Source organism: Choloepus didactylus, chromosome 3 (assembly GCF_015220235.1).
Source record: "Choloepus didactylus isolate mChoDid1 chromosome 3, mChoDid1.pri, whole genome shotgun sequence".
NCBI classification, from domain to species: domain Eukaryota; kingdom Metazoa; phylum Chordata; class Mammalia; order Pilosa; family Megalonychidae; genus Choloepus; species Choloepus didactylus.
The window spans coordinates 160,305,762-160,449,940 of NC_051309.1; the positions used below are offsets into that span (position 1 = coordinate 160,305,762).

Below are 144,179 nucleotides of genomic sequence, written 5' to 3' on the forward strand. Positions count from 1 at the left end.
GTCACCACTGTTATTCAACATTGTGCTGGAAGTGCTAGCCAGGGCAATCCGGCAAGACAAAGAAATAAAAGGCATCCAAATTGGAAAAGAAGAAGTAAAACTGTCATTGTTTGCAGATGATATGATCTTATATCTAGAAAACCCTGAGAAATCAACGATACACCTACTAGAGCTAATAAACAAATTTAGCAAAGTAGCGGGATACAAGATTAATGCACATAAGTCAGTAATGTTTCTATATGCTAGAAATGAACAAACTGAAGAGACACTCAAGAAAAAGATACCATTTTCAATAGCAACTAAAAAAATCAAGTACCTAGGAATAAACTTAACCAAAGATGTAAAAGACCTATACAAAGAAAACTACATAACTCTACTAAAAGAAATAGAAGGGGACCTTAAAAGATGGAAAAATATTCCATGTTCATGGATAGGAAGGCTAAATGTCATTAAGATGTCAATTCTACCCAAACTCATCTACAGATTCAATGCAATCCCAATCAAAATTCCAACAACCTACTTTGCAGACTTGGAAAAGCTAGTTATCAAATTTATTTGGAAAGGGAAGATGCCTCGAATTGCTAAAGACACTCTAAAAAAGAAAAACGAAGTGGGAGGACTTACACTCCCTGACTTTGAAGCCTATTATAAAGCCACAGTTGCCAAAACAGCATGGTACTGGCACAAAGATAGACATATAGATCAATGGAATCGAATTGAGAATTCAGAGATAGACCCTCAGATCTATGGCCGACTGATCTTTGATAAGGCCCCCAAAGTCACCGAACTGAGCCATAATGGTCTTTTCAACAAATGGGGCTGGGAGAGTTGGATATCCATATCCAAAAGAATGAAAGAGGACCCCTACCTCACCCCCTACACAAAAATTAACTCAAAATGGACCAAAGATCTCAATATAAAAGAAAGTACCATAAAACTCCTAGAAGATAATGTAGGAAAACATCTTCAAGACCTTGTATTAGGAGGCCACTTCCTAGACTTTACACCCAAAGCACAAGCAACAAAAGAGAAAATAGATAAATGGGAACTCCTCAAGCTTAGAAGTTTCTGCACCTCAAAGGAATTTCTCAAAAAGGTAAAGAGGCAGCCAACTCAATGGGAAAAAATTTTTGGAAACCATGTATCTGACAAAAGACTGATATCTTGCATATACAAAGAAATCCTACAACTCAATGACAATAGTACAGACAGCCCAATTATAAAATGGGCAAAAGATATGAAAAGACAGTTCTCTGAAGAGGAAATACAAATGGCCAAGAAACACATGAAAAAATGTTCAGCTTCACTAGCTATTAGAGAGATGCAAATTAAGACCACAATGAGATACCATCTAACACCGGTTAGAATGGCTGCCATTAAACAAACAGGAAACTACAAATGCTGGAGGGGATGTGGAGAAATTGGAACTCTTATTCATTGTTGGTGGGACTGTATAATGGTTCAGCCACTCTGGAAGTCAGTCTGGCAGTTCCTTAGAAAACTAGAGATAGAGCTACCATTCGATCCAGCGATTGCACTTCTCGGGATATACCCGGAAGATCGGAAAGCAGTGACACGAACAGATATCTGCACGCCAATGTTCATAGCAGCATTATTCACAATTGCCAAGAGATGGAAACAACCCAAATGTCCTTCAACAGATGAGTGGATAAATAAAATGTGGTATATACACACGATGGAATACTACGCGGCAGTAAGAAGGAACGATCTCGTGAAACATATGACAACATGGATGAACCTTGAAGACATAATGCTGAGCGAAATAAGCCAGGCACAAAAAGAGAAATATTATATGCTACCACTAATGTGAACTTTGAAAAATGTAAAACAAATGGTTTATAATGTAGAATGTAGGGGAACTAGCAGTAGAGAGCAATTAAGGAAGGGGGAACAATAATCCAAGAAGAACAGATAAGCTATTTAACGTTCTGGGGATGCCCAGAAATGACTATGGTCTGTTAATTTCTGATGGATGTAGTAGGAACAAGTTCACTGAAATGTTGCTATAGTATGTAACTTTCTTGGGGTAAAGTAGGAACATGTTAGAAGTTAAGCAGTTATCTTAGGTTAGTTGTCTTTTTCTTACTCCCTTGCTATGGTCTCTTTGAAATGTTCTTTTATTGTATGTTTGTTTTCTTTTTAACTTTTTTTTTCATACAGTTGACTTGAAAAAAGAAGGGAAAGTTAAAAAAAAAAAAAAAAAGAAAAAAAAATAAAAAAGACAAACAAGGAAAAAAAAAAAAAAAAGATGTAGTGCCCCCTTGAGGAGCCTGTGGAGAATGCAGGGGTATTCGCCTACCCCACCTCCATGGTTGCTAACATGACCACAGACATAGGGGACTGGTGGTTTGATGGGTTGAGCCCTCTACCATAAGTTTTACCCTTGGGAAGACGGTTGCTGCAAAGGAGAGGCTAGGCCTCCCTGTATTTGTGCCTAAGAGTCTCCTCCTGAATTCCTCTTTGTTGCTCAGATGTGGCCCTCTCTCTCTAGCTAAGCCAACTTGAAAGGTGAAATCACTGCCCTCCCCCCTACGTGGGATCAGACACCCAGGGAAGTGAATCTCCCTGGCAACGTGGAATATGACTCCCGGGGAGGAATGTAGACCCGGCATCGTGGGATGGAGAACATCTTCTTGACCAAAAGGGGGATGTGAAAGGAAATGAAATAAGCTTCAGTGGCAGAGAGATTCCAAAACGAGCCGAGAGATCACTCTGGTGGGCACTCTTACGCACACTTTAGACAACCTTTTTTAGGTTCTAAAGAATTGGGGCAGCTGGTGGTGGATACCTGAAACTATTAAACTACAACCCAGAACCCATGAATCTCGAAGACAGTTGTATAAAAATGTAGCTTATGAGGGGTGACAGTGGGATTGGGAAAGCCATAAGGACCAAACTCCACTTTGTCTAGATTATGGATCGATGTGTAGAAAAGTAGGGGAAGCAAACAAACAGACAAAGGTACCTAGTGTTCTTTTTTACTTCAATTGCTCTTTTTCACTCTAATTATTATTCTTGTTATTTTTGTGTGTGTGCTAATGAAGGTGTCAGGGATTGATTTAGGTGATGAATGTACAACTATGTAATGGTACTGTAAACAATCGAAAGTACAATTTGTTTTGTATGACTGCGTGGTATGTGAATGTATCTCAATAAAATGATGATTAAAAAAAAAAAAAAAAAAAAAAAAAAGTAAAGGAAACAAATACATTAAGCCAACATGTTACAGATGTAACTGATACATTTCATAACAAGAGAGAAAAAAATACATGTTATTGCTACATAAGATTTTTTTTAATGCTGATTAGATGGCCAAAGAGAGTAGTTGAAGTAAAAGTAAAACACTGAAAATAAACTAGAAGAAAAATGCAATACATCCCCATAGTCAGGCGTGATGGAAAAAGAGAAAAGCCAAACAAAATGATGACAAGCGGCAAGTGAAACTGAGAGAAAAAAGAAAGGCTCTACAAATCGGAATATCTGTTCATCACACTGTTTTCCTCAGCTTTCCTCAGTTATCATTGTTTAACCTCAGTTGTAAGAACACTATTTCAAAAACTTATGTAACTAGTATTCCATTTTGCTTTGGTAGGTTTGAAATGTACAAAAAGTGTTTGGCTTTTTTAAGAAGAAATATGAATATATGTAATTAATAAGGATGTTGGGACTGCAGTAGTTTTTAAGATTAAATTATTCTAATACTTTTTGGGATATGTGTGTGTAAATATATATAATTATATATGTACATATATATTTAAATACATGTCTCTGTGTGTATGTGTCTGTATAGTTTTCTTTAACAGTACTGGCAAGGATCTAGAGGTCTTAAGCATATGTATTGTGGATTCACTAGGCTAAATAGGATAATTTAGCTAAAGAGATAAAATTTGGGGGAAGAATAAGTAACTACATTGCAATTCAAATTCTCTCTTGACCCGCCGACAAAAGATAGATCTAGAGATCTTTTGAAAGTGACACCTTGCCCTTACCCAGACCCTCACCACCCCCAGGTGTTGGCCTTTAGAAATTGTAGACCATGGCTAAATAAAAGAGCTAAACAGAAAAACTACCTCTTTTCTTATAAAGGGAAGAAACTAAAGACTTAGTTACTTAGTTACAGAGTTGATGTATAGAGTGAGAGTGTGTGTGTGAATCCATGCTTGTGTGTATGTATATTTTAATGCAAAGTTAAATCAAGATCTATTTGCCAGATAATTAGAACCTAGAAGCAAAATTTTGACTCTGGAAAAAAAAAGTCAAAATGAATTGTAGTTTATCCTGAGAAGTAAATCTGTTATTACTCATTTATTATTTCCACTTGTTTATTTAAGAAAGAGAAAAAGGGTGAGAGAGAGAGAGAAAAAAAAAGAGAGAGAGAAAGGGAGGAGTGAGGGGAGAATATGATATAGCTTTTGGTTAACAGGCAGGCATAGAATAATACTGTTGAAATAGAAATTAAAACCAGAAAAGGAGAAAGAAACAAATATCCTAACCACAAAGGATAATACAGTTACTGTGATTGAGCTCTATGCTAGGCCCTAAGCTTCTTGGCAGTCAAGACCCAAAGGAAAACAGTGAGTTATACAACGCCAATGAAAGAGAGCAAACAAACAGTTCAATGGAGAAAAACTTTATTCCTGGTAGTCAATTTTCCAAAAAGCATTCATCACTAGATCAAACAGAAATTGATAACAGTTGAGAGCTTTAGGAAAGAGTTACCTGGATTTGTATATCTTGGAGCGCCCTATATTATATCTTGGCTCAAATTTATTATTCAACTTTTACTTATGAGAGGTTAATATGTATGCAAAAGGTGCTACAATTTTATTGTTGTTGAAAAGTTCATAAGAGCATGAACAATGCATTGAAGGCTTACTCTCTCTCTCTCTCAGTTATTCATAAGTAAACTTTACCACATGGTGCCATCTAACAGAATTGGTTTTCATCTTCAAATCTACTAATGGGCATAAGGAACTGTTGCAATCTTCATAAATAAATGGGCATTCTCCATAGAACAACAGTGCCAACAGGATTTTAAGGCAGCTTGGATATTTTGCTATAGTCCAAAGCTATCTGGGGTGCAGTGGGCTTTTTCTATTTTAACGACAGAAGTAGGTGAATGGGTTTGGTTTTCTTCTTTGGAATCATGGAGACAAGTGTCTCCACAAAAGCATAAGACTTCCCCAGGAATAAAGGTTAAAGAAAAGATTAAGGAGTAGAAGATTAAGATATACCAAGAGACAAAACAAGGGAATGCAGATATTAAGGGAACAGATGCCAACAGTGACACTTAGGAAGGACACAAGAAAGACATACCGTGGAATTTTCAGAGAAAAGGTGAATTACAGAAAGAAATTATTGGAAATTGCTTAAGATCCTGCTTGGAAAGCAGAACCCAAATATAAAGATGAAAACTTACAGAGAATAAAAACACAGGAATTCTGGATACCCAAGTGGCTTCTTAAGACTTAAGGAAAAGTATGTAACTCTAACATATATAATATATTACATTTTTGTTATGTGAGAACAAAAGCAATTACATTTGCATGTGGATTCAAAGCCTTGCAAATATTGATGGCATAGCCAAACAAACTGAAAAGGAAAAGAATGCTATAGGTGACTGAGGGCAAAACTAAGGAAAGTAAAGGGAGACAATATGAAAAGCTGCAGATGAGATAGAAAAAGCATGGATTTGGAATTAGACTCACTTGAATGTGAATCTCTTTTTGCTATTTTCTGGTTCTGTAATCTGGGACAAGTTAAAAAACTTCTCTGAGCCTCAGTGTCCTCATTGGTAAAATAAGAATAACAACAGAATTATTGTTAGAATTGTTGTTGGAAGCACAGTGCCTTCCACAAAGATTGTTGGTGCATTAATAGAGCACTGAAAGAGGAAGAGAGAGAAGAAGGAGAAAAGGAGAGAAAAGAGTAAGAAAGAAAGGAAGGGAGGGAGAAAGAAAATCCTGTATAGGGAGCCTGTGAAGACAGTCAAATAAATTTGAGGAAAAAGCCCATGTTGTTTGTTATGTCCCATATATATATATACACACACACACCGATAATATATATACACCAATAATATATATATACACCAATAATATATATTTATATATATATATATATATATATTTCCCAACAATCTCCCTTAGAGATTTCTATTCTACAGATAGGTAAACTGAGGCCCAAAGTGGTACTAGTTCAAGTTCACACTGCAAGTTTGCAGTACATCTCTTCTCTGGAAAAACCTAGTATGGTTATTTTAGATAAGAAAATTAATGTCAGACAAGTTTCGGTGATGTATTTGTGCGCATAAATAGGGGATGAGCATTTGCCCTGGATGACCTAAATTTCCAAAATCAACTGCCTCAGTTTTCACTTGCTTTTGCCCTAGTCACTTGAAGTCTCTCATCTAAATTTAATGAATAGTGCTTCATATTCTATTTGAACATAAACCTAAAGAATCTAATGAACATTTTGTTCATTATAAGACTGCCAAGACCGGGCATGTAGCTCTTTGGAGTAAATAATTATTTTACCTTTGTTACTTTAACCACTGTCTCTGAAGACGATTTAGCCCAGACATGTCAGTTAACACCAGAATCGTTAGTTCTTGGCAGGCATAGCTTCTTGATACCTTTTCCCTTATTCTAGCCAAATCCTGGCAGCTATTATCACAGAGATCCTTTTCAGTGTCCCATAACTTGGTTGTTATTTTTACATTGTAGCGAGAAAAAGAAAAATAAGAAAAATATTTTTTTCCTGAGGAAAAAAATTATATATTCCAGCCAAACTAGGCATGTTGTTGAATAGGTTTATTTGTAGAGGGTATTAGAATATGTTTCTGCTCTTTGTCTCATTATTGAAAGGTCCAAAACACTAAAAAAAAAAAAACATTTAGAAAGAGATTTTGGTTTTTATATTTATTTATATATCAGCATATACAATTGGATCTATTCAGCTTAATTCTATCTTAGGAAAATGTGAGAAGGCAATTGGTTCTACCATTTAATCAGATTTCTTGACTTCTCCCTTGGTGCCTGTGGTAGGTTGAATTATGTACCTCAAGGAACACATGTGCTTAATCCCAATCCACATCCCTGTGGGTGGGAATCCATTGCAAATAGCTTTTGAAGATGTTATTTTTAGTTAACATGTGGCCCACTGAGTCACGGTGGGTCTTAATCCGTATTACTAAAGGCCTTATAAAAAGAACATGAAAGTCACAGAATCCAAAAAGGAGAGGAAATTTCCAAATGCTGGAAGGCAGAAATACAAGCCAAAGAACCCCAAGGATTGCGGGCAGCTGGCACCAGATTGCTACAGATTCTAGGAAAAAGCAAGCCTTGCCAATATCTTGATTTTGGACTCCTTCTCACTTCAAAACTGTGAGACAACTAATGCTTGTTAATTAAGTCAGTCCTTTACGGGGTATTTGTCACAGCAGCCTGGCAAACTAAGGCAGTGACCACTGTCAACCTCACTGCAATCCACAAACACAAGCTTTACAGTGATTTAAGAACCATTATCTTCACAAAGAACTGTAAGATAGGCTTCCTTATCCTCCTGAAGAAGTTTACCATCTAAAGGAGGACATAATACTTAGTTTAAAAGACAATTATCATTCTGAGTTGCTAGGGTATTAGAATAGCTAGAAGGAAAGAATTGAAATGGTGGAACTATAACCCATAGCATCCTTTGAAATTTGTTCTACAGCTACTTTTTAAATTCTAATTTGAAAGTTATCACCTTTTTGTATATATGTTATATTTCACAATAAGGGAATTACTGAAACTATGGTGGTGTAACTCATAACATTTTTGGAAATTTCCTATGTAACTACTTGTTAAATAATACTTTGAAAGATAGTATCTTTTTTATATGCATTATATTTCACAATAAGGAAATAACTGTAACTGTGGAACTGTAACCCATAATATTCTTTGAAATTTGGCTCTCTACTTGTTAAATTGCACTTGGAAAGTCATCACTTCTAGGTATATATCTTACATTCTACAATTAAAAATATGAGTTAAAAAAGATAATTATCAACACAAGATACACATCATTCTGCAAAATGAGTAGTTTAGTCAATAAACATGAAGAGGAAGGACATAAGAAAATTAGGAAAGACCTACATCATCAGCATCACCATCATATTTAACATGTAAAAAGTGTTTATTATGTACCAAGGGCTAGTTTAACTGCTATATACGCAGCAACTCATTTAATTTTAACAGCCTGTTAGGTAGATAATAATATCCTCATTTACAGATAAGGAAATTGAAGCCCAGAAAGGTTAAGCACTTGTCCAGGGTCACACACTAGTAAGCAGCAGAGCTGAGGTTCAAGCCCATACATTCTGGCTTCAGAATAAAAACTCAAAGGATGCCCAAAAGAAGTATGTTTTGACATGGTCTTGAAGGATGGATAATATTTCACTAAATGCAGAGGAGATGGGTGGGAAAAAGTATGAGCCAAGGCAAAGAGGAGAGAAGAGTTGCTGTTGTCTGAAATGGAGAAATATAAAATTAGAAAGATTGGCTGGAAATGATCCCCTTTTGCACTGCTGGTGAATATTTAAATTGGTACAACCATTGTGTAGAGAATTTTGCAACACCTAATAATATTGAAATTTTTTATACCTTATGCCCAAGCAATAACAATTCTAGACATATATTTCTAAAGCAGTCTTGGTCAAACTGCCAGTCGCAACACATTAGTGAAATAGTGAATCCTGAGATCAATTCAGTAGGTTCAAATCAGTATTTATATAAAATAGAGTGAAATAGAACATAATAGAATTGAATCAAAAATAAATTTTCATTGTGCCTTACAGGTAACAAGTATTGCTTCATGAAATATTATTTCAGTTGTGTGTTTTCACATGCACATATATATGAGTAGTGGGAATGGTGTGAAATTTATTTCTTACTGAGTATTGTCATTAAAATTGTTTGAAAATGATTTCAATTCCAGTCAAGATGGAGTAAGCACACTCCACACTGACTCTCCTACAAAACGTAATTAAAACTGTTGCAGAATTCAAAAAGCAATTATCTGAAGACTCTGAAAAGTAAATGGTAGCAGGTATATTGAGAAAGGAAACCTGAATATGAAGTACTATCAAACTTGTTTTGATTTTCCTGTTTTCCCCCTCTGGTATCTGCTTGCCTGGGCTCAAATGCACATGAAACTTGGAACTGCACAGCAAGTACAAAAAGAAAGCACAACAAGAGAATTTCTCATTTCTGGCCTACAGAGTTAAAAACGGGGCCCCTCTCAATCATAGAAAGTGGATAAAATCCCCTGGGTTTTTTTTTTGTTTTGTTTTCTTTGGACTTTCTGTTCTCTCCTGCCCTGGACCCTAAGAAATATCATAGAAGTAGCTGGGCAGATGCCAAAAACTCCAAAGATGAATGCTTCTGTCTAATCAAAGGAACTGTTATCCCCAAAACATAAGAATAATACAAATTGCTCTTTTTCTCTCTCTGTCCTCTCATTACTTGGCCATAGAGTCAAGTGCACAGCAAACCAGACACACAAAAGCACTGGCTTTCTAGCTACACAACAAAGATGGGGGATCCCTGGGAACCAGAAAATGCCAGGGAGAACACAGAGAGGAAGGAGCTCAAGCAAGTGACCCTGTAAAGTTGCATATGAATTCTTGAGCTAAGTTCTGAGCTGTGCATGGGTAGATTTGGACCCTAGAAGGTATAGCAAAGTTTTTGAGAACAAACTATAGGCTAGACCATCATACAGGTCCCACACTGGGACACACTGGCACATACATGGGTCATATCTGAATTGCAGAGCAAAGACTTTGAAACTGAACTGGCATTGGAACCACAGCCCACAGAGGGTGGATAGAAATTTTCAACATGAACCTCACCAGGTGGAATACCTGCTAAACCTCTCCTTCCAAAAAAATAAACATTCTACATAGGATTTAAACAAATTCCAGTATCTCATAACATAATATTCAAAATGTCCAGAGTGCAATCCAAAATTACTTGACATACAAAGAACCAGGAAAATCTTAACATCTTGTATGGAGAAAGATGTTCAATGGAAGCAAACCCTAAGATGACACAGATTTTGGAATTACCAGAAAAGGATTTTAAAGCAGCTATGATAACCATGTTCCAAGAAAGGTGAATACTCTTGTTTCAAGAAACAAATGAAAAGTTAAAAAAGACACACCAGAGACTCTTAAAAATTTTGTATGTATATTATAACCCCCTGAGCAAGCACTGAAATAATGATACAAAGAAATATAATTTAAAAACTCAATATATAAATTAAAACTGAATTACAAAATATTTAAACAGTCCAAAGAAATCAGAAAAAAAACAAAAAGAGAAACAAAAAAAAAACAGAGGGACCAAACAGAAAGCAAACAATCAAATGGTAGATCTAAATCCAAACATATCAATAATTACATTAAATGTAAATTGTCTAAACGTATCAATTAAAACACTGAGGTTTCCAAATTAAGTTCATTTAAAAAGCAATATACTGTCTGTAAGACACACATTTTAAATACAATTATACAGGTAGATTAAAAATTAAAAGGATTGTAAGAATATACCATGAAAACACTAAACAATAGCAATCTGGAGTAATTATATTAATATATTAACATCAAACAAAGTAGGCTTCACAGCAGGGATAAAGAAAGATATTACATATTGATAAAGGTTTCAATTCATCAGGAAGGCATAATAACCCTAAATTTTTATGTGTCTAACAATGTTATCAAATACACAAAGCAAAAACTGACAAAAGCTCAAAGGAGAAATGAACAAATCCACAATTATAGAATACTATAAAGGAATACTATAAAACTCTATGCACATAAATTCAACAACAAAAATGAAACAGAGCAATTCCTTGAATGTCCCAGACTATCAAAACTCACTCAAGAAGACATAGATAGTCCAAATAGTCTTATATCTACCAAATACATTGAATTCATCATTTCAAAACTTCCAGTGAGAAAACTCAAGGCTCAGCTAGTTTTGCTGGTGAATTCTACCAAACATTTAAAGAATAAATAACACCAATTCTACACAATATCTTCAAGAAATTATGCATGGAGGAGATACTTCTCAACTCATTTTTTGAGGTCAGTAATGTTCTGATATCAAAACCAGACAAAGACAATAGGAGAAAAGTACAAGCCAATTTCCCTCATGAACATAAACATAAAAAAATCCTCAACAAATTACTATCAAATAAAATTCAATTCTATATAAAGCCTGCAACCAAGTGGGGTTGAAACCAGGAATGCAAACTAAAGAAAAAAAACCACATTATTTTATCAATTAATGCAGAAAAATCATTTCCAAAATTCAACATCCATTCATAATCAAAACTCTTAGCAAACTGAGAGTAGAAGTGAGCTTCTTTAACCTGATAAAAGCCATTGACAAAAACCATATCTAACATCATAATACATATATTACCATTTATTACTGTATTATTATTATAATAGTATATGTAATATTGTATTACCGACTAATACCAAAGAGCATTTTAAATGAGTGTGTTACATCAACATGTTTCAATGTGAATAAATTTGAAAAATAAATGAGTAAATAAAGCAATTTACCAAAGGCTATATACAAGTAAGATATCATTTGTAAATTTTTAAAACACACAAAATAATAGTACATATTATCTTTATGGAAATACTTATGTTATAAACTTATTACAGATTTTAAAAGTCCATACAAATTTCAGTTTAGTGTCCACATCTGGATAGTGAGGTAAGGAAAAATACGTGGGGATTTTAAAGTGCATCTGTAAATTTTATTTCTTTAAAGAAATTTATCTGTATTAGTTTCCTATGGCTGCTGTAACAAATTAGCACACATTGGGTGGCTTAGAACAACAAAAATTTATTCCTTGACAGTACTGGAGGCCAAAAATTCAACATCAGTTTCATTGGACCTAAATCAAGGTGCTGAAAGGGCCCCACTCTTCCAGAGGTTTTCTTGCCTCTTCTAGTTTCTGCTGGTTGTCAGTATTCCTTGGCTTTCCTTGGCTTGTGACTGCATCACCCCATCTCTGCTTCTATCTTCACAATACCTTCTCCTTCATATATATCTGTTTTCTTTTGCCTCTCTTTATAAGGACACTTGTCATTGTATAATCCAGGATAATCTCATCTCAAAACCCTTACTTCAATCACGTCTGCAAAAATTCTTTCTCCAAATAAAGTAACGTTTACAGGTTCCAGGAATTAGGACATGGGCATATCTTTGGAGCCACCCTTCAGGCCACAGTATCTTAGCTGAATATGTCAAAGTTGTATCATTTGCTCAATCTGGATATTACGCACAATTTGACATTTAAATTGCTACCTAAAGGAGACAAGGGAGCAGTTTCCTAGGGCAGGCTGCCATAACAAATTACCACCAACTTGGTGTCTTAAAATAACAGAAGTTTATTTTCTCACAGTTCTGGAGGTTAAAAGTCCCAAATCAAGGTGTTGGCAGAGTCATGCTCTCTCTACAGTTCTAGAGAAGAATCTTCCCTTGCTTCTTTCTAGCTTCTGGTGGTAGTTACCAATCCTTGGCTGTCCATGGTTCATAGCTGCATAATTCCAACTTCTGCCTCCATATGCACACGGTCTTCTCCCCTGTGTATCTCTGTCTCTGTTTCTCTTTTCTTCTTCTAAGGACACAAGTCATATTGGATGAAAGGCCCACCCTATTCCAGTATGATTTCATCTTAATTTAACTAATTACTTCTGTAGTGACCATACTTCCAAATAAGGTCACATTCTGAGTTAATGGGGACTTTGACATAGATTTTGGGGTCACAATTCTACCCATAGCAGGGAGCAAGCCATGTGGACAAATTAAGGAAAAGCTTTTTATGCAGAGGAAGAGGTCCTGAGGTTAGAGTGTGCCCAGCACATTTAAGAAGTAGCAATGAGGCCTGTGTGGCCAGAGTGGAGGAGTAAGGAGGCAAGGTGTGGAAAATGCAACTGGAGACATAACAGGGAGTCACACAGTGTAGGGTATTGGGGACCATTATAGGGACTTTGCCTTCATTGTGAGTGTAATTGGAAAGCCACTGGGGGATTTTGAACATTGTCAGACATATTTTAACAGAATTACTTCAGCCATTCTATAGGACAAAACAGAAGCAGGGAAACCATTAAGGAGACTACGTCAATAATCAGGCAAGAAATGATGGAGACTTTGAAAAGAGAAATGGACAGATTCTGGCTCTATTTACAATAGAGCCAACAGAATTTGCTGATGAATTGTGTATGATATGTGAGAGAAGAGGAGTTTTTGGCCTGAGAAGTGGAAAAACTAGGGAGGCCATTTTCTGTGATAAGCCAGCTGTGGCCAGAATACTGAAAAGGACAAAGATTTGAGATTTTTGTCCCCTTTTTGTTACTGTTTGATAAGGAATGTTGTATAAGTGTCAGAATTTTCTTGAAACTTGCTTTCATTATAACCTTGTAGTGAGGCTGTGGAGACATAGCAAACCCCTGCTCGCCTTTCTTGATGGCTAACATTATCTACCAAGAACCAATAGGCAGGCATGGCTCAACTGGCCTGGGCTAGTTCACAACAAATAGATTAAAGAGAGAATGGAAAAAGAGAATTTGGAGTCCAAGTACAAACAATTCTTTCAAGAAGTTTTGTAAAGGGGAACAAAGAGATAGGGTTATTACTGAAGGAAAAAGTGAAATCACAAAAGATTATTATATTATGTTCAGGTAGTCAAGAAAGTTATCTTCCTATCTTTTTTCTCTGTATCCATATTCTTTGAAACGATTTTTAAAACAACACCTCAAGACCTTATGATGCTCAAGAAAAAGTATTAAGATGTTTTAAGTATATTCACATTCTTAATTTGTTATATTCTGCATTCAAATGCACACATATGTAATCTATTTATCATCCCAAAAAGTTTGGCAAATTAGAAAATATATGTAGACAAACAGAATCAGTTTTTAAATTCCTGGAGTTTTAGCCACTGGAAAACAGGATAGAGTTTTGGGCTTTCCATCCAGCATCTGTTACTCTGTTACACTTCTGTGGAATACCACTCCCCTTCAAACACCACAAACGAACTTGCAACAATATTTGTTCTTTGGAGTATTTTGTTTCCATAACTCCAAGTCTCAGAAAAGTTGGGTAGGAAAGAAGGACTTTTTGCTAATGAATCCTTCTTTTTTTCCAAAGGCTTAATCCTGATCTATTAGAAAGCTTAATTTTCTTCAGCAGTAAATACACCCCAAGGCTATTTTTCCTGGCAAATTAGCCCAGGAACAAATGGATCCTGAGTTTTCATGGCCTGACTTCAAAATTTTTTCTTTTACAGTTCCCTGCCTGGCAGAATTCTCACATTGAAGACTGAATCGCACCGCCGCTGGTTTAGAGATTCTGATTAAATAATGAGCCTCTTTAGCTGACATCAGTTTTTGTAAGGAACTAACCATAGAAAGGTGAGCCCAAATATCTATTCTAGAACCTAGAGAAAAGGTTCAGCCAGCCCAAATAAAGTATACTGAGATCAGGCACATTTTAAACATTTCTAACCCACTATCCATATGTTTCTATGAACACATCTCCATACTGGTTCCTTTTGGGTAGCATAATTTGGAAACATTGATGAAAACAAACCTTTTCTTTTTCATGAGATCTATGAATTGTTCTACTTTCTTAAACAAATAACTTACTATTCTGCATTTGTCTTTCACTTATGCATCAAAGTTTCATTTTAATACTAAAACTAATAAATATTTGAATTTAAGGAATCCTCATCTTTAAGGAAATCAAGAATCCTATTGATTTTTTAATCTAATCATTGTTTGAAGATTGTCTTCGGAGAGGTATGAGACTACTTAGTACTAACTTACATTTATCTAACTGGTTTCTTAAAGAAACTTCACATTCATTCTCTCATCTAATTGTCACAAAAAAAAAACTATGACAGAGAAGTGCAGGCATTATTATCATTTTGAAGATAAGGAAACTGAGATTAAGAAATTTAAGGGACTTTTTTAAGGTTCCATAGCTAATAAGTGACAAAGGCAAAACGTAAATATAGGGTCCCAAACTCCAAACCCAATACTCCTCCCATGACACCACTTATGTCCCTTTTGAGTATCTAAACAGAAGACAATGGCTCCATCAGTATGGGATCAATTCTTTGTCAGTTGATTTAGTGATTGAATTCCAGGTTGGCGTTACTAGATGTACTAACACAAAGATCTTTGCATTTTTAATTTTCCTTCACTGCTCAAATAAGTTCATGGTTCAAACATAAAAAGAAGTAAGTTGATGACAAATGGATAAATAAAATATGGTGTCACTATACAATAGAATATTTGACCATTAAAAGGAATGAAGTACTGATACACACTACAACATGGATGTATCATGTATTGAAAACATTATATTAAATGAAAGAAGCCAATCACAAAAGACTACATATTGTAGGATTCTATTTATATGAAATGTCTAGAATAGGAAAATCCATAGAGACAGAAAGTAGATCAGTGAATGCCTAGGGCTGGGGGTGGGGGTCGGGAAGGGGAGTAGACGGTGATAGCTATAGTACAAAAAAAAAAAAAAAAAAAAACAAAAATCCTTGAGACTGTACAACACTAACGGTGAATCCTAAGGTAAACCATGGACCATAGTACAATTGTAACAATGTGCTTTCCTCAGTTGCAACAAATGTCCTACATTAATGCAAGGTGTTAATAACAGGATGCTATATGGGAACCCTGTATTTAATGCACAATTTTTCTAGAAACCCACAATTTCTCTAGTAAAAGAAAATAAATAAACTGTACATTAAAAAAAAAAAAAAGTAAGTTGAAAGATTTAGAAGTGCTTAGAAGAAATATTTCTAGGCAGCACTGTATTCATACCATAATGTTAAACACTTTCTAAAAATATCTATCTAATAGTAACTCATCACCATAAAAAAGACAGTATATGGGCGGGGCAAGATGGCAGACTGGTGAGCTGTATGTTTTAGTTACTCCTCCAGGAAAGTAGGTAAAAAGCCAGGAACTGCGTGGACTGGACACCACAGAGCAATCTGTCTTTGGGCATACTTCATACAACACTCATGAAAAAGTGGAACTGCTGAGATCAGCGAAATCTGTAAGTTTTTGCGGCCAGGGGACCCGCGCCCCTCCCTGCCAGGCTCAGTCCCGGGGGAGGAGGGGCTGTCAGCTCCAGGAAGGAGAAGGGAGAATTGCAGTGGCTGCTCTTATCGGAAACTCATTCTACTGATTCAAACTCCAACCATAGACAGACTGAGACCAGACACCAGAGACTCTGAGAGCAGCCAGCCCAGCAGAGAGGAGACAGGCATAGAAAAAAAACAACACGAAAAACTCCAAAATAAAAACAGAGGATTTCTGGAGTTCTGGTGAACACAGAAAGGGGAAGGGCGGAGATCAGGCCTTGAGGCGCATATGCAAATCCCGAAGCAAGGCTGATCTCTCTGCCCTGGGCACCTTTCCTTAATGGCCCTGGTTGCTTTGTCTATTAGCATTTCAATAACCCATTAGATCTCTGAGGAGGGCCATTTTTTTTTTTTTTTTTTTTTTAAATCCTTTTTGCTTTTTCTAAAACAATTACTCTAAGAAGCTCAATACAGAAAGCTTCAAAGAATTGAAATTTGGGCACGTCAAGTCAAGAGCAGAACTAAGAGAGCTCTGAGACAAAAGGCAATAATCCAGTGGCTGAGAAAATTCACTAAACAACACAACTTCCCAAGAAAAGGGGGGTGTCCGCTCACAGCCACCATCCTGGTGGACAGGAAACACTCCTGCCCATCGCCAGCCCCATAGCCCAGAGCTGCCCCAGACAACCCAGTGTGACGGAAGTGCTTCAAACAACAGGCACACACCACAAAACTGGGCGTGGACATTAGCCTTCCCTGCAACCTCAGCTGAATGTCCCAGAGCTGGGAAGGGGGAGCAGTGTGAATTAACAGAGCCCCATTCAGCCATCATTTGAGCAGACTGGGAGCCTCCCAACACAGCCCAGCAGCCCAGAACTGCCCTGGGGGGACGGCACTCACCTGTGACATAGCACAGTCATCCCTCAACAGAGGACCCGGGGTGCACAGCCTGGAAGAGGGGCCCACTTGCAAGTCTCAGGAGCCATACGCCAATACCAAAGACTTGTGGGTCAGTGGCAGAGACAAACTGTGGCAGGACTGAACTGAAGGATTACACTATTGCAGTAGCTTTAAAACTCTAGGATCATCAGGGAGATTTGATTGTTAGGGCCACCCCCCCTCCCCGACTGCCCAGAAACACGCCCCACATACAGGGCAGGCAACACCAACTACACACGCAAGCTTGGTACACCAATTGGGCCCCACAAGACTCACTCCCCCACTCACCAAAAAGGCTAAGCAGGGGAGATCTGGCTTGTGGAGAACAGGTGGCTCGTGGACGCCACCTGCTGGTTAGTTAGAGAAAGTGTACTCCACGAAGCTGTAGATCTGATAAATTAGAGATAAGGACTTCAACTGGTCTACAAACCCTAAAAGAACCCTATCAAGTTCAGCAAATGCCACGAGGCCAAAAACAACAGAAAATTATAAAGCATATGAAAAAACCAGACGACATGGATAACCCAAGCCCAAGCACCCAAATCAAAAGACCAGAAGAGACACACCTAGAGCAGCTACTCAAAGAACTAAAGATGAACAATGAGACCATAGTACGGGATATGAAGGAAATCAAGAAGACCCTAGAAGAGCATAAAGAAGACATTGCAAGACTAAATAAAAAAATGGATGATCTTATGGAAATTAAAGAAACTGTTGACCAAATTAAAAAGATTCTGGACACTCATAGTACAAGACTAGAGGAAGTTGAACAACGAATCAGTGACCTGGAAGATGACAGAATGGAAAATGAAAGCATAAAAGAAACAATGGGGAAAAAAATTGAAAAACTCGAAATGGACCTCAGGGATATGATAGATAATATGAAACGTCCAAATATAAGACTCATTGGTGTCCCAGAAGGGGAAGAAAAGGGTAAAGGTCTAGGAAGAGTATTCAAAGAAATTGTTGGGGAAAACTTCCCAAATCTTCTAAACAACATAAATACACAAATCATAAATGCTCAGCGAACTCCAAATAGAATAAATCCAAAAAAACCCACTCCGAGACATATACTGATCACACTGTCAAACACAGAAGAGAAGGAGCAAGTTCTGAAAGCAGCAAGAGAAAAGCAATTCACCACATACAAAGGAAACAGCATAAGACTAAGTAGTGACTACTCAGCAGCCACCATGGAGGCGAGAAGGCAGTGGCACGATATATTTAAAATTCTGAGTGAGAGGAATTTCCAGCCAAGAATACTTTATCCAGCAAAGCTCTCCTTCAAATTTGAGGGAGAGCTTAAATTTTTCACAGACAAAGAAATGCTGAGAGAATTTGCTAACAAGAGACCTGCCCTACTGGAGATACTAAAGGGAGCCCTACAGACAGAGAAACAAAGACAGGACAGAGAGACTTGGAGAAAGGTTCAGTACTAAAGAAATTCGGTATGGGTACAATAAAGGATATTAATAGAGAGAGGGAAAAATATGGCAAACATAATCCAAAGGATAAGATGGCCGATTCAAGAAATGCCTTCACGGTTTTAACGTTGAATGTAAATGGATTAAACTCCCCAATTAAAAGATATAGATTCACAGAATGGATCAAAAAAAATGAACCATCAATATGTTGCATACAAGAGACACATCTTAGACACAGGGACACAAAGAAACTGAAAGTGAAAGGATGGAAAAAAATATTTCATGCAAGCTACAGCCAAAAGAAAGCAGGTGTAGCAATATTAATCTCAGATAAAATAGACTTCAAATGCAGGGATGTTTTGAGAGACAAAGAAGGCCACTACATACTAATAAAAGGGGCAATTCAGCAAGAAGAAATAACAATCGTAAATGTCTATGCACCCAATCAAGGTGCCACAAAATACATGAGAGAAACACTGGCAAAACTAAAGGAAGCAATTGATGTTTCCACAATAATTGTGGGAGACTTCAACACATCACTCTCTCCTATAGATAGATCAACCAGACAGAAGACCAATAAGGAAATTGAAAACCTAAACAATCTGATAAATGAATTAGATTTAACAGACATCTACAGGACATTACATCCCAAATCACCAGGATACATATACTTTTCTAGTGCTCACGGAACTTTCTCCAGAATAGATCATATCCTGGGACAAAAAACAAGCCTCAATAAATTTAAAAAGATTGAAATTATTCAAAGCACATTCTCTGACCACAATGGAATACAATTAGAAGTCAATAACCATCAGAGACTTAGAAAATTCACAAATACCTGGAGGTTAAACAACACACTCCTAAACAATCAGTGGGTTAAAGAAGAAATAGCAAGAGAAATTGCTAAATATATAGAGACGAATGAAAATGAGAACACAACATACCAAAACCTATGGGATGCAGCAAAAGCAGTGCTAAGGGGGAAATTTATAGCACTAAACGCATATATTAAAAAGGAAGAAAGAGCCAAAATCAAAGAACTAATGGATCAACTGAAGAAGCTAGAAAATGAACAGCAAACCAATCCTAAACCAAGTACAAGAAAAGAAATAACAAGGATTAAAGCAGAAATAAATGACATACAGAACAAAAAAACAATAGAAAGGATAAATATCACCAAAAGTTGGTTCTTTGAGAAGATCAACAAGATTGACAAGCCCCTAGCTAGACTGACAAAATCAAAAAGAGAGAAGACCCATATAAACAAAATAATGAATGAAAAAGGTGACATAACTGCAGATCCTGAAGAAATTAAAAAAATTATAAGAGGATATTATGAACAACTGTATGGCAACAAACTGGATAATGTAGAAGAAATGGACAATTTCCTGGAAACATATGAACAACCTAGACTGACCAGAGAAGAAATAGAAGACCTCAACCAACCCATCACAAGCAAAGAGATCCAATCAGTCATCAAAAATCTTCCCACAAATAAATGCCCAGGGCCAGATGGCTTCACAGGGGAATTCTACCAAACTTTCCAGAAAGAACTGACACCAATCTTACTCAAACTCTTTCAAAACATTGAAAAAAATGGAACACTACCTAACTCATTTTATGAAGCTAACATCAATCTAATACCAAAACCAGGCAAAGATGCTACAAAAAAGGAAAACTACCGGCCAATCTCCCTAATGAATATAGATGCAAAAATCCTCAACAAAATACTTGCAAATCGAATCCAAAGACACATTAAAAAAATCATACACCATGACCAAGTGGGGTTCATTCCAGGCATGCAAGGATGGTTCAACATAAGAAAAACAATCAATGTATTACAACACATTAAAAACTCGAAAGGGAAAAATCAATTGATCATCTCAATAGATGCTGAAAAAGCATTTGACAAAATCCAACATCCCTTTTTGATAAAAACACTTCAAAAGGTAGGAATTGAAGGAAACTTCCTCAACATGATAAAGAGCATATATGAAAAACCCACAGCCAGCATAGTACTCAATGGTGAGAGACTGAAAGCCTTCCCTCTAAGATCAGGAACAAGACAAGGATGCCCGCTGTCACCACTGTTATTCAACATTGTGCTGGAAGTGCTAGCCAGGGCAATCCGGCAAGACAAAGAAATAAAAGGCATCCAAATTGGAAAAGAAGAAGTAAAACTGTCATTGTTTGCAGATGATATGATCTTATATCTAGAAAACCCTGAGAAATCGACGATACAGCTACTAGAGCTAATAAACAAATTTAGCAAAGTAGCGGGATACAAGATTAATGCACATAAGTCAGTAATGTTTCTATATGCTAGAAATGAACAAACTGAAGAGACACTCAAGAAAAAGATGCCATTTTCAATAGCAACTAAAAAAATCAAGTACCTAGGAATAAACTTAACCAAAGATGTAAAAGACCTATACAAAGAAAACTACATAACTCTACTAAAAGAAATAGAAGGGGACCTTAAAAGATGGAAAAATATTCCATGTTCATGGATAGGAAGGCTAAATGTCATTAAGATGTCAATTCTACCCAAACTCATCTACAGATTCAATGCAATCCCAATCAAAATTCCAACAACCTACTTTGCAGACTTGGAAAAGCTAGTTATCAAATTTATTTGGAAAGGGAAGATGCCTCGAATTGCTAAAGACACTCTAAAAAAGAAAAACCAAGTGGGAGGACTTACACTCCCTGACTTTGAAGCTTATTATAAAGCCACAGTTGCCAAAACAGCATGGTACTGGCACAAAGATAGACATATAGATCAATGGAATCGAATTGAGAATTCAGAGATAGACCCTCAGATCTATGGCCGACTGATCTTTGATAAGGCCCCTAAAGTCACCGAACTGAGCCATAATGGTCTTTTCAACAAATGGGGCTGGGAGAGTTGGATATCCATATCCAAAAGAATGAAAGAGGACCCCTACCTCACCCCCTACACAAAAATTAACTCAAAATGGACCAAAGATCTCAATATAAAAGAAAGTACCATAAAACTCCTAGAAGATAATGTAGGGAAACATCTTCAAGACCTTGTATTAGGAGGCCACCTCCTAGACTTTACACCCAAAGCACAAGCAACAAAAGAGAAAACAGATAAATGGGAACTCCTCAAGCTTAGAAGTTTCTGCACCTCAAAGGAATTTCTCAAAAAGGTAAAGAGGCAGCCAACTCAATGGGAAAAAATTTTTGGAAACCATGTATCTGACAAAAGACTGATATCTTGCATATACAAAGAAATCCTACAACTCAATGACAATAGTACTGACGGCCCAATTATAAAATGGGCAAAAGATATGAAAAGACAGTTCTCTGAAGAGGAAATACAAATGGCCAAGAAACACATGAAAAAATGTTCAGCTTCACTAGCTATTAGAGAGATGCAAATTAAGACCACATTGAGATACCATCTAACACCGGTTAGAATGGCTGCCATTAAACAAACAGGAAACTACAAATGCTGGAGGGGATGTGGAGAAATTGGAACTCTTATTCATTGTTGGTGGGACTGTATAATGGTTCAGCCACTCTGGAAGTCAGTCTGGCAGTTCCTTAGAAAACTAGATATAGAGCTACCATTCGATCCAGCGATTGCACTTCTCGGTATATACCCGGAAGATCGGAAAGCAGTGACACGAACAGATATCTGCACGCCAATGTTCATAGCAGCATTATTCACAATTGCCAAGAGATGGAGACAACCCAAATGTCCTTCAACAGATGAGTGGATAAATAAAATGTGGTATATACACACGATGGAATACTACGCGGCAGTAAGAAGGAACGATCTGGTGAAACATATGACAACATGGATGAACCTTGAAGACATAATGCTGAGCGAAAGAAGCCAGGCACAAAAAGAGAAATATTATATGCTACCACTAATGTGAACTTTGAAAAATGTAAAACAAGTGGTTTATAATGTAGAATGTAGGGGAACTAGCAGTAGAGAGCAATTAAGGAAGGGGGAACAATAATCCAAGAAGAACAGATAAGCTATTTAACGTTCTGGGGATGCCCAGAAATGACTATGGTCTGTTAATTTCTGATGGATGTAGTAGGAACAAGTTCACTGAAATGTTGCTATATTATGTAACTTTCTTGGGGTAAAGTAGGAACATGTTGGAAGTTAAGCAGTTATCTTAGGTTAGTTGTCTTTTTCTTACTCCCTTGCTATGGTCTCTTTGAAATGTTTTTTTATTGTATGTTTGTTTTTTTTTTAACTTTTTTTTTCATACAGTTGATTTGAAAAAAGAAGGGAAAGTTAAAAAAAAAAAAAAAAAGAAAAAAAAAAAAAGAAAAAAGACAAACAAGGAAAAAAAAAAAAAAGATGTAGTGCCCCCTTGAGGAGCCTGTGGAGAATGCAGGGGTATTCGCCTTCCCCACCTCCATGGTTGCTAACATGACCACAGACATAGGGGACTGGTGGTTTGATGGGTTGAGCCCTCTACCATAAGTTTTACCCTTGGGAAGACCGTTGCTGCAAAGGAGAGGCTAGGCCTCCCTGTATTTGTGCCTAAGAGTCTCCTCCTGAATGCCTCTTTGTTGCTCAGATGTGGCCCTCTCTCTCTGGCTAAGCCAACTTGAAAGGTGAAATCACTGCCCTCCCCCCTACGTGGGATCAGACACCCAGGGAAGTGAATCTCCCTGGCAACGTGGAATATGACTCCCGGGGAGGAATGTAGACCCGGCGTCGTGGGATGGAGAACATCTTCTTGACCAAAAGGGGGATGTGAAAGGAAATGAAATAAGCTTCAGTGGCAGAGATATTCCAAAACGAGCCGAGAGATCACTCTGGTGGGCACTCTTACGCACACTTTAGACAACCTTTTTTAGGTTCTAAAGAATTGGGGTAGCTGGTGGTGGATACCTGAAACTATTAAACTACAACCCAGAACCCATGAATCTCGAAGACAGTTGTATAAAAATGTAGCTTATGAGGGGTGACAGTGGGATTGGGAATGCCATAAGGACCAAACTCCACTTTGTCTAGTTTATGGATGGATGTGTAGAAAAGTAGGGGAAGCAAACAAACAGACAAAGGTACCTAGTGTTCTTTTTTACTTCAATTGCTCTTTTTCACTCTAATTATTATTCTTGTTATTTTTGTGTGTGTGCTAATGAAGGTGTCAGGGATTGATTTAGGTGATGAATGTACAACTATGTAATGGTACTGTAAACAATCGAAAGTACAATTTGTTTTGTATGACTGCGTGGTATGTGAATATATCTCAATAAAATGATGATAAAAAAAAAAAAGACAGTATATGTTTGGTGGAAAAGAGACAAATAAAGTAATAGCAATTGCTATATAGTGCTCATAAAGCTTTCAGTTCAGGGTGAGACTAAACACGTGTATTTTTCATTCCTTCTGAAATTCTTTTAAAAATATGAAAAAAATATATTTAAAAACATTTTTAAATATTTTAAATAGTAAATCTCTAACTGCACTGGAAACAAAAGAAAAAGTATGACCAGTAGACCAGAAATTTTGAGGAAATAGAAAGCAGATGGCATCTGACTGATGGAAAACCCAAACCAGAGAAAACTGCAGCACCCGATAGGTGTGAGAAAGACAACTGTGGAAACCATATACCTCTAAGGACCCCATCAGAGGGAAACTACAATCTATGAATCCACAAACATACAGGCAGAGTGGGTAGGGAAAAGACCATCAGGATAATAAATTAAAGAAATACCTATAGAAGAGCTGAGCTAGCTGTGTCCCTTCCTCTCACTGTCTATGGAGATTTTTGGCTGGGCTCTTTGCTTCCAGAGGATCTATCTTTAGAGGAGTCCTACCATAGTGCAAGGAATAGAAACACAGCAGAGACTGAGGTCACTCCAGAAATCCACAATGGATGCACACACACACACACACACAAACACACACACACAGAGGAAAGGGAGCAACCTCCAGATGTAAACCTTCCTCCCACTGGCAATGCTGGGGTCTCTCAGCATGCCTACCTACTCCGAGCCAACCCTTACACAGAAATTTCTAGGTTCTAGTGAAACACTGTGCTCAAGGAAAACATAAATATTCAGAGTTGCTTCCAGAAGAAGTTGTTAATCCAACGTAGATAATAAGCACAGAAGAAATTAAATATGTGGGAGGTGGGGCAATCTGTGTCCCCAAAATCTATGCACCAGGTCCAGGCTGTTTTGTGGGTAAAGATTTTCTTAATAAAACAGGTAATCTCTATTTTACTTAAGTTGTCTCCAAACAAAAACAGAGAGAGAAAGTATGCCTTCTAACTCATTTTGTAGGACTAGCACACATACATATATACTAGATACTATAAACCGGGTTCTGTGGGCTAAATTTGTCTTGCATATGATTAGGTTTAGAGAGCATGTTTTTTAAAAGCTGAATATAAATATTATGAGACCTAACATTCATTTTCCTGCTACCATAGCCTCCACTTCTTCCTTTGTGAACTTCATCTCTTTTGCTCATCTTTTAAACAATTTGGTTCCTGGAAGCATTTTAAAATTTTTACTAAAATATTCACAAATCAAATCTAGCAGTAAAGTAAAAGAACAAAGCATTATAACTAAAAACATTTACATCTAGTACTAATTTACCATCAGAAAATTAATTCACAGAATTAATCTATTAATCTTCATTAATAGATTAAAGAACCATCTGATAGATGGTTATGCACACAAACACTCACACATGCTTGAAAAGATGTATATCCATTCCTGATTCTCTTGTAGCTCTTAGTAAGCTAAAAATAGAAGGAAGCTTTTTAGTTTTGTAAAGAGAAGTATCAGAAACATAAAGCAAATGACTTCCTTAAGGGTAAAGTGTAGAAAGAATTGAGAAAAAGAAAAATCATCATTATTATTCAAAACTATTCTGGAGTTCCTAAATAATGCAATTAGACAAGAAAATAAATGATGGATAAATATTAGAAAAGATTCAAGGCATTGAATATTCAGAGTTCAAGATAATCAACTGAAAATTATTAGAACTAATAAGAGTTTCCTAAAGAATCCAGATACAAGATAAATATATCAAAATAATTGCATTACTAAACATTAACAATAACTAAATAAAATACAATGAAGGCTCTTACAACAATAACAAAATTTTATATATACATATATTGAAGAACAATCTAATAAGAAAGGTGCAAAAATGATTAAATATTTCCGTAAAAAAACTCTCTAAAAATCTGAATAAATCTCAAAATACATTACACAGTTGTATATAGGAAGACTCAACTGGTAAAGATAAGTTTTTCCAGTGACTGAGCATGGCAGGGATACTAAATCAGAATCATTCCTGAGAAACAAAACACTCCTCTGAAGGCCAACTTGAACTCAAGAACTCCTTAACTGATCTTGCTGAACCTTCCTTACACTGCACAGCAGTCTAAAACACTTCCACCCAATCTTCCTTCCTTCTCTTCTGAGCCTGGGGCAGACTTGTATCACAGCATCACAGTCTGATGGCTCTCTCAGCCTTTAGAAAAACTTCTCCATTTTCTCACACACAGGGATTCACATAATAAAGCCCATGTATGTTTAATTCATTCTAAGTGTCTGGTAAGCACACATGCGGGCAAAACTTTACATAACCTGGTCCCTGGCTGCCTGTCCATTTCACCTTCTCTCTCATGAACAGTGCTGCAGCATTACTGGCTTTCATTTTGTGCCCTGAAGATGCCAAGTGGTTTTGCCCCGGCTCTTTGCACTTGCTGATTCCTCTCTTTAAATGCTGCCATTCAAGATCTTTGAATTGTTCACTCTTTCAATTAGGTCTCTGCTCAAATGTCACAACTGCAGAGAGGCCTTTCTGGAAACCACTCTTTTTAAAATGGTCCCCATCCCATCAGAAATTTAGTCCTCTCTGATTCACATTTCTTACAGAACTTATCACTAACTAAAATTGTATTTGTTCACTTGTTAATTGTCTGTCTTCTCCCATTAGAAAATAAACTCCATGAGGGCTGTTCATGACTGCAACCCCACTGCCTGGCATACAGTAGAAATTCTGTAAAACAAAATTAATCTTGTGAAATTAATGACTTTGATACTATATCCATGCAATGATAAATACATACATTAGTTTTATAGCCTTTAATAAATCATATTTACCACCAACAAAACTCTATGCACATGTACTGAAATCAAGATACTATACTGTCTTACTTCAGTTGTAGCACCACTGCGAATGCTCCATTTTAAAATTCTCATCTTACAGCCTAAAAATTATATTTAAAGATACTAATAAAATTTGAGGAGTTTTGATACCTTCCATCTGCCGGCAAAGTGTCAAGAGTTCCCAGTGACTTTGAAGGATGGTAAGTCTTCATCTATCTAATGCATTTGCAACTGAATAAATTGAGGCTGATAGAGAAGGTAAAGGAGATACTCTTTGGTTTTCAGAACATTTCCTGTGATTAAAAAAAATGTGATAGCATTTTTGTCAAGTTTTTTTATTGAACACCTACCATAATGTTTTTAGAATAGCTCTAAGCTCGACCTTTAATAGTGCATATTACCCCCAAATTTAACAATGCCCCTTCGAGGAAAATAGGATCACCTTATAATTATTCACCTTACGATGGAGTTTTCAGAGAAACTATGGTAAGATAATGAGAATTGCCTATACCTTCCCTTCCTTTCTCACAGTAATACTGCAAATCTTAAAAAAATGTTTGGTGTAAGTGCATTTTGAAAGAGTTAAGTGAATTAAATGGAGACTATTATCCCCACAAAACCAAGTTCCTACCCTGGAAACACTACTTACTAAGGCAGGCAGTGTGATTGCTGTACATGTCCACCATTTTAGCTTTTAAAAGTTGTGGGCCCAAGGACCATATATTAAGTATATTCTTTTTCATTGTATAATACCCAAATGAAGAAAACAAAAAAGTGAATACAATTTTTAAAGTCCTTAAGTAATCTAGAAAAGAGAAAGAATGAATACATTCTAACTGTTAGAGTAGTAAGTATAGACAGACTCAGCTGGCTAAGTCTGCAAAGAATCCACCAGTGAGGTGAGTCATAGGTTGTGACTGAAAGATGAGAATGTGTTTCATAAAAAGGCATTGGGAGGGTATTCCGGTCAGAGAGGCATGTGTGATGGCTAGACAGCAGGAAAGAGTAACCTGAGTAGCACTTGCAAGAAAGTCATCAAATATATTTGCCTGACTAAAATCAGGAAGCACATGGGTTCAAAAGTAGGGGCTTACCTATAACAAATAATCAATAAGCGTAAACCAGTAGGATTTCAATTTGTGATGCTGATGGAGAAATAAGACAATCAGGAGTTTTACTTTAACGTAGTTAAAGGTGAAAGAAAGGGAATATCCTTGCAGGATTCTGGGATGCAAGCCCACTGCAGACCCAAGCTAACTACACAGTGGTTTTATGAAGCGTACAAAAAAGAAAGATGGGATGTGGTGAAGTCACTCATATGAACTCTTGAGTTAGTTCCTACCAGAATGAAAAAGAGAACATATCCAAGAAATAAAGTGTCTAAGGGCTCAAAGAAAGAGTTTCAAATGTTCTGAAAACAATTCCTCAAACTTAGTATCCTCAAGATATGATTTTTTTAAAAGGTCTCATGTAGACAGAAATCACAAAACAATAACATGAGTAAACATTACCTGTAGTGACTAATGTCAACACAGCATCTCTAAAATGATGACTAATGCACATAACCACATTCCTGAGACTCACCTACATCAGCATTTCCTAATGTTATTTAACCACAGAACACTTTATAAATTATAAAATGCTGATGAAATGCCAACCAAGAAGATATTAAGCACACCTAATTGAAAGAAGAAAGCAAAAGAAATAGCATCAAGAAAATATCAAAATTGAATTCATATGTTTGAGAGGCAATAAACATTGAATAAAATCACAAATAAATTATGTAGGAAAAATGTTCTTACATTTTAGAGATACATACTGAAATTTTATGTTACCTATAATTTATTTTTTACATTTTAACTTGAAATAATCATTATTAATGTGAAATAATTTCAAACTTACAAGAAAGTTGCAAAAATAATACAGAGAACTCCAATATACCCCCTATCTAAATATCCAGATTTTCCAGCTTTTGGCATTTTACTACATTTATGTCATTCTATCTATCTATCTATCTATCTATCTATCTATCTATCTTCTAAATATTTGAGAGTAGGTTGCAAATATCATGCTCCTTCTTAATAATTCCATGTATATTCCTAAGAACAAGGATACTCACTTATGAAACCAGATTAAGTACAGTTAACAAGTCCAACAAATTTAACATTAATATAAAACATGTAAGCATATAAAGCATAAAATAAAACACAATTTTTTCTAATTGTCCACATAATTTATTTTAAAATTCTTCCTCAGAATGTATTCATTTATAAATCACATAAAGCAACTATTAGCATTTTTTTAAATCATTTAAACTCAAAGGCCGTAAATAAGACAGCAGATTGGAGCAGAGTCACGGAGCAGAATGTAGTGGTGTGCACTAAATGCATTTGTCATGCTGCCATTTCAAACCATAGAGCTCAATTGTTAGATGTCCTTCCAAATACATTTGAATTGGAAAGCTGTAAACAAAGGTCCTTGAGATGGTGCCTAATCTATCCGTCTTGCTTTAGGCAGAGCCACCTCTACATCTTCCAATTGAGGAATGAAAAGAGAGCCCAGGAAGAATAACTGATATCTATGGAAGATAACTGGGTTGGAAACGGCACTGAAATCCTGATCTAAAATTCCCTACAGCACAAAACCCATTAACCAACTTTTGACATCTATTTCGGAACAGTAGTCTTAAAGTCTTGGCTGACAAATAATGATGAACGAAATTTAGGAGAAAACCTTGCTACATTAAACATTACTTAAATGCTTATCAATAAATATACATTAAAATATAGGTCTCAATTATTTTTCTTTAACTCAGAGTTCAAATAAGATCATGTAAAAAAATTTCACATTTTAAAAATATAAATTAGAAGTTAGAAAAAGTTATTGCTTCAAATTTTACCTTATATGCTAGCTTTCTTGTCTCTTGGTCACCTCTCTATACAAACGTAAGTAGAACAATTTCCCAATAAAATTCCTCTTCCAAAAGTTACCAAGAAGTCTTGAAAAACACCTAATATAGCCCATGTTAACTGCAGACAGCATTGATTTTTCTTCCACATATTACAAAAGTAAATTTAGCAAAAAAATTTATACTCACTACTAGGCCATTTTCTGCATGTCTTTTCCCACTGTTTCTAATTACTAAGTTATTTTCAATGTGTGTAACCAGAAGAGTTTGCCTAAAGGCTAGGCCTGACATCCTTAGAACAATATCCCCCTTACTGACCATCTCAGTGACTTGTTCTCACTCCACATTCTCTTTGACCTCTCTTGACCACCTTTTCTTTCTTAAAACTCTCTCCTTTCTTGTCACAGAAACTGCCCTTCTCTGATGTTTCTGTCTCTTTTCCACAGATTTCAGTTATTGCTGATCTTCACCAAATGTGTTGTACAAGGCTCTGTGCTGGGGTCTTTGCCCTTTTCTTTTTCACTCTTTGTCTCCAAATGAAATGCATCCAACTCCTGGATTACTAATGGCTACCCTTACATTTCAAGCCTGAAGCCCACTCCTGGACTCCAGTCTACAGCGCCTCAACTGTTTCAAAATTGAATTCCTCTTCTTCCCACATAAACCCCTCTTGCCCTCCAACCTGTCTTTCCTTTCTAACTACTCCAAGGGATGCAGTGTCAACCTTCCTCACCTGGCTACTTCGTTTCCATATTGTCTATGGTTACTTTTGTGCTGTAACAGCAGAGTTGAGTAGTTGTGACGAAGACCATATGGCCCTCAAAACTGAAAATATATTCTCAATAGCTCTTTACAGGAAAAGTTTGTCAACCCCAATCTAGCAGATAGCTCTATCTTAACACTAAGTGGGCTGTTTTAAGGTATCTGTTTGCATATCTCTTTCCCCCACTAGACTCCAGGCTTGTTTAGGATAGGCTCATGTCCTATTCCTTTGTTATCACTGTATCTCTGACACAGTTTCTGGTACATAGTATTTACTCAATAAATTTTGGTGAACAGTTTTGGACTCTTCTAGGAAATTTTAGAATCATTTTAACTCCTCCTGCTTTGTACCCTAGATTCAATCTTTCCCCACTTCCCAATTCTTGGTTGTGTTAGATTGTTTGCTAAAATGACTGTAATCATTCCTTCTTTTTTCCCATGAATTTGGTTAATGCCCTCTAATACTGTCTCTGGACTTGTCCATGTTACTGGCTTTGGACAATGGGATAGCAGCAAATTTGATACAAGCAGAGAGTTGAGTACTTAAGCACTGGGGCTTGCCTTCTCTTGCTGCACTTAAATCCTGATACCACCAGATCTTCCTTTGCTCTAGAAGTTACAGCCACAGAATTGTGTTCACTCGGAATAGGATCTATTAACCATGAATGTTTCTTAGATAAAAAGCTATGTAATCAAAGTCATTTCGTATCCTGTCAGTTGTCACCTCTCATTTAGAATTTACTGTCTTCCAAGGAAAAGTAATCATTTCTTCTCTGAATATGGCAACTTCCACTTCCAACTATCAATCCTAGAGGAATAACCTGCATATTATCACAATAAATAAGGTTCAAAGCTGTTCATTGTAATCCTGTTTGTAAAAGTAAAAAACTGGAAAGAACTTAACATCCATGAAAGAGGATTGATTAAATAAATTATAGTATAACCATATTACAGAATACTCTTTAAAAAATTTGTATATGTGACATGAAAAATTGCTAAGACACATAGTTATAGAAAATAGCAAGTCACTAAACAGCAGGTATAGTATGATCCCATTTATGAAAAATAAACAAAAACTAACACAAAAGATGTATACATACATTTGTGTGTGTGTGTGTGTGTGTGTGTGTGTGTTTGCAAGATAGTAGAAGAGGGATTGGAAAGATAAGCACTAAATCGTTAAAAGTGATCATCTCTAGGGCAAGGAATAAAATGGAAAGATTTGCTAAAGTGACACTTTTGTGTTTTACTTCATCTATTCTGTATTTTTGAAGTGACAATACATTTATTATTTGTATAATTTTTTAATAAGTTAAATTCCCTACCACCATCACCATCACTCCAGAGAAAACATAAAGAAAAACATCATAAATGGCTTTTGTTTCTTCTTTGTGATGGTAATCCATCTGCAAGCTAGCCTGCTGATGCTCTGTATTATGGGTCAGGAAGCTACTGCACACTGACCAAATCCAGCCTTCTACCTGTTTTCGTAAATAAAGTTTTATTACAACACAGCCATGCTCATTTGCTTACATACTGTCTGTTGCTGCTCTCCACCTACAAGGGCAAAGTTGAGTGGCTGCGACAGAGACCACATGGCTCTAAAATATTTAATTCATCTCCCTTTACAGAAAAAGTCTGCTAACCTCTGCTCTATAACAATGACAACAACAAATTTAATAGATGGCTCTATGGGGCTCAAACTCTTATTCTTTACCCTACTCCAGTCATGCACTAATCAATTTAACTGCCACAGGCATTATCAATAACAACAAAATACAAGTCAAAGAGCAGATTTTTTTTCCTGAAAAACTTTAACCACACACCCTTTTTTTTTTTAAGTGTCAACATGATTTTGAAAAGGTACAGTGTTTCAGCTGGATTCCATTTTCCCATGTCCAGACAAAACCTCTTACCTCTTTTATTAATTCAAGTGAAGCAATTAATTTTATAATAAAGTCTTTCTGCCTGCCACAGACATTACAATTTTTTTATTTTATTAGAAGAATAGACTCTGCAGATTTTAAAGTCATTCGCTATATAAAGATTTACTGCTATCACAACAGTAGCAAGATTTTGAAGCTTTGAATTACTGTACTTTCTTAAAAAATGATGGAAAATAAAATTTCCACTCTTTTGGTTAACATAGAATAAACAGTGGAATTAAAAGATAAAGTTTCCTGGGAGCATGATAAAAGAAGAGAAAGAAGCAGCAACGGTTGGCAGGAGAAGAAAGAGCTAATGGTACATGCAGTGTAGGAGAAGTCAAGTTCATAAATAGGGCACTATGGGAAATCTGTGAACAGACACAGTACAGAATAATACTTTCCATAATGTTTTGTTAATAAAGTTAGAATGCTCCATTAAAATATTTGAGTATTTATCAGGAATTAGCAACCCAAATTACCAGGCAGCCATGACCTCTTTTGGGCAAACTTAAGCCGCTTACACTCAGATCCCTCCTCATAAAATGAAGGAGTTGGTGTAGATGATGCCTAAGGCTCATTTCAGCTCAAAAATACTGTTTCTACCTGCCTAGTACTTCCTAAGTTTATGACCTTGTGCAAGTCATTTAACCTTTCTAAGCTTCAGTTTTCTTTTCTGTAAAATGGGAGTCATAATGGCACTTACTTTGCAGAGCTGTTGTAACAATTACACAAAATCAACATGCAAAGCAATCAGCAGCATTCTTGCATGTGGTAAATGTGCAAGCTATTTATTTTTAGACATTATCATAAAGGATTATTCCACTGTCACTATTACTGTTTAGCAACTATACAAATTAGGAAAAAGCTCTCAAACCTAAGGCAATGCTGTCCTGGAAGAGATATGATAGCAGGGAATATTCACACTAATTAGAAATGTTTCATAAATCCTAACTCTTCCATTCAGTGATGCTGGAGAGGGCTGCTGAAGACCTTAAGGTCAGAAACAAAAACAGGTTTATTTAAGTAGATACTCACTTATATCTACTAAAAATAATTTTTAAAAAAGGTAAAAAATATATAAAATGGGCATGTGTCAATGTTCTAATTAACTCATTAATTAATGAAGGAACCAATAAGATGTTACAATAAGTTTAAAGGAAATTTCAAAAAACCAGCATAAATAAGTTTCAGTGGCTGAGAGATTCCAAAAAGAGCCAAGAGGTCACTCTGGTGGGCACTTTTATGCCCAATATAGACAACCCTTTTTAGGTTCTAATGAATTGGAATAGCTAGCAGTAAATACCTGAAACTATCAAACTACAACCCAGAACCCATGAATCTTGAAGACGATTGTAAAGAAATGTAGCTTAAGAGGGGTGACAATGTGATTGGGAAAGCCATATAGACCACACTCCCCTTTGTCTAGTGTATGGATGGATGAGTAGAAAAATAGGGGAAGAGAAAAAAAAAAAGGGCACCCAGTGTTCTTTTTTACTTTAATTGTTCTTTTTCACTCTAATTTTTATTATTATTATTTTTGTGTGTGTGGTAATGAAAATGTTCAAAAATTAATTTTGGTGATGAACGCACAGCTATATAATAGTACTGTGAACAACTGAATGTACACTTTGTATGACTGCATGGTATGTGAATATATCTCAACAAAAATTAATTTAAAAAAACAGCATACATATAAGCAATTAGGAATATAGAAATGAATTTACATATAGATACAAAACTGGTCGATATCCACATGGCAAGAATCCCTTCATTTCCACCAGACAAAACTTATTTTCATTTCTGTGGACAAGAATCATTTGCATTACTATCGGTTTCCTGCAACTTACAGAGTAATCAAATAGCTGAAAGGTATTCAGAGGCACACATAACACCAAAGAATGCACTAGACAGGATACTCAGTCATCTCTTTTGTCATTTTCACAGTCTTTCATAAGTGTCCCTGCCAGATCTAAGCAACCACCTATAAATACCCGTCCTTTCCTCTGTGGCTCTGAAGTGCCTCCACAGGAGGCTTAAATCACCTCTTCTGAGTCAAGCTTCCTCTATTCAAGTCTATCCGTTTTTTGTTTGTTTGTCTCCTTTTATTACAATTAAGATCCATAGTTCCCGAGCCCATGCCAACCTGAGGGGACATTCAAGAATGAAGGCTACACTGATGGCATCATGGCACTTCATAGCACGTATCTTGGCCTCTGTTCCTCACAACCTGGAACCCTCAGGCCCCCCATCTCCTCTAAGGGATCCCTGCTACAGTGTCACATAGGTTCTGCTCTGCATGACTGTCCTCCCCATCACCAACGGCATCACACCCCCAAAGCCATCACACCTGTCTGAAGTCGCCCATTTTTTGTTCTGCGAAGCTCCTTATTTTGAGCTAACAGTTCACTGACCGTTAACTCAAAATAGGGGAAGGAATGAATGGAAGTGAAAGGAGCTATCATTTATTGAGTTTCTATTATGCACCAAGCCTTTAGGTATTTTCCACTCTTATTTTTTAACTCAGATTATCTTTGTTCATGCTTTGGTATTTAAACCATATTTCATTATTATATAAATGTATCTATAGATATAAATTTTATCTCCTATTTTAGCATCTCTGAAATATATTCTCTATATATATCTAAAATAATATATATATCTAAAATAATATTTTCACATTTAATAAAATGAATAATAATTTCTTAATATCATCTGATACCTAGTCTAAATCCAAATTTTCCCAGTTGTCCCCAAAATGTTCTTTATATCTGGTTTGCCCAAATCAAGATTTAACCCATGATTGTGCATTACAACTAGAAAAAGTCCACAACCTTTTGAAGAGACAGAGCTAGTTGTCCTGTAAAATGCCATACTGCCTAGATTTGTCTATTTGCTTCTTCACGGTATTTGTTTAGCTTGTTCATCTATCACCATTTTTCCTGGAAACTGGAGGTTACAGCTAATGACTGTATTATATTCAAGTTTAACATTTTGGGCTGGACAGTATATACCACCACATTAGAGGACACCTAATCTCTGACTGTCCCTCCTTAGTGATGCTAAGGTTGACCAATTTCTCCACTCTCTCGCGGGGCCACTAGCAGTTTACAAAACATTGGGCTACATTATGCATTAAATATATTTGAAGGGAAAACCTGGGGTCATAAGGATAAATGACATTGTTTCATGAGAAAACACTTCAGAATCCTTAGCAAGTCACCTATAGCTAACATTTAATATGCTTCATTTTGAAAACAAGCCGCCTGTAGCCAGTTTTAATTTAAAACGATCCATCCACTCACTGGGCTTGTTTCTTCTTCTCCTGGCCAGTGATGGTCCCCACTAACAGGAAGGCACAGCCTCTGCACTGTTATTCTGCAGGGAGCAGTGACAGCTACAGGTCTTTATGATACATTTTGCCTTTCCTCTCATAGCCTTCTTTCCTGTCTTTCTTTATCTGTATGGTTATTCTCTGAACCCTTCACATTTTATTTCCTCCAGGGAGCACAAATATGAATGCAACACTCCTAGCAACTATTGTGAGGCCCAGATCCTCTACTGCATTTCAAGTTTGAGGATCTTGGAAGCTAGCAATTGTGAAATGGATTTGCAAATTTGAATTAAAAAACTTTAATTCAGAGGAACATTTGCCCCCAAGGATACAAAAAAAGTCAGTTTTTAAGTGCTATCTTGAGTGCTCCTTAATCTTCAGCAATTATTTTTCAGGAAATCAATAATGATAATATAACAATGAGAGAAGTCATGTAACTGATATTACAGTAATGTCCCACTTAATGTGCTGCTTGAAGCAGAATTCAAGTGCAATCAAGAAAGTCAGGCTAAAACCAGAAGACCTGCAGATATGTATCCAAATCACCTTCCAGGAAAAAGAAATAAGCTTTGGAAGTCAAGATGGAAAACTTAGTTAAATATATTAATTACATATTTATTAAGAGTACAAAGTTGGGCATCCAGAAAAGGGGCAAATATATAAAATCTTGGCCTAGAGAAGGGGGCTAACTTGACTGAAAACTGGTTTAAATCCACAATGTGATGAGCCGTCTCAGAAGGAAGGGACTAATGGGTGTGCTCTGGTAACGGTTGGGTAGACTAACATGTTCAGTTGTGCAGGTTGTGCACTGCCCAAGTGTTTCTGGTTACAGGGTGAGAAGAGGCTAAAATCCAGCACATGTTTCACATGCCAAGCTGTGAGTCCTGTGATAGAACAGCCTCTTCCAGGAGAAGACAATAACTGCCCCTTTCCCAAAAGTAATGTCAGCTAGCCAAATCATGTGCCCAGACGCACGTTTCTTAACGCAAACTAAGGCACTTACGCAAGTTATCAGCGATCCTAGCTGACTGCTTTTCTTTCAAAGAGAAGCTGTAGATAGAATAGGTGCACAGGCTAATACCTAGTTCAATACTAGGACCTACTAAGACCCTTTTCAATGGTGATATTCTGTGGCTCTTTTTGATGGTTTCACAGTCTTTGACATTCCTCCCACTGGCAGTCAGCATCTATGTCCCCTCTCTGACTGCCTAACAGAATTTGGCAGAAGTGGCACTGTGCCAGTTTCCTGGCTGAACCCTTAAGAAAGTGGCAGTTTCCATTTGCAGTCCTTGAGAAACTCATTCTTGGAACCTAATCACAGTTCATGTTATGAGAAAGCCCAAACCACCTGGTGGAGACACCTACCTCAAGTAGAGAAAAAACAACAGCACAAGAAGGGGATCCTCCAGCACCAGTTCTGTGATACAAAGATGAACTGTCGTGGCCAAGACCCAACCGAATGGCAGACTGATGAACAAAAGAAATGATTGTTGTTTTAAACCACTACGTTTTAGGGTAATTTGTTTAACAGCAATAGATAACCAGAATTGTCTGTGATGTAGTATGATCAGAGCTCCAAACTCACATTTCCACAATATACCTGACACCAGCAGTGTGCCTAAGGACTCCGAGGTGGGGTTTTCTTCTGAGCAGTCCCCAAATTTTTCTAAACTAGCACAGACAATGGCCTTTGTCCTCCATCTCCTCTTCCATCCCCAATTTAGGGTAAAGTCCCAGTGGTAATAAACATATTGAGAGCCACTTTCTGTGGGATCTGCATCCTCATTGTTTTTCTTTCTTGAGGAGTCATAGGATTCGTTGACACACTGGACCTTCCACAGACTTTAGTTCTTTGTCTTGGGCTAAACGTTTATGTAGCCTTTGGGCGCTGGCTTTGAGGGACAAGACTGAAGCAAAATGTACTGGATCCAGCACGCTGCCTGCCACTTTGGCCCTCTAACTTCCTACAGGCTAAAAGGGAGCATGGACTCCAGGCAAAGGGAGCAGGGAACACAGAGGAGAAACCACCGTTGGACCATGGCTTTGTCGCCAGTTGCTCCTCCACAGTTCAAAGCTGCCGGCGTTTTCTGCCAAAGACGATGGCTCTCTCTGCACAGCCTTTCTGAGTTCTGAGTCTTCTCTGCTAAACTATCCCCGTCCCTGTAGCCGTCCACTCCCCTTCACTTCAGAAAGGAAACAGTTAAAAGACTCCTGCCCTTCAGGGCCTGGGAGGGGGCTGAAGTTTTGTGACAGTCTTCTTAAAGGGCTGGACGGTTAGGACGCTGTTGCTGTCTGGCAGTGGAGTAGAAGGTCCGGGAGCTTTGGGAGGAGAAGGGGAGCACAGAAAGGAGGCGTGTTCCTTTGGAGTTTTCTTTTTCTTGCGAGCCCTTGCGCGCGCGCGCACAGTCATCCCTTTGGTCTGGCGATTGTGGAGAGGAGGTGGGGAGGCTCAGTCCCACCCGGTCACGGGAGGCTCGCGGCTCGGCAAGACCTCCCCTAAAGAAGACTCTCAGAGGAAGTTGTGCACCCTCCGCGCCACCCACGCTCGCCGACTTCGGCTTCCTCTCGCCCAGGCGCTGCGAGCGGACCGGGCAGCAGTCTGCGCCCTCCGAGCTCCACGGTCGGTGAAACGCTTTCCTTCTAGGGTGGGGTGGGGGAGGTGAGGAGGGAACGCTTCCTGGGATCCCCGATTAGGCGAGAGGAGAGACGGGAGCATTCTCGCCCCGCGGCCTTGTAGCTGGGGCGAATTGCCACAGCAGGGACTGGCACCACCTGCCCAGGGGTGAGTGGTGAGGCTGGTGTCTGCCGGGGGAGGATTACGCTTCGGAAACGTTTGGGATTTGGAGAAATGATCAGAAGCACCTCAGCCTCCCGGGACAGAATTTGGATCTTGAGCAAAAGGAAGGCCAGCAACTCCTCCTGGGTCTCCCTCTTTCCCCAGGCATGCAAGAACGTTGTGGATATCACCCTGATGTCGCTTGTTCCAAAGCCCACTTGTGAAGCTGGCTCCACAGCTCTTTCTTACTTTCTCGTTTCTCCTCCACATCCGCCCCGGGTATATCAGGGGTAGCCCAAGGGCACTCGATATGAGGGACTGCTCTGTATTGGAAAACCCCCAGTGCAGCTAGTTTTGGAAACCTGCCTGTGAAGTTCTGGGCGTTTTGTTCTGTGCTCTCCTTTATAGGGCACTTGTTGCCTTTCACGTGCAGAAACCAAGGACTGTTTCTAGATAATCAGCCTCTATTTGCACCATCTTAATGCTATTTCCCTGACAGAGTTTGGGGTGGGGGTGGGGGGTGAAATTGGCATATTAAAGGCAGGAGTCGTCAGTAAAGAGAGTGCTAATTTTTTATCCAAGAGAGAAAAACCTACAGAAAACTTGTAAAAAAGTCCCTACTTTTATTCTTCTTTTTCTCCTCTTGTAATTATTTGTGGAATTTTTCCCCTCCCACTCCTTCTGTTTTAAGTGTTAGCTAATTGAAAAATGCCTTGGCAATCATTTCATGTAAATTACTGTTCTGAACTCATGCAATTTGGTAATGTTGGAATTGCCACATTACTAATTACAGGTGAATTTTGTTCCTGAGAGTTCGAAATATTGTTAAGCGGTTAAAGTGTAAGCATAAGTATTCCGTCTTCTTTCTTAATAATAGCTTTTGGGGCCCAGCAAGCTCTTAGATCCCAAATATGAAGAGTACCAAATCTATAGACCATGCCCTTCAGGTTCTGAACCTTAGATGCTTCACTAGAGATATGACTGACTATGATATGGTTCAGATCCATGGCAATAAGCTATAGCCCCATCCTTGATGGACTATGCATTTGAGAAGGTTTTTTTGTTTTGTTTTGTTTTCTATTTTCCACCCAGTAATAGTATGGTATCCACATGTCTTTGCCAAGTATCCCTTAGCTCTGCGGCTTAATATGTGTAGAAAGCTGACAGAGCTGTCATCAGAAATGATTTCTGTGATGGTGTCACTGTTGAAGGAAGAAGGACGGTGGTTTTATTGGTAGCTGGCTCACACCATGATACAGACCCACAGCCTTTGCCTCCTTATTTCCTGCCATAATCAGCAAATCAAGCAAACCAGCCAGCTAATGCTCAGAGCAGGGATAGCATCTTTGATGATTGACATAAGACCCATGCTAGCAAGTTCAACCGACTAAATATCCTCTTAGTGGACTCCAATGGGTGAAGAGCCATCCACTTTGGGAAAAAAACCTTCTCCTGTTTTTTAAGAAAAGTGTTACTGAAGTTTCCCTTCCTTTTGGGAAACTCAGAGGCTTCAGTCACTAAACGTCACAAGATATTGAAGTAGTTCTTTTCTCCTGTATCTGTGATCTGAAGAGGAGGATCACCATATGCTTTGTTCTTAGAGTCATGTTCTACACTTTGGGATGGAAATGGTGGCATTTTTAGATCTATCAATATTCAGACAGATACTTCAGATTATAAGAAGCAAGATAAAACTCCAAACTACTTATATTAAACTTAGAACTGACAGGTACCTGGTATGCCCCTAGTTTTGAACAATTGATATTTTTATCATTTTATCAGACTGAGTCAAGTCCTATAAGCAAAGTTAAGTGAGGCATTGTAACCATCCTGCCACCTCTTGGCTATGAAACCTTGACCAAGTCACTTAACTTCTTTAAGACTCGTTTCCTCATGGTAAAATGGGGATCTCATGCCTGCCTACCGAGAGCTGTAAAGGTCAATTCAGATAATAGGTATATATAATAGATTATCACATATGTTACATGCTATTATTATTTCTGGTTTCTTGGAAAAAAACTCTGGAGAAAGCAAAAGTATGTGGTGCTTGCACCTAACATTTATCTTAGACCTTATATGCAATTTACATAACCCTTATTTCATCCAAATATTAACTGAACCTATTCTATTGATTTCCCAAGATAACTTTCAAAAGCCATAAAATGATAATATCAACCTTGAATAGGCTCAGAAAAAGATAATTTTTTTAAAAAATTAAAATAAATTATAAACTAAATGTACACATCATACACACATAAACACACCACTGCATAAATGAGGTTATGGTCTTCATTTAAAGATTCATACAAAACCACAGAAAATGAAATATACAAAATATTGAAATAGGGAGCCATTTGATTTACCATTTGGTTATTCTGTTACCACCAACCTCCCTCATTTCCCCAGTGTCTTTTCTTTAAAGATTTAAGGTGGAAACCTAGATTTCTTGGGAAAGAGAACACTTGGCTCTCTTCAAGTGACTAAAGAAAAAACAGATGATCTTTTAAAAATGATTAACCACCATACCAAGTTCACCACTTCATCTGAACTCTGGAGGCTTCTTTAAGATATTTTGGATGTTTCTTCATCTACACTCTGAAGGCTTCTTTAAAACATTTTAGATGGTAATCAGGCAGAAGGATGAGAGGCAGAATGGTGTAATGGTTAGGAGCTCAGGCTCTATAGGCTGACCTGGCTTAGACTCCTAGCGTTGTCAGCCACCACCTGTGTCTTTGACAACCAACTTCACTTTCTAAGTCTCTGTTTCTTTCTCCTTATAATAGAACTGGGGATTTACTGCCGAGGTCATTTATGGATTAAATGGTATCATGCGTGTAAAGTGCTTAGCGCAGTGACTGGTACATAATAAATACGGCTACTTAGGATGTTTAAAAGATAGCATGGGGACAAGTATACCTTGGAAAGCCAAAGAGCTTTAATATGCCTCTCATCCCACCCCACACCCCTCCACCCCCAACTCTGTCATGAGAACAGTTTTAGGATGATGCAAACAGGCTGATTATCTAGAAACAGCCCTTGTTTTCTGCACGTGAAAGGCAACAAGTGCCCTTTAAAGAACACAGAACAAAATGCCCAGAACGCCACAGGCAGGTTTCCAAAACTAGCTAGCTGCTCTGGGGGTTTTCCAATATAGAGCAGTCCCTCACACCGAGTGCCCTCGGCTACCCTTGGCATACCCGGGGTGCATGTGGAGGAGAAATGAGCAAGTAAGAGAGCGTGGAGCCAACTTCACAAGTAAGCTCTGGGGCAAGCGACAACATCAGGGTGATGTTCTACCAAGTTCTTGCATGCCTGGGAAAAGAGGGGGACTCAGGAGGAGCTGCTGGCCTTCCTTTTGCTAAAGATCCAAATCCCTCCTGGGGAGGCTGAGGTGCTTCTGATCAGTTCTGCAAACCACAAGCACCCCAAGTGTTCCCAGAGGGCACCCCAGTACTCCCAGTTTTACTCATTTGCAAATATAATGATAATTTATAAGGACTAGAAAAGCAAAGAACTCGTGTGAGAAGCTATGGATTTCACACATTTATCCTTGAGGTTTTCAATAAAATAATTTTAAATATTTTCTCTATCAATTATATAACTTTTAATTGAAACAAATGCTATTAAATGTATTGCTGGTGTCGACCAGAGTTCCAATTTTTAATTAACATTTTGCAAGCCTTTAGATGGCTACCTGTGCTACATTTTATTCCTATATTCATTATTTACTATGGATAAAACAGTACACATTTTGGAATATTTTATTTATTAATTATGGTATTTGGTAATTATATTTTATGCTTTAATACTATGTAACTTTTACTTAGCATATAATGCCTTTTCTCCTCCATTAATAAATGACATTTTGCTTCTCATCTCTTGAGGGTTTTTTTTTTTTTTTTAATCATCATTTTATTGAGATATATTCACATACCACGCAGTCATACAAAACAAATTGTACTTTCGATTGTTTACAGTACCATTACATAGTTGTACATTCATCACCTAAATCAATCCCTGACACCTTCATTAGCACACACACAAAAATAACAAGAATAATAATTAGAGTGAAAAAGAGCAATTGAAGTAAAAAAGAACACTGGGTACCTTTGTCTGTTTGTTTCCTTCCCCTATTTTTCTACTCATCCATCCATAAACTAGACAAAGTGGAGTTTGGTCCTTATGGCATTCCCAATCCCACTGTCACCCCTCATAAGCTACATTTTTATACAACTGTCTTCGAGATTCATGGGTTCTGGGTTGTAGTTTAATAGTTTCAGGTATCCACCACCAGCTACCCCAATTCTTTAGAACCTAAAAAAGGTTGTCTAAAGTGTGCGTAAGAGTGCCCACCAGAGTGATCTCTCGGCTCGTTTTGGAATCTCTCTGCCACTGAAGCTTATTTCATTTCCTTTCACATCCCCCTTTTGGTCAAGAAGATGTTCTCCATCCCACGATGCCGGGTCTACATTCCTCCCCGGGAGTCATATTCCACGTTGTCTTGAGGGTTTTTATAACTCAGTTTCTTATCAGCCTGGGTGTAGTAGGGAGAAATACAAATAACTTTTCATCTAATACTTGAAGGAGAAACTGCTATCCTTCTCCATATAATGATCTATATGTTGGTAAGAAATCAGTAGAGATGAGATAGAAATAGAAGAGAGATGGAGATGGAGTTGAAGATGATGAAGATGAGAGATGGAGATGGAGAGAAAAAAGAGAGAATTTTCCCTAATAGACCTTTGGTCTTTTCTGGTTTAGTTCTGCCATGGGGTAACCTCACATAGATACATCTTATCAAATATACCCTATCTTTAATTGAAGCACTAAGTATTCATTGACTCCACAATCTTATTGGCAGCTGAATTTTGTAACCAAAATTATTTTCCCCCATTCTTTTTCCAGGTGAAAAAAAAGAACGTAAATGTTAAAAGCAGCACAGTAAGAGACATTTCCTGCAATTTGCCTCAAGATGGGAACCTTTGGCCTCAGGGTATCCTTTTGGCTAGCGATGGTTGGATGCGTGATCAGTGATAATCCTGAGAGACACGGCACAAATCTAAGTGATCATGTGGACGATTTCACCACTCTTCGTGGGACCGAGCTCAGCGTCCTGGTTACCACCCACCGACCCACTAATTTGGCCCTACCCAGCAATGGCTCAATGCACAACTACTGCCCACAGCAGACTAAAATTACTGCAGCCTTCAAATACATTAACACTGTGATATCTTGTACTATTTTCATCGTGGGAATGGTGGGGAATGCAACCCTGCTAAGGATCATTTACCAGAACAAGTGTATGAGGAATGGCCCCAACGCGCTGATAGCCAGCCTTGCCCTTGGAGACCTAATCTATGTGGTCATTGATCTCCCTATCAATGTGTTTAAGGTAGGAAGTAACTACAAATCTATTTGTAAGTTTGAACATAGGCTCTGATTCCACTGTAAGAGAGTCACTGCAGACCTTTCCGACCTGTGATATTTTAATCTGCTTTATTGAGAGCTATCTTCTGCCGTCTTAAAATTCAGTAGCATTTCAAAATTTTTATTATTGTTACATATTACACTTATTTTCTAAATAATTCTCAACAAAATAGTATGCCAAGAATAACTCTTCAAAATCATGGTCTTGCGTGAATTGGATTCTCGTGACCAGTCCTGAGTCTGCTGGTAGGTGGGCAGTCTTGGGAAGATCCTTGGATTTTTGTGAGATTTCACTCCCAGGTTGAGAGCTACTGAGTAAAAAAATATTTAAAAAAAATGAATCTTCAGTTTCAGTTACCTTTTTAATGTGATGCTGTTCAGAAGCCAGATATCCACAGTACAGCTTGAAATGAAAAGTAGCTGTTTTATTTTGAGTGTCTGCATCACGGCTTTTCTTTCGTATCTGGGTGACTTACAGATAATGGGGAACAAGTGATAGGAGGAAAGGGTTGACATCTTGGGCAGTATTACTAGAAATGTTTAAAATATGCATCAGTTTACTATTGTCTCCATCATTTCTCCAGCTTACATTTATTGAGTGCTTACTCTGTGCCCACCCTGCAACAAAAATTCAAAGGCAAATAAGTGCCTCAGGGAACTCACAGTGAGAGAGAAAGACAACTAACCTATCTTTACTGTGATCACCTTGATCTAGGGACAATTTAGTACCACAGCAAACTAAAGCTAAAGGGAGTTTGATATTCCACATTTGGCTTAGTGGTTGTGAGGGGAAAATTGCTGTAAGTATTCAGGTGAGCTAAAACTCAAGTGAAATTACATGGTGTATGCCAGATTTTATGGAAAGTCTTTCTTCTAAGCCCAGGGAAAAGGCTTCTATTGTGTTGTCATCTTCAGCCTTTACTTGTTTTCTTCTGTGTATTATCCATAGATGCAAAACTATTCCTAGCAGTAGTATTCTGAAATATTACTTTAAATGGCAAGTTTTGCCTGTTGAAGACAAGACTCATTTGAAGTGGAATAGCAGCCTCTCACTTCCAATAGATACACTGAAAGCATGACAAAATTACACTAGCCAACAGAAAGATCAGTGGGGAAACTTTAATAAAGATGAAAACAGTGATTAAAATTTTGAACACTACAAATAAAAACCTTTCAAAATTGCACACAATATGCTATTTACAAAAGTATGGAAATTAGACAAAGCATAATCAAGAAAATAACACAAATTATCTCTTTTCACAAAATAGCATAAATACATGTGTTCTCTGCTTGAACTTAAAAGGAGTTTTAGAACAGAACTATGGTGCAAAATCGAAAATGTATAACTAATTTAAAATGTTTAGCATATGCTACAGAACTTAAAAGTCTTCTTAATTTATTCTTTATGAAATACCATGTGTTTTGAAACACTGACTTTCTTGTGGCATCTCTCTTTAATGTTAGATTTGAAATTGTGGACATTACTCTTATTCAAAATTAGATTCTTCAGCAGAGTGGAATATTAAACATCTATATTGATTATCCATACTTGTGCACTAGTTTACCAACCCATTGTGGCTCAGGCAGTAATTAACCATCTCTGAATTAATAGCTCTCTGCTGCTACTCATTCTGAAACACACTACATAGATTTGACCCTGTGTATAGCAGCTCCTTAGTAAGTCGTTTCTGCAGCTGCTGGGAGGGAGACTCACATATCTCTTAGAGGTGCTACCAGACAGTTACCAGACTAAATTTCATTTCTGTCTCATTGCAACACTTTAAGTCAGATCATCTGGAGCATCTCCAAATTTGGTGAAAATCCAAATTAAACTTTGTTTTATATTGATGTAGCAATGGATACAATTAACACGTCCTTGTTTGACCATATGGTTCTTCCCTCTCAGGATTCCTATATTTTATATACCTTATTGTAGTTCTAAATAATATGAACAGTTTGTGGTGTTTTTGCATCACAGGAGTACATTTGTGCAATTCCTGTTTTCCTAAAACTCATGTCATGAGTCATGTGGCCAACGTTAATTTTAGAAAGTAAACCTTTGGAGATAAAAAAAAAAATCTCTTTAGTCATTTCAGTATTCTTCCAGGGGAAAGAAAAGAGAAAAGCATTGGAGTGAGCTAAAAAAGCCTCAAGATATTTAGGGGTTACCTCTACTTCCTTTTTCCCAAGTCCCCTCCTCCAAGCCAGGAGGAGGCCATACCGTGTTGTTGTTTCTATGACTTCTGCCCAGGAGAGTCAAGAGAAATCCTTCCAGGCAATGTGGTTTCCAAGGTCAAGCTCAATTCCTTTTTTCCACAGAATCCCCCTACTGTAAGATCCCGTGGCTCTGTAGTTTCTCAGGTATCAGATCTATGAGTTCCTCTAACCATGTCAAGCTCACACCACTTCTTTCTTGCAAGGCAAGGTGGCAGCTGTCAAATCTTTCATCTCACTTTACCATCATGTTTGGGTGCTTATGAAAATAACGTGTAGACTTGGAGAACATTCCCTTAAAGGGATTCTCACAAGCCTTCTTTATCTCCCCCACTAGTGGAAAAATTAAGCTACCCGATGGTTGAAAGTATCTGCTGTGCTCTTCAAGAAAAGATGAGTTTTCAATCACATATATTACTGTGATTAGCAATTATGTCAGTTGCTTTTGTACTCAATTCTAAGGTGTCTCCAGACAGAGAACATTGCACTGAGTCCTATCAGAGCTGCCATAAGTGGAAGTGAAGTGTGAAGACTGTGTCTTCAGGCAAGCCAGAATTGCCAATTAGATTGCAATAATGTTACAAGAAAAAGGAGAGGTTGTGGTAAAGTGTTCTTTCTATTTACAGGTTATTCCCGTTCTCTCACTTTAAAACAGATGGTACTGAAACTGTTTCATAGATCAGTGTGACGAAAAACACCCCTAAAAATCAATGCAGCAAGTATCAGACATTTGGGCTGTTTCTGAGCTGTCATTTTCCTGTGCAGCTGTTGCTGGATGGAGATAGAAGGACTGTGGACATGGAAAGGAGTGTCACCCTATACCTGAATTTCCAAAAGTCTCTTAATTGGTCTCCATAGCTTTAGGGTTTGTCCCTCCAGCCTCTCCTGGACTTTGCTTCTGTCTCTCTAGTGTCATTTCTTGCTCAAAATCATGCAGGACCTTGCAGTTATACCCACTGCCTCCCATGATTAAGCAACTAGGGCCCTCCAAACTCTGGTCATACTTCATCTACTTCGTAGCAATTCCCGACATGCATCCTCAGCTCTGGCCAGAATGCCATCACTACTCCTAAATAACATTCTTTGCCTTAACATCCTTGGAGAGGATTGTGTAGTCACCAAATTGCTGCTCTGAAGCATTCACACATTCTAAATTGAGAAATGAGTTAGGTCTGGAGTTCTGTATGTTACATAGAGGAGAAATAAATCAAAAAGTGGAGAGAAACCCCTCTTGCTCTTGCTTATACACACACACATACACACACTGTCTGGTGATAAAAGAAAGCCAGACAGTCTGAGGCAGTAAAATGCAAAGCAGAAGGAATGGAAGGAGTCAAATTGATGCCGGTTGCCCTTCTTGGTTTTCAAATCATGGAAGGGCCTTGCAAATGGCAGCATTGAAGAAAAGTTCACCAAAGGATAACCCTATCTAGTTTTCAGTTGTTCAAAAAAGCAAATAGTGTCACTGTCTCAGGCTACTATAACAGAGTCCCACAGACTACTTGACTAATCAGCAGGAATTCATTGTCTCATAGCTCTGGATGCTAGAAGTCCAAAATTAAGATGTCAGCAGTGCCATGCTTCCTGTGAAGTTTGTGAGGTTCTGGTAGTGGCTTCCTGGCAATCTGTGATAAAAACTAATCCCTGCCTCTGTTGCATGGCCCTCCCTCTCTCTCTCTCTCTCCATGTGTCTCTGCACTATCACTGGTTCTCTTTCCTTATGAGGATACCAATCATATTGGATTAGGACCCACACGAATCCATTTTGGCTTCATCTTAACTAGTAACATCTTCAAAGACCCCATTTACAAACGAGTTCATATTCATAGAACCAGGAATTAGGTTTTGAACACATCTTTGGGTGTGGGGGTTGGGGTCACAATTCAATCTGTAACAGTCACCAACCGTAAGAAATAGCTGACCAAAAAATAGGAGGGAAGAAGGGAAAGAAACTAGCAGACTCTTTCAAATGCCCAAGCTTATAACCTAAACTGATGATGGATCCTCTTTATCAAGAAATTATATTGTCTGGTATCATGAATTTTTAAGAGATGCAAAAATACAGCCAATAAGTTTCTATATAAAATATTTACATTCATTAAAACAACCAAACAATTGAAACATTATCTCTGTGATTTGGGAACAACAACAACAACAAAAAAAAAAACCCAATTACTAATAGCAATGTAGATTGGAAGTGTAGGATTTAGTAATGTTATTCTTTAATGATTTATGGGATTATGGCATGGAGGATTGTCTAAACAGATGGCTTGTATCTTTAAATAAAGGGGAAATTCTGAAAAAATAATGATTGTGAGTGGGCCAGGGCTGGGTACCATGTGGTTTCAGGATAATAGCTCACCCTTATGTGCACACAGATATGCCCACTAACCACTGTACCTCACCCATTTAAACAGAAACAACAATTTGGGGGAATACATGTATGAGAGAAGTAGAGAAAAGTGGATTCATATAGTCATAGTAAGAAGCAAGAAGTTGAGTCCAGTGACTTGGCATAGAAATCTATGACATGTGTAATGGGAAGCTGAGAACAATGTGTCATGGATAATACTTGTAGGTGAGTAATGTCTCCTTCTAGCATGTGGGACAAAATGGATTTGTGAGAACAAGTTAAACAGCCAGTGATTGACTCCAGTAGCACTGATATTTGATTACAAATTCTGTCCATTCTAAGCAACCCCCTCTTGTTGAGGACAGCAATGAAAAATAAACAAATACAATTTCCATATGAAATTATTCTGGATATTTTGCAATGCAAAGTCAAGACTCTCAATATGTTGCTCTGGCAGAGGATCTGAGCAATGTGGAAACCAGAGACATTCACAGAAAGCCAGTTGTTATCTCATTGTTCACACAAAGCCTTCAACATCTTGTGCAACTGGGATGTATTCTGTTTGGGCAGCCATACAAATGTTATTTCTTGGCACATCAGATAACCCAGGCAATTTCTGTCTCCAAAATAAATTGCCACGATTTAGTTATAGATCAAATTTCTCAGACATTGTAGGTGTTCAATAAATGCTTATTGATGGGATTTTATTTGGTTAGGAGATTTACTATTAAAATTAACTTTTCTCCTAATCAGATTTCTCTGGGACCTTCAAATTAAAATAATAACCATGATAATTTATCAGAGGGAGTCATCATTTACAGGCAAGGCACAAGACATTATTTTCTATGGTCTGCACGTACTATTCTCCTAGTAAATCAAATTACCCGTCGGATTCTACATGTGAAGATGGCATTGTTTCCCTTTTACTGCATCATCAAGCAAATAAAGATGGGCCTTTTACATTTAACCCAGTGAGATTGCTGTAATCATAAAATTAGTTCTAGAAATTATATTCCCTGAATTTTAAGAGAGAGAATGTATCCCTTGACTAAGATCTCAGCCCCTTGTTGGTGCATTCCATCCCAGCTACGTTTCTGTATTTCCCGTTAGGTAGTTCTGACCCTGCCCCCGCTACAGGTGATTTCTCTCCATGGTTTTCCTCTACCTTCTATTCCAGCTAATCTGACCTATCTGTAGTTCCCTAAGAATATCAAAATGATCCTTCTACCTGGAATATTATTTCCCTCACCTCTTCTCTGGCTTATTTCCTTTTGCTCTCCAGATCTCAGCTTAAATAGCCCCTTGTCTGTCAAGTAAGTATCCATGACCCAGACTGGTTTAGTTCCTCTCCCATGTGCCACAACACTGTCACTTTAACCCCTTAAGAGCATCTAACAAACACTCTTTTGTATTTGCCAATTCATTTGCCTATCTGCCCTGCTAGACTGCAAGTTCCTTGAGGCAAGCTGCCACCATTCTCATTTATCATTGTACTGTTTGCATCTAGCACTGTGCCCAGCTACAAAAATATTTGAAGAATGAGTAAAATAAGAAAATGTACTGTAGTTGCCTCTATAAGAAATGTTTTCCCCCCACATAATTCCATATCTTTAGCATTGGATCTATAGGCACATGTGCTTATGGAATCTACTTTTTTCCTGCAAACCAGAAATGTCTCAGGGTCCATAAATCTGAAAGAAATGTACGAAAAATAGAACAGCACAAAACAGGATTGTTTTCCCCTTTCCCTCTGTCTTTAGTAGTCAAGAGTTCTTTTGCTATTCTGTGGCACACACGTTAATTCCCTCTCTCCCTAGTACATATAACCAATTGAAGAGTCTTTTTCCAAGATTTCTTTGTAATATGCATTCTCTGAGCATAGTTAGTAATTGTGGTTTCATTTGAAATATTAAACCTTGAAGTGAATTGGAATATCGAAATGAACTTTCCTAACACAAAAGATGTTATTTGCTCTTTAGAGAATTGGAAATAGGTTGGTTTTCTGGCCTCTAAGTGCACATTGCAAAAAATCCATTATGTTAACAAGCTGACTTAAAAATATGTGCACATATAAAATGACAGAGTGATAAATTTATTACCCGATTTGCTGTTTGTTATGAGGAAGTCTCTGTCTGAAAAGACTTCAGAACCTCTCCAACTCTACCTCCCTTTCTGGCTTCTCGTTTCCTGTGTCTGGGAACCTCATTGCTTTCTCTCATGGCCATGTGAAGTAATTATCCTCATCTGAGGTTACTCTGCCAGCCCTCACCATTTGGCTCACAGCAAAGTTATTCTCACTTCAGTGATGGGGGATGGAAATGATCCATAACTGTGAGATGGTTCTGTGGCCGAGGAGGAAGGCATAGGTGCAGACCCATTCTCGTTAGGAAGGTGTTGAGGTGTGAACAGCTTGACAGCTGATGATATTCCTCCATCAAACGGAAGAGGTTGCTGTACTCTGAAGTTATCATAAAGTAATGGTACAAAAAAGTTTTAATTTTGAGAAAAGAATTTTCACAATGCACATGTTTGGGGTGGAGGGGATATAAATGTTGCCCTGATTCCAGCATTCTGATTAATAATAGCAGATATTTGGGCTATATTCTGAAATAACTCCTAGTATCTTGGTCTTATGAATTGCTAAGGTGTGAAATTATTTCTTTATAAGTCTTAGTAGTATAAAGAGTGTAGGAAAGTGGTGTCTGAAGTTGATTCTAAGAAGAGAGTGGTTAAATACAGAATGCTCTAGTAATTCCGTCAAAATAAATCTGACATTGCCAGAAACTCGACAGCTGCCTTCTGGGTCTACCACATTCTCTTCGGACTTAGAATAACAGCTTTCTATAGCTACCATTTTATTTTTATCTAAGTCTAATTTTTGTTGGAAAAACTCCTAAGTTATAAGGTTAAGAGTTGAAATTAAATTCAATAATAGAAACAATGTAAATATCATTCAATATTAATTTTTAGTAGTCTGAGTTTTAAATGTGAACATCAAAAATTACACCGAACTAAGTGATCTAAAGTTCCTATTTAAATTTGGAAGGTTTGAAGGCCCAATTCAGGAACCTAAAATCAAATGTGCCCTAACAAAGATTTAATACTTTTTTGTTTTGTAAGTTCAGAGCAATTTTAATGGGGTGGAGGCTCTTACTACTATTTTTGGATGCACAAATTTAGAGGTCACTTCTTAGAATTTAAGCATCTCTAAGTTTTCATTGACATTGTTTGCCATCATAACTTTTAAAATAATTTACTTGGAGGCTAGTACTTAAAATGGAAGCTAGTCAAATCATGCTTCTCATAATGTTTGTTCTAAATATGGAATTCAATGTTTTCTATCAAATTTTATACTAGAAGGCAATGGAGATGGCAATTGATTGGCCATCTGGCTACTCAGTTATATCAGGTCTGTCTTCTCTAGATGCTCTTCAATTATTCATTCAGTAAATATTGAGCTCCTACTGCACACCAGACTTCAGCATAATAGCAGTGAACAAAATAGACAAACATCTTCTCTCTCCTAGAGCTAACAATCTAATAGAAAAGCAAGCCAATAAGCAAGATAAACAGGTAAATAAACAGTCTATAAGTGCTAAAGAGAAAAGTAAAACTGGGGAAGCAAACTAGGAAGATGGGGAGAGGATACAAATTTTAGAGTGGCTGCCTGAAGAAAGCCTCAATACAAGTTGACAGTAGACTACAAACTTTAAGGAGATGAAGGAGCAAGCCATGCAAATATCTAAAGTAAGAACATTTCAGCCAGAGGAAACAGCAAGTATAAAGGCCCTGACGCAGGAGTGTTCCTGGAGAGTTAAAGGAATTGCAAGGAGAGGCCATGCTGGTTGAGTGGAAAGGAGCGAGTAGAAACAGGTGAGGTCACACAGCTAAGAGGGTAGGGCAGGAATTGAGGAGAAGCAGATCACACAAGGCAGGTGATCGTACAATTTATGTCCGAATCAGGACACTTGAGAGTAAAAGGAGACACTATCAATCTTTACATTTGGACAATAGCCATAAACCAGGACTATTTTCGATAAAGCAGGGAAAAATAGTCACGCAACCTCTACGTCTTTATAAAGCCTTTGGCTTTATCTCTGGGCGAACAGGAAGCTTTAGGAAGGTTATGAGCATTTGAGTGACATGATCTGATTTACATTTTAACAAAAGCATGCTGGCTACTGTGTGGAGAAGCATTTCCTAAATCAGTAAAGGAAAAATTTGCAGTCTTAAAATATGTTATGTACACTGATATACAACATGAGGATAATATTATCTAAAACTTATTAGCATCTACTCTTTGCCAGATTAACTCACTTAATCCTAACAACAAATTTAAGATGTGCATCTGTTATCTGGATTCTAAAAATGAAGAAACTGAGGCACAGAGTATTTAAGTAATTTCCTCAAGGTCACACAGCTAACAAGTGGTAAAGTCAATATTTGAATCCAGTCTGATCCCAGAGGCCAGGCTCCTACTGAGCTGCCACACTGCTTCTCTTCCATACACCTCATAAAACAAACTTTGTAATTATTTATAACACAGAAATAAAATATATTTTCTAAGACTGGGTTCAAAGATAAAAATCATTCCCTTTTGAGAGAAACAGTTTTTCTCTCATTAAATTCAACAGTTTCTTTATTTCCTTGTTTAAGACAAAGGCAACACATTATAAAGGAATATGTGTGTGAAACAGAAGTTGCTCTCCAGAACAATATCTATGTTATAAGTGTGCCTTGAAACACCTGGTAAACAGGATTTTTGTATTCTATTCTCATTGTCATGTTGCTGAGGTAAACTGACAGAAGGGGAGCCAGAAAATATTTTTTTAAAAATACACTGAGAAGAAAGGTTGAGTTCTTTGATGGACTAATTGCCATACATCTGCTCATCTGCCCAGAGGAACACTTTTTGCCAAACTGCTGTCTCACGCAGATACCACTTGAAAGGCTAGGCAATCGCTTTAAAGTCCATGACTAGTCTAGAGTTTCAGTTGAGGCAGAAAACATCAAGGCTTTATTGATACAGCTAATTGTTACATTTCTGGACCCTTCTCTCTAGGGGTTTACCAGATGCACAGGAATTAAAAGGCGAATCATGATGACATAGGAGGTTATGTCTAAACTGATCATTTAAAACATACTAGAAATCCTCGTTTTCTTAAAAAAAATTGCATATAAAGTATAATTTTTGTGAAATGATTCCATTAAATCTAAAACCATATGAATAAAGAACACTGTTCCTAATTTCAAAAAGCAACAAGTAAAGCAAACAATATTGAGTATGTTCAAAACGTCCAAAATCATGTCTGTCAAATATGAAAGGGAATGGACACATGCCTCTTGGCCAAACATTGAATAACCCATTATGCCCCCCATCCCATGAATTTTATATCAGATAAAGTAATTCTGCAGAATGTCTGTACAATAAAACTCTGACCACTGTGAACTTCTAGCTTGAAAGAAGAATGTGGATTAGTTTCGTAAAATAAAAACGTCTAGAAGACTCCAAAGTTGCTTTTTAAATGATATCATTTATATCATACATATGGTGTTTCTCTGCATATTTCCGTTGTTACCATAAATTTGATTTGCTTATGAAAGCTAAACCTGTGATAGCTAGGGTAGTAGTACAGCATTTAACAGCCATAATATTTTTAAATTTTTAAACTTTATATTGAAGTATAATAAAAATACAGAAAAATGTACATGTCAAGTGTCAGCTCTATGGATTTTCACAAATAACACATCTGTATAACCAGGATCTAGAACCAGCATCTCAGAAGTCCCCCAGTCTCCACCTCATCTCCCAAGGTTAGCTACTATCCTGGCTTCTAACAGCATGAATTCATTTGCCTGTTTTTTATTTTTCTGTAAATGGAATCAATCTTTTGCATCTCACCTCTTTTGCTCAGTATTATTTTTGTGAGAGTCATCCATATTAATGTGTTTAGTTGTAGCTCATTCATTCTCATTATTGTATAGTATTTCACTGTGTGAATATGCCACAATTTATTTATCCATTGTAGTGTAGGTGGACATTTAAATAGTCTTCAGTATTGAGCTATAATGAATAGTGCTTCTATGGACATCCTCATCCATGCCTTTCTGTATGCATATATATGCATTTCTGTTTCATATATATGTTAAAAGTTATATATATAAAATCCCTATATACATATATTAATGTATTTGTAATATGTATGTATTGACATGTAGAACTATATACTAAATATGTAGTTGTATGTAATTCTTCTTGATCATAATACTTGTATATTTTAATCAGTAATTTTGGAGAACTACTCCAGGTCATGGTACAGTATTAGAAGCTAAGTAGAATTTCCTAGACAGAATTCTTTTCTAATTCTAAAAGTTTTAGAGACCTGTGTGTTCTACATATGAATTTTGTCCAATATAATTTTTTTTCTTTCAAGCAAATCTGTTATCTGTTTTCATAATGGATAGTTCCCCAGTCAACACATACATTTACTAAGCATTTATGGAAAACACAAAGAAATCTAAAAGAGCTGTCTTTGTGTTCCTTATTTTCTATTTGAAGATATGAACATATATTCAATCACATTAGCTTGAGTGCCAGGTGAGTTTTATACTCGAGTGTTAGGTTGAGACCGCAGAACACACACACAAAATATTTTGAATGTGAAACACCTATATGCATTTTCTTTGAAAACAGAAAAACTGCTGTCTCTCCTTTTCCCAAAGTAATGTATACAGCTAAAACAAAATTAATCAAATTAATCTCAAGTGATACAGAAATAAAATTGTTTCAGTATTTTCCATTGCTGTCAAAATAGATGATTAGCTATTTTAAACCTTTAAAAGACAGCAGCATTAAATACAGATTAAGAAGCACTGATTTGAGACAGTAAATTTTGCAAGAGTCAAAGTTGGATTGATGAAGTTTTCCAGACAATCTTTCTGAGGTTATTTTTGTTAAATGACATATCTTGAGTTTGTCAGTTGCTTGGTGAAACTTTGTAGGTCATTTATAGTCTGACTGCTACATTGGTACAGTGGGGGAGGGGTTACAGAAAATTTATCAAACTGTAACATATGAAGACAGATCTAAAAGAAAATCCCTCTTAATATCATCAACAAAATTTGCATTGCAACATCCTAAAAAATAAGTTTCATTTATCAAGTCTACCAACCACATTTTTAATGGAACTGTTTAACAATGCAAATAATGCATTCTCCCAGGAAGACATTCAGAACTCTGTGACATGTCTGGGCACTGGAGTTTTGCAATCATATGAACATGGATTTAGATTTAGATGACTTGTTGAAACGTTTTCTGCTTTCTGTTCTAGAGAAATATTTAGTGTCACAATAATTTTTTCATTGGTTTTATGGAATGACCAGCTACTGGGCCACCATAAAGGAGAGGAAGTAAATCCAGGAATAGCAGTCACTAAGGTGATAGCCCAGGGCCTGGTTGTAAGCACTGAGTGCTCACCACTCTGCTTTCTCCAGTGTGATTCTCTAACCCAAGGGTCAGCAAACTGTGTTTGTGGACCACATCTGGCCCACCACCTGTTTTTCTAAATGAAGTTTTAATGGAAAATGGAACATGGCCACACCCATTGCTTTCATATTATCTATGGTCACTTCTATTATTTATGCCCACAAAGCCTAAAATATGTACTGTGTGGCCCTTTGCAGAAAAAGTTTGCTGACCCCTGTGGCATCTCACTACCTGCCTACCCCCTGCCCTTGCCTTTCTCCCTGCCTCCCTCATTTACTTCCATTTTGCCCCTAGGGACACAAAGCTAAAGATCTCAACTTCAAAAATATGGACAAGGCTGCACAACCTTTGATATTTTTAAATGGATCAAGTCCCCAAGTCTAAAAACTAAATGGTCATAATCCCAGGAAGTCAAAATAATTCCTTTAACAAAGCAGTGGTTTGCCACTGATCTTGAATACATCACTTGACCTTTCAAGTCATTATCTCTGGATGATAAAATACACCGTGCAGGGCCCCTCTCATAGGGTCTCCTAGGCATAATGGCCAAAGTAGGTCTATTCCTGGGTGACCGTGGACATAAGTTAGAAGCTACTATGAGACAACCAAGGCCCCTCTGTTCCCCATTTATATTAATGAACATCAGAAATTTGGCCTCATGGAGTGTCCTAGAAGTCAGTATCCTTGAAACATAGTTGGACAAATCATGCATTTTCTGATCAAAATTGAACATGTTTTTAAATTTTATCATGCCCTTAGAGGTGTTTGTTACATTATCTTTCCAGTCATTAAGAGCATCTCTAAACCAGGTAGCCAGATCTCCGGGTAGCCATTCATATTTCTTCTTTAAAAAAAAAAAAAAATAGAAGAAAAAGGAAAAGAAGGTGAAGGAGATCTTTTTGGTTTAGTTTAGGAAAATCTCATACTGGAAGAGTTCTTTAAAGACCTTAAAGATAAAAACTTTAAATATCTGAAACTATTTAGATCTGAAATCATTACATTTTATATTTCATTTGGAGAGAGCAATTAAATTGCATGCTCATAACCAAAAATAGATGAATTTTCCTACATCTATGTTATAAATTTCAAGGAATAATTCTTTGAAAATGGACAGAAAGACCAAGTCAGAAGCAAAGAAAAAGTGGGGAAAAGAATAAGAAATATCCCCATATTCCATTTTTTAACACTGTGTATGTATTTATGTGTATGTGCCATTTTGTGGTACAGATATCCTCTGTATATATCATACATTTCTGAAATGTTGGAGGGAAAAAAGGAGGAGTTATAGAGAAATGAGGGAAAAGGCAGAGTTGGACAATAGGGATCCAACCTTGGAACCCACCTCTTAGGCACTATGTAATTCAGCAGGCACACAGAAGACATTTTGTAAATGAGATATTTGAGAAAGGGAGGGAGGGGCAGAGGTAGAGAGGGAACAAGGGAGAGAGGGTGGGAAGGTAGACTCTTGGAATATTAGGAGTCAATATCTGTAGTTCCAACTATGTGAAAGCTACTTGAAGAACCAGAACATTGAGCTATTTATACTTTTGCAGAGGTATTAATTCAAATTGGCTCCACTTACTGGCTAGTACAATAGAACTGATACACCACAACCCACTTCTCATATAGTTTTAAAATTCTTTACTTGTTTGCAGTACTCTCTTGAAGTGATAAATACTTAGGTTTTTTGAGGAAAATGACCCAGTAGAGAAACCTTGTAGTACAATTGAAGGTATCTAAGAAAGTGCTATTTCTTAGAAATTTTGCATAAATGAATTAGTGGAAAAAAAGTAAGTGCTTTAGGGCTCAATATTTGTCGTTTGATCACTTTTTAGGGTCTGTAATCCTTGATGTACCCCCATATTCTGCTCAGACTACTTCTCTGCCAAAGACATCCTTCTGCCATGGCAGTTCCTATGCCAGAGTATGTAGGCACACATGCATTTATGCATTTGGCATTCAATAAATCAGAAAATCCTTATTTTTAAGAAAATTTTCATATAGGGAGTACATTCACATGGTTCAAAAACAAAGAAAATGTTCAGAGTTTTGCACTGATAAGTCTTTGCTCTGACATCAGTCTCTGACCACCCCATTTCCTCATCCCAACCTCCATAGGTAATCGCTTTTATGAGCTTATTATGTATTTTTTCAGTGTTAGTGTTTCTTCACTCAAATGTAAGTGAATCCAAACATATATTCTTACCCCCTCTCCTTTTCTTATACAATGTTCTGCATTTCAATTAACAGTATATCCTGTAGATATTACAATATCAATATATAAAAGTTCCCTCATTTTTTATAGTTGCATAGTAGTCCACTGTGGGGTGATATCATAGCTTATATAATCAGATACTGCAGTTACAAACAGGGGTGTATGTCATAGTTATATGTACAGGTATATCTATATGGGAAATCCCATGCATAGGATTCTGGCATCAAAGAGTAAAGCATGTATAACTTTGACGGATCTTGCCAAATTGTCCCGTGGTGGTTGTGCCATCTTGCACTCCCACTAGCAGTTGACTAGTATAACTTAATGTTATATCATTCTGAATGACCATAAATAAGACATATAGTAACATCAAACAGATTTTCAAGACTTTTCACAAGATTTAAATTTACATTTTTATTTATAACAGACCCTTGACCAGAAGCTTAAAATAGCCAATTATCTAATTTTTTCCTACATTTTACATAACGTCAAGATTGTAATTACAGCATGACACTTATAGTTCACTGGGCAAAGTAACTATATATTTTAGTGTTTCCTTTGAGAGTAATAAAATACTATTTGTACAATCAAGGTAAAAAAATTTCTCAGGGCTTATATGTCTGGAATTACACAAGTTCTGTCATCCTTGATACTTTTGGGTGAAAAGCAAAAAGAACTAAGACACTTACTGAAGAATAAAAGAAAAATTGGTGAAACATAAAATTAAGGTTAAGGTAGGGATAAATGGAGGGGGTAACAGTTTCAGAGAAACCAGTTACAGATTGGAGTTCTGATATGAAAATAATCATACAGTTTAAGAGCTGGCAAAGAACCTAGAAGTAATCTAGTTCTAGCCCAACATTTCTTATTTGGCAGAGGAGGAAACTGAGACCCAAAGATTTTCAACAAGGCTAGAGCTGGAAACAAGAATTTCTAACTTCCCCTTCAATGCATCCCAACTTCCCCTCTCAGCATTAAATATAACAGTCAAGGTTTTAATGTTCTCCACACCACACAAGCATTTCCCTGGAAGACAGCTGGGCTCCTAAAATTTTAATGGGTAAAATGTTAAAATACATGTCGTCATTCTTACGTGAAGTATGTGACTACTAATTCAAATGCCTTGAGATTGTCTTTCTATTTCACTTTGTTCCTCAGCTATTGGTAATGGTGAAGTTTTATTTTCTAATTAATTTCTTTTATTAAATATTCCAAATCACCTCAACCTCGTTTGCTCTAGCACATTAGCTTCAGCATCAACTGTATTCTTTTTTTCCCCTGAAAGAAACATATGGTATCATTTTCCTCATGCTGCACACCACATCTTTGTTGGGTCATTGTTTCCGTCTTACACACAGGATAATTATGACCACATGACATACTTTACAATGAAGAACTAACTCAAATTCTTAAGTTACATATTAAGTCATTAAATAAACTGTATGCTTTCAAATATGCCCTGGTTTCCCCTTTCTTCAATTCATCATCACCTCTCTGATAAGTTTTTTTGGAGGGCAACTACCTAAGTCCATATGTGGGGATCTCTGCTGTTTGTTTTGTTTTTTCCTGCTTATTTCTTCTAAATAAGTGCTAGCATGTACTACCATAGAGACTGCTGATTAAAATAAACAATAAAACATTCCCATTAGGTTTCAGGCCTTGCTGTACAGGTCAGGCACACATTTCTAAAATTAAGTGTGCCTCCACTTTGTTACAGGTAAATGTAGAGCTCTACTCACCATATATGTGTAACATCTTTTCTCTGTGCAGGAAAAGCCACAATTCTTTCTTTCCAACATAAATCTTCTCTCCGTTATGAATTAAAACTTGAAGTATTGACACATAATTAGGCACTAACCCGTATAATTTTTATATTGAGTACCTTCAATGTTTCTGCTTTAAAAAAAGTTGTATCTCCTCCATCCAATGATCTTTTGGTTTTATGTATGCAAAATAATTACAAATCTGAAGTTTTTTGCTTCTGGATTGGTATCCTTACAGCAGACATTTATTAAAAAGCAACATTACTTTTCATTCCCAGAATTCAGATGGCTGAGACTCTCAGGGATAAGCCCATATCTTGGGTGGACTGTCTGTCCTCTAAGGAATAAAACTTTCATGGCTCTGAAACCCTGGTTTAAAAAAGTATTTTCTCCTCTTTTTTTTTCATCTTCTCCACCTGGTTGTTATTAGCAGCTATGATTTCCGATTCTAAAAGTTAAGACTTCAGCAAAAACAAAAACACTGAGTATTCAACAGTGAAAGATGTGGGCAGCAAATAGTAGCAACAGTTTCTTCTTATGCAATCTAAGTGCAAAGTAGCAAGAAGCAGTTGCTCAGAATCCATCTCTTACAGGAACTAACATTTATGGTTTGCTATGGGCCTGGCACTGTCCTAAGTGCTTTGCATGTGTTAATTCATTTAATCAACCATATGACATAGGTACCTGTTCCCGTTTACTAATGCTGCCATTATGTAAAATGCCAGAAATGGATTGGCTTTTATAAAAGGGGTTTATTTGGTTACAAATTTATAGCCTGAAGGCCATGAAAATGTCCCAATCAAGGCACCAACACGAGTATACCCTTCACCAAAGGCAGGCCAAAGGCATCCAGAAAACCTCTGTTAGCTGGGAAGGCATGTGGCTGGTATCTGCTGATCCCAGCTTGTGTTCCAGCTCCTCTCTCAGCTCCTGTGCATTCTTCAAAATGTTGCTCTTGGGCATTTTGTCCTCTCTTAGCTTCTCCGAAGCAAACACTGGGCTAGCATCTCCAAAGTGTAAGCAAAAGTTTGCTTTCAGTGGCTGTCTCCAAAATGTGTCTGTCACCTGCTCTTCAAAATGTCACTCTCAGCTGCTCTGAGGTCCTTCTGTTTGTGAGCTCTTTTATAGGACTCCAGTGATTAAATCAAGACCCACCCTGAATGGGCAGGGTCCATATCTTCGTGGAAATCACCCAATCAGATGTTTCACTCACAGTTGATTGTATCACATCTCCATGGAAACACTCAAAGGATTCCAACCTAATCAACACTAATACCTCTGCCCCCACAAGACTGCATCAAAGAACACGGCATTTTGGGGGACATAATGCATCCAAACCGGCCCAGTACCTATCTCTAGGTTTCAATGAGGAACAGGCAACTTGTCAAAATTATGCCAGGTAACAAAGGTGGGAGTTGGACCTTGTAGCTGGGTGCAGAGCCTGTTCCTTCTACCATCCATCATACCACCTCCTCTTTCTTCCTCTTTCTGTTGAACTCCTACAGAATCTTGCTTAGAGCTCTTTTAAGATCCATTATTTCAATTCCCATCTTCTGGCAGTAAGTTCTTTGAGAATGGGGTCTTTAATCCTTGCACAGCCTGTCTCCACTCCAGCACCTGCTAGCCTGGGTGATCCTCCTTCACAATTCATTAAGCAAACAGGACCAAAAGCAGAGATTGATAACCACAGGCTATGAATATAGCTCACATTTCATGATACTCACTGTCTGCTACACCCTTTATATGGATTGTCTCTCTGATTGCCCACACATACCATAACTATCTTCATTTTGTAGATGAGGAAACTGAAAGCAGGGAGGTTAACCAATATACCAAGGTCACACAGTTGGAAATGTAGCAGAGCTTGGACTCAGTCCAACCCAGAGAGTCGAGCTTCTTCTAGGCCCATCCTCCTATTACTACACTGGATCACTTGCTTTAATTGGCAGAAGTTTCCTCCATCCCCCATGTCCTTGACAGCATCCAGCACCAAGGTCGGGAACATTTCTGGTGTTATTACTCTGATCTGCATTTTTCATATTCTCCAAATTCTTGGTCCATTCCAGGGCAAAAAGAGCCCATCAAAGGAAAAAGTAAATGGATAGGTTTGAAGCCAAAATTTTTATTACATATCTATGAAAGCTCTGCCTCAACCCTGAAGCAATTAAAGCATAATGGAGGAGCAAAATCCATGCAAAGTGATTTATTTTATAGTATCTGATTTGACATTTGTAATAGCGAGAGAGGATCTCCTCTAAAAACATGTGCATTACAGGCTTTATAGACTTCTCAGTCTGTGCTTTTGGAGGGTGTTTCTGTTTACTACTGATTCGACTAGGTACCAATCTCTACCTCCCAACCCCTTCCACAGCAAGAAAGAAAAATTCAGAATCTTAGTATTTGAAGACTGGTGCTTGGTCAGTCATGTCCAATTCCAAGTGATCCTTCAATAATTCATGTTGAGAGGAAGAGAACATTTTATTTACTTTGTAGTTCTCAGCTATTACAGACTGTACTCATATCCCTCATTCCTGTTCAGGATGTGTGGAGTGAAATGAAGGGAAGGAGGCATATCCCTCAGCCTCACCAAGTAGAGTGAAAGGAAAATTAGCACAAAGAAAAATGTACCACCAGTTTTATTTGTACTGTGTCAAGATGTCATGATGATAACAAAAATAATGTCTAAATAATGGGGTTAAATGGCAGGGGATATTAGGGGATGGTAACATCTGGAATAGATAAAAATGGGTAAATTCATTTTGTTATCCTTTTCTTCCATTGCCTTGCATAAATGGTACATTTCAGTTTATGATTATAAATTATAGCATGACCTAAAAGTAGTAACTAACATATGTGTGGTATACATTCAGTTTGCAGAGTTCTTTCATATGCATTGTCCTGTCCAAGCCTCCCAAATGGCCATGTGAGTACCCCACCCCCACCCCCACCCCCATATAACAAATAAGAAAACAGATTTAAAGTGGGTGAGTGGCTTGCCCAAGGTCACACAGTTAGTACCAGGTCAATCTTGTACTTGAATCTAAGGGTTCACATCCCAATTTGAACACAGAGGAAGAACAGCTTTAATTTATAGTGCCAAGCTGGTGAGGCCTGAGATGTTAGGGCTGGAATGTCAGGGTTATGTTCCAAAAGGAACGTACCATTTAGGTCGCCTATTATTTAAATGCACCTTTGTATATTGATGTCTTTAAGGATTACTGAATGGGAGGGAAACAGGATACAGTCTATATTGCTCCAAACAATTATGACTTGTTATTTCTTATGTCTAAATTGTATACTCCTTTCTCCTCCTCCCACACTATCTCCCTGTCAGCTATCATTATTTGTTAATCATGGTCCTCAAAGTGTGGCCCCCGGACCAGCAGCTTCAGCCTCAACTTGGAACTTGCTAGGAATGCAAATTCTCAGCACCCATTCCAGACCTACTGGATCATAAACTCTAGGAGGAGGGCCCAGCAGTCTGTTTTAACAGCCCCTCCAGATGATTGTAATGCACTCTAAAGTTTGAGAACTAGTACTCCAGAGCCCTGATTTTCAACTGTGGCTATACATTAGAGTCATCTGGGGAGCTTTAAAAAAAATACTAATGCCCAGGTCCCATCCCCAGAGATTCTGATTTCATTTGTCTTGGGCAACATTTCGCAAACTCGGCACTATTGACATTTTGGGCAGGATCGTTTTTTCTTGTGGGGGGCGTCCTGTGCAGTGTAAGACGTTTAGCAGCATCCCTGGCCTCTGCCCCACTAGATGCCAGTAGCACCCAAAGTTGCAAAATGTTTCCAGATATTGACAAATGTCCCCTAGTGGGGGCAAAATCACCCCTGGCTGACAGTCTAGGGCATATTTTTTAATTTCCTAAATAATTGTAATGTACAGTCAAGATTGATTGAGAACCTTTACTCTGGAGGGTCCTTGTTAATGAGGTTGCTTTGAATGTTCAATGGACTAAAACACAATAAAAGCTAAACTTAATAGCATTGGGTGTGAAGTAAGAATAAATCTACCTGCAGGAAGACTCAGATAGTTCACCTATGTGTGAAGTACATGAACTTTAGGGCATAAATTTCATATCAACACTTTTGCTTCTTGCACGTTTGCTTAATTTCTGATTGTCAGTCGTGTTCCAGAAACTGACATAAACAGGTTTGCTGCCCATATGTAAAAGGCCCCAACAAAGTGATAACACTTTGTTCTAACCACAGTGGTGGATGTAGATCCTGCTTTTCGATCTAGTCATTCTAGATCATACAGGGAGCCCTCTGTGTGCTTTTCAGCAGATCAAATGGTACAAGTGCTTAAATATTTAAATCTATTTTTGACAATTTAAAAAGTTTACCTGTCTACTGTATGATGTTGATTTTGACACAATCCAGATCAGTCACACTGCAGCATTTGTGCATTACTTCGTTCCATTTAGAAATGCTTTAGTTTTCAAGTGCTGATCGGGGACTCTAATTACATTTCAACTGTGGAAAAACCCTCAGTGCCAAAACAAAGGCAAGTGGCTTTCAGTAAAATCCATGCTCAGCAGATTGCCCTTTGTCAACTCAGGAGCTGTTTCTGTGGTGTCCCTCTGTTAGTTGCTTGAGAAGGGGAAAGCACAATAATGCCTTTAGACCACAGGATGTGCACCATCTCTAAGTGCCTGCTTTCTGAGACTCCAGTCAAGCTGGGCAGTCTCATCAAAGTCCCAGGCGAGATGTCACCAAGCAGTGAGTCTGTGGCAGCCCCTTTTCCACCTGGACTCTTCAACAGGACAGGACAGTGTTCTCCCACTTCCTCAAACAACTGGATGGCTGGTGCATTGTTTCAGCATACAGAGTGGAAATACTGGGATACCGAGAAACAACTTTTAAATAAAAAAATAAATTACAAGATGAATATGTTTTCATGGCAAAATCAGTACAACCTAATTTCAAAATATGAAATTATTTCCCTTAGTGAGTTGTAGTCACTGATTCATTCAACACCTACTATGTGCTAAGTACTACTGTGTGATGTCCTTGGAAGTTATAAATAGGATAGTTGCATAGAATAGACCTCTTTATGGCAAAGATGAGCTAGGACTACTCTAAGTTCCCACACTGACCCTTGGAACCAAGTTGACTTGTCCGATTGTCAGATTAGTTTAATTTTTTTTTAATGGAATTGATGGTAGTTTCTCAACATTAATGGAATCAATTTTTTTTTGCCATGTTCTAGATATTATCCTAAACAGTTGCTTTTCTTTTCCTGTCCTAGAATAAATAGTTTCACCGAAATGCTTTTAAAAATCAAAACCTTTTAATCAGTCAAAAGAACTGCTTCCCAGAAAATTACTCCAGAAAAAAGAGATCACAATAGACTGTTAAAAGTATTATTTCCATATGTTCGCATTTACTTAACAAAAAAAAACCACATATGCTTACATGGACATAGGAAATTTTTCTGGAAGAAAGCACAATTAACCATTAACAGTGGTTACCTTGGGACAGGAGGTTTAGAGGCCTCAATTAGGAAAATTTTTCATTATATAAATTTTATAAAATTTAATTTTTTGTCATTTTAAATACTATATTTTCAATTTTAAAAGCTAGTATGTAACAAAGAAAAGATGCAACCCCAATAGTATTTCAGAATTCCAAATTGCCTCTTGTAAATCAGAGAAAAACAGATAAACTACTCACTTTGCCTCTGTGATGATCCCCTTCTTTTGTGTGTTTTATTTCAGAGTGAGCTGAAAGGAGACTTAGAATGTAAGATTGTTCCGACACTGGCTCTAATGAAAAAGATTAGCAAGCAGGTCCTATTTTAGATTGAGTGGCTAATAAGGACCTGAGTAAGACACATTTAAGCAGAGAGGTAAAGAAGAAAAACGTCTCCCACAGACAGGGGCCAAATTTCCCCCGGGCAGCCCTGGGACAGCTACCATCCATATATCCATGACCTTTTTGTTTGCCCACCTCTTGCAGTCTGTCCTTCCTTTCCTGTCTTTCCTTTCTGTCTATCCTTATTTCTAATGCTTGTCAAGTTTAAGAAGGCATGAAATGGGGAGCAATTAAATTGAGATTGGAAAAGCATGAAACAATAAATACTAGGCTGTGGTTTTCTGTATCATTTTCTTAGCACCTGGTACTTAGATCTTCACAGAATTTCAGACCCTCCTTTGTTAAAGTGATACACATCCTTTTCCTATCTCTTATTGTCGGATATGTGAATTGAAATATGTCTGCATGGACTTCAGAGTCCCCTCCATCTCCAATTATGAGCCAACAATATCAATCCAACTCTTCCAAACGCATATCCTGTAACAATCCCAACACATTTTAATTACATCTCTGTGGTCTTTAGTGGAGAACTACTATTCAAGGCCAAAATACTAAACTCTCACTCTATAAAAGTAGTTTTCAGGTTTCGTTGTCTTTATAGGGGACGATTCATTCCAGAAATAGTTTTGTGTCTTTACTTGCATTAAGCATTAATAACCAGCAGCCAGCAATGGTATAATTGGTTGTTAGGTCCAGGAAAACTGTTAGAGCTTAATGCAATATTTCTGTCCACAGCCCTGTGGTTGTCCCAGGACAAAAGTTTATGTGGAAATTCTGAGAAGACACAGACAAGATTGGTTATAGTGAGATTAATAAGAGACGAGAGCAGGATTGAATTGAAGGAAAAGATCCTTTTAGAAAACTATTCAGAAGAGAGAGATATATGTATGAAAACTAAAATGAGAGAACTTTGGAAAGTAAGTTACAAAAAGCCTTAGAAATGGAATTATAGAGAGCCTTATATTACTGAACTCTAAAAACATGTAGGTTCTGATTTTGAATCTGTGGGGTTCTGGTTTTCCACCCTCTTTCAATAGACTCATGTTCATGACAACACTGACTATGAGATGAAACATCACATATTCTTTTAGAAAAGGTAGAGCAGAAATTCAAAGCTTGACTTAGAGTTACTATGGCAAAAGATATTTTGGAGGGAAAAAACGGCAAGTTTAAGTTAAATCAGTAGCATAGTATTGAAAGGGCATCATATATTCAGCAGGGACCCCCCCCCCCCAGGTAGCTGAACTATTATTTAAGCTCTTGCTCCTAGTACAATGCCTAATTAGCTATCAGCAACTCACAGGGGACTGTTTGTAGCTGATGTTCTTGCTACTGCCACAGCCGCTAGAGGGCATCCACCCTTTCCTTGGAACAAAAATTTTAAATTGTCAGCATGGAAAAATAGACTTTTCAGCAAATGCTACAAATGGGTCACTGTAACCACATTTTTCTTGGGAAGTGTCAGCCTAAATAAAGAAAGGCCAGTTATGTCACAACTACTGAACCACCATCATCATAGAAGAAAAGATAGTTCAAAGTATCTTCAGGTGTTACCAGCTGGCAAAATCAGTACTTCGGAAACCAGTTCATTTTTCCAGTATCCCCCCATAACCTCTCATTCATAATTTTAGCTGCTGTCAGGAGACAGTGTATTCCTCCAATGCCACTAGTTGAAAGTCATTTTTCTTTTAGCAAAAAATGACTGACCACTCCCTGGTTAAGCTGCCACCCAGAACTCCAAACTTTGAAAAGTAAATAGCATGACTATTTTGTATGAGATCAAAGATTCTTATCTCTACTGTGATTGTATTTGTTGTTCACAATATCTCTCCAGACCAAAAAATTGCTCAGGCTTTAAAATATGGGGGGGGGGGGGGGACAGTATTGTACTGTTATCACAGTCACTGGAAAGCATAGAAAATAATAAGTTAGAAGTTCGGAAGTATGCCTGGAAATTAAGCGTCCATGTGTTCCATAACAGCACTGCCATTTCTGATCACTGTGTCTCCTTTTTTCAGCTGTTGGCTGGGCGCTGGCCTTTTGACCACAATGATTTTGGCGTATTTCTTTGCAAGCTGTTCCCCTTTTTGCAGAAGTCCTCAGTGGGGATCACCGTCCTCAATCTATGTGCTCTTAGTGTTGACAGGTAACGTGGTTCATTCTCTTTACTCTTTTTTTTATTAACTTTATCAAGAATTTTTTCTATGTATTTCCAAATAAAATAAAGCAAATGAATAGGAAAAACAAATATCCTGAAATAACTTCATTGCTTCCAATATGCTTCCACCATACCCCAAGAAAATTAACGAACCATAGTCATTCCGGGCATTCCAATATCATTAAGATCACCCTCAATATCTTATCTGTTCTTATTAGATTAGGGTTCCCCCTTCACTAGCTGCTGTCTTTCTGTAGGTCCTCTATATTCTATGATATAAGACACTTGTTTTACATTTTTCACAGAGTTCACATTAGTGGTAACATACAGTGTCTCTCCTTTTGTGTCTGACTTATTTCACTCAACATTATGTCCTCAAGTTTCATCCATGTTATCATATGCTTCATGACCTCATTCCTTCTCACTGCTGCATAGTATTCCATCACATGTATATACCACATTTTGTTTATCCACTCATCTGATGTAGGACATTCAGGTTGTTTCCGTCTCTTGGCAATTGTGAACAATACCTCAGTGAACATAGGTGTGCAAAAATCTGTTTATGTCACTGCTTTCAGGTCTTCTGGGTAAATACTGAGAAGTGAAATTGCTGGATCGTAGGGTAACTCAATACCTGGTTTTCTGAGAAACCACCAAGCCGTCTTCCAGAGTAGCTGAACCGTTATACGGTCCCAGTAGCAATGAATGAGTTCCAATTTCTCCACATCCTCTCCAGCATATGTAGTTTCCTGTTTGTTTAATGGCAGCCATTCTTATTGGTGTGAGATGATACCTCATTGTGGTCTTGATTTGCTTCTTCCTAATAGTTAACGAAGATGAATATTTTTCATGTGTTTTTTAGCCATTCGTATTTCCTCTTCAGAGAAATGTTTTTTTAGATATTTTGCCCATTTTATAATTGGGCTATTTGTATTATTGTCATTGAGTTGTAAGATTTCTTTATATATACAAGATATCAGTCTCTTATCAGATAGACGGTTTCCAAATATTTTTTTCCCATTGAGTTGGCTGCCTCTGTACCTTTTTGACAAATTCCTTTGAGGTGCAGAAGCTTTTGATTTTGAGGAGTTCCCATTTATCTATTTTTTCTTTCATTGCTTGTGCTTTAGGTGTAAGGTCTAAGAAACAACATCCTAATTCAAGGTCTTGAAGATGTATCCCTACATTATCTTTTAGGAGTTTTATGGTACAGTCTCATATTGAGATCTTTGATCCATGTTGAATTAATTTTTGTAAAGGGTATGAAGTAGGGATCCTCTTTCATTCTTTTGGATATGGATATCCAGTTCTCCCAGCCCCATTTGTTGAAGAGGCTATTATGTCCCAGTTCAGTGGATTTGGGGGCCTTATCAAAAATCAATCGACAATAGACCTGGGGGTCTATTTCTGAATTCTCAATTCAATTCCGTGGATCAATGTGTCTATCTTTGTGCCAATACCATGCTGTTTTGACTGCTGTGGCTTTATAGTAGCCTTCAAAGTCAGGCAGTATAAGTTGTCCCACTTCATTTTTCTTTTTTAGAATATTTGTAGTAATTCGAGGCATCTTTCCATTCCAAATAAATATGACTAGCTTTTCCAAGTCTGCAAAGTAGATTGTTGGAATTTTGATGGGAATTACATTAAATCTGTAGATCAGTTTGAATAGAATTGACATCTTAACTATGTTTAGTCTTCCTATCCATGAACACGGAATATCTCTCCTCTCTTTAGGTTGTCTTCTTTTCTTTTAGTAGAGTTATGTAATTTTCTGTGTAGAGGTCTTTTACATCCTTGGTTAAGTTATTCCTAGGTACTTAATTTTTTTTAGTTGCTATTGAGAATTGAATCTATTTCTTGAGCATCTCTTTAATTATGTCATTTCTACTGTATAGAAACATTACTGACTTAAGGGCATTAATCTTATATCCCGCCACATTGCTGAATTTGTTTATTAGCTCAAGTAGGTGTGTCTTTGATTTCTCAGGGCTTTCCAAGTATAAGATCATATCATCTGCAAATAATGAGAGTTTTGCTTCTTCCTTTTCAATTTGGATGCCTTTTATTTCTTTTTCTTGCTGGATTGCTCTGGCTAGAACTTCTAGCACAATGTTAAATAATAGTGGTGACAGTGGCATCCTTGAGTTGTTCCCAATCTTAGAGGGAAAGCTTTCAGTCTCTCACCATTGAGTACTATACTGGCTGTGGGTTTTTCATATATCCCCTTTATCATGTTGAGGATATATCCTTCAATTCCTACCTTTGGAAGTGTTTTTATCATAGAAGGATGCTGGATTTAGTTGAATGCTTTTTCAGCACCTATTGAGATGATCATTTGATTTTTCCCTTCTGATTTGTTAATGTGTTGTATTATGTTGATTGATTTTCTTATGTTGAACCACTCTTGCATGCCTGGGATGAACCCCACTTGGTCAGGGTGTATAATTTTTTTAATGTGTCTTTGAATTCAATTTGCAAGTATTTTGTTGAGAATTTTTGCATGCATATTCATTAGGGAAATTGGCCTGTAGTTTTCCTTTTTTTGTAGCACCTTTATCTGGTTTTGGTATTAGAATGATGTCAGTTCATAAAATGAATTAGGTAGTGTTATATTTTCTTTAATTTTTGAAAGAGTTTATGTTGGAATGGTGTATGTTCTTTTTGGAAAGTTTGGTACTTTCTAGCACAATGTTGAATAATAGTGGTGACAGTGGCATCCTTGTGATGTTTTGTGGGGTTTTACTTGTAGGAAGCTTTTTGATAACTGATTGGATCTTATTACTTGTGATTGGTTTGTTGAATTCTTCTATTTCTTCTTTATTTAGTCTAAGTTTTTCATGTGTTTCCAGGAAATTATCCATTTCCTCTAAATTAGCTAGTTTGTTGGTGCAGAGTTGTTCATAGTATCCTCTTATGATGTTTTTGATTTCTTCGGCATCCATAGAAATACCCCCCTCTTGTTTATTATTTTGTTTATTTGGGTCTTCTCTCTTATTGACTTTGTCGGTCTAGCTAAGGGTTTGTTGATCTTGTTGATCTTCTCAAAGAACCAACTTTTGGTTTATTTATTCTCTCTATTGTTTTTTGTTTTCCATATCATTTGTTCTTGCCTTAATCCTTGTTATTTCTTTTCTTCTACTTGCCTTAGGATTAGTTTGCTGATCATATTCTAGCTTCTTCAGTTATTCCATTAAGTCTTTGATTTTAGCTCTTTCTTCCTTTTTAATGTATGCATTTAGAGCTATAAATTTCCCTCTTAATACCATCTTTGCTGCATCCCATAAATTTTGATATGTTGTGTTCTCATTTTCATTCGTCTCTAGATATTTAGCAATTTCTCCTTTGGCCCACTGATTGCTTTGGAATGTGTTGTTTAATCTCCAGATATTTGTGAGTGTTCTGGTTCTTTGATAATTATTAGCTTCTAGTTGTATTCCATTGTGGTCAGAGATTGTGTTTTGAATAATTTTGATCTTTTTAAAGAGGCTTGTTTTATGCCCCAGCATATGATCTATCCTGGAGAAAATTCCGTGAGCACTAGAGAACAATATATCCTGGTAATTTGGGATGTAAAGTTCTATATATATCTGTTAAGTCTAATTCAATTGTCACATTGTTTAAGTTCTCAGTTGCCTTATTGGTCCTCTGTCTGGTTGATCTATCTATAGGAGAGAGTGTTGTATTGAAGTCTCCCAGAGTTACTGTGGAAACATCTATTGCTTCCTTCAGTTTTGCCAATTATTGTCTCATATACTTTGGAGCGCCTTGGTTGGGTGCATAAACATTTATGATTGTTATTTCTTCTTGGTGAATTGTTCCTTTTATTAGTATATAGTGTCCTTCTTTGTCTCTTATAATATACTTGGATTTAAAGTCTGTTTTATCTGAAATTAGTATTGCTACCCCTGCTTTCTTTTGGCATGGAATAATTTTTTCCATCCTTTCACTTTCAATTTCTTTGTGTCACTACGTCTAAAATGTGTCTATTGTAAACAACATATTGATGGTTCATATTTTTTAATCCATTCTGCCAATCTTATCTTTTAATTGGGGAGTTTAATCCATTCACATTCAATGTTATTACTATGAAGGCTGTTCTTGAATCAGCCATCTTATCCTTTGGTTTTTATCTGTCAGATCTATTTTTACTCTCTCTCTCCTTATTCCCTTTATGGTACCCTTATTAAGACTCTTCAGTTCTGTGCACTTCTCCAGACCTCTCTGGAAAGAGCTCTTTACTCTTTTTTCAGATTTAGAAAAACTTATTTTTTAAAAAAAGAAGTCAAGGAGCCTTGAGAGTTGGTGCCCAGGACAGTTGTTTAATTAATTTAAAGTAAATTAGAACATTGACAATCTTGTCTTTACTATTTAGAACTGATTTTGCAGAATATCAGCCATTTCAGCTCTGGCAATCTGTATTGAAAGCATTTGGCCAATTATATTCTATTTGGCATCCTATGGCAACAGGGGGAAAATGAACACATTGAATAGAACAAACTCTGTGCAAAAGAGATCCCAGGACATGTATTCCTGTATTTCCAACTGGGAAATTTATCATTAAAATAAAAAAGGTATCATTCATTATATGTGTAATGGTTGATTACTTGAGCTGAGTGGTGGCTAAATGATACTGCTGTATTCTTCTCTATGCTTTTTTGAATGCCTGAAATGATTCATAATTTTAAAAAAGAGGGCAACAACAAGAGCATCTCTTAATCTAGATCTGAAGAATCCATCAAGTATCTCTACATCTTTTAAGGATTATAAATATAGCTGTTGGTACTTCTCTAAAGAAGCCCTTTTGAATTCCATGACCTTCTAGATGGTATGTTGCTCACCTTCTATTTTCATAGCAGGAATTATAAAGAATAAGGGTAAGGGCTTTATAACACATTCAATGCTACTCTTTTATTTTGAATATTACTTTACACAAATGGTATTTAATGTCCTATTTAATGGTTTAATATAATTTAGAAGAGCTCTCAATTTTTTCCATCCTATTCCGTATCAATCACTCTAGTAGAGCACTTGAGCACTATCGTCACAGAAAGAAAAGGCCCACTTTCTTAAAGAACATTTAAATGTTTACAGATATTCTCTTATCATTTATAATTAATTTGGGGAACTAGAATGTTAAAACACAGAAATACTCATTCTATTAGTAATTAAAAATTATAGCGTTATTCTTGTTATAAATTCATGGCTATAATCACTGTATAACCCAAAATAAAAAGTTTATTGGTGCTACTAAAATTAAATTGATTGCTGTAATTAAAACATGCAAAAAAAATAATTCTACTGGCAGTTTAAAATGCAATAATGCTGTTGGCAAAAATGTTAACACTGCAACTATAAACCCAAAGTAAAAGACCAGCAATAATGTCATTGCCTATTAATGAGATTCTCAGTGATTCATGGATTCTGAGGTCTATGTAGGCTACTTCTGCACCATATCAGATGTTAGGGTCACATACCATATGTCCTAGTTTGCTAATGCTGCTGGAATGCAAAACACCAGAGATGGATTGGCTTTTATAAAGGGGGTTTATTTGGTTACACAGTTACAATCTTAAGTCCATAAAGTGTCCAAGGTAACACATCAGCAATTGGGTACCTTCACTGGAGGATGACCAATGGTGTCTGGAAAACCTTTGTTAGCTGGGAAGGCACATGGCTGGGATCTGCTCCAAAGTTCTGGTTTCAAAATGGCTTTCTCCCAGGACGTTCCTCTCTAGGCTGCAGTTCCTCAAAAATGCCACTCTTAGTTGCACTTGGGGTATTTGTCCTCTCTCAGCTTCTCTGGAGCAAGAGTCTGCTTTCAACGGCTGTCTTCAAACTGTCTCTCATCTGCAGCTCCTGTGCTTTCTTCAAAGTGTCCCTCTTGGTGGTAGCTCCTCTTCAAAATGTCACTCAGAGCTGCACTGAGTTCCCTCTGCCCCTCAGCTCATTTATATGGCTCCACTGATCAAGGCCCACCCTGAATGGGTGGGGCCACGCCTCCATGGAAATATCTCATCAGAGTCATCACCCACAGTTGGGTGGCACACATTCCATGGAAACACTCAAAGAATTACAATCTAATTAACACTGACAGGTCTGCCCACACAAGATTACATGAAAGATAATGGCGTTTAGGGGACACAATACATTCAAACTGGCACACCATAGAAGGTCTCTGGATCATTTCAGCTTAACTAAATAGTAGGTTGTGATGCTTGAGGCCATTTCCATAAAAGTTGAGTAAACATCTACATTTGACTGTCTAATCAATTCTTACTCTGATGTTCCCAACTCTCAGTATTTCAATGACAACATTTTTTTCTTTTACCCAAAGTGGCATATGCTCTAAAAGTTAAAGGCTTTAAATTGTATCTATTCTATTGCTAATTTGAGTGGTTTCTTTTCCCTGGCTGCTTACACAAAACCGTGCAATGGGTTGGTGTAAACAGTGGGATTTTTTTTTTTTTACATTTTTTATTGTGAAATATAACATATATACAGAAGAGTGATAACTTTCATAGTAAGATTTAACAGGTAGTTATATAGGTAATTTCAAAGAATGTTATGGATTACAGTTCCACAGTTTCAGTTATTTCCTTATTGTGAAATATAACGTATACACAGAAAGGTGATAACTTTCAAAGTACAATTTAATGAGTAGCTGCAGAGTAAATTTCAAAGACTGTTATAGGAATTTAATGGCTCACAGTTTTGCAGCCAGGAAAAAGTTCAAATCAAGGCATCCTCAAGGTGAAGTTTTCTCCCAAAAGGCTGTGGCATCCTGGGGCTGGCTGCCCATGATCCTTGGTCCTGGGCTCCTCTGTCACACGGCAGTGCACATGGCGGCCTCTCCCGGCCTCTCAGTTCTCTTCCGGGTTCCACTGAATTTCAACTTCTTGCTTTCCCTGGCTTTCTCTGTTGGTCCGAATTTGATTCTGCTTATAAAGGACTTCAGTAACCAGATTAAGACACATCCTGATTGAGGGCCACAGCTTAACTGAAAAAACCTCATCCAAAGATCCTGCCTACCATGGGTTCACACCCACAGGAATGTGTTAAGTTAAAGAACATGTTTTTCTGCGGTACATACAGCTCCAAACCACCACAACAAGTAAAATTTTTCCTTTGTTTATCAAGCTGCATATTTAGAGCAGTCCCTGAGAACTCTTATTTTAAATATTCAATTACATTTTTAAATTATAGTAACACTCAAAAATCCATGTGGAGAAAAGAAATGAGAAAATAATCATGCTATTTTTTTAAAAAAGAATAATATGTTCTATGCATGGGCTCTTCCTATATGATATTTTCAAATGGTATAAAGCTATAATATTTAAAACAATGTGCTACAGTGGCATGTGAATACACTGACAAATCAGTGGAAAAAGCAGAAGCAGGCCTTGGAGTAGATGAGAACTCAGGTTGAAATCACTTTGAATATAATGGAAAAAGGAAAGATTCATCAGTAAATAAGGCTATTTATCCATTTAAGGAAAAAAGGCTTGTTAAAGTTTTATCCCATGCTGTATGTCAATAACAATATTTATAATAACTATGCTTTATTGAATATTATAAGTGCCAGGAAAACAAACACATTTTTTAATGTTTGTTAAAAATACTTTACAGGCTTTGTTTTTTTTAATCCTTGCACCGCCACTTTGTGATAAGTCCTATTGTTATCCCCATTTTACGGATGAAGAAGCTGAGGTTGAAAGAAGCAACTCAAGGCTACACAGCTACTAAGTGCTGGAGCCAGTAATCAAAACATTGGTAGTCTGCATTCTTAACCACTATGCTCAAGCATGTAAAAACTCAAACCACAAAGCAGTAGAAGCAAATTGACTGACATCTTTTTGATCTCTAGGAATAGAAGACCTCTGAACTTAAAAGGAATGGTAAAAATCTTGAATAAAATTAGAACCGTATTTAAGGACATATTATTTTAAAACCTCCAGATTAAACTTTAATAAGATTTAAAAACAAATGAATAAAGCAATAAGCTGGGGAAAGTATTTGCAGCAAAAGCTACACAACATATTAATATTCTTGGTATTTTAAGAGGCCATACAAATAGAAATTAAAATCTTAAGACCTCCATATATAAATGTATAAAGGGCATAAACACAAAAATCACCAAAGAAGAAATAAAAATTACTAATAAACATATGAATAATGTTCATGTAATTGAAGGAATACTATTTAAAAAGCATGTTTCTCAATATCTTGAAAGGGTACTAGGAGAAGTAGAAATTTGTACAGCCTTTCTGAAAAGCAAAAACCTGTAATTGCAATTTTTAGGATATATTCTAAAGAAATGAGCCAAAATTTGGACAGAGAATTCATACACAATGATTATTTATAAGAACTATTTACAGGAAAAAGTTGAGAGGAATCTAATTATCCTATATTAGGGAAATTGGTAAGAAGTTACCAAAATTTACTTCTTATGTAATTTACATAATTTACATGTATGGTTATCTGAATATAAAATCCCTTGAAAAACATATGATAAATATTTTTGGAAGTTCTGTCTGGGGAATGGGGTGATGGGTTTTTGTAATGTTCTTTTATGAGCAGAAAAAAGTGTCTAATATTTTATTTCTATTGCCTGTTACTGATTTTCCTTCTTTAATTAATGACATTCTATACCTTTTATTTTCTCTCACTTGCACCACTTATTCCTATGATCTTTATTATATAGTAACACTAATTTTCTGAAGCCTGGTAAGTGCAACACATGATCACACATGCACATAATATGAACACAGACATTTGCTTGTGGAGAAACATATGTACATACCCAGCCTAAGTTACTTCCATCTCTACTGTTGCCCTTACAGAAGCACCACCAAATTTTGGAAAATATCAATTTACCAAAAAATTAAATTTTGTCCCAAAGTTTGGTTAAGAACCAAGATGATATGGGATGTTTTGGTTGTTCTTTTTTATTTTTATTTTTACTTTATTTATTTGTTTATTCATTCATTCATTCATTTTGGAGTAATGAAAAAGTTCAAAAATTGACTGCGGTGATGAATGTACAACTATATGATGGTATCGTGAACCATTGATTGTAAACTTTGGACGATTATCTGGTATGCCAATATATCTCAATAAAATTACATAAAAAAATAGAAAGAACCAGGATGATAACCAATTTTAGGGAAGAGGAACTCAACATTCTAAAAGAAAATGGTACCTCTGAGGAAATATCTAATGAAAAGCCAAAATCACACAAGAATAGTATATAACGAGCAATAGTGAGAAACGGGAGAATCAAGACAGTGGAATTGCTTGGTCTTGTAAACAATAACAAGGCAGCTAGAAACAATCCTCTGAGAAGAGCAGTGTTGGTGAAAAGAGAAAACAGAAGAGTGAAAGAGAATTTGCTTGGTTTGGTTTAAAAAAAAAAAAGAGGCAATATTTTGTCCGTAATACGTTTTCTTGCCAAAAAATTTGGAGTGAGCTTTGTAAATAGTATTATATGGCACAATATAGTGGTCCCTTTGATATTTCATATAAATCTATTTGATAAAATATTCCTTGAGAAAAAATATTGGAAGTCATGGTTTATTCCTTGGTGATATTATATGTAACAAATCATCCTTAGATTGAGAAGTGTAATGCACAATTTAGTTCAACAGAGGGACTTGGGCAAGAAGGGAATGACAGACAGACATGAAGAATGAGACTTGGTTATTGTCCTTTAGGAATTTTCAAGGTCGTGAAGACAATGATCTGGAGAACAGGGAGACTGAAGTAAGCCATAGGCAATGGGATTCCTAAACCACCTAAATCATCAAAACCCTCCACCCTTTCCCAAGCTCACATCCTCTGGTCCTCTCTTCTTCCTTAGAGAACTCTCAAAGGACTATCTTGCTGAGCTTCCATCACCCCCAGTGGAGAGCCTAAGTAGAGGGAAGGGAAGATGAAGTCACAGAGTCACATTTCTAGGGAAGGTTCACCTGCCCTTCATCTCCTCCCCTCATTTCATGCATGACGAAAATGACCTGAATGTTCAGTCACAAATTATCAGTTATGTATCTACTTACAAACACCCTAAGGTAAGGAACGAAAGAAAAAGGCGAAAAAAAGAACAAGAAGAAAAGAAAAAAAAATGCCAAGAATCTATTCCACTGAAACGTGGTCTCAGTTTTAGACGAAGGAGATGAATCATTTTAAAATTCCTCTCCCACAAAAATCTGCCTTAATCCAGGAGGTTTTTCCCTTGGAAATAAACTCATCTTTCTTCATTCCCTAGATCCTCTCTTTATTATTTTTATATTCCATCTGGTATTGACTCTAAGCTTTGGGGCCTGTATGTAGGAATCTCTTTTGACATTTCTATTTCAAAAGCTTTCACACCAGAGAACACATCATTCACACTTAATTCCTGAAGATAAGATACTATTTGTTTTGAGTCTTAGTTTGGTGGCACTATAGTCTACTAAAAAAAAAAAAAAAAGGAAATTACTCTCTTTTTTTCATACGATAAGGAATAAAAAGAGGGAAACTAGAACCTGTTAGAAAACATTTTGCAATTTGTGAATTCCTACTTTAGTTTAATGAGTTGAATCAAACTGTAGCCTAGGAAAGGTTCCCATGATGTTTTTTGTAAATTCAATAATCATTTCAGAATTGTTTCTTTGGTTTGTCTGTTTTCATTTTTGTTTTGTTTTGAAGGAAAATAATCAGAAGAAACATGCATCCAAAGTTCTATAAAATTCTGTCATGATTTCACCATTACTAAGTATTCATGGAATGCTGTAAGGTCAAAGAAAAGATCTAGCTTTGTCCCTATCAACTTTTAATCTGAATAAAGTAAACAAGGCAGTAGGAGAAGGCACATGGCTGGGTCCTGGAATGGATGAGCTTTCACTGTTAATTTCAAATATGGACTTTTCTCAGTTTAACCTTTTTACTAATTTATTCCATGAATCTTTTATTTTGTTATTTTTAAAACAGCACGTCCTTAATCATTTCTTTAAAAAATTAAAGCAGGAATTTTCGAAAATGTCTGAAGAAATTTAGGAACAAATTTTAACTCCTATCCAGCTTTTAGTGAACAAATTTTTTTTAATGCTAAGACTGCATACTTCTGAAATGAATAAACTTTTCCCATCAAAATATAAGTAGCCAGCCATTACATGCCATATGTGACAAGTTTATATGTTACTTAGAGTTTGTTGGGGGGTTAGGGCAAGATCGAGCAGGGATGGGGGAGAGGAACTCAATGTTGTTCTTTGTAAAATTAACAATCCTGTTAAAAAGTGGAAAATGACTGGGGTCAGACCAGTAAAAAGGTCTGGGTAGAGAGCCACCTTCTAGTTAAAAGTTGCCTGGGGAAGGAGACTGGGAAAAAAATAAAACTCTTTTAACAGCTATTCCAGAGTAATATGTAATTAGATATATTGGGATGTTTCAGAAATCCATTGCTGAGGCAACTTTGTTTTATATGCCTCAAACTCAAAAGTTGATGTCAGTTCTTCAGCCTGTCCTTTCAAATAATTGCTCACTGGTCTCCATGATATTCTCAAAACTTTATCATAACTCAAGAAGCATAAGGACGATTTTCTGAAAAGACTGAAACTTGATTTCTCCTTCTCCTATTGCTATAAATTTCTATTGCTGCATAACAAAACTACCCCCAAACTTAGAATTTGAAACCACCACCATTTTACTGTATCTCATAAGGTTGTGAGTCGGGAATTTGAGCAATTCCCTCTCCTAGTCACTTCATCTGGGATCACTTGGTGGATGTCAGCCAGTGGCTGAGCTTGTCTCATGGGCCCAGTCTCACATGCCCAGACCTTGAAAAGGACAGCTGGGAGACCGAGCTCAGCAGAGCCCATTACACTCTCCGAGAAGTCACAGGGTCTCTGAATGTGGTCTCTCCAGCATGCTCAGGGCTCCACCGAGGAACTTGCTGCTGCTCTTAGAAACCACACCTGGCACTGACAAAGGCCACACCTGGCACAGCTGCAGTCCATTGCTCAAAGTGGTCACGGGCCTGCCCAAATTCAGTGGCTCAGTGGAAGAAATGTCAAAAGATTTGCAGCCATCTTTAATCTACCACACATGGTGTCTCTTTATATTTCTTCCTGTTAGTGTTTTGCCACCAAATTTCTATAAGGCAATTAGCTTGTCTATTACATAAGGAATATAAATAATAATCAAACATTACAAATGATCACTTTTTTGTAGTAACAACTATATAACACAAATTTCCCATTTTAACTGCACTCAGATGTATACTTTAGTAGCATTAATTATATTCTCAATATTGTATTACTATCACTTATATCCATCACCCCTACTTTTTCATCACCTCAAATAGTAATTACTCACCTACCCCACCACCATCCCCCACCCCCTGGTAACCTTTAAACCACTGTCTGTCCCTATGAAGTTTGCTTCCTCTAGGTATTCCATATAAGCAAGATCATACAATATTTGTCTTTTTGTTTCTGGCTTATTTCACTTAACATGATGTCTTCAAAGTTTATCCATGTAGACACATGTTATCAGAAATTCATTCCTTTTTACAGATGAGTAATATTCCTGTGTGTGTGTGTGTGTGTGTGTGTGTGTATACATATATATATATATATATATATATATACACACACACACCACATTTTGTTTATCTAGTCATCAGTTGATGGATGCTTGGATTGCTTCCACCTTTTGGCAGTTGTAAATAATGCCACCATGAACACTGGTGTGCAAATATCTGTTCAAGTCCCTGACTTCGGTTCTTTGTAGTACATACCAAAAAGTGGGATTGCTGAATCATATGGTAATTCTCTTCTCAGTTTTCTGAGGAACCACCAAACTGATTTCCACAGTGGCTGCACCGTTCTATAGTGCCACCATCAGCGTATAAGGGTTCCTATTTCTCTGCATCCGCCTCAACATTTGCTTTTTTCTGGGTTTTGGGTTTGTTTTTTTAAGAATAGCCCTCCTATGGGGTATGAAGTAGTATCTGATTGTGGTTTTGATTTGTATTTCCCTGATGACCAATGATTTTAAGTATCTTTTCATGTGTTTATTGGCCACTTGTATGTCTTCTAGAGAGAAATGTCTATTCAAGTCCCTCACCCAATTTTTAACTGGTTTGTTTGTCTTTTTGTTATTGAGTGGTAGTACTCTTTATATACTCCAGACATTAAACCCTTATCAGATACATGGTTAGCAATTATTTTCTTCCTTCAAAATATATTCAATTCCATAGGTTGTCTTTTCACTTCCTTGATAGTGTCCTTTGAGGTACAAAAGTTTTTAATTTTGACAAAGTCCAATTTATCTAGTTTTTCTTTTGTTGTTTCTTCTAGGAGTTTTATGATTTTAGTGCTTATGTTTGGGTCTTTCATCCATTTAGAGGTAATTTTTGCTTATGATATGAGGTAGGAGTCCAACTTCAGTCTTTTACAGTTGGACATCCAGTTTCCCCAATGTTGTTTGTTAAAGAAACCATTCTTTTCCCCAGTCAATATACTTGGCAGTCTTGTCAAAAATCAGTTGGCCATATATTCTTATGCTATATGGAGAATCCCTTTTTGGTTTTTGGCGTATTGGGGTGGCTAGAGGGGGATGCCTGGGACTGTCGAGCCACGGCCCAGTGGCCTTGATTCTTGAGGACGATTGCATAGCTGTGTGGCTTACGTGTGTGGTTGTGGAGACCTCGTGGCTCACGCGCCCGTTCTCCAGTGTGTGGGCGGATGGGTGGAGGAGTGGGGACAAAGACTGAATAAAGAATAGGGTGGGATGGGGGCATGGAATGTTTTGGGTGTTACTTTTATATTCATTCATTCATTTATTTATTCATTTATTTATTTTTGGAGTAAGAAGGGTGTTCAGAGGTTGATTCTGGTGATGGGTGTGCAGCTGTGTGGTGGTGCTGTGAATAGCTGATGGTGTGCTGTGGATGGTTGTGGGGTGTATGAATGTATCTCAGCGAAACTGTATTAAAAAAAATCAGTTGGCCATAGATGTGTGGCTTTATTTCTGAACTCTCAGTTTTATTCCATTGATCTATGTGTCTATCTTTATGCCAGTACCATACTGTTTTGTTTAATGGAGCTTTGTAGTAAGTTTTGAACTTGGGAAGTATGAGACCTCCAAATTTGTTCTTGCTTTGCAAAGTTGAATTGGCTATTTGAGGCATCTTACGATTCCATACGAATTTGAGTACTGACTTTTCCATCTCTGCAAAAAAGGCTGCTGAGATTTTGATAAGTATTGTACTGAATCTGTAGATAACTTTGGGTAGCAATGACACCTTATTAATGTTAAGTGTTCCTATCCATGAACACAAGATGTCTTGCCTTTTATTTAGGTCTTCTTTTATTTCTTTCAGCAATGTTTTAAGGTACTTAGGCTACATTTTCATTCACTTGATCCAGTAATCCCAGTCAAGATAATTAAGCCAGGAAAATAATTGAAAAAAGAGAAAAAATCTACATGTACAAAAGTGTTTCTAGGCATGTTACAACAGTGAAACACTAGAAATTATGTGAACATGGAAGAAAGATTTAAGTAGTATGTCAATATCTTGTTATACTATGCAACCATTAAATTGATAAATGCCATGCCTATTTAGAAACATGGGGGAGTGTTTTTTAAATGTAAAATGAGTAAAGCTAAAAGTAAAATTGTAACTAATGTGATTATAATATATTAAAAGTGATGACTATGAGAATAAAAATAAGCAAAGAATCTGAAGGAAAAAATAGATTTGGTTAAGGCAGTTATCTTTTGAATTTAAATTTTATTTTCTAGTGTTTTTAAGAGCATTTAATAATAAATTTAAAAATTTAACAACTGTCCCAGACCATAGTTTAAAGTTTCGAAAAGCATGGATTAAATGCCAGCAGGCCTTGAAAACATACAAAACCTATTTATAGACACACATACAGTGACAAACATCTTTACATAAATAAAATGTATAATTTATACTTTTACTTTGGCATATGACATGACTGGGTACAAGCTGATGTATTGGGGAAAGAGTCTGCTGGAAGCTGGCTGACCAGAACCCCCATCCAGGCTCCTTATAACTCACCGAGGACATAACTGGCAAGTCTTCAGGTTCCCAGTGGGAACAGGGAGGGGACAAAGACCAGCTCAGACGTCTCTCCTGGCTTTTGACTTATTCAATTCTGGTGTTCTAAATATAATAGCTGTTTGTCTATTGCCTAATTCAGGGCTGTCTTGAAAAATAAGAAAACGTTCAAAATGTCATTGGCTTTGGCCAATAAAGTAACATAAATGCATGGTAAGGAAACATTAAAAAAAGAGAGAGTTCATGCAGTAATATTTATTCAGCATCTATTGTTTCAAAACAGAAAACACACAAAATCCTGCCCTAAGGGAGCTTATATTCTAAGTGAACATAGACAAAAAACAAAATAAATAAATAAAATATTTGTTTTTGGTCAGATAGTAGTACTATGGAAAAATAAATAAATCAGGGTGAGAGGACAGGTTAAGACTGAAGGGGAGTTGACATTTTTAAATAGGATTTTCAGGAAAACCCTTCCAAAAAAGATACAACTGGGTAAAAACTTGAAGGAAGTGAAGAAGCAGCTCTGAAGACAGCTGTGGGAGGAACATTCCCAGTGGGGTGGGAAGCCATTGGGGAGTTTTTGGCAGAGGAGTGACATGATATGACTTACATTTTAACAAGTTCATTCTGATTGCTGTGTCCAGGGTAGGCTGTAGTATAGCAAAGTAGACGTAGGCAGGCAAATGAGGAATCTATTTCAGTAATTCAGGCAGGGTGATCACAAAGGAGATGGTGAGAGGTGGTAGCAATTGAATGTATTTTGAAGGCGAGATGGTAAGAGTTGTTACAGATTGGATGTGCAATGGAAGAGAAAGAGAAGAATCAAGACTGACTCCAAGGTTTTTGGCCTGAGATGGTAAAAACTGGAGAAAAGCAGGATTGGGGGCAAGGAAGAAAGACCAAGAATGTGCTTTGGGAACGTTTGAATACCTATTAGACATCCAAGTGGAGATCACAAATAGGCAGTTGGGTATACAAGTCTGGAGTTAAGAGGTGAGGTTCCAGGGTTCCAGGCTAGAATTATAAATTGGGGGATTATCAGCATATAGATAGTTTAGATGATACTAAAGCCATGAGACTGGATGACATCACCAAGACAGTGTGAACGTAGAAAAGAGATCCAAGGACTAAGCCTTGGGAGAAATCCAGGTCTAAGAGTTTGGGAATAGGGAGAAACCAGCCAAGGGGACTGAGAAGGAGCACTCAGTAAGACAGGAAGAAAACCAGGAGAGCTAAGTGAAGACAGAATTTCAAAGAAGGAGGTTTATTTCTGGAATATCAGTTGTGAAGACAGAATTTCAAAGAAGGAGGTTTATTTCTGGAATATCAGTTGTTGGATGGTTGGATGCACCCTCTGGAGATTTTTTTGAAAGCTGTTTATAATCACATCTAGTATAGAAAGCATAATTGTGTGTGTATGTTATGTAGTTATAGACCAAATGGAAATCATTTTAGGAACATCCAGCATTTTTCATTTTCCACACCTTTCCCCACTCCTATCATCACCAATGATTGAGTGTTGGATACTCTTATGCTTGTTCTCTCCTGATCTCTTAGAGATACCAAGATGAGTGTGATTACAAACGGACAATATTCTAATGCTCAGTGATGTGGGCCAGTGTAGGGACAGATTAGTATGAATCATTTGCTGTACTAAACAATAAAAATTATCCTGTTTTAAAACAAATTATTGATTTTACTTTGGATTACATGTGTAATATTCTGAGAACTCATGGAACATTAGAAAATGAAGCTAGTCTGTCAATATATTTGTCATAAGGATGTGTTGACCATAATTCTAAACTTAAACCACTTTCCACCACCAATCCTGCCTAAGGAATCTGGCTTTCTGAAGAGACAAGATGTTTTACTTAAATTGTTTTTTCCTAGTAATGTTGCTAAGGGAAGGGAAGAAGAAATAGCTTTAACTCGGTTGACACAGCCTTGGGATACAGACATCCATCTCCCTTCCATATAGCTTTTACTTGTCATCAGGCTGCCAGTCTAACAGGGTAGGAAAGAAAAGTAAACAGAAATGGAAAGCAAAATAAACAGCAGTCTTGAACCCACTGGAAACAATCCATAAAATAAAAAATGCAATCTTGACTTACAGTAAAGGGAACTTCTTGAGCTGTTTTTATAGCTGTATTTTATTCCATTCCCAATTAATCTGGATCTTCTTAGAGACTGCTATTGCAACCCAATCTTATTTACCCTAAAAATCTTTTTTGTGAAACATTTCTCCAGCATATTGTGCTGGACATGTGCTATGTGACATCATCAGGCACGCCCATTCTGTAGGCCCATACAGAGGCAATTTCAGTGAAGAAGTAGGCAGCATAAGTCCTAGGATGCCCCTGTTCTAACTTTTCCTAAGACAGTCCACTAAATGTAAGTTATAGGGGCTCACCTTGGTTGAGATGGGTAGCTTGTTGCTTGCCTTGGCTGAATTTGGCTAATCTTTTACATTAAGTTATATGCCTTGCAAACCCAGGTGCACCTGTCTCCAGTGTCTTGGTCTGTTTTACAGCCCTCTTCTGGCACTATCTAATGAAAGCTATAAAAAGAGAATGTTTCCTTTCCATTACAACAGCAACAAAAATTTCAAGAATGAAGCCATGAAAATACCATACCACCACACAGGTCCTTTCTTAAGAGCAAGTCTAAAAGCAGTTAGCAGCAGACTATCACATCAGGTCAAACAGCATAGACATCTTCTTTAGATGTAACATTTGAATTATTGTCATTAAAATAAATGAAAATTTAAACATAATTTCTTAATGCCAGTTTTTTTACCTGATATAACTGTTTAGTTATGTTGATATGAACTATATATTTCTGTTAGACTGAGAACCAAGATATGTTTGAGTTTTTATATACTCTAACACAGGAACATAACTGAAGAGATGTAGCCATTCTTTGATATTTGTCAGACATGTTATTTGTTTACTAAATCTGCCACCTGGGTGGTGCACCACGGGCACTCCCCGTGGTGATTCCCGGCCGACCCCCGGGCTGCAGCGGCCTGAGGCAGGGCTCTGTACCAGGAAGTGACACCCCCTTGTGGGCCCCCGAGGACGCCTGGATGGGGATATGGTGGAATTAGATATGTTTATATAGTACCCTTGGTGTACCTGGACCTCATGGAGAGTAAAAGCTGACATGAAGTAAACTGTGTGGGATTACCAGAACTCCAACTCATCAGCTTGTTGGTGCTGAGCTAGAAGGAGAACAGTTACAGACTGTGGTGCCTACGCCCATTGGTGTGTCCCTCAGCTGTAACAGGATGAGGGAAATCGTGAAGGCATCCTGAAATTTGCGGGGTTTCCCCATGCGATGGTTAGGTTCATGTGTCAACTTGGCCAGGTGATGGTGCCCAGCTGTCTGATCAAGCAAGCACTGGTGTAACCGTTATTGCAAGGACATTTGTGGCTGGTTAATAAACCAGAAGGCGGGTTTATCAAATCATCAGTCAATTGCTTACGTCTGTGGCTGGTTACATCAACAAAGGGAGTGTCTTCTGCAATGAGAGAATTCAATCAGCTGCATTTAATCCAATCAGTTGAAGACTTTCAAGGGAGAAGAGAAAGAACTTTCATTTCCTCTTCAGCCAGCCAGCCTCTTCTGCCAAGTTCCTCTAGTTGACAGTTCATTGCCTGCCCTACTGAATTTGGACTCGTGCACCCCTACAGTTGCATGAGACACTTTTATAAAATCTCATATTTACAGATATCTCCTGTTGGTTCTGTTTCCCTAGAGAACCCTAACTAATACACCTAGATTTGCCGATGTCTTTTACTTTGGCCATAGTGGAGTCAGATTTCGCAATAGTCTATTAAAAACTTACTGATGGATTTATGACCAAATCCTCAGAATATTTTGCTTAGAAAGTGGCAGCTATACTTCCTGATGCTTATTTTATTCATGCAAAATTGGATTTGAGCCCGATCAGTCTGCTTCATCTTTCATCTCAGAGATAGTCGGGATTGACTTCACTGGTCCATTCCATAGGTTTTCTTTCTGAGGAATAAAACTTTCCTAAACAGAAAAATGTTTTTTTGTTCAGAAACATAAGGTAATTGCTCAGGAACATTCTTAATCTGGAGATAGTGTAATTATAGTCCTATACAGGTTTATGACAAGGATATGTTCAGAGGCTGGAATGCACATTTCTCCTGTCAGCCCACACTCCCAGCTGCCTCTTTGTTCACTGCTGCCACCACTGGCTCACTGTTGTGTCTGCCATCTCCTTCCTTGACTCAACTCCCCATATGCCTTTTGGCCAATATAGCTAGCCTGGAATGATATTTCATAAACACCTTGACACCTAGAGGGTTTGCTTCTGTCTGCTTTTTCATCTCCCATTGTATATCAGAACTAATGGAAACTTACATGTCTAGGTCAACAGGGACCAGAGAAGTGCTACTTACAAGAGTACTGAGCCTTCCCTTCCATCCTGATTGTCACCAAGAACCCTTACTATTATCATACCTGGAATACTACAAGAGAGATGGTGTGGAACAGTATCAGCTTTACAAATGTCTTTATTAACTAAACCCAGTTATTCCACTTTTCTTAGTCTCTCTGAATTAAGTTGTCCAAACTATTAAAAATTATATGCATAAAGATTTTTCAAGTAGCATTACTAGTAATGGCTCAAATTATAAACTGCTTAAAAGTTTAGGGCAGGGGTCAGCAAATTTTTTCTGTAAAGGGCCAGAGAGTAGTATATTAGGCTTTTCAGGCCACACAGTCTCTGTCACAACTATCCAACTATGCCATTTGTGGTTCAAAAGCAGTCATAGACAGTGTGTAAACAAACGAGCATGGCTGTGCTCCAAGAAACTTTATTTACGAATATGGGGGTAGAGGGGTCATAGTTTGCCATCCCTGGTCTAGAACAGATAGTAAAAATTTTAGGCTTTGTGAGCCATATTTGAGCTCTATCACATATTCTTGCTTTTTTCTTTGTAAACTTTTAAAAATGTAATAACTATTTTAGCTTGTGGACTGTACAGAAATAGAACCTAGGCCAAATTTAATCCATGGTTCATAATTTGCCAACCCCTAGTCAAGGGAGGTAGTCAATAAATTTGTATACCCGAAATTAGTCATGAATATTATGAAAACATGAGAAAAGGTTATTTAAGTTAAAAAAAAAAAACAAAAACAAGATAAAGAAGTGTATGATTGGGTATGATTATGACTACCAATAACACACCAGCATATACTTTAAAAATGACCAAGTAAAATTGTTAATTCTGGTCACAGTGGGAGACTAGGCAGTAAATGGATGACTTTGTCTTTTTGCAATATTTCAGTTTTTATTTTGGATATCTAGACCCAAGTCATAACTAATGTTTCAAGTATTTTTTAGTATGTATAAAGAGGAATAAGATACTACCATAACAAGAACCAGCAACTTTACAGCCCCTTTCATTATCCAGTATTCCCCCAGCTTAGAGAACATAGGCACACCAATCTAATGCCACCACATTCTAAACTTGCATCTGAGTGTTGCTAGACCCCAATAAAGATTTCAGACTCAGCCTGCCAGGGCAATTGATTTCCAAAGAGGTGGCACTCTTAACTGCCCCACTTGTTTTTAACACCAAGGCTTATGAAGATTCCTAACAAAGTCAGTGGTTGGTCACTGGCCTAGGGAAGAAGCTAAAGCATTACTCTCCCTTGACCCAGGCAGGGGTAGCTCTGACTCTTGTGATCACGTTCACTAGTCCAGATTGAGTAGAAGAAAAAAGCTACAAAAAGAAACCCATATGGAGAAAAAGAACATTTTGGGACAACCTATAGTTTCTTTGGTTCCTTGCCATTCCCCTCTTTTTTCCATGCTTCCTTATCCACCCCCTCCTCTCCTTTCTTATCCCCTTCCTTCATTTAAATATTGTCATTCACACACTTCTCAAATTATTTATCTCCTGCTAGAAACTCAATTTTAATATTGTACCATTCAGAATCTGGTCAGTTGTACAGATTTCCCCATAAGGTCATCATCATACTTTTTTTTCTTTTTACTGAAACAATTCATATTCATTGTAGAAAAAATTATGAAGTATATAAAAAGTAAGTGGAAAAAAATCATCCTCACTCATAATGACCACTCAGAGGTAACTGATGTAAATGTTTTGACATATGACCTTACAGAATTTATATCTATGTATGTTTATATTTTTTTATTTTTTATATATATATTTTTTAAAAAGCCCTTCTACACATACTATTTTGTAGGCTTTTTATTCTTCATCTGTCACAAATATTTTCAGTAATACACAGTACAAAATTGTTCTCCATAAAAAGTATAGGGAATTAGACATCCAGAACAATAATGTTGTAAGAGAACAAGGAAGTCCTCTGTGCCCTTCAACTAGATTTCCCAGTTGTTAATATTTGTCCACACTTGTTCTCTTTCTGTCCACATAAACATTATTTTTGATGAATTATTTGAGAGTAAGTTGCAGACATCACAGTCTTTAAATGTCTTAATATTTAAGCATGTAGCTGAAGAATAAAGACATTCTTATATAACTATGGTAAAATTATTAAGTTTAGGGAGTTTAACATTGATACAATTCTATTATCTAATATATAATCCATACTTATATTTTTACAATTGTAAAATCATTTTAAATTTCATTTTGAAACAAAATTCAATCTATCCACTGTTTGTTTTTGTCTTAGTAAGTGTCAGTTCCTTCACTCATTGTGTCATTACTCTCCAATCATGGTGTTCTGGTTTGCTGAAGCTGCCGTTACACAAAATACCATAAATGGATCGGCTTTTATAAAGAGGATTTATTAGATTACAAATTTACAGTTCTAAGGCCATAAAAGTGTCCAAACTAAGGCATCAACATGAGGATACCTTCAATGAAGGAAGGCCAATGGAATCCGAAACAATCTCTGTCAACTGTGAAGGCACGTGGCTGGCATCTGCTGGTCCTTTGTTCTCAAGTTATATGTTTCAAAATAGCTTCCTTCAAAATGTCTCTGGGTTTCTGTCTCTCTTGGTTTCTGTCTTACAGCTTCTGTGCATCCGTGCTTGTTCTCCCAGGGCGTTTCTCTCTAGGCATCTGGGGGTCCTCTCGTAGCTTCTCTGGGGCAAACTCTGGGCTTCCTTTCCAGATGTCCTTTTGTCTGCATCTCCCAGCATCTCCGAGCATCAGCCTCTGTGTCAGCTCTTGAACTCTCTTAAGTACTCCAGGAAACTAATCAAGACCCACCTCCAAGCACATTATCTAATCAAAAGTCTCACCTACAGGTGGGTGAGTCACATCTCATGGAAACACTCAGTCAAAGTTCTACCCTAATCAAAATACTAAAAGTCTGCCCCCACAAAACTCCATTAAAGATCATGGCTTTTGTGGGGGGCATAATAGATTCAAACCAGAACACATGACTAATGGCCTTTAAGACCTTTCCAGAATTTGTTTTGTTTATTGAAATGAATTTTATAATTCCTAACAACTTGGTTCTACCATCCCCAACTTTTTTTTTTTTTTTTTTTTTCAGGTACAGAGCAGTTGCCTCCTGGAGTCGTGTTCAGGGAATTGGTATTCCCTTGATCACTGCCATCGAAATTGTCTCCATCTGGATCCTGTCCTTTATCCTGGCCATCCCTGAAGCAATCGGCTTCGTCATGGTGCCCTTTGAATACAGGGGTGAACAGCACAAAACCTGTATGCTTAATGCCACATCAAAATTCATGGAGGTAAAAAAGATAAATCATGGAGGTACTAATGCTTAAATGAAATTAATTGGAGAGGGAAGGAGGTCTTCATTGACACCTCACCATCTTAAAATTTCACATCTCCACAATGCCACATGTGGTTTATCCTGTCAGTTCAGTCACATATTCTTCAGTTGCATGAAAAGTAGATGTTAAACCAGTATTTAGTTTCTTGTATAGAACACAATTGATCAATATTTTGTTTTTCAATCTAATATTGTAGCATGACTGTGGACATGACTATTGTTCTGTACCAAACATCTAAGAATCTGAAACAAATTTACTAAGAAAGAGGGATTAGATATACATGTGTATATAATGTTGTTTGTTTTATAGTAATACGGCACAATCATTTCCATCTGACAGACATGCTGATGGAATGTTCATTGCTCAGTCACATTTTTTAAAAAAGGAATTTACTAATTCAAAGGAAGAAATAGTACTTATATGCACTTATATTAGTAGAGAAATTGTGTCTACTATACAAATAATATAAAATTGCTGGACTTTTAAAAAAAGTATTTAGTTTACCAAATTCAGTTGTTCTTTTAGTACTCCTGCCCACATTAATGTTTCTCTGCAAAGTTTAACTACCTGATGGAGTGTATTAGGAAACATGTTCAAAATGCATATTTCCTCTGCAAAACTAGTTACATGTGGACCAAGGAGGAAAACCAAAGGGATAGCTATTTCTTTTAAATCAGCATAATTTAATGTTTTGATTTAAGTTTTTGTACAGCTCAGATTCCATGTGTAATCATTTATAGGCATCCCAAGGTATGTTTTCCTGACTTGGAAAATTCACAAAATTAGTGGTTTTATAGCTGACCAGTTATCCTGCTTGGAAATTGTTTTAAAATTAAAAGTACTCATGAAACTGCCAAACCTTAAAATTGAGGTCCTCTGTTTATCTGCTGCCTTTTTTTAAATGAGGTCAGTCTCCACAGTAAAAAACAAAGTAAGTAGATAGTAGTAAAAGGTTATCAAAACTGAGCAGTATGATGTTCTCACAAACATTGAGGACTGGCAGTTTGGTATACCGAGCCCTCTGTCCTGGGGCTTGCCCTTATGGAGCTCATTACTGCAAAGGAGAGGCTAAGCGTGCTTATAATTGTGCCTAAGAGTCTCCCCCAAGTGCGTCTTCGTTGCTCAGATGTGGCTTCTCTCTCTAGCTAAGTCAACTCGGCAGGTGAACTCACTGCTCCCCCCCCACGTGGAACCTGACTCCCGGGGTGTAATCACCCTGGCAACACAGGATATGACTCCCGAGGATGAATCTGGACTGATATCATGGGATTGAGAACATCTTCTTGACTAAACGGGGGAGGCAAAATGAAACGAAATAAAGTTTCAGTGGTTGAGAGATTCCAAATGTAGTCAAGAGGTCACTCTGGTGGGCATTCTTATGCACTATATAAATAACCCTTTTTAGCTTTTAATGTACTAGAATAGCTAGAAGTAAATGCCTGAAACTATCAAACTGCAACCCAGTTGCCTTGACTCTTGAAGATGATTGTTTAACAGTGTAGCTTACAAGGGGTAACAGTGTGATTGTGAAATCCTCGTGGATCACACTCCCTTTATCCACTGTATGGATGAATGATTAGCAAAACAGGGACAAAAACTAAATGAAAAATAGGGTGGGAGGGGGGATGATTTGGGTGCTCTTTTTTACTTTTACTTTTTATTCTTATTTTCTGGTATAAAGAAAATGTTCAAAAAAATAGATTTGGGTGATGAATGAACAACTATATGATGGTACTGTTAACAGTTGATTGTACACCATGGATGATTGTATGATATGTGACTATATCTCAATAAAACTGAATGAAAAAAAAAACTTAGGCAGCATGAATAAGTAATCTAGATATTCCAGACTAAAACGTTAGAGAGAAGAGGCTCAATATAAAAAGCTTCCAAATAATCGGAGCTGGACAAAATAAAATGGGCTGCTTAGTAAAGACCAAGTCTCCTAGATAGAAGTGTTTGGCAGAAGGTGCTACCCTTCAGGCAGGAGAGTCTTAGAGGGTTTCAGTAAAGGGTATGAGTTTGAGCTGATAATTTTTAGATTTCAATCCACATTTTAGGATTCTCTTTCTCCTCCTGTCCTTTTTTTCTGCCTTTTTTTTCCACTCTTTCCTCCTCTACTTTGCTCTAACTTAGACTGACAGGCGGGACCTCACACCATTGCTAATGACATCAGTTCAAAAGAAATGTGTGACCCCTTTCTCTAGAAGCCTCTGCTGTGGCGAGGGCAGGGGTCTGTGTCCCCTCCTCTCCGGGGTCAGCTTCCAGACCTTCAGAGCTGCTTCCGGGTCATTCTCACCCAGCAGCACACAGGAGCACAAAAGAAGGGAGCTGCTCACTTCAAAGAGAGCCCTATCTGAAGTTTCTTTTAAGTTCAGAACTGAAATCTTTCCACAAAGCAATGTAGATAGGGAAATATCTGCTTAAAAAGATCTGAATAAACCACCTCCTCTGGGAATCTGCACTCAAATTGAGGGTAGAATTCAGGAGTCTATGAACCTGAACAGGGAAAAATTACACGTTTATTTTCATGAACTTCTAACTGAAATTTATCTTTTCCTTTGATTGTCATTGCAGGCAACATACCACAATAGTATTTAGCAGTACCTGTGACTTTCTCACTAATAAAAATAGCAGGCATCTTCACTTACAATTTTTGCATAATCGCAAAATGCCATATATGCTTATCACAAGTCATTGTTCCACCACGCTGCTAGATTTGTTATTTAATTTGATAGTAAAGAAACACATATAGCCAAACTTTATTTTTAATAATTTAATAACTGTGTGTTAATGTAGTGTTTCTTTTATAATCTTATGCATTTTATTTTATGCCTGTAAAAGCATTATTTTCAGAAGGGATTATAATTTCCAAAGAGATTGTGGCATAAAAATGGTTAAGAATCTCTGCCTAGAACTTTTTTCTCAGGAGCCATTTATAGATTATTTTAATTGACATGTTATAAATGTAGCTCTACAGGCCTCTTTCTATATTCAGAAACTGCCCAGTATTTCACAGAGCAGTATGATAATTTTTTACTGTGGAAACTGAAATATTACAGGAGGCTGCATTATCCTCAGTAAATAAACAATCTGAAGAAACAGTATAAGAAAAAGAAAAGCATATTTTCTCAAGTCAGTGATTAATGTAGTGGAAGGAAGAATTTTTATATCCTTTTCCAATTTCCATTTTTATGGAGTATTAAGTTTTCTCCTTAAAAATAAAAAAGACATAAAACTGAATTATCCTCGTATTTACAAATCCTGCCCACAGGGAGATAATGCTAAATATGCCCTCAGATAAGGTATTCTGCCTTAGTGGTTTCCAGGTGGCAAGTATTAAGAGCTCCAGAAAGACTACAGTTATTTATGGCTGGGACTGGCTGGCTGCAAGGTCACATAGCAGGCATACCAGGCAAAGGGTTAACATCCAGTCACCAAAGCTACACAGATAAGCCATTCATAACCTTCACCATTTCCAAACAAAATGTTCATTTTGTACATTTTGACCACAATAGTCAAAAGTAAACCAGACTCGACCAAAATTTTAAGACTCATCAATAAATAGATAAAGATTTATTCTGTATGCCTCAAAATCACGTTTTGGAAGCTCTGGAAGGGAATTATTTTTATTGATTAGGGCTCTTCCATTGTGAAATGGAAACTAACGCCAGTTTATAAAAAGTATCCTTGTTGAGAGAAAAAAGTGTTTGCTTCATGTACTAATTTGATTTGAGTTTTGAGTAATTCTCCTATCCCTGCTCCATCACTACAATCACAGAGAGTGAAAAGACAAATATATCTGCAGGTGTAGAGATCTTGAAGACACCAGACGCATCGCACACTTCATTTACACAACTGTGCCTCTCGTTTCCTCTTTTCTTCACTTTACAGTTCTACCAAGACGTCAAGGACTGGTGGCTGTTCGGGTTCTATTTCTGCATGCCCTTGGTGTGCACGGCAGTCTTCTATACCCTCATGACTTGTGAGATGTTAAACAGAAGAAATGGCAGCTTGAGAATTGCCCTCAGTGAACATCTTAAACAGGTAAATCTATTAAGATAATGAAAATCTGGCCAGGACTGTTTTGTCCTTAACATTTACAAATAGACTAGCAGATTTAGCCTGGTTTTCTAAAAACAAAATACTATTTGTAAGGATTTCATTTATTATTAGGGTATTAGGAATTTCCTTTGTGAGATAGGTAGCCCTGGAGGCTGGACCCAAATAGAAAGGAACTAATAGTTTTTTTAATTGGAGAAGTTGTGGGTTTACAGAACAATCATGCATGAAATAGAGGATTCCCATATACCACCCTATTATTAACACCTTGCATTGGTGTGCTACATTTGTTACAACTGATGAAAGTGTATTTTTATAATTGTACTATTAACTATGGTCCATGGTTTAACTTAGTATTCACTGCTTGTGTAGTGCTGTTTCATGGACTTTTAAAATTTTTTTATTCTATTACCATATATACAACCCAACATTTCCCCCTTTTAACCATATTTGGACGTTTATTTCAGTGCTGTTAATTACATTCACAGAATTGTGCTACCATTGCCTCCATTACCAAGACATTTCCATTGTTCCAGATAGCAGCACTGACATTTTAAGCCTTAATTTCCTATTCCCTGTCCCCACTCCATCCTCTGGTAACCTGTATTCTGGATTCTGACTCTATGAATTTGCTTGTTCTACTTATTTCATATCAGTGAGATCAACAATATTTGTCCTTTTGTGTCTGACTTATTTCACTCAACCTGATGTCCTCAGGGGTCATACATGTTGTAGCATCCATCAGAAGTTCATTCCTTTTTACAGCTGAATAATAGTCCATTGTATTGTATATATCACATTTTGTTTATCCATTCACCTATTGATGAACATTTAGATAGCTTCCATCTTTTGGCAATTGTGAATAATGCTCCTATGAACATCGGTGTGCAGATATCTGTTGGAGTCCCTGCTTTCAATTCTTTGGGGTATATACGTAGAAGTGGGATTGCCAGGCCATATGGTAGTTCTATACTTAACTTTCTGGGGAGTTGCCAAACTGTCTTCCACAGCACTTGCACCATTTTACATTGCCACCAGCAATGAATGAGTGTCTGTCTACCTTACTCTCACTCAGATCCTTGATTCTGTGATGGCAGCAGGGTAGCCTGGCCTAATCATCTGCATGGCCACTCGACAGAGTTTTGACAATTAGATTAAGTAGAAATTATTGTGTGGGATTTCTGGAAAAGCTACGTATAGGGGGAGTGGGGGGTGGATACTGGCTTGGTGCACACACACTCAAGTGTTCTTCCCCTCCTTGCTGCCTCGGAATTGAAGATGAGAGTGGAGCTGCACATGCTGTCCTGCAAGACTGAAGGGAAGGTCAGCAAAATGGCAGAGCCTCTGACTTCCCTGGCCACTGAACCAGTGCCATCAGACCTCTGCACTGTGTGCGCAAGATAGATCCCTAATTGGTTAAGGTCTTTGGGTTACTTTGGGTTTTCTGTTATCAATCCCTAACTGATATAGTTGTCATTATAATGAAGAGAAATTAGAGAAAACCACACGAGAAGCAAGAATATTAGTCAAAGGATGGGAGTGCTTTCACTCTGCCCCAGCTCCCCCATAGGCCCAGTTGAAGGCTTTCCAGCCAGGCTTGCTCTTCCGCTGTTAGACCCTGTGACAGCTCTGAGCGAGGGAAGGGAATCTCTCCTGCCTGAGGATTCATGTCTTGGTTTTGAATCTCCATTTGGTTGAGCAAACCTCATAACCGTCCCGTATAATGAAGGTAACATTGGTCTTGCCTATCTGTGGTGGACTGAATTACATACCCTGATTAAGACATGTTCTTGGTCTTGATCTGTATTCCTCTGGGTGTGGGCCATTGTAATTAGGATCTTCTGGAGATGTTATTTAGTTAAAGTGTGGCCCACCTGCAAGAGATTAGGCCTTAACCCCCATTACTAGATCACTTTATAAGCAGAATGATATTCAGAAAGAGAGAGAGAGAGAGAGAAAGCCACAGGGAGGAACTGGAAGCTGGGAGCTTGTGGCAACCCGGAAGAGAAAGGAGAGGACATCACCATGTGATGGGAAAGCCAAGGAACCCCAAGGATTGCCAGCTAGCCAGAATGTTACTGAACTGGGAGGAAGCAAGACTGTCCAGTAACATATGAATATTTTAAAAACTTTTAAATTAAAAGTTTTCCCCTTTGAGCATGTGCTTAGAGAAAGTAACCTCTCCCTGTTACCCAACTTGCTGTTTTTCTGAGCATGCTTTCTGTGTACATACAGTGACCCTTTAAAAAGCTCTTCCTTTCTTACAGATTGGAATCCTTTATTTCTTCCCTTGGTCATCTGTTTATGTGTTCTCTGAAGCCATATCGCAGCTAGCCCAATAACTATGAAAAATTAAAGAACCCCCAGCTCTTTGGGGCTAGCAGCAATTTGTGGCAACTGCCCTGGAATCTTTGTAAATGGCTCTACTAATCATGTGGGTTTATTGTAGGCTTCCCATGCTTGTTGCTGTATGGTTCAAGTTGAGCCAGGATTACCCTTCCAAACAAACCCTGTTTTCAATCAGTTTTATTTTGACATTAACTGATTCCAGTTACAGGCAAGTTGCATTTTATGTTCCTAGTTAGGCTTCTAAATGGATTCATTATAATACTCAAGCATAATGCACACAAATGAATGGCTGCACATAATTTCTAACCTATGGTTATTCTGATCCTGTGCAGACTTGAAAGGACAAAAGCCTTCAATGGAAGGCAGTCCAGGGCCAGCATGTCTGTTTTTCAAATCATCCTTAATGATAATTTTTTTACCCTCTCCCCTCTGTCTGCAAACAATATATATGTTGAAACTACATGCCGTTAATAAAAGAATGTAAAAAGCAAAATGGTCCCAATGCTAGCTTTCTTCAGGATCAGGAAATGGAAGAAACATGCTGCTTTTGCTTTTCTCTTTTCTGTTCTCTGCCCCTATTTTGTTTTCTAACCGTCTCTGTAGCTTTGTCCATTCACTGTTGTGCTCCATTCAGACCCCTTACCTGCTATGCCATCACTATTGCTAGTTAGTTACCTACTGCTGAGACTTTAAGCTAGCCTCTTCCCCCATATACAGGCCCACCTCAGAGGTATCACAGGATCCATTCCGGACCACCACAATAAAGAGAATATCACAGTAAAGCAAGTCACACGAATTTTTTGGTTTCCCAGTGCATATAAAAGTTATGTTTACAATGTAGTGTAGTCTGTTAAGGGTGCAATGGCATGTCTAAAAAAACGTGCATGCTTTAATTAGAAAGTGACACAGGGACATGAAATGAGGACATGCTGTTGGCAAAGTGGTGCCAATAGACTTGCTCGACTGCTCGACATAGGGTTGCCACAAACCTTCAATGGTAAAAAAAAAAGCAATATCTGCAAAGCACAATAAAGTGAAGCACAATAAAGTGAGGTAAGCCTGCACTCACCCTGCACAGGCTCACGGACTCAGCCACAGTGTTGCCTCACCTCCACCAGCTCCCACCTCTACCCTGGCCCATAGCATCCACCCTGGCCCTAAGAACCAGCCTGCAGCCAGCATCCTCTCCTGCAGCTGCCCAAATCATGGATGCCAGCTTCTTGATTAGAAAGCTAGATGCAGAATTTGAGAAGGTAGAGGCACCATGAGGCAGGCCATAACCCTGGCTCTCCTTTAGGTTGTTCTTTCCCTGACTGTCTATGACCTCCTTGTTGTGTAGTTCTTTCATCTAGTATAAAAACACTGAAATTTTTGTGCTTTTGTTTTTCTCACTTTCCTTTAGCGTCGAGAAGTGGCAAAAACAGTTTTCTGCTTGGTTGTAATCTTTGCTCTTTGCTGGTTCCCACTTCATTTAAGCCGAATTTTGAAGAAAACTGTGTATGATGAGATGGACAAGAACCGATGTGAACTGCTTAGGTACGACTCTGTTCATCCTTTAGGAGTTTCCCTGATTTTCACATTTATAATACTTTCACAAAACCATCAAGTCTACCCTCATATTAACCTTGAAAATAAAAACTTCAAAGTTAATTATTTTTCTTTAACTGACATAGCCCATAACTGATCCCGGAATTTGTGCAAGCATGTTTATATCTTCCCTCTCCTCTCCTGAGACTCTGCATCAGGGCTGAAGCTAACCAAGTGGCTGATACCTCTGTAAACACCCTGCAGAACTGAAACCGCTATTTAAACAAGCATCCTTTAAAAAATTCTAACTACCACCTGTAAGAAATGGCTTCTGAGCAAGAAAACTGCTTACTTTAGGAATAAGTGCTAGTTAGCAAATTAAAAACATTATGTACCAATTATTCTACTGTATCTTCTTTTGCTCTAGTTTCTTGCTGCTCATGGATTACATCGGAATAAACTTGGCAACCATGAATTCATGTATAAACCCAATAGCTCTATATTTTGTGAGCAAGAAATTTAAAAATTGTTTCCAGGTAAGGCTGTTTTGTTGGTTTTTGTGTTTTTAGAAGCAACCAAATGAGTATATTAAGTAGCCAACAGGCACTGCTAATTGTAGTGATAAGCATTACTTTCATAAATGAACCCCTTTTCAGTGAAGTGAGAATCATATTTTGTTACCCAGAAAGAGGCTCAGATTAGCAGCATAACAAAAAAGCAATACCTATTCAGACAGCAACATATTCAGAAGTTAAAAATAAAGATGACTAAACATTTTCTTAATTCCATGACAGTTTCGTACCCTCCTTTTAAAAGCTCAAATGTGAGCTCCAGGCCACATAGAATACATATAAAATCTATTCACACTTTACATTGTCTTAGATTTTAACCAGCATCTCAACATAATGTAAACTCTGTTAAGAAAGCTCTCACTAAATTCTGTTTAATAATATATTTAATAATAGCCTCTACAAGGGAAGCAAATGGTTATTGTTTTAGAAATCTGAAGTAAGGTAATTTCATTTGAAATCTGTTGTCTTCTGGTCTTCAAACCTCCATCCAGCTAAGCCAACACACATCTTCCAGAGGCTCCACACACTTTAACCAACATGTCATTTTTCCATATAGTGATTTTCCAGTGTGTGATTTTAGCATATAGTTAATCCTAACCAGACTTTGTTTTCTTTGGCCAGGATGTTTAGCTTTAGTTCATGGCACTTATTAAGCAGGGAAGCATAGAGGTCAAGAGTGCAGGCTCAGGAAGCAACAAATTTGATTCATCCCAGCTCTGCACTTGCTGATGGTCTAACCCAGATCTGATGGTACCCCTCCTGCTTTCTCAGTTTCCTCATCTGTATTATCAGGATGATCGCAGTAATGCCCCATAAGTAGGGTGCAATTGGTGAATTTATGTAATGCACTTAGAGCAACAGTAAGTGCTCTGAATGAGTTAGTTGTCATCATTAGGGTTACAGTTGGAGGACTTGCACTCTAAAGGGAGACATATACTAACAAAAAAAAAAAAAATCACACAAACAGATGAAACTGGGATGGAAGTTTTAGCTGACGTGTTTTTTAAGTCTGCATGATAATGTTTATAAATCACAAAATATTCTGCCTTAAGAAGGACTGACTAACATCCAGGTCATAACTAATACAAAATACAAGCTGGAGTTGCTCTCATTTGCTAATTAATTGATATACATCACTGCAGAGGTGAAGAAAAAACCAAGGTACAAATCCTCAGATATTAAACAAGGTTTTGAATGGTCTTCATTAAAAAGACAGCACATCCAGAGGAAAGAGCCCAGTCTAGAGTCCTGGGTTCCAATTCCACTACTGTCTCTGATTATCCTCTCTGGGCCTCACTGTCCTCATTTGTAAAACAGAAAAAAAATAGCACCAACCCCTACTGCTGTTGTAAGGATCCAATGAGCAGGTGGTGGGCCCTGGAGAGATGTCAGGCCCCTTCCCCACCCAACAGCCCAAGTCAGTAGAGCCTTCTCACTCTGGCAAATGCCGCCTTCCCTTCCTTTCACACTTGGTGAACAGAATTAAAACGAGGAACAAGGGATAGAGAAATACTTCTTTGCACTGGAAAGGATAGCTTAACTTCTGTCTAAAGATGAAAGGCTCTATACTCCAGGTTAATGTGAAGGCTCAGAGTCTTTCCTTAAATGCGTATAAACATAGAACATTTGTTGGTGGGGAACCCAAGGCGCACATGTTCTGGTGGGAACCAGATGGTGGCTCTTGTTATTTAGAGTCTCCTTCCTTTCCAGTCTTGCCTCTGCTGCTGCTGTTACCAGTCCAAGAGCCTGATGACTTCAGTCCCAATGAACGGAACAAGCATCCAGTGGAAGAACCATGAACAAAACAATCACAACACGGAGAGGAGCAGCCATAAGGACAGTATAAATTAATATTCCTTCAAATCCTGTTGGAGAAAAATCTCACTGCAGCTGTGTCCCCGGAAATCTCTGATCCTTCTTCTCCCTTCACTGAGCCCCATTCCTGGGGGTGGGGTGGAGAGGGGCAGCAGGGGAACGCTTTCCCAAATGTCAGAGACTGGATGCGTTATACCCACAGACTCCATGACCCTTACTTCTTTCGTCTGATGTGCATGTTCCACATATTGTATCCAACACTAAAACATGGAGGGAGCTGGGGATGGGGGGAGAGACCTAAACGAAATCAGAAAGATACTATTTTTGCAAGAAAATAGAGTTCCAAGTACATATTAGCTTTCATGAGAGTTCTGTGGAACATTCCATGAGAACTTGGTCACCACAAAATTTTAGAGATTATGACAAGATTTTGTATTTTTTTAAGTGATTTTTTTTTGGCCAAATGCAGTATGGGTTTAAGCCACATTTATTAGAAGTATCATTTAGTGCCAGTATTTTTAAACTGCATAATAGCATAAAAATGATTATTTGAGTTTATTTACACACATTTTGCCAACAAAAAAAAGATAAACAGTATTCGGGTGAGCAATTAGGGTAGCATTTCTCAAGTCACTGTTTTGTGTTTAAAGCATGAATTCTAAAGCTGCAACAAATGCAGGCACTTAAAGCACAGACTGATAACCACATATGGCAGTTTAATAGCTGCTATTCTATAAATTTATAAGACTATATTTTATTTTTTAGTACTCTTTCATTATAAGAGAACTTGAAACCTATTTTTATGTCAAATTCAGAAATAATGCTTGACTCACCTAGTTCTATTTTTTACAAGCCCAATCTTTTTTTTTAAACATAACTTTTAAATATGAAATCAATATCATGTACCAAAATTTAAATGCACGTGTCTTTTCTATGCCTAAGACTTTCAGTGCAACACATAGAAGTCCAGAGCACACCTCAGAGAAAAAGGATTGAATATTTTCAGAAACTTTGGAAATTTTCATTGGGTTTCTTTGTAATAGTAGCTCTTATATATGTATGTGTGTGCCTATATATACACACACACACATTATGCATATCACCTCATATTCTCTTGATTTCTCTTAAAATGTTAAATGACACTAAGACTTTATCAGTCATTTCCTTTTCCATATAGGAAACATAATTTCAAAATGGCCGTCTGAGTTCATCATGCCAAGGAAATATAATTACCCCCAAATGTCACCCTCACTTCTCTGGGTTTCCAATATGAACCTAAATCCTCCCACATGCCTCCCATGGTCACCATTTCAAAGGGCCCACAGTGACTTTTGCTGTGCATTTTCCCATATGTTTACAGACTGTGAGTACAGCAGAAAATCTTACTGTATATATCTATATATAATGTAAAAATATTTGTAAATTTCTGTTAGCCAATTTTCCTGTGATTGTCTCTATGGAATGTACTTGTGTGTGTAATATATGCATGTGTGTGATGATATATATGGATTTAAGGTAATCTAATAATACCATCCTTTAGTTGTGCCAAAGCACATACTCTGAGTGGAATCTAGGTGATTTTTCATCATGAAACCAGCCTCAATCAGTTTAACATACCAGAATCGTCTGTGTTCATCAATCTTATAACCTGTTACGATTAAAATTGAATACAGCAGGCAGATAGCCAAAAGCCATGGCTTAACAATAAGGTTTTGTTTGGTTTCTCAGTTGGTTGGTTTGATGAAGCAGTATTTTGAGTTGTATTGTTTCCCGTGTTGGAGCAAAAGTCATTACACTTTAAAATATTGCATTGTTCTAATCCCAACTCAGTCGACAAATGGCCTGATGTTTCTGTCAGACTTCACCAGACAGATTGCTGCTGATGATAAAATAGCTAAACTCGTTTGTTTGGCTACACTTTAGCAGTCACATTTAAAATTATTTCAGGTGCTGGCTGCTTGAATTGCAGGGCTAAGAAGTACTGTTCCTTTATATGTCAGCAGCCGAATTCCACTACTTCACTGGTGCCTCACATACAGTGATATATGCCTATTATATAAGCTATAGATGCACACCGTTTTGTTTAGAACATTGTCTGTTTTTAAAGATACTTTGTTTCTTGCATATGAAAAATGCATTTTGTAAGTTCAGAGAGTGATACATTTCTGAATAACTACAAAGGCTTCAGTGTACATGTTGTTTATTGACTGGTAAGTGACCATGGTTTACTAGTGGGATCATTTCCAATCTCTACCTTTATCACATATTTCTAACAAGTAAACCTGTAAAAATGAGCCAGAAGTCAAGGCCCTGCTTTGGTAGTGGCCTGTAAGTGTAAAATAAAAGATAACAGAAGCCTCCTGTCCCTTCATTCTTTTTTTTTCTTATATTTTTTGTTAGAAAAATTATGCATAAAATACAGAGTTCCTATATTCCATCTCTCATTAACACCTTGCATTAGTGTCATACATTTGTTACAATCGATAAAAAATTAATACAATTGTTCTATTAATTGTAGTCAGTGTTTTACGTTAGTGTTCACTGTGTTGTACAATTCTATGATTTTTTTTTCATTTTTACTCTACTAACATATACAACCTGAAATTTCCCCTTTTAATCACAGTCAAATATATAATCAGGGCTGTTAATTACATTCACAATGTAATTGCATTGTAATGCATTAACTCCCCATTCCCTATCCCCACCCCATCCCCTGGTAACCTCTATTCTAATTTTTGAATCTATGAATTTGCTTATTCCATTTATTTCATATCAGTGAGGTTAACAATATTTGTCCTTTTGTGTCTGGCTTATTTCACTCAACATAATGTCTTCAGAGTTCATTCATATTGGAGCATCCATCAGAATTTCATTCCTTTTTACAGCTGAATAATATTCCATTGTATGTTGTTCCTGTTTGCTAATGCTGCCATTATGCAAAATACCAGAAATGGATTGGCTTTTATAAAGGGGGTTCATTAAGTTACAAATTTACAGTTTTAATGCCATAAAAGTTGTCCAGACTAAGGCATCAACAAGATGTTACCTTCACTAAAGGAAGGCCGATGGGCGTCAGGAAGACCTCTGTTAGCTGGGAAGGCATGTGGCTGGCATCTGCTGATCCTGGGTTGAGTTCCCAAATCACTTTCTCCAAAATGTCTCTCTCAGCTCCTGTGCGTTCGTGGTTCTTTCTACCAGGACGTTTCTCGCTAAGTGCCTGAGGAGCCTGTCTCAGCATATCCCAGGGCAAACTCTGGGCTTCGTCTCTTAGCTTGACATCTCAAAATGTCCTTCTGTCTGCATCTCCAAGCATCTCCAAATGTTGGCATCAGCCAACGTCTGGGCCTGGAGCTCTCTTACTAGCCCAGTGAACTAATCAAGACCTACCCTGAATGGGCAGGGTCAAATCTCCATGGAAACATTCAATCAAGAGGTTACACCCCAATCAAAAAGATTAATCACTGCCCCCACAAGATTGCATTAAAGAATATGCCTTTCTCTGGGGGACATAATATATACAAACTGGCACATAAGTATATACCACATTTTATTTATCCATTCATCGGTTGATAGACACTTGGGTAGCTTCCATCTTTTGGCAGTTGTGAATAATGCTGCTATGAACATCAGTGTGCAGATATATGTTCTAGTTCCTGCTTTCAATTCTTACCTAGAAGTGGGATTGCCAGCTCAAATGGTAGTTCTATACTTAACTCTCTGAGTAACCACCAAACTGTCTGCCACAGTGGCTGCCCCATTTTACATTCCCACTAACAATGAATGACTGTTCCTGTTTCTCCACATCTTCTCCAGCACTTGTTATTTTCCACTTTTTTAATAGTAGCCATTCTAGTGGGTGTGAAATGGTATCTCATTGTGGTTTTGATTTGCATTTCCCTAATGGCTAATGATGTTGAGCATCTTTTCATGTGCTTTCTGGTCATTTGTATATCTTCTGTGGAGAATGTCTGCTCAAGTCCTTTTTTAAATTGGGTTGTCTTTTTGTTGTTGAGTTGTAATATTTCTTTATACATTCTGGATATTAAATCCTTATCAGACATGTGGTTTCCAAATATTTTCTCCCATTCAGTAGGTTGTCTTTTTATTTTAAAGATGAAGTCTTTTGATGCAAAAAAAAAAAAAAAAAAAAAGTTTTTAATTTTGTTGAGATCCCACATTTATCATTTTTTTGTTGTTGTTGCCCATGCTTTGGGTATAAAGTCTAAGAAACCATTGCCCAACACAGCTCCTGAAGATGCTTCCCTGTGTTTTCTAGTTCTTAATAGAAAATGTTTATTGCAGAATACCTGTTGCAAACCACTCTCTAATAGACAGGCAAGCAATCTTACTTCCATAAAGATACTTCCTAACTGTATTCTCAATCAGAACTATTATCTTTATGTGCTAAACACTTAACTATCTCATTCATTTCTATATTCATGTTTCTAGTAAATATTATTGAGCACCTACTATAAACCAGACATTCTTCTAGGTACTGAGGCTATAGCATACAAAATCTGTGCTCTCATGGAGCATGCATTCTAGAGGAAGGAGTTGAACAAAAAATAATTATGAACAATCCATAAACAATACGTCAGGTAGATACCTGGAAGAAGAGCCTCATCCATCTCGAACTGTTTATTTGATTTCTCCGATTGGATGACTGACAGGATGATATATCCAAAAGTAAACTCCTGATGTGCTCCCCAGTGGACACTACCACAATATTCCTCTGCTCAAAGACAATTCCATACTTCGAGTTATTTCAGATGAAAGCTGGAAGTTATTTCTGATTTCTTTCTCTTACACCTCACATCCAATACCTCAATATATCCCGACAACACTATCTTCAGAATAGATCCACAACCTAAATATTTTTCAATCCCTATCTCTACCTCCTTAGTCCAGCACCCCCATCACATCTTGCCAGGATAACTAACAGCTTCCCGTCAAGTCTACTTTTTTCCATTCTTGGAAATGGCCATCCCCTGATTGGAGACTGTCTCCCAACCCCAATAGGTGGTTTACAGTTATTTATACGTTCAAGCCAGGCTGACCAGTGTTCTCGGGGAATTTTTCTAAAATGTAAGGTGAGAAAGAACCCTTTCCTCAAGGTGGCAAGGCTGGGAGGTTGTGAACCTGGGAACTGCTGGCCACTGTGGCTTGAGTGTCATGAAGAAAGTCAATCTTAGAGTGTCACAGAGCTGAGAAAGAGCATTTAAGGTCCTGGTTCCAGTTTTCCTTGATGCTTTCCCATGGCTTGATTAAGCATGCCAATAAATTTAGCTTTTTGTCTAAGCTAGTTAAACTTGATTTTCTGTTGCTTACAATACACACATTCTAAGACTATCTCATCCAAATTATCTTGATTTCTCTTTTCACTAAACACAAATGTAGTGAATACTGCCGTATTGTGCTAGTTGCTAGGAACACAAAACTAGATGTATAAATAAATAAATGCAGTGGAGTACTCAGTGGTGACTCAGTAGACCTCAGCAAAGGGGAAGGCGAAGGCACAAGGAAAGAGTAGTCAACATTCTTTAAACTTCAGTGGTGAACATCAGTAAATGAAGTGTGACGGCTCCTGCTTCTACAACTCTTATTTTTGTTAGCATAAATACATGGCACTGCCAGGATAATTGGGGTAATAATAAGCATTATGTGATTGTCTTTCCATTATGAATTTTTTTTAACATTAGTAAATACTTTTTATTCTCCATCCAGAAATAAACCTACCAATAACTTTAAAATTATGATAATTTTTTAAATTGGGAATTAAATCCAGGAAATAGCCAAGACAAATTAGAGTTTTTCATTGATCTATTACCTCTATTGTTGTTTTTAATACTATTAGTATTCCATGAGAGAATATTAAAAACTACATCTGTTGAGGAAAGGAAATGCTGAGCAAAGAAAATACACTGCCTGTCTTCACAAGCCTCTTCAGACCTGAGATTCAGGGTTTATGATTCCTTTATTTGTAATATAATTTAGTACAGTATGGTGTTTATTGATTTTTCTCCATACCTTGAACAAGTAAAGTTAAATCAGAACACAAGTTCATACGCAGTTCTTTGTTTCTGAAATTCCAAATAATCCTCCATTTGGAGAGACCTCTATTACCCTTTCCTCTAAATAGTAACAAAGACAAGCCAGTGTCTATATTTGGTCAGTGCTGATACTCTTTGACTTTTTTGTTTCTAAAACTGAAAGAAGACAGACAACTGTTTGTACCCCTTCTTAGAATGAGGAAATAATCAACCACTGAAAATAACATTGGAACATTGAAACTGCAAGGCCAGGCTCCACCCTTGAGGCAGGCTAGTAGAGCTCACTCAGAGTATCTCACAGTTTCCTGAGCATTTAGCATCAGTATCCTTCAGTACATTCTATCAACTGTGTTTCCTCCTTGAGGTAATAAATTAGGCACCAGGAGGCCAAATCTAAATATAATCTGAAGAGTCATGGAATCTTCCCAGGGGAATACAAAGAATTCCACATGGTTTTCCTTTTTGATCATAAATTTGCCAACATGGAACTGATCATTTTTTCTTCAAATGTTGATTCTCTTAAGGTGGATAAAATTATGTATCTGTTATTCTTTGATGGATTTGCCCCAGATGGCAGCAGTGGGCCCTGCCAAGACTACCTGGGATCACACAGTAAGACAAAGACAGGCCCCAAGCACTGACTCACTCCTTTCACACGTATTTTCACAGAATAAAGCCATTTCTCCATGAACTACAGCTCTCTATTTGTCTCAAAGTATGACAACTAGGATTAACTTCAGTTAAGTTCTAGACTTTTTAAAGTACTCTGAAATGAGAATGTCTACTAAATGATCAGCTGAGGGGAATATATGGGCCTTCTTAGGTTTTTCAGGTACACATTTGGACATAATTAAAATTAATCTCCTTGGGCCAAGCTTTTTTCTGTGTTATGAAACTTGATGGGCTTGGGCCAGGACTACTGCTCCTCATCCTCAAACAAGATCCTGTCAGGAAAGGGGGTAGGGGGTTGGATTCTTCCTACCAGCTCAGGCCAAGCAGGGCCAACCTGGAGCTGCGAGTGGGTGACTTTCCCAAGGAAAATCCACGTGCCCTTGGAAAGAGGGAGGGTGATGGCTGTACCACTTCCTTTCTTCACCTTTGAAGATATTGTCTACGTATCCTGCTATGCCTTATTGCTGCCGCTTTTTGAAATTTTTAGCTCAGTTAATTCCTCAATTATTTTTAAAAATAATTTTTACTCTTCAAATTATAAAAAGAATTATATAAAATATAATTATAAAATGTAAAAAACTTTTTCAGAGCAATAATTAATGATCCATTTATAGAAGGGATAAAAATCACTATACATGGGGAAAAATTATATATATGTTATACTATATATATATGTGTATATATATATATATATATATATATAACATATCTAACTTATCCAGTCCTTTGCTTGCATAATCGAGGCTATGCAATATATCTTTGTACAAGTCTCCAGGGAGATGCATGTGGTTTCTCTAGGACATTTAACAAGGAGAAGGATTGCTGAATCTCAGGGTTTATCCATAGCTAATACCATTAAGTCCTGCAGGTTGTCTATAAAACCGCCATGCCATTCCTGGGTTGATCCATTGATAAAAATTTCAATGGCTCTTTGTGCCTGACAACAGCTCCATTTTCACTAGAAGAGCATATACCTTAAGGCACGTGTAGGAAGCACTGTTGGAGACCCAACCAGATCCCTGCAGATCCCTTTACCAGTTTTGTTCACCCATCCCTTGCTACTATTTGTATCCACAACTTTCAGAGGCCTGCCCTGGAACCCTGGAGCCCCCTAGGATGGGAGAAGAGGAAGTGCCTGGGAATCTTACATCCACCTCTGCCCCCTCACCAACCCCCACGGAATGTAGCCAATGATAACTGGTGTGTAAATACGAAAGACCATCTCATGCCTCAAGGGGTGGAAAACATCAAACACCCCCAAAAGATCAGGCTGGGTCTGGGACTCCACCTAACCCTCAGCTTTGCCTGGCTTCTTCCCCTCCCCTAGCCTGTTTCTCTACTCCCTCAGTGGGTTCTTCTGAAAGCTACACTTTCACAAAGCACAGCCTCCCAAATTTCAGACACTGACCCCTGTTAGACCTTTTTGTTTACCAAATTTGGGCTCATATTTGAAACTTTTTTTTTTATTTCTTTGTCTGGGGTGTCTTAGTACGTATGGAGTCTCTCCCTCAATTGGCAACGCAAACTTCCTCACCCTCAACTTAAGTCCTAGCCACCTGAGAAAGGGTCTGGTTTCTGTTAGGTGGTCATGTAGACCTCTCTTAGAGACTCCATTTCAAGCCTTCAAGCTCTCTGGAGCTTGGCTGTTTAGCTTCTCTGAGAACCCGAACAAACCTCATATCAGAAATCAGCTACAATCGCCTTTGAGAGAAACCTTCTGAATGGCTGCCAAACGAATGTTTGGGTCTTTTATGAAGCTGGCGCTCAACGAGATAACAAGATTACTCAACTGGAGTGGGGAAAAGCAGGCAACAAGCAGGCCTCTCTCTCAAGATGTTTGACAGTGAAAGTGCTAGAGAAATAGGATGACATCCTAACAGAAGAGCAGGGTCAACAGAAAGGCTTTTATTTCTTCAAGAGAAAAACAGTCTCAGCATTTTTAGGGCACAGCAGTTGAGGCCTTTGAAAGAAAGAGATGATATGGATTGAGGTCCCAGAAGAGGTCAGAGCAGGAAGAAAAGGCAGCCTTGGAGAGGAAGATTCTACTTCACTGACTACCCATCGAGGGTCTGTTTTGTCAGTTTACGATTTCCTGTGAGTTCCTACTCATGAGTGTCCTCTGTCTATAAGTTAGGCTTAAGGACAATAACAGGGTGTGATTGTACAATAGGGAGAGGAGTGTCAATTTTTAAAATTTGCTTAAAGAGCACCCTGGAAAGATAACAATTCAAGTGCATCTGTATGAACTCTTCACCTTGACCTACAGCTGGAGTCAAAAGGAGTCTTACCACACTCAAGGCCATCTATGGGTACCAGTGGAAATTGTGCAGCTTTTTTCTATAATGACTGTTCTGGTTTGTTAAAGCTGCCATGATGCAAAACACCAGAAATGGATCGGCTTTTATAAAGGGGGTTTATTTGGTTACAAAGTTACAGTCTTAAAGCCATAATGCGTCCAAGGTAAGTCACCAACAATCAGGTACCTTCACTGAAGGATGGCCAATGGTGTCCAGAAAACCTCCGTTAGCTGGGAAGACATGTGGCTGGCGTCTGCTCCAAGTTCTGGTTTCAAAATGGCTTTCTCCCAGGACATTCCTCTCTAGGCTGCAGCTCCTCTTCAAAATGTCACTCTCAGTTGCTCTTTGGGGCATCTGTCCTCTCTTAGCTTCTCCGGTACAAGAGTCTGGTTTCAACTGCTGTCTTCAAACTGTCTCTCATCTGCAGCTCTTTTCTCAGCTCCTGTGCATTCTTCAAAGTGTCTCTAAAGGCTGCAGCAAGCTAGCTCCTTCTGTCTGAGCTTTTAAAGGGCTCCAGTGAACTAATCAAGGCCCTTGCTGAATGGGCTTGGCCACGCCTCCATGGAAATTATCCAATCAGAGTTATCACCCACAGTTGGGTGGGTCGCATCTCCATGGAAACACTCAGTCAAAGAATTACAATCTAATCAACACTAATATGTCTGCCCACACAAGATTGCATCAAACATAATGGCGTTTGGGGGGACATAATACATCCAAACCTGCACAATGACCATGCATTGCTCTTGTAATTAGAACATATGTATATTATGTGTTTTTGAATTTAGATGAGGATGGTGTTCAACTTCCTCAATTTAACAACAAATTATACTATAAAAACCAACGATAAAGCAAAATCATTTCATTATTTTTGTATGCTTTCTCAAATTTCCAATGCATTGAAATGCATTAATACCTGCATGACTATGCCGTAAAGCCTTTATTTTAGAAACATCTCCAATATCATAGCTGTTCCACATTAAAAGTTCTTTCTCAGTGTTCCAAATCCATCAGTCAGGGTGGTTGTTGGAGACTGAGCCCTGAGGCAGTCTGACATGCTTATCTTCCCTTCCTGTCTTATGTCCATGAAGAATCTATAAAATAGTAAACTGTTTTGCAATTCCCTCCCCTCCACTGGGTGTTAGATTTCCAAATATGGTTGGTTCCAATACTCTTTAGGCAGAAGGGATTCTGAATTCCCTACTTCCTCCACATTTTCTCTCTATTTCTCCAATTCTTCAGCAATTGTAGATGTCAATAAATTGCATTAAAGATTACAAAATTCCTTGAGTGTAAGTAGTTGGTACAGTCACCCACTTTTGTAATCAGCCCAGCATGCCAGGGTCTATTTCAGTCAAAAAGTAGAAGAGCTACAGGAGCTTGATGCTCTACTGAACCATGAATTGGCTCAGGCAAAATAACAGCGTAACTTCTGACCATGCTTGGTGTGCTGGTTTGAATGTATTATGTCCCCCAGAAAAAGCCATATTCTTTGATGCAATCTTGTGGGGCAGACATAATAGTGGGGATTAAGTTGGAACGTTTGGATTAGGTTGCTTGCATGGAGATGCGCCCCACCCAACTGTAGATGATAACTGATGGGATATTTCCATGGAGGCGTGGCCCCACCCATTCAGGGTGGGCCTTGATCAGTGGAGCCATATAAATGAGCTGACTCAAAGAAAAGGAACTCAGTGCAGCTGTGAATGACATTTTGAAGAGGAGCAAGCTTGCTAGAGAGGAACGCCCTGGGAGAAAGCCATTTTGAAACCAGAACTTTGGAGCAGACACCAGACACGTGCCTTCCCAGCTAACAGAGGTTTTCCGGATGCCATTGGCCATCCTCCAGTGAAGGTACCCGATTACTGATGTGTTACCTTGGACACTTTATGGCCTTAAGACTGTAACTGTGTAGCCAAATAAACCCCCTTTTTATAAAAGCCAATCCATCTCTGGTGTTTTGCATTCTGCAGCATTAGCAAACTAGAACAGATTTTGGTACCAGAGAAGTGGGGTGCTTTTGCTGCTGAGTCTGCAAATACCAAACTTGTTGGAACGGCTTTTCAAATGGATAAGGGGAAGATTCTGGAAGAATTGTGAGGAGCTTGATGGAAAAGGCCAAAACTGCTTTAAAGAGACTGTTTATGGAAATATGGACTTTAAAGATACTTCTGACGAGGCCTTGAACAGAAATGATGAATGTGTTGTCGCAAACTGGAAGAAAGGCGATCCTTGTTTTAAGGTGGCAGAAAATTTGGCAAAATTGAGTCCTAGTGTCAGATGGAAGGAGGAATTTGAAAGCGACAACCTGGAATACTTAGCTGAGATCTCCAGACTATGTGTGGAGGGTGTACCCTGGCTTCTCCTTGCAGCTTACAGTAAAATGCGAGTGGAGAGAGATAAACTTAGAACTGAACTCTTGGGTTCAAAGAAACCAGAAGCTGATGGCTTGGAAAATTATGAGCTTCCAGGGGGTGGAATCCCAGAAGCTACAGCCCAACGTGAGGACATAACCAAACATGGAACCCAGCTGCCATTTCAGTACAAGCCAAGATTGGAGATGGAATTATCCAGAAAGGATTTGTGGAAGGTCCTATTGTCTGATGGCTTTGACCCCTGAATGCTTCATGCAAAGCCAACAGAATTTTTGCGAGATCTTTACAGACAGAGCCATTGCCAGTCTGGACTGGAGGAGACAAACAAGGAACAAACTGAAGGAAAAATTTCTTCAAAGACAGAGCCATGGAGGTTGAGGTCTGGAGTCAAGAGGTTTAGGGCTGGGAGAGCAGAGCAGCCCACACACATGGAAGGGGTGAGTTTGCCCTGGAGGTCGAGGGCGGGCTTTCTGCCTCGATGCTCTGGAAGAGTTTTGCCACCTCAGGTCCCAAAGAGGGTGGAGCACATTTCCAGGGAATTGGGGAGAGCCTGGCTGCCACCACACTGTTCTGAAGGGGTTGAGCCTGTGCCCTGGAGATGGAAGGGAATCCAGGAGCTGCCCTGATGTTTGAGGAGGGTGGGGCCGAGAAGGTGGTCTCCCCAGTGTGTGGATATGTTGGAGCACTCACCCAAGTGTTTGGAGAGGAAAGGGCTGCCACAAAGGCCCTTAAGAAGGGTTAGACTCCCGCTCTCTCAAGCCCCAAGGATGCAGCGCTATTCTGTTAATGACTCTCAGACTTTGAAATCTAATGGAGTTTGTCCTGCAAGTTTTAGGAATTGTTTTGGTCCTGTTAACCCTGTTTTCCTTACTCTTTCTCCTTATGGCAATGGGAATGTTTATCCTATGAATGTCCCTCCTTTGCATATTGGAAGCATATAACTTGTTCTAAGTCCACAGATCCAAAGCTAAAGGAAAAGTATGCCTTAGGACTGACCACACCTATATTTGATTTTGATGGGATCTTGTACTTAACTATTGTTACTGAAATGATTTAAGTTTCTGTGGTATTGTAGGATGAATGTATTTTGTATTTGGAAAGAATATGTTTTTCTGGGGTCCAGGGGGTGGAATGTGCTGGTTTGAATGTATTATGTCCCCCAGAAAAAGCCATATTCTTCGATGCAATCTTGTGGGGAAGACATAATAGTGGGGATTAAGTTGGAATGTTTGGATTAGGTTGCTTGCATGGAGATGCGCCCCACCCAACTGTAGATGATAACTGATGGGATATTTCCATGGAGGCGTGGCCCCACCCATGCAGAGTGGGCCTTGATCAGTGGAGACATATAAATGAGCTGACTCAAAGAAAAGGAACTCAGTGCAGCTGTGAGTGACATTTTGAAGAGGAGCAAGCTTGCTAGAGAGGAACATCCTGGGAGAAAGCCATTTTAAAACCAGAACTTTGGAGCAGATGCCAGACACGTGCCTTCCCAGCTAACAGAGGTTTTCTGGACGCCATTGGCCATCCTCCAGTGAAGGTACCCGATTACTTGGACACTTTATGGCCTTAAGACTGTAACTGTGTAGCCAAATAAACCCCCTTTTTATAAAAGCCAATCCATCTCTGGTGTTTTGCATTCTGCAGCATTAGCAAACTAGAACGCTTGGGATCACTCACCGTTCTGCCAGGTTGTCCCAATACTCTGGGAACACTCTGTGGTTACACACTCAAGAACACTCATCCAAGAATTACGCTGCATGACGTACAATCTTACAAACTCTTACCCATGTTGATCACACAGTATGCAACACGTAAAAGATTGTCATTCTGATTTCAGCTTAAATGTCACCTCCTCAAAGAGACCTTTCCTGACTACACAATCTGCATTAGTCACTCAGTCACTCTATCACTCTCTTTTAATTCTCTGCCAGCATATATCACTAAAGGGTATTTTTCTTGCTCATTTAACATTTTGTCTATTGTCTGTCTCCTCCTGCTAGAGAAAGGACCTGATCTATCTTGTTTATTATAATATCCCCAATGTCTAGAACAATTCTGGATGGCACATAGGAAGCCTTTAACGTGTATGAGTTGAATGAAATCAAGATGATATGATAGAAAATGGCTAGGATGGCACTACCCTTTATGTAGCATGGTCATAGAAGATGTCTATGGGCAGGTGATTCTTGAGCTGAAAGCCAAATAATGAAAAGAAGCTATGAGGTTGGGGGATGAGCTCATTAGGTAGAGGAATTCACCAGTGCAAAGTTTCCAGGTCAGGAAAGTTCTTGTTACGTTCAAGGAACAGAAAGAAGAACCGTGAGAATGGAATGCAGTGGAGTTGGGTGGGGATTTGGGAGAGATGAGATTAGATGTATTGGTAGAATTGAGATCACATTTGACCATGAAAGTAGCACAAGGAATTTGAATATTATCATAAATGTAATGAGAAACCATTAGAAGGTTTTGAGTAGGGGAGGAACATGATGTTATTTCTGTTCTTAAAAGATCTCTCTGGAAATAACTTTTCAATATGGTAGATTGGGAATGTTGAGCAATCCTCCTGCTTTAGCACAACAATGCAAAATCTTGAATGCAATACTTAAAAACATTTTTACAAAGCTGGAAAAACAAACTAATGAAATTTCTCAAGAGATAAAACAAAAAGAAAGTATGATCCAGAAGTGTAATCTAGTTCTTCAGCCAAAATTATCAGACAGTCCCCAGTGCTAAGAGCGTGGTTTCAGTGCTCAGCTAATTCTACAGGGAAGAGGAGGCAAAGCTTCAAACTCAAGCAGAGTGAAAGGTTAGATCAGAGAAACAAGGATAAAGCAGCACATCAGTAGCAGAACTTGACAAAACTTGCCCCTCAGTGGGAGATGGAAAGAATATGTGCCTTTCTTATCCTTGACCCTAAATAGAATGAGGGGATCAAAATTAACTGCCTCCCAGAAAATTCCCAACAATGGGCTGGCATTCACACAGTTTTGAGGACTGAATTTTTATTGCTTCAGGGGAGGGGGAGGGAGCTAAACATGTAGTTTAAAATAATAAAGGTTGCTATTGACCCTAAATATTTGGCAGTAAAAAACAAACAATTCACTCTAGAGGAGTGCACTTTAAATCAAGGCCCCAAAGAATTCTCACATATAAATTTCAAGGAGCATGAGCTCACAATTAAAAAAAAAAAAACAAATCACTTACCTCATTGGAATCCAGCAATGAGAGGCATCAGATACCATAAACTACAGAATCATATGCCTAGGAATGTAGAAAACTATACCAGCAGACATGGAACATAAAATAACGATGTTTAGAGTGCTTCAAGAAATGAAAGTGACTATTGAAAATATAGTGAAGATGCAAGAGATTGTCAAAAAAAGAGATCAATCTAGAAAAGAACCAAAATGATCCTCTGTAAATAAAAAGTATATTATAATTTAAAGTAGAAATTCAAAGACTAGGTAAAATGACATATTACATAAAGCTGAAAAGCAAATGAATGGGAAGATAGATCTGGAGATACGTCATAAAGGAGCACAAAGAGACATAATATTATTTTTAAAAGAGAAAAGAGAGGTCAAGGGATAGAAAGGATAGACTTAGAAAATAATTTTCTACCACCATCAGAAATTAAGAGGAAGATGAGATTGGTTATAGAAATATAGAAGCTAAATGTTTTGGACACTCACTTTGAATTGATAAAATTTTACATTGCTCTGTGTGTATAACACAAGTGTCCACTCCTAATTTCCCAGCTTGAGATGCTCCAGCATGCTCATTTCAACTCAAGAACTTCCTAAGTAGGTATGCAAGGATCGGTTTTACAGTTGTCTTGAAGGCCGAGGTAGGGTACAAATAAGAGAGTAGCTTTTTCTATTTGCTGTAGAGTAAAGGAGGGAAGATTCAGAAGAGGCTGGGTATCACTACCATACCCACAGTGGCTACATGGTTTATCGGCAGGACACTGAGATCAGTGGTATGAAATCCCCAATGAAGACCAGGACTATCAAATGGTAAGACCTTTAACCCAACATGGCTCCGGGCCATCAAAATCCTGACCTGCAACTTCCCTGGCAGTGACCCTCTCTCCTAACCCAAAAGTCTACTGTGTTGTCTCCACACACCCATATACACTTCTTGCTTCTAAGCCTCTCCCAATTTAACCCATGTTCCCTGCTTCTCCCATCCCCAGAATGGAAAAGTTCTCATTTCTTTCTAACAGAGTAGCTATTAGTGACTAACAGAGCCATAATCATCCATTAAACCCGGATCCCACAGCATCCAATCCTTTTTCTCAAAGGCGGGAAGTGCTTTCTCTAGAAACACTGCTTTCAGTTCTCCCATTCCTGCAAAGGAGGAGCCGAGAGGTTTGCTTTCCATGCTCAGGAAGGATGTCCAAATATTCACTACCAATGGAATAAATGAGAAAAATGACTTCATGAATGTATAAAAGATAATAAAACAAGGTAGTTAGCCAAGAAAAAGAAAACATGAGATCCAGGAACAGGGAACCTGACACAGGAGAAATGCAAAGAGACTTCCTGGAATGACTGAAGAGAAGTCCGAGATGACCCTGAGCAGGCTCAGGACGAGAGCAACCAGTCCACGAAGGAGCAGGAAGACAGAAGCTCTGGACTTGAGGTCTGATTCTCCGGGAGTGGGGGTGGGTGGGATAGATCATCTAATATATATATATCCAAATTTTCTGACTTTAGCTTATTATTTTTGCTTTCTATATGCACATGTTCACAAACCCCACCCTATTCAAAAGAAAAAAGTTTTAACTGACATTTTGTTACCTGGTAAAGCCCTTACATGAGAAGAAACTTTTATTTTCCTCTCTGAAACCCGCAGCAGTTTTATTGAAATAATTTATTAGAAAAATGTTTACAGCCCTAGAACTTTGTTGTAAATTGACATACTTTTTCCACAATTTCTTTTTCTGGGGGGTAACTGTATTTAACTGTTTCTGGCTATACTCTGTCAAAGAGGGAGAAGTGGTCTTTACTATCAAAACATGGCATGAGAACCAAAATTTTAAGTCACTCCTACTTCATGACTTTTGAAGCATGCCATTGATTTCATCAACTTTTTTCTTGCAATTTCCAGAATGAAATCTGACAAGGAAAACGAGGCAGAACAATATCAGATTTTTTCTGGAAATAAGTCAAATTGGCACATTGTTTTTAATGGGTAGCTTGGCAAGGGCCTTAAAAGTAACCCATACAATTTGACCCAACTATTCCAGAGCTAAGAATCTACCAAAAGATAATCCAAAGAGCAAAATGTGTGCCAACGATGTTCATTTCCATATTTTTTATAATAGCAAAAGGTAGTATACACTAAGAAATATCTTGGATTCCAAAAAAACAGAGCCAAAGACACAGACTTGGGCAGGTAGTTTATTTGAGAAGGTGGGTCCAGGAGAAGAAAAGAAAGGAATGAGAAAGAGAAGGAAGAAATGCCAAAAAAGGGTACATTTTGAGCTAATTACACCTGTAGGTAACTAGAATCTCATCCTGCAGGGGACCCGTTGAACAACCTGGTATAGTGCACCTAAGAATTAGGGGATGGCGTCTCGAGCCCAATGGTTGTTATCCCCAAGCTCTCACCTTAGCTGAGCCATTAGTAGACCATTCCAACATTTTATCAGGCCACTTTTTTCCAAGTGATGTGATATGTTGTAGTGTTCATGAATCCTGTGGACATGAGCCCATCATCACACATCCTTTCCCCCTAAATGGGACCCTTTTTCCAAGGCAATGTTATGAAGGATCCATGTCAATAAATCTAATATGGTAAGTAATATAAGAAGCACTATGGACAGTGAATAAAACCCATATTCAATGTGGGTATAAATTCTGCTGAATATGAATTGCTGTGTTCTGCAGAGGAAAAAGAGTCTAATATAATCAACTGGCCACCAAGTAGCTGGCTGGTCTCTTTGAGAAATGGTGCCATATCAAGAATTCAGCTTTGATCTCCATTGCCGACAGGTCAAGCATTTAGCAACAGCCTTGAAGAGAAGTAAGCCATACTGCTGGACCCAGGCATAGCCTCTATCCCTGCCATGATGATGTGGTAGGCTATTACATTGATGGTCACCAATGAACCACATCTCCCAGAATTCATACCATTGTGTAGTATTGACTCTGGTTTGGCTTTATAACTTGCTTTGGCCAATGAGACATTAGCAAGTTTATCAAGGAAAGTATGAGAAACACTTGCTCGTGGAGCTTGTCCTCTTCAAACACTCATTTAGGGGAAGACAGCCACCATGCTTACAGAAGCTTTGGCTAGATAACTGAGTGATAAGATAACACATAGAGAAAGAGAGACTACCCAGAGGAGCATTTCAGTACCAGACTTGTGAGTGAAGACTTCTTGGACCTACCAGACAAGACCAGCTAAAGCAGAGAATGCCGCTGACTGACTTGACTTCACATGGAGCAGAAGAACCACCCATTCCAGTCATTCCCAAATTTCCAAACCAAAGGATGATGAGAAACAATAAATCATTTTAGTTTTTAGCTAATAAATTTGGGATGACTTGTTAGCAGTAGGAAGCCTGGAGCTTCTGCTTCATGTACTTGGAATGCTTCCTCTCAGAAGCCAGTCACTATGCAAACAGTAGAGGGGCATGAAGGAGGCGTCAATTGCCCCAGCCCAACCAGAATGAAAAAAAAAGGAATCATTTGGTTTGTGACATTGCAATAGATAACTAAAACAAATGGCCACTTCATTAATGGTTCCACTGCACAAGCACCCACAGAAGCTGGCACTGAATGGACACGTCATGCTGTCCACCTTGTTGTTGAGTGCCTCCTCTGCCATGGATACTCCCTAGCAGACAAGATTTTTGTGCCGGCTCCCATCATTCCATCACCTTCCTCTTCCACACAACTCTTTTACTTTAGTCTTTCAATCTTACTCCTTCCCTGTCCTTGACCCACCAGCCAAGTAATTAACCAAAGCCCAGATCATTTATGTTATACAAAATTGACGAAAGTGTATTGCTCAAAGCTCTACCCACTGGGAAGTTCTCACCTCATTACTGTCCTTTGGGGCACACCCCAAGTGTGACTATAGTGCGGCAGCAATCCATTTTCCAATATCACCAACATATCGAGGCAACCCATCCACAAACCAAGCTGAATTTTTTCATCCTCTCTCAGTTGGTCATTGTGAACTCCTTAAGAAGCCATAGGTGTGAGCTGAGGAAATGGTACAAGAAAGGTAGGTGACATGGGCAACAACATGTCATCTCACCTGTCCCTGAAACTTGTATGTGCTCTCTGACCTGCTCCCAAATGCAATATTTCCATCCTACAAAATCACAACTGTACCTTCCCAACATTATCACTTGAAGGATCTAATTCATGGCAAATTTCATGATAGGCAGTTTTAGCCTCACAGTTATTTGATGTCCCCATTCTTAGGCACTCAGTTTCTATGACAGTAGCATTCTAGAAGCTGCAAACATCATCCTTATCTATCATAATTACTTCTAATTCCATTGGATATGGCTGCTCTTGTGGCCTGAGCAATAAAATACCTTGCACTACACCCTGGACTTGCTTCTGAATACTCTCATGCCCCCGAGCTCCACTCACAACAGTCTTCTGTGAGTTACCTAACAAACGGGTCAGAGACATATTCTCAAGTATAATATGCATTGCCTCCAAAATCCAAAGAGGCATCTTGATGCTCTGCCCATTTTTAAAGGTAGGAAATTCAAGACATGATAACTTTTCCATTACCTTAGAAAAGATATCCCGCCATAGCCCAGACCACTGAGCTCCTAAAAACTTCATTGGTATGGCAGGTCCCTAAATCCCTGTAGGATTTCTCTCCAAGGCATGGCACTCAAGAAGCAGAGTACTTTCCACTTCCTATTCACATGATGTAATCATATAAGGACCACTATGATGTTCGGTGGAGTATTAGGACCATTAAGATACCTTCCTCCTATAGTGTGACAGAAAACAGAAGAGTTAACTTAGGCCCGGAGCAATGGATATAAATTGCTGTCCTTTTGTGAATGTTGTCTTCTGTGATTCTCTTTCCAGAAAGCAAAAGAACACATTTGCCAGATCAACAGCCTCATACCAAGTACCAAAGTCTGTGATAATGATTTGGAGACTACCGTTTGACTAACTTTACAGATGTCTGCCATCACTTAACTTTATCCATCTGATTTTTGCTGGGATGATACAAGTGAAAAGAATGAGGTTATGATGGGAACCAGCACTGCTGCATCCTTTCAATCTTTGAAGATGTCATTGATTTCTGCAGTTCCATCCAGGAGGCAATATTGGTTCTGACTTACTATCTTGGCTGCGGGAAACAGTTTCAGGAAGAATAGAATCTCAGAATAGCAGAAAACTAGTGGCCCTTCCAACCATAATGGTTCTTCCCCCACAGATCAGGGAAGCAATGCAAACGTTCTTCCAGCTGCTAAGAATATCAATTCCAATTATGCACAAGGCAAAATCTTCACAGATTAGTTCTGTAGACCCACTAGACACATTATAAGATCGATCTAGCCCAGGACTCCATTTATCACCTGGATGCTATATCTCCTCTCTAGCCATGGAGCCATGAGGGCATTTTCAGATCCCCTAATATCAGGGTCAGTCTGTATCCAACAGCTCTCAAATGTCCTGGATCTTCCTCTTTCTGCAATGTACAGTTCCTCTGGTAAACAGTTACAGTTCCCTTTGAGGTAGGATCGGGGTACTATGTACTATATATACTTCCAGTGGCCTTGAAGGGTCCTTCTTTGAGGAGGCACAGGCTCGCCTTCAATTGATGGGCTCTGGGTACGAGAACTGACTTGGATCTCGAGAATGGACAAGAGATTTCAATTTTCCAATATGGCAGCTGACATAAATTTTATTCTTAGCAGCTCTGAAACTTTTTTCTGTTGCACAAGTCAAGCAATGCTCTAGTTTTCTTTCCAGCTCATCCCAAGGAAGACCATAGTCTATTAGACATTGCCACAGATCCTTGCAGGTCTTGACACCCCGGATGCCACTGTGTTCTTAATGCTTCACGTGATCGTTGTGTCCACCTTGCCACTGAGGTTAAGTGCCTGCACCTGACCTCTGCTATTCTGGAACCCCATCTTCATGACATTGACACCATGGAACATAGTTCCAGACAGCACAGAGCACTGGGAGTGCAGCTAGAGAATGTACCATTCAGATCTCTCTTCACAAGAGAAATTGCCATGGGTAATTAGCTGACAGCCTCCAGCTGCCTCCATTTTGAGATCCACCACAGCAGTCAGCCCAAGGCCACACACTCGCCAGACCTCTCCAAACCAAAGCCTGAGCATGTCAAAGGTCCTAGAGCTGGCACATTCCCGCCCATCACAGGAATCCTTTAATGGCCAATCTTTGCCTCGGGGCTGCACATCAGCCTGTCCAAGACTTTCTCTGAGCTGCACTGCAGTCTGAGGCTCTTCCTACCTGATCGTCCTTCTTTTTCTCATCTCTCCACAGTTGTAAGACCCCTCCCTGCCCCCTCTGCTCCTTCTGCCCTTAACCCTTCATAGGCATGCCCCTCTCCTCCAATAAATCTGTTGCACTCCTGTAGTTTTAAAAATAATATAGGGGCTTTTTCGCACCAACATGATGCCTCGGCATCTCCAAGATCGGTATTAACATAAAGGGCTTTGCACTGTCACGAGACCTCAGCATCTGAGACCCTTTTGCTAGGTCTCTCAGTGACCACCCCTGACACCTGCTTATACAAGATAATCAGCTTCTCCCTCTCCTCCCCACATCCTGCCTGGGTTTTTGCCCCTGCAAAAGTCAAATGCAAACTCCCTAACCCCAGCTCTTGTTTGACCAACTGCTACAGTCTCATCCCTATAACACCAAGAAGGCAGAGACTCCAGATCCGCTGTGCACCTCTTGCTCCCTGCCTGCTCAGTTAAACCTACACTCCAGCCATGTTTCCTGTGTGACCCTGTGAGGCATGCGTCTCCTCTCTGTTCTTGGACCTGTGAGTACTAACAAAATTTTCTTTCATACATTTCTGCTGTCACTTGTCCTTACTGTGCCTAATTACCTGTCCAAAGAACCTTTCAATACAACTTCTAATTCCATCTGAGTGTCTGCTTTGGGAAGGACCCAAACTGACTTAATCTCCCACTGACAATCTCAGCTTAGAGAACACAGACCCCACTGAGCTTCTCAACTGTGCTGCCCCTCGCTCAGTGCGTTCCTTTACCTTAGCAAATGTTGGGTCTCACCAGTTCTTTATAATGTGCCCACCATCCTGACCCTTCTAATCTCTTCTTCAATACTCTACCAAGGCAATTCCTAAATCACTGTCTCATTTATTACAGACCAATCTTGCATCCAAGCTTAAAGAGTCATCCCCTTAGCATTTTAATAGAATTTAATAAAAGCTCTAGATGTACTTTCAATGACATTAAATCCATAAACTCTCCCCTATCTAGCGTTATATTTTGCCCCTAGTTCTATCTCCTCAAGGTTCACTTTCATACATTTTTCCTGGTTCCTACCAGTACAGATTTTGCAACTTTTTTGGTGAATATATTGCTTCCTCCCGTAGCAAGTACTATATTTTCCTGCTTGTTCTATGCTGAGACCTATGGTTAGCCACCCCACTCAGTAACCTAGTTACTGGTTTGGAAGTAACAGGTGAAGGTGAATCTTGAGGAGGACACCTTGCAAGTTTCAGCTTCCTCACGATCTCCAAGGTATACTACATTCTTCTCTAGCAAGGGAAAAGGGGCTGCCTCATCAACTCAGAAGTTTTAGGAAAATCTGGGGATTCAAGTTTTCAGGCACATCCACCCAAAAGCACCTATCCCAGGTCATAGAAAGGAGGGTCCATTTAAAGGCTGTCATGGAGGCCTGGCGTCCCCAGTCAATAGTTGACTGTTCTGAGCCTGTCATTTTCTATACAAAAGACTTCTACAACAGTTAACACAATGCAGCTAACTTCTTATACATACTGTTCAAGGACTAGAGCTAGTGCATATACTGCATCCTGGTCCACCATGAGTGAGACTTATTGTGATGCTACTGCCACCAACAATGGGGTCTTTGTTGCCATCTGGCTGTTGAGTGAACCTGTCCCAGTAGATAGCCCCAGTTTGACTGTCTACTTTTGAGAACCACTTTCAGTACCCACTGTCTTACCTGACCTGACAGTGCAAGTACATTTTCCCAAGTAAACTGCTTGTGCTTACATTTGAGACAGCTATTTACCTGCACCACCAACTCAAGTTATGAGGACATGGGGCACACAACAGCTGTGTCAAAGCAGGTGCTGACCTGCAGGCTCAAGTGCAAATCCCAGTTCACCATCATACCAGGCTCTGAGTAGATCCATGCCACTGCTGAGTGGGGTGGCTAACCATAGATCCTGCAGAATGTAGGCAGTATCATGCTAGCCAATGCCTGTGGCCCCTGCATTGGCAAGTGGGACTGGAAGGGCATCAGGAAGGGGGAGAAGAACACACTCGTCATCTCCTACAACAGGAACTCCACAGGCCACAATAATGTAAACCCCAAGACCCATGACTTCGTCATGTCTTCAGAGATTGTCACAGCCCTGGTCATCGCTGGCACCCTCAAGTTCAACCCAGGGACTGACTTCCTGACAGGCAAGGATGGCAAGAAGTTCAAGCTGGAGGCTCCAGATGCAGATGAGTTTCCCCAAGTGTGTTCAACCCTGGGTAGGACACCTAAGGGCAGCAATGGACAGCAGGTGGACATGAGCCCCACCAGGGAACCCTGCAGCTCCTGGAATCCTTTGACAAGTGTGATGGCAAAGATCTGGAGGACCTACAGATCCTCATCAAGTTCAAAGGGAAGTGTACCACCAACTACATCGCCCACAGGCCCCTGGCTCAAGTTCTGTGGCTACCTGGACAAGTTATCCAACAACCTACTCATTGGTGCCACCAACGTGGTAAACAATGAGGCCAACTCCATGCACAATGCTGTCACCCAGGGGTGTGTTTCTGTTCCCAGCACTGCCTGCTACTACAAGAAATATGGCATCAGATGGTTGGTGATCAGAGATGAGAACTACAGCCAGGGCTCAAGCTGAGATCATGTGGCGCTGAACTCCCACACCTTGGGGGCTGGGCCATCACCAAGAGCTTCGCCAGAATCCACGAAATCAACTTGAAGAAGCAGGGCCTGCTGTCCCTCCCCTTTGCTGACCAGCCAACTACAACAAGGTTTCCCCCTGTGGACAAGCTGACCATCCAGGGCCTGAAGGACTTCACCCCTAGCAAGCTCCTGGAATGCATCATCAAGCCCCCAGTGGGACCCAGGAGACCATCCTCCTGAACCACACCATCAGTGAGACCCAGATTGAGCAGTTCTGGGCCAGCAGTGCGCTGAACATAATGAAGGGACTGCAGCAGTGAGGCCCTCACTTGCCCACCACTGCCACAGCCCACACTGCCACACAGACCCAGCTCAGATGTCATTGGTAAGGGCAGTTCCCGTGTGTCATCAGAACCAAATGGGCTCCGATCCAGCCATGGCTTCCCACTCAAAGATGGCCTGACCAGACACTCCTGCCCTCCCCTCCCTCAACACATGTTGAGGAGTTTTCTTAAAGTAATTCCCAGCCCCCTGCCTTCCTGTTTTGTTTGGTTCAAATCCTCAGCAGGTCCATGCAGCTGTATTTATTTTTGATGACAAGACTCCCATATAAAATAGTCTTTCTCCTGCTGGTCTTCTCACTGATGGCTGAATAATCCTAGAGAACCTTTTGTTCTTGCAAGGTGTATTAGGGTTCTCTAGGGAAACAGAATCAATGAGCGGTGTCTCTGACTATCAGGTTTGTAAAAGTGACTCACACAATGGTGGGTATGCACGAGTCCAAATTCTGTAGAGCAGTCAGCAAACTGTCAACTCCAAGGAAGATGTCCGATGAACGCCTCAGGAAATGAACTGGGATCTTCGACAAACGTGTTCAATGAACCCCTCAGGAAACAAACCAGCAACTTCAACGAACTCCTCAGGAAACGCTTCACTGGGCAGCCGAAGAAGAAGTGAAGGTCCTCTAACTGTCTCGCTTAGAAGTCTTCAACTGATTGATTGGATTAAATGCAGCCAATTGCATTCTCTGATTGTGGAAGACTCGCCCTTTGGTGAGTCACCAGTCACAGCTGCAGTCAATTGACTGATGATTTAATAAACCAGCCTGTTGGTTTATTAACCAGCCACAAACGTCCTTGCAGCAATTGTTAGGCCAGTATTTACTTGACCAGACAGCTGGGTACTATCACCTGGCCAAGGTGACACATGAACCTAACCATCACACAAGGAAAATAAGAACCAAACAAAGTTCAGTGACAAAAAACCCTTAAGCTCATAGCTAAGTTGGTGCAGCTGCTGATCAGTCCCACTCTGATGTCCAAGAGCCATTCCTTCTTCTCTGCCCAGGGTGGGTCAGGTTGGGGGTGAAGGATCCACTGGTTTTTGAGAGAAAGGAAAGGGGAAGAAAGTCAATAAAAGGGTACATTTTTTAACTGGTGGGCAATTAGGGCTCAATCCCACTGTGAGTTCTCTGAGGAACTATGTAAACGGACCTCAGAGTTGTTCCCCCAAAAAATGGGAAGCCAGGGCATTTATCTGCCACTCCCATTCCATTATTAGTTAAGGGTTATTCCCAAGGATGTTCATTTCCTAACAATTTCAGACTACACACCCAGGTCTGCTTACTTTTTATACTTCCATTATACCGAAGAAATGCCTCATAAGCACAAGCTTTTTCAAACTCAATCCTCTGAGTCCTTATTTAAGGCTCTTTACCACCAAAGCCAGCCTCATAAAAGTGTAAAATGTCCACTTCTAGTAGGCACTAGAGCCTTGATGACTAAACAGTGGCCCTCTCCTACACTGGAGGATGCCTGAAATGACCGTCACTCAACAGACTTGAGACTTCAAATGCAGTTTCAGAGGAAACTGACAGACCCAGCCCAAGACTTAAACAAGCAGAAGAGGAACTGAATGAGGTATTGGATTCATGGAGAGGACCAAGGAACCAGGAAAGAGCTGTCAAGAATTCCAAAGACATATAGCAACCACATATCTCTTTTTGGCCATATAGAAATGTGGATTCCGGGGCCAACAGAATCGTTATTACCACGTATGTATCATGGTTTACATCCCTGGATAACTGGACAATCAAAGACTTCCCCCAGCATATGCCAGAGCCAAAGTGTAGTGGTAAACCATGCCAAGAGCATTCTCTAATTCAGTAGTTTCCAAACTTTCTTTGTCCATGAAACCCTTTGGTCAAACGAAATGTTACTAGGGATGTTCAGGCGAATATAATGGAGAAAAGCGTCTGTCAAAGTGGAGCTGGCGGAACCAGAATCTCCCCCTCCTGTGTCACTCTATGAGGGGGAATCACAGAAAATCACTAGAAATCCACTTATCCACTTTCCTATTAAATTACAGAAGCAACTGATAAGCACAAATCTACATAGGGCAAAATAGGTACAGAGGGGCTAAGAGAAGCTTTCAAAGAAAAAACACAAAGAGAATTTAGAAAGGGCTAGAGAAGAGATGGCCACAGCAACCTTAAGTATTTGGATGTAAAAGGGCCACCAATCGGTGGCTTCCTAGTGGTTCCAGAGAAGAGGGGACAAGGGTGAAGGGAGAAGAAAAGGAAGAACCTACTTATACAATGATTTAGAGTGGTAGCTGGTGTTTTTATGCCTCTATTATGATTTCATGGATGAGGCCCTGGAGTTTCTTGGTTCAAGTTTGAGATAATTAGCTACATAGTGCAGGCAAGTTTACATGGAATGGCTTAGAGATTTTCTGTTTTCCAAATAAATGGACAAACAGAAGACTTTAGTCTCCAGATTCATTAATCTAATACCTTCTGCGAGCATGCAGCATGCATACAAGGCCAAATAAGAGCATTCACTATAGATCAATCAATAATAATTTATAACTTCTGATCTCACCAAAGAGAAATGTTTATGCATGGAGAAAAAAAATAAATACAGTGACACTTAAGGAAGAAACCATCCCTCCCCACAAACACATAGGGCAAAGAAGAAAGTGAGACACTAAGCCATTCAATGTGTCTGTGGAGTCTTTACCAAAGGGGGGAAATATCTGTCAAGATGCCAAGGCCTGTGAGTCAATGGATTAGTTAAGCTTGTCTAAAATCATGCTCCCAAGAAAGCACTTGAATTTGTGATCTTAAATAGTTTAATAGCTTGACATATTAATTCTCCTATTTTAGAATCAGCTGAGAATGTTATGGGACAGGTTTCTAGCCAGGGAACAATTCTGAGATCAAAATGTTGCTAAGCAGCCCCATTTCAACCATGATGAAATGCCTGAATAAAGGACATTTTGTTCAGCTGTGCAGCTGTGGTGGTTTGAAACTGTCTGTACCCCTGAAAAATATGTTCTTAAAGTTAATCCATTCCTGTGGGTGTGGACACCTTGTACGTAGCATCTTTTGATGAGGCTACTTCAGTTAAGGTATGATGGGTCTTAATTATCTTACTGGAGTCCGCTATACACAGAATAAATACAGAGAGAGAGGGGAAGCCACAGAAACAAGAACTGAAATCAATAAAATCCAGAAGAGAAGGGAGAGACAAGCAGACACTGCCGTGTGCCTTGCCATGTGACAGAGGAGTCCGGGATCTCCGGCAGCCGGTCTTCAGGAACAAAGCATTGTCTTGATGATGCCTTGATTTGGACATTTTCATGGTCTCAAAACTGTAAGCTTGTAAACTAATGAATTCCCAATATTAAAGTCAACATATTTCGCTGTATCTGCTTTAAGCAGCCTAGGAAACTAAAACAGCCGCCAACACCAGCTCTGTGACTAGCTCTTCTCAGTACAAGGTCCTCCTCGTACAGGGCTTCTGAATCTTTTCCAGATCATGGATCCCTTCGGCAGGCTAAAATCACATTCTTAAATGCATGAGACAAAATACATAGAATTCCATGAAAGCCAATTATAATAAAATATAGTTAACAAAATTTTTTAAAATAAATATGTGATAAGGCAATATATGTGTTCTTTATCAACACATTAAACAATAAGATCTAGTGGCCAGTCAAATAATGATCATAATTTCAAAATACTGAGGACTGAGGTAATATTTTGAAATATTAACAACTATAATATGATATGAAAATATCTGTGATTTCTAGTTGTGACATAGTCATACTGTACGTATAGCTAAGACCACAGTGACATGTTGCCTATATGCATAACTGGAGAAAAAGTTAATTTTCAGTAGGAGGTTAGTGAAAATTGAAGTGTAATTTGTCCTATCCATGTTCTTAAACCCCCTCTATTGTATGACCCCCTCATTCAGAACCCCTATAGAAGGCTCTTTTGGATTTCAAAAGTTCTCCTTTTCTCAATGCCCCCAAGGGGCGGTAGGCCTGGAGGAAGAAAGAAACCCTCTAGAATCTTCCACTCTTAGCAATAGTTTCTGCTCGCCACTGCACTAATAGAGGTTACTCATATCCCATCTCCACCACCTCAGCTGGGGAGTCAGAGAGTAACAGCCTCTGAGAGTCAGGGGCTACCATCACCGGAACCAACAGGATGTATGTATATAAAGAGATTTATTATAAGGAATTGGCTCACACTCACACTACCATGGGGGATGGAAGTCCAAACTCTAAGGCAAGCTGCCATCTGGAAACCCTGAAGAGGTAAGGCCAAAGTCCTTAGTCCAAATTCTGCAGGGGAAGCTGGCTAGCTGGAAATTCCAGCAAGAACCAATGCTGAAATCTAATCCAAGTTCCTCTTCTAATCTCTGAAATCCTTGGTTCTGGCTTTTAAGACCTCCCACTGACTGGATGAGGAGACTCCCCACATTGCTGAGGGCAATCTTCTCATTGACTGTAGATGCAATCAGCTGATTGTAGATGCAAATCCCACATATAAAAAACCCTCAATTAACAAGCAGGTCAGTGCTTGACCAAACAACTGTATACCAATAAAAGCCTACCCAACTTGACATATAAAATTTACCAGCACAACAGCCAAGCGGTTCATTTCCCAAATGGTGCTCTGGACACAGACTGCATTTGGAAGAGGAGAGTGGGGAGAGAACTAACATTTATTGAATACCTGCTCAGTGCTCGATGCTGTACTGGAGACAGTTTACATTCATTATCTCAAGACATCCTAAGGAAAGAGGAAGAAAATGGGTCTCTGAGTGGATAGATGGCTTATTTTCTAGTAAGTACATGTCTGTCCTTGGTTTTGAATCCACGTCTGTCTAATGCTAAAGTGCACAATGTTATTTCACTGCATCAAGCACTGCTGACACTGAGCCAGCCTCTTTACCATTCAGAATCAGTTTCCTTATCTGCATATAAAGATATGGTGGATCATTTGAGACTCTGTACATAAGTGTTTTGTACACTATAAAACACTAAGTGCAGCGAGCCCGCGACGAGCTGCGATCCGGAGAAAGCGCAAGGAAGAGCAGGAGCGTGCGGCCAGTTACTCCTCCAGGAAAGTAGGTAGAAAGCCAGGAACTGTGTGGACTGGACACCACAGAGCAATCTGACTTTGGGCATACTTCATACAACACTCATGAAAACGTGGAACTGCTGAGATCAGCAAAATCTGTAAGTTTTGCGGCCAGGGGACCCGCGCCCCTCCCTGCCAGGCTCAGTCCCGTGGGAGGAGGGGCTGTCAGCTCCGGGAAGGAGAAGGGAGAACTGCAGTGGCAGCCCTTATCGGAAACTCATTCTACTGATCCAAACTCCAACCATAGATAGACTGAGACCAGACACCAGAGAATCTGAGAGCAGCCAGCCCAGCAGAGAGAAGACAGGCATAGAAAAAAAGCAACACGAAAAACTCCAAAATAAAAGTGGAGGATGTTTGGAGTTATGGTGAACATAGAAACGGGAAGGGCAGAGCTCAGGCCCTGAGGTGCATATGCAAATCCTGAAGAAAAGCTGATCTCTCTGCCCTGTGGACCTTTCCTTAATGGCCCTGGTTGCTTTGTCTCTTAGCATTTCAATAACCCATTGGATCTCTGAGGAGGGCCCTTTTTTTTTTTTTTTTTAATCCTTTTTTATTTTTCTAAAACAATTACTCTAAGAAGCCCAAAACAGAAAGCTTCAAAGACTTGCAATTTGGGCAGGTCAAGTCAAGAGCAGAACTAAGAGAGCTCTGAGACAAAAGGCAATAATCCAGTGGCTGAGAAAATTCACTAAACACCGCAACTTCCCAAGAAAAGGGGGGTGTCCGCTTACAGCCATCATCCTGGTGGACAGGAAACACTCCTGCCCATCGCCAGCCCCAAAGCCCAGAGCTGCCCCAGACAACCCAGTGTGACGGAAGTGCTTCAAATAACAGGCACACACCACAAAACTGGGCGTGGACATTAGCCTTCCCTGCAATCTCAGCTGATTGTCCCAGAGTTGGGAAGGTGGAGCAGTGTGAATTAACAAAGCCCCATTCAGCCATCATTTCAGCAGACTGGGTGCCACCCTACACAGCCCAGCAGCCCAGAACTGCCCTGGGGGGCACTCACCTGTGACATAGCACAGTCATCCCTCAACAGAGGACCTGGGGTGCACAGCCTGGAAGAGGGGCCCACTTGCAAGTCTCAGGAGCCATACGCCAATACCAAGGACTTGTGGGTCAGTGGCAGAGACAAACTGTGGCAGGACTGAACTGAAGGATTAGACTATTGCAGCAGCTTTAAAACTCTAGGATCACCAGGGAGATTTGATTGTTAGGGCCACCCCCCCTCACTGACTGCCCAGAAACACGCCCCATATACAGGGCAGGCAACACCAACTACACACGCAAGCTTGGTACACCAATTGGACCCCACAAGACTCACTCCCCCACTCACCAAAAAGGCTAAGCAGGGGAGAACTGGCTTGTGGAGAACAGGTGGCTCATGGATGCCACCTGCTGGTTAGTTAGAGAAAGTGTACTCCATGAAGCTGTAGAACTGATAAATTAGAGATAAGGACTTCAATTGGTCTACAAATCCTAAAAGAACCCTATCAAGTTCAGCAAATGCCACGAGGCCAAAAACAACAGAAAATTATAAAGCATATGAAAAAACCAGACGATATGGATAACCCAAGCCCAAGCACCCAAATCAAAAGACCAGAAGAGACACAGCACCTAGAGCAGCTACTCAAAGAACTAAAGATGAACAATGAGACCATACTACGGGATACAAAGGAAATCAAGAAGACCCTAGAAGAGCATAAAGAAGACATTGCAAGATTAAATAAAAAAATGGATGATCTTATGGAAATTAAAGAAACTGTTGACCAAATTAAAAAGATCCTGGACACTCATACTACAAGACTAGAGGAAGTTGAACAATGAATCAGTGATCTGGAAGATGACAGAATGGAAAATGAAAGCATAAAAGAAAGAATGGGGAAAAAAATTGAAAAAATCGAAATGGACCTCAGGGATATGATAGATAATATGAAACGTCCAAATATAAGACTCATTGGTGTCCCAGAAGGGGAAGAAAAGGGTAAAGGTCTAGGAAGAGTATTCAAAGAAATTGTTGGGGAAAACTTCCCAAATCTTCTAAACAACATAAATACACAAATCATAAATGCTCAGCAAACTCCAAATAGAATAAATCCAAATAAACCCACTCCGAGACATATACTGATCACACTGTCAAACACAGAAGAGAAAGAGCAAGTTCTGAAAGCAGCAAGAGAAAAACAATTCACCACATACAAAGGAAACAGCATAAGACTAAGTAGTGACTACTCAGCAGCCACCATGGAGGCGAGAAGGCAATGGCACGATATATTTAAAATTCTGAGAGAGAGGAATTTCCAGCCAAGAATACTTTATCCAGCAAAGCTCTCCTTCAAATTTGAGGGAGAGCTTAAATTTTTCACAGACAAAGAAATGCTGAGAGAATTTGCTAACAAGAGACCTGCCCTACTGGAGATACTAAAGGGAGCCCTACAGACAGAAAAACAAAGAAAGGACAGAGAGACTTGGAGAAAGGTTCAGTACTAAAGAGATTCGGTATGGGTACAATAAAGGATATTAATAGACAGAGGGGAAAAATATGACAAACATAAACCAAAGGATAAGATGGCCGATTCAAGAAATGCCTTCACGGTTATAACGTTGAATGTAAATGGATTAAACTCCCCAATTAAAAGATATAGATTCGCAGAATGGATCAAAAAAAAATGAACCATCAATATGTTGCATACAAGAGACTCATCTTAGACACAAGGACACAAAGAAACTGAAAGTGAAAGGATGGAAAAAAATATTTCATGCAAGCTACAGCCAAAAGAAAGCAGGTGTAGCAATATTAATCTCAGATAAAATAGACTTCAAATGCAGGGATGTTTTGAGAGACAAAGAAGGCCACTACATACTAATAAAAGGGGCAATTCAGCAAGAAGAAATAACAATCGTAAATGTCTATGCACCCAATCAAGGTGCCACAAAATACATGAGAGAAACACTGGCAAAACTAAAGGAAGCAATTGATGTTTCCACAATAATTGTGGGAGACTTCAACACATCACTCTCTCCTATAGATAGATCAACCAGACAGAAGACCAATAAGGAAATTGAAAACCTAAACAATCTGATAAATGAATTAGATTTAACAGACATATACAGGACATTACATCCCAAATCACCAGGATACACATACTTTTCTAGTGCTCACGGAACTTTCTCCAGAATAGATCATATGCTGGGACATAAAACAAGCCTCAATAAATTTAAAAACATTGAAATTATTCAAAGCACATTCTCTGACCACAATGGAATACAATTAGAAGTCAATAACCATCAGAGACTTAGAAAATTCACAAATACCTGGAGGTTAAACAACACACTCCTAAACAATCAGTGGGTTAACAATGAAATAGCAAGAGAAATTGCTAAATATATAGAGACGAATGAAAATGAGAACACAACATACCAAAACCTATGGGATGCAGCAAAAGCAGTGCTAAGGGGGAAATTTATAGCACTAAATGCATATATTAAAAAGGAAGAAAGAGCCAAAATCAAAGAACTAATGGATCAACTGAAGAAGCTAGAAAATGAACAGCAAACCAATCCTAAACCAAGTAGAAGAAAAGAAGTAACAAGGATTAAAGCAGAAATAAATGACATAGAGAAGAAAAAAACAATAGAGAGGATAAATATCACCAAAAGTTGGTTCTTTGAGAAGATCAACAAGATTGACAAGCCCCTAGCTAGACTGACAAAATCAAAAAGAGAGAAGACCCATATAAACAAAATAATGAATGAAAAAGGTGACATAACTGCAGATCCTGAAGAAATTAAAAAAATTATAAGAGGATATTATGAACAACTGTATGGCAACAAACTGGATAATGTAGAAGAAATGGACAATTTCCTGGAAACATATGAACAACCTAGACTGACCAGAGAAGAAACAGAAGACCTCAACCAACCCATCACAAGCAAAGAGATCCAATCAGTCATCAAAAATCTTCCCACAAATAAATGCCCAGGGCCAGATGGCTTCACAGGGGAATTCTACCAAACTTTCCAGAAAGAACTGACACCAATCTTACTCAAACTCTTTCAAAACATTGAAGAAAATGGAACACTACCTAACTCATTTTATGAAGCTAACATCAATCTAATACCCAAACCAGGCAAAGATGCTACAAAAAAGGAAAACTACCGGCCAATCTCCCTAATGAATATAGATGCAAAAATCCTCAACAAAATACTTGCAAATCGAATCCAAAGACACATTAAAAAAATCATACACCATGACCAAGTGGGGTTCATTCCAGGCATGCAAGGATGGTTCAACATAAGAAAATCAATCAATGTATTACAACACATTAACAAGTCAAAAGGGAAAAATCAATTGATCATCTCAATAGATGCTGAAAAAGCATTTGACAAAATCCAACATCCCTTTTTGATAAAAACACTTCAAAAGGTAGGAATTGAAGGAAACTTCCTCAACATGATAAAGAGCATATATGAAAAACCCACAGCCAGCATAGTACTCAATGGTGAGAGACTGAAAGCCTTCCCTCTAAGATCAGGAACAAGACAAGGATGCCCGCTGTCACCACTGTTATTCAACATTGTGCTGGAAGTGCTAGCCAGGGCAATCTGGCAAGACAAAGAAATAAAAGGCATCCAAATTGGAAAAGAAGAAGTAAAACTGTCATTGTTTGCAGATGATATGATCTGATATCTAGAAAACCCTGAGAAATCGACGATACAGCTACTAGAGCTAATAAACAAATTTAGCAAAGTAGTGGGATACAAGCTTAATGCACATAAGTCAGTAATGTTTCTATATGCTAGAAATGAACAAACTGAAGAGACACTCAAGAAAAAGATACCATTTTCAATAGCAACTAAAAAAATCAAGTACCTAGGAATAAACTTAACCAAAGATGTAAAAGACCTATACAAAGAAAACTACATAACTCTGCTAAAAGAAATAGAAGGGGACCTTAAAAGATGGAAAAATATTCCATGTTCATGGATAGGAAGGCTAAATGTCATTAAGATGTCAATTCTACCCAAACTCATCTACAGATTCAATGCAATCCCAATCAAAATTCCAACAACCTACTTTGCAGACTTGGAAAAGCTAGTTATCAAATTTATTTGGAAAGGGAAGATGCCTCGAATTGCTAAAGACACTCTAAAAAAGAAAAACGAAGTGGGAGGACTTACACTCCCTGACTTTGAAGCTTATTATAAAGCCACAGTTGCCAAGACAGCATGGTACTGGCACAAAGATAGACATATAGATCAATGGAATCGAATTGAGAATTCAGAGATAGACCCTCAGATCTATGGCCGACTCATCTTTGATAAGGCCCCCAAAGTCACTGAACTGAGTCATAATGGTCTTTTCAACAAATGGGGCTGGGAGAGTTGGATATCCATATCCAAAAGAATGAAAGAGGACCCCTACCTCACCCCCTACACAAAAATTAACTCAAAATGGACCAAAGATCTCAATATAAAAGAAAGTATCATAAAACTCCTAGAAGATAATGTAGGAAAACATCTTCAAGACCTTGTATTAGGCGGCCACTTCCTAGACTTTACACCCAAAGCACAAGCAACAAAAGAGAAAATAGATAAATGGGAACTCCTCAAGCTTAGAAGTTTCTGCACCTCAAAGGAATTTCTCAAAAAGGTAAAGAGGCAGCCAACTCAATGGGAAAAAATTTTTGGAAACCATGTATCTGACAAAAGACTGATATCTTGCATATATAAAGAAATCCTACAACTCAATGACAATAGTACAGACAGCCCAATTATAAAATGGGCAAAAGATATGAAAAGACAGTTCTCTGGAGAGGAAATACAAATGGCCAAGAAACACATGAAAAAATGTTCAGCTTCACTAGCTATTAGAGAGATACAAATTAAGACCACAGTGAGATACCATCTAACACCGGTTAGAATGGCTGCCATTAAACAAACAGGAAACTACAAATGCTGGAGGGGATGTGGAGAAATTGGAACTCTTATTCATTGTTGGTGGGACTGTATAATGGTTCAGCCACTCTGGAAGTCAGTCTGGCAGTTCCTTAGAAAACTAGATATAGAGTTACCATTCGATCCAGCGATTGCACTTCTCGGTATATACCCGGAAGATCGGAAAGCAGTGACACGAACAGATATCTGCACGCCAATGTTCATAGCAGCATTATTCACAATGGCCAAGAGATGGAAACAACCCAAATGTCCTTCAACAGATGAGTGGATAAATAAAATGTGGTATATACACACGATGGAATACTACGCGGCAGTAAGAAGGAACGATCTGGTGAAACATATGACAACATGGATGAACCTTGAAGACATAATGCTGAGCGAAATAAGCCAGGCACAAAAAGAGAAATATTATATGCTACCACTAATGTGAACTTTGAAAAATGTAAAACAAATGGTTTATAATGTAGAATGTAGGGGAACTAGCAATAGAGAGCAATTAAGGAAGGGGGAACAATAATCCAAGAAGAATAGATAAGCTATTTAACGTTCTGGGGATGCCCAGGAATGACTATGGCCTGTTAATTTCTGATGGATATAGTAGGAACAAGTTCACAGAAATGTTGCTATATTATGTAACTTTCTTGGGGTAAAGTAGGAATATGTTGGAAGTTAAGCAGTTATCTTAGGTTAGTTGTCTTTTTCTTACTCCCTTGATATGGTCTCTTTGAAATGTTCTTTTATTGTATGTTTGTTTTCTTTTTAACTTTTTTTTCATACAGTTGATTTAAAAAAGAAGGGAAAGTTTAAAAAAAAAAAAAAGAAAAACAAGGAAAAAAAAGATGTAGTGCCCCCTTGAGGAGCCTGTGGAGAATGCAGGGGTATTCGCCTACCCCACCTCCATGGTTGCTAACATGACCACAGACATAGGGGACTGGTGGTTTGATGGGTTGAGCCCTCTACCATAGGTTTTACCCTTGGGAAGACAGTTGCTGCAAAGGAGAGGCTAGGCCTCCCTATGGTTGTGCCTAAGAGCCTCCTCCCGAATGCCTCTTTGTTGCTCAGATGTGGCCCTCTCTCTCTGGCTAAGCCAACTTGAAAGATGAAATCACTGCCCTCCCCCCTACGTGGGATCAGACACCCAGGGGAGTGAATCTCCCTGGCAATGTGGAATAGGACTCCCGGGGAGGAATGTAGACCTGGCATCGTGGGACGGAGAACATCTTCTTGACCAAAGGGGGATGTGAAAGGAAATGAAATAAGCTTCAGTGGCAGAGAGATTCCAAAAGGAGCCGAGAGATTACTCTGGTGGGCACTCTTTCGCACACTTTAGACAACCCTTTTTAGGTTCTAAAGAATTGGGGTAGCTGGTGGTGGATACCTGAAACTATCAAACTACAACCCAGAACCCATGAATCTCGAAGACAATTGTATAAAAATGTAGCTTATGAGGGGTGACAATGGGATTGGGAAAGCCATAAGGACCACACTCCACTTTGTCTAGTTTATGGATGGATGAGTAGAAAAATAGGGGAAGGAAACAAACAGACAAAGGTACCCAGTGTTCTTTTTTACTTCAATTGCTCTTTTTCACTCTAATTATTATTCTTGTTATTTTTGTGTGTGTGCTAATGAAGGTGTCAGGGATTGATTTAGGTGATGAATGTACAACTATGTAATGGTACTGTAAACAATCGAAAGTACGATTTGTTTTGTATGACTGCATGGTATGTGAATATATCTCAATAAAATGAAGGAAAAAAATAGAAAAATAAAAAAAATAAATTAAAAAAAAACACTAAGCACATGTTATTGTTGTAATCATATGACGCTGCTAATATTATCAGAAATTTGGTATATAATAAAACTTCTGCAATCATTAGAAATCTTTGGCAGTTAGACAATTCTATGATAAATGAGTCAAAGCATGGAGGATCGCTACGTCACAGTAAAGTGGGAGCAATACATTCTTATTTTTCCTAGTAATTGCTTTATTATATGAAGAAATTAGGTCATTCCTAATAAGGAATATAATGGTAAGTATAGTCCGACTTAATACCAATAGTTGGTTTCTGAGAATATAAAATGAAAAAATTCTAACAAAATTAATAGTATTCCAAATGCAATAAAGAAATAGGTTGTTTAATAAAACACTGAATGAATCAGCCTTATTCAAAGGGTCAAAATTTCCTCTCCATTCTTGGGGCACAGCTGGGGACATCACAGTTCATAAAAAAAGGCCGGGGGAGAGGCGGGGCAAGATGGCAGACGGGTGAGCTGTATGTTTTAGTTACTCCTCCAGGAAAGTAGGTAAAAAGCCAGGAACTGCGTGCACTGGACACCACAGAGCAATCTGTCTTTGGGCATACTTCATACAACACTCATGAAAACGTGGAACTGCTGAGATCAGCGAAATCTGTAAGTTTTTGCGGCCAGGGGACCCGCGCCCCTCCCTGCCAGGCTCAGTCCCGGGGGAGGAGGGGCTGTCAGCTCCAGGAAGGAGAAGGGAGAATTGCAGTGGCTGCTCTCATCGGAAACTCATTCTACTGATTCAAACTCCAACCATAGATAGACTGAGGCCAGACACCAGAGACTCTGAGAGCAGCCAGCCCAGCAGAGAGGAGACGGGCATAGAAGGAAAACAACACGAGAAGCTCCAAAGTAAAAGCAGAGGATTTTTGGAGTTCTGGTGAACACAGAAAGGGGAAGGGCGGAGATCAGGCCTTGAGGCGCATATGCAAATCCCGAAGCAAGGCTGATCTCTCTGCCCAGGGCACCTTTCCTTAATGGCCCTGGTTGCTTTGTCTATTAGCATTTCAATAACCCATTAGATCTCTGAGGAGGGCCGTTTTTTTTTTTTGTTTGTTTTGTTTTGTTTTTTTTGTTTTTTTTAAATCCTTTTTGCTTTTTCTAAAACAATTACTCTAAGAAGCTCAATACAGAAAGCTTCAAAGAATTGAAATTTGGGCACGTCAAGTCAAGAGCAGAACTAAGAGAGCTCTGAGACAAAAGGCAATAATCCAGTGGCTGAGAAAATTCACTAAACAACACAACTTCCCAAGAAAAGGGGGGTGTCCGCTCACAGCCACCATCCTGGTGGACAGGAAACACTCCTGCCCATCGCCAGCCCCATAGCCCAGAGCTGCCCCAGACAACCCAGTGTGACGGATGTGCTTCAAATAACAGGCACACACCACAAAACTGGGCGTGGACATTAGCCTTCCCTGCAACCTCAGCTGAATGTCCCAGAGCTGGGAAGGGGGAGCAGTGTGAATTAACAGAGCCCCATTCAGCCATCATTTGAGCAGACTGGGAGCCTCCCAACACAGCCCAGCAGCCCAGAACTGCCCTGGGGGGACGGCACTCACCTGTGACATAGCACAGTCATCCCTCAACAGAGGACCCGGGGTGCACAGCCTGGAAGAGGGGCCCACTTGCAAGTCTCAGGAGCCATACGCCAATACCAAAGACTTGTGGGTCAGTGGCAGAGACAAACTGTGGCAGGACTGAACTGAAGGATTAGACTATTGCAGTAGCTTTAAAACTCTAGGATCATCAGGGAGATTTGATTGTTAGGGCCACCCCCCCCTCCCCGACTGCCCAGAAACACGCACCACATACAGGGCAGGCAACACCAACTACACACGCAAGCTTGGGACACCAATTGGGCCCCACAAGACTCACTCCCCCACTCACCAAAAAGGCTAAGCAGGGGAGATCTGGCTTGTGGAGAACAGGTGGCTCGTGGACGCCACCTGCTGGTTAGTTAGAGAAAGTGTACTCCACGAAGCTGTAGATCTGATAAATTAGAGATAAGGACTTCAACTGGTCTACAAACCCTAAAAGAACCCTATCAAGGACAGCAAATGCCACGAGGCCAAAAACAACAGAAAATTATAAAGCATATGAAAAAACCAGACGATATGGATAACCCAAGCCCAAGCACCCAAATCAAAAGACCAGAAGAGACACACCTAGAGCAGCTACTCAAAGAACTAAAGATGAACAATGAGACCCTAGTACGGGATATGAAGGAAATCAAGAAGACCCTAGAAGAGCATAAAGAAGACATTGCAAGACTAAATAAAAAAATGGATGATCTTATGGAAATTAAAGAAACTGTTGACCAAATTAAAAAGATTCTGGACACTCATAGTACAAGACTAGAGGAAGTTGAACAACGAATCAGTGACCTGGAAGATGACAGAATGGAAAATGAAAGCATAAAAGAAAGAATGGGGAAAAAAATTGAAAAACTCGAAATGGACCTCAGGGATATGATAGATAATATGAAACGTCCGAATATAAGACTCATTGGTGTCCCAGAAGGGGAAGAAAAGGGTAAAGGTCTAGGAAGAGTATTCAAAGAAATTGTTGGGGAAAACTTCCCAAATCTTCTAAACAACATAAATACACAAATCATAAATGCTCAGCGAACTCCAAATAGAATAAATCCAAAAAAACCCACTCCGAGACATATACTGATCACACTGTCAAACATAGAAGAGAAGGAGCAAGTTCTGAAAGCAGCAAGAGAAAAGCAATTCACCACATACAAAGGAAACAGCATAAGACTAAGTAGTGACTACTCAGCAGCCACCATGGAGGCGAGAAGGCAATGGCACGATATATTTAAAATTCTGAGAGAGAGGAATTTCCAGCCAAGAATACTTTATCCAGCAAAGCTCTCCTTCAAATTTGAGGGAGAGCTTAAATTTTTCACAGACAAAGAAATGCTGAGAGAATTTGCTAACAAGAGACCTGCCCTACTGGAGATACTAAAGGGAGCCCTACAGACAGAGAAACAAAGACAGGACAGAGAGACTTGGAGAAAGGTTCAGTACTAAAGAGATTCGGGATGGGTACAATAAAGGATATTAATAGAGAGAGGGAAAAAATATGGCAAACATAATCCAAAGGATAAGATGGCCGATTCAAGAAATGCCTTCACGGTTTTAACGTTGAATGTAAATGGATTAAACTCCCCAATTAAAAGATATAGATTCGCAGAATGGATCAAAAAAAATGAACCATCAATATGTTGCATACAAGAGACTCATCTTAGACACAGGGACACAAAGAAATTGAAAGTGAAAGGATGGAAAAAAATATTTCATGCAAGCTACAGCCAAAAGAAAGCAGGTGTAGCAATATTAATCTCAGATAAAATAGACTTCAAATGCAGGGATGTTTTGAGAGACAAAGAAGGCCACTACATACTAATAAAAGGGGCAATTCAGCAAGAAGAAATAACAATCGTAAATGTCTATGCACCCAATCAAGGTACCACAAAATACATGAGAGAAACATTGGCAAAACTAAAGGAAGCAATTGATGTTTCCACAATAATTGTGGGAGACTTCAACACATCACTCTCTCCTATAGATAGATCAACCAGACAGAAGACCAATAAGGAAATTGAAAACCTAAACAATCTGATAAATGAATTAGATTTAACAGACATCTACAGGACATTACATCCCAAATCACCAGGATACACATACTTTTCTAGTGCTCACGGAACTTTCTCCAGAATAGATCATATGCTGGGACATAAAACAAGCCTCAATAAATTTAAAAAGATTGAAATCATTCAAAGCACATTCTCTGACCACAATGGAATACAATTAGAAGTCAATAACCATCAGAGACTTAGAAAATTCACAAATACCTGGAGGTTAAACAACACACTCCTAAACAATCAGTGGGTTAAAGAAGAAATAGCAAGAGAAATTGCTAAATATATAGAGACGAATGAAAATGAGAACACAACATACCAAAACCTATGGGATGCAGCAAAAGCAGTGCTAAGGGGGAAATTTATAGCACTAAACGCATATATTAAAAAGGAAGAAAGAGCCAAAATCAAAGAACTAATGGATCAACTGAAGAAGCTAGAAAATGAACAGCAAACCAATCCTAAACCAAGTAGAAGAAAAGAAATAACAAGGATTAAAGCAGAAATAAATGACATAGAGAACAAAAAAACAATAGAAAGGATAAATATCACCAAAAGTTGGTTCTTTGAGAAGATCAACAAGATTGACAAGCCCCTAGCTAGACTGACAAAATCAAAAAGAGAGAAGACCCATATAAACAAAATAATGAATGAAAAAGGTGACATAACTGCAGATCCTGAAGAAATTAAAAAAATTATAAGAGGATATTATGAACAACTGTATGGCAACAAACTGGATAATGTAGAAGAAATGGACAATTTCCTGGAAACATATGAACAACCTAGACTGACCAGAGAAGAAATAGAAGACCTCAACCAACCCATCACAAGCAAAGAGATCCAATCAGTCATCAAAAATCTTCCCACAAATAAATGCCCAGGGCCAGATGGCTTCACAGGGGAATTCTACCAAACTTTCCAGAAAGAACTGACACCAATCTTACTCAAACTCTTTCAAAACATTGAAAAAAATGGAACACTACCTAACTCATTTTATGAAGCTAACATCAATCTAATACCAAAACCAGGCAAAGATGCTACAAAAAGGAAAACTACCGGCCAATCTCCCTAATGAATATAGATGCAAAAATCCTCAACAAAATACTTGCAAATCGAATCCAAAGACACATTAAAAAAATCATACACCATGACCAAGTGGGGTTCATTCCAGGCATGCAAGGATGGTTCAACATCAGAAAAACAATCAATGTATTACAACACATTAAAAACTCGAAAGGGAAAAATCAATTGATCATCTCAATAGATGCTGAAAAAGCATTTGACAAAATCCAACATCCCTTTTTGATAAAAACACTTCAAAAGGTAGGAATTGAAGGAAACTTCCTCAACATGATAAAGAGCATATATGAAAAACCCACAGCCAGCATAGTACTCAATGGTGAGAGACTGAAAGCCTTCCCTCTAAGATCAAGAACAAGACAAGGATGCCCGCTGTCACCACTGTTATTCAACATTGTGCTGGAAGTGCTAGCCAGGGCAATCCGGCAAGACAAAGAAATAAAAGGCATCCAAATTGGAAAAGAAGAAGTAAAACTGTCATTGTTTGCAGATGATATGATCTTATATCTAGAAAACCCTGAGAAATCAACGATACACCTACTAGAGCTAATAAACAAATTTAGCAAAGTAGCGGGATACAAGATTAATGCACATAAGTCAGTAATGTTTCTATATGCTAGAAATGAACAAACTGAAGAGACACTCAAGAAAAAGATACCATTTTCAATAGCAACTAAAAAAATCAAGTACCTAGGAATAAACTTAACCAAAGATGTAAAAGACCTATACAAAGAAAACTACATAACTCTACTAAAAGAAATAGAAGGGGACCTTAAAAGATGGAAAAATATTCCATGTTCATGGATAGGAAGGCTAAATGTCATTAAGATGTCAATTCTACCCAAACTCATCTACAGATTCAATGCAATCCCAATCAAAATTCCAACAACCTACTTTGCAGACTTGGAAAAGCTAGTTATCAAATTTATTTGGAAAGGGAAGATGCCTCGAATTGCTAAAGACACTCTAAAAAAGAAAAACGAAGTGGGAGGACTTACACTCCCTGACTTTGAAGCTTATTATAAAGCCACAGTTGCCAAGACAGCATGGTACTGGCACAAAGATAGACATATAGATCAATGGAATCGAATTGAGAATTCAGAGATAGACCCTCAGATCTATGGCCGACTGATCTTTGATAAGGCCCCCAAAGTCACCGAACTGAGCCATAATGGTCTTTTCAACAAATGGGGCTGGGAGAGTTGGATATCCATATCCAAAAGAATGAAAGAGGACCCCTACCTCACCCCCTACACAAAAATTAACTCAAAATGGACCAAAGATCTCAATATAAAGAAAGTACCATAAAACTCCTAGAAGATAATGTAGGAAAACATCTTCAAGACCTTGTATTAGGAGGCCACTTCCTAGACTTTACACCCAAAGCACAAGCAACAAAAGAGAAAATAGATAAATGGGAACTCCTCAAGCTTAGAAGTTTCTGCACCTCAAAGGAATTTCTCAAAAAGGTAAAGAGGCAGCCAACTCAATGGGAAAAAATTTTTGGAAACCATGTATCTGACAAAAGACTGATATCTTGCATATACAAAGAAATCCTACAACTCAATGACAATAGTACAGACAGCCCAATTATAAAATGGGCAAAAGATATGAAAAGACAGTTCTCTGAAGAGGAAATACAAATGACCAAGAAACACATGAAAAAATGTTCAGCTTCACTAGCTATTAGAGAGATGCAAATTAAGACCACAATGAGATACCATCTAACACCGGTTA

General features: G+C 38.5%; 1 protein-coding gene, 1 long non-coding RNA gene and 1 pseudogene across 3 annotated transcripts; 2 read left to right on the forward strand and 1 right to left on the reverse strand.

Annotated features, from left to right (window-relative positions):
* Nucleotides 1-26,928: 26,928 nt before the first annotated feature.
* LOC119529912 lies at nucleotides 26,929-38,121 on the reverse strand. The gene is made up of 3 exons (XR_005215971.1): nucleotides 37,208-38,121; nucleotides 36,988-37,089; nucleotides 26,929-26,986 (listed from the first exon to the last, which is right to left on the reverse strand). It is a non-coding gene; the product is annotated as an uncharacterized LOC119529912 (long non-coding RNA).
* Nucleotides 37,925-103,366, forward strand: EDNRA (endothelin receptor type A). 2 transcript variants are annotated; one of them, XM_037830771.1, is made up of 8 exons: nucleotides 37,925-38,242; nucleotides 43,304-43,790; nucleotides 67,703-67,830; nucleotides 90,437-90,635; nucleotides 94,575-94,727; nucleotides 98,494-98,627; nucleotides 99,046-99,154; nucleotides 100,901-101,041. In XM_037830771.1, exons 2-8 carry the CDS (start codon nucleotides 43,371-43,373, stop codon nucleotides 101,039-101,041), a joined length of 1,284 nt encoding a protein of 427 aa, XP_037686699.1. In that variant the 5' UTR covers nucleotides 37,925-38,242; nucleotides 43,304-43,370. The 2 variants fall into 2 exon arrangements, with proteins under 2 accessions (XP_037686699.1, XP_037686700.1); XM_037830772.1 differs by lacking the exon at nucleotides 37,925-38,242 and having other exon boundaries at nucleotides 43,371-43,790; nucleotides 100,901-103,366.
* A 20,077-nt stretch (nucleotides 103,367-123,443) lies between these two features.
* Nucleotides 123,444-124,826, forward strand: LOC119530511 (annotated as a pseudogene).
* The last annotated feature ends 19,353 nt before the right edge of the window (nucleotides 124,827-144,179 follow it).

Coding starts and splice junctions, on each gene's coding strand:
- EDNRA (XM_037830771.1), top strand. CDS start 43,371: ATGGGAACCTTTGGCCTCAGGGTATCCTTTTGGCTAGCGATGGTTGGA. Junction 90,636..94,574: donor CCACATCAAAATTCATGGAG/GTAAAAAAGATA, acceptor TTCACTTTACAG/TTCTACCAAGACGTCAAGGA. Junction 98,628..99,045: donor AACCGATGTGAACTGCTTAG/GTACGACTCTGT, acceptor CTTTTGCTCTAG/TTTCTTGCTGCTCATGGATT.